A 144,179-nucleotide genomic window follows, 5' to 3' on the forward strand; every position below is an offset into this window, starting at 1 on the left:
CTGTAAACGGGGTCCAAGTCCAGCCTGGTATACCGAATCACATTACCGCGTGAAAGTTCATGAATTCATGAAATATATTTTAAGGAAAACAGAAATGATTTTGTTCTAATCATTACAGGCCCGGAGAGGCATATTAATGCTTTTGATGAATCAGAAAGTTAGGAAAATATTAGAAGAGAAAAAGACAAAATGGACTGAAATAAAGGAGAGAGTGTCTTTAAATTTCATTGAAGAGATTACGGCTTCTTGGATGATTCTTACAGGAACCGGTAAAGTCTAAAATCAGTGAGGTAGCTCCTTTTAAGGGAAATGACACAGAAATTATACATTTTCTTATCACTAAAAAAATATCGACTGCCAATCTGCTTGAGAATTTCAATGTTACATTTCTTTGTTTGTTTGTTGTTGTTTTTTTCTGGTCGAGACAGGTGGATCAGCGGTATCGTACGATCTGAATTCTGCGTCCAATTCAATAAATGACGCACTGCAGGAGTTGGTGCGTGAATGTGCGGAGCTGACTAATGCGTCGACCAGTGTACAGGTGAATATATCAGATATACATATTTATATATTTATATTTATGTATTTCCCCTATAGTAAATAAAAGCTCCATCTGCAAATTCAAAGAATTAAAGGAGACCTCCGGATGATTTTCAGATTTTTACATGTGAACAACTGTGAATTAGTTATACTGGGTACAGAGTTTCAGAATTTATAGTGATTGGGATGAAGAATAAAAATGTTTTTGAAATTTAAAACAAATTGCAATGAACAAGGATGATGACATGGCAGCCTCACCATAAGAATGCATGAGTTCTGGCTCCAGGGAGCAAAAGAAAAGAAGAAGGCATGCATAGATTATACACAGGTGAACTTGCAAGCAAGTGGTGTTGTAATGGAATTACACCGACTACATTTCTGAAATATGTGAGTCTCCTATGTCATCAACACTGTTCAGTGTAATTTGTTTAGGATTTTTCAAAGTACTGTTTCTCTGCTCAAGAACCTCAATAAATTCCACAAAGCTATACATGGACCTATCGATTTATGTATCACATCATGTGAAATTATGAAAATCGTCTGGAATGCCCCTTTAATGCTAACTTGTAAGTGTGAAACTTGAAAGTTTGGAAATCACGAATATCACATAGTGAAATTATCAGTCACTTTGTATTAAAGTGACTAATGACTAATGCTTAGTACGTTTGAATGTAATGACTGTGAAGTATGTCAGAGTTACGTTCTACACACTCGTCTTTCCGAATAAAGGTGGCAAGTGCTATCATTAAAGTGAAACCCTGCTCTCTGTTCAAACTTATTCTGACAAATGGAGTAAAATCAGACAGATAGAATCACAAAGATTTATATAGTGAGGACTTCCTTGAATTGAAAGAAAGAACTCAAAACCTTTTTGTTCCACTAAAGTCTTGTGTTTCAATCGTGGCTCTTTAAAAAAAGAAGCAATGTAAAAGGAGGTCACACATTTCTGCACCAGAAGTGCCTATGTGGGACAGACAGGGCGCATTAAAAAGACCCCATAATAATAATAATAATAATAATAATAATATTAATAATAATGACGATAATAACAATGATAATAATAACAATAACAATAAAATAATAAAAATAATCATTGCTATGATTACTATCATTATCATTATTACTATCATTTAATAACAATCGATTTTGGTTTTCTAATTCAACTGCAAATTACAAGAAGCAGTTCCTGATACGAAACGTTCATGTTAAAAATGAGAGAACATTTCATGTAAAACTGCAGGTATAAAGTAATGTTTATGATATGATGAATATGATAAATAAAATGATATATAGATAATGAAAATAATGATAATGATATAAAGAGCACTTAAACTATACTACACTTGTAAAGTTATTAAATGGCAGATTATGCCACACACCAAAGTGAACGTGGGTAGACATAAGCAAGTTCAAAGTTCCGTTTTGCGCATAAGCACCAACAAAAACGTTATTAATACCAACAGTGATATTGGTTTTGTAATCACTGAGATAAGCATAATTACATGATATCATGATTATTTATGTGAAACTTTTAGATGGTTCGTGTCAGCACATCTAGCTGTCAACAGGAGTGATATTTAGCAATATTTGATTTGATTTGATTTGATTTATTTCTGTAATCATAATAAATACAAAACGAATACAAATTTCAAAGACTCAAAGACAATGAACTGGAAGTGCAATGATTTATAACGTAAAATTACACAAATAGATCAACACACACAACAGTTATTGTCCAGTAAGCATGAAAAACCCATTTAAATAAGATACAGAATATTTTTCAAGACATGATTATATAGTCCTGTTGAGGAAAGCAGCAAATTGTTATTACTATGATATTGAAAAGGACATCCGAATAATCATGATAATAATCATTCTTAGTAAAATATTTTCCTTTTTTTTTATTCCATTTTTTTTTTATTATAGGTTTTCCCGGCCAATTTCGCACTCTTTCAGTCCAGTTCCAAATTGCTGCATTCAATTTAGCACAATTTAGCCTAGATAGCATGTTCAGTATTTCAATTTTATAATCTTTTCATTCAAATTCAATTTGGAGATTTCAAATTACCTTTAACATCATTCGAATCAGCACTTTTTCGGTTCAAATTCGTAAGACAAGCACCATTTCGCAAATCGTTCATTCAATTTAGCATGATATAGTCACTTGATCACGTATACGATGCGCTCGTACATTCGAATTCATTCTTGGGCATCCAATTTCGCATTTACTGCAGTCAATTTAGCAGACACGTTTATGCTTATTCCTTTTTTTCATTTTCATTCATCATAGGTATTGTTTGCAAGAATCATAACATTTCATATTTTCGTATTCATTCTTTATTCTGATAATCATCTTTGCAACAGTACTTTCAAAATAATGTGTAAGTGCTTATAATATTCGATGGCATTATTTCATTCACAGATACATTAATCGTAGTTTTTTTTTTTTGCATTAATTGGGGGAAAGAGGTTTCAATTTACATCGTGATTATTTCTTTCATCTGTATATTTCATTATTTTCATTTGGTGGGTGCTATATTGCGTTAATCATCATCAGGAATAAAATTCTTGGATCAGCTCTAGCCATGAATTTATCAAGGTTGAACCCTCAAATGCTTTTATGATTTTTCCCTGTCTTCTTGAGAGATACGCCTGTATCTAACTTGTGCTGCCATGACTGGACATAAGAAAGTGAAGTGAATCTATGGTACTGGTGCATGTATAGTTCTGATGAAATGTATGAAAGAAGAGGGGCAATACAAAACAACAAACTTGAGTTATTCACGGTCAAAGATACCTTTACTATATACTTAACTGTGTTCTCACCTTTTCAAAATAGAAATAACATTACACCAATTTGAATGAATATGTTTTAAATTTGACTGCCCATACGCGAAATTGAATGATTGAAATACCATTTTCCGCCAGTGCTGGCGAATTTGAATGACTGAAGAGCACGTGCCAATTTGAATGCCCGTTTTACGAATTCGAAAGGCACATGTGTGAATTTCCTTGAAATTCGAAATACTAAATTGAACGAACAAGTTCAAAATACTAAATTGAACGAACAAGTTCCAATTTTGAATGAGAGAATGTGCAGTGACGAGGATTTTCGCTAAATTGAATGAACCTTTTATCAAATGGACTGACAAAAGTGCGAAATTGGCCGGGAAATGTAATACTTCTTATCATTATATAGGTCGGAGGAAGTGCAACAAAGTACATGCATGACGCTTTCAATAACACAATGTAACATTATTTGAAATGAAATCTATCTTGTGGGTTTGTTGAATGTTTATTTGTTTGTTTGTTTGTTTTCCAGTTACTGAGCGAGGCGTTTACCTTGAATTTTGGAGCTAATACAAATGGAACAATTTTGTTCGACAACCTCATTGGAAAAAACACTCGATTTTTGTTGACTTACACAAATTCACTCTCAAATGTTGCAGGTATAGTATTTGATAATAAAGGTCACTGTATATCTATGACATTACTTGTAAAGTTGTAAACACGTACTGTACACAATTACCTAGAAAATAAGAGAATAAATGGAAGATCTCGCAAGGAAAATTTATGTGACGACTTTTTATTTACATCTTACAAGAAGGAAGGTATGAGAAAGTAGAAACGGCCAAGAAAACATAAATGAATTACCTGAAACAACAGTATCCCTTCTTCATTTTGCCAAGACCGGGAATTGGTAAACATAAACTTACTTGTCTAGAATAGCTGCGCGTGCTGAATACAGTTAGCATCCAGTGGTCATGTCGTAGTATTGTAAACCCGGGTTCGGGGTTCAAACCCTGCAACGTCTCTTGTTTTTACCACTGTTTGCAGGAAAAAAAGTCTCTATCTCCTACGCTCCTATAGGTGTGGGCGTATGGTATATAGGAAGCTTCAAGGCTTTGATAGAATTATGTTGCTGAATAAAATTATGTAGTATACATGTACAGCAATAATTACCATTCACCAAGGAGTAGACGAAGACAATGCTATTAGGCGAGATAATCTTTTTTTTTTTTTTGCAATATACAAAGTTACATTTGAGTTTAACACATTTGATACTATATAAGATCGGCGGTTGAGAATGATAAGGGCGTTAAGTGACCACAAAACCCATAGTGTTCGAGAAGACTTAAAACCCTTCTCATTCTCAACAAACGAGATTTTATATGAACATAAGTATGAATAAAAATATGAATTTATTTGTAGACTGTAGACTGTAAAGGTAGGCCATAAAGAGGATGAAGGAGTATCTTAACGTTGTCAATAAAACTTTAAAAAAAATCATAATCAAGTAGCATCATTGTTTGCATTGATCAATAATACTGTACCAAAAGGGGAAAAAAAAAAACAACCCAAAGAGCAATATGGATTGAGTGAAGGCAGCAACATAGAACACATCAGTAAAAGTTTGAGGAAAATCAGACAATCGATGCAAAAGTTATTAATCTTTTTAGATTTAGGTGTCATAATCACTGGATAAGGACAGTACTAGAGTCCACGACGTCATGTGTACACAACAATATAAAGAATAAATTAATATAAACAGATTAAAAAAAAAATTTAATGAAAATTACATATTCTATCAACTTAACCTGACTCAATTCATTGAAGATGCTTTTGAGAAGAACCAGCCTACTGGAGTAGTTTTTATGCCTCCGCCACGAAGTGGTGCCGGAGGCATTATGTTTTCGGGTTGTCCGTCCGTCCGTCCGTCCTTCCGTCCGTCCGTAATGAATTTTGTGGACAAGGTAACTATCAAAACCTGTTGAGGTATCCTAATGAAACTTGGCATGTATGTGTATTAGGGGGTGAAGTTGTGCCTATCAACTTTTGGGTGCACATGCTCAAGGTCAAAGGTCAAAAGGTCAAGGTCAAATACATAAAATGTCACTATTTCCACCATATCTGTTGAATGCCTGAAGATATTTTCTTGAAACTTAGTGTATACATGTATTACCCAATTAAGATTCTCTGTTGAAAGTTTGGGTCATGAGGTCAAAGGTCAAAGGTCAAAAGGTGAAGTAAAAATATCAAAACTTCTTTTTTTTCTCCGTGCCTTGGAAAATTGTTCAAGGTATCTTCATGGAACATAGTATATACATGTACTGACTGGAAGTGATTATCTAGAGAATGTAGGGTTCATGGGGTCAAAGGTCAGGGGTCAAAGGTCAAGTGCAACACTTCAAAATTTTACTATTTCCCTCATATTTATGCAATGCCAGCAGGGTTATTATTTTTTTACACTTGGTGTATGCATGTGTAACCCAATAGAAATTCTCTGGAAAGTTTTTTTTTTCTTCTTTTTTTGCCTCAAAGGTCAAAAGGTCAAAGATCAAGTGAAAGCGCTGAACTAACTTTTTCCTCCATATCTCGAAGTGGCTCAAGTTATCTTGAAAATTAGTACATATTATGCATGTTCTACCTGAAAGTGATTATCTTATGAATTTTAGGGTCAAGGGCCAGATGAAAATGGTAACAATTTACTATTCAATTCAGAAATTGCACTTTTTCTCCACACCTGTACCTTGAAAATTACTCAATGCCTAAATGTATGAATGGGTCAAAGTCAAGTTAAAGTCCTTAAATCCCTAGATACATGCTCTCCTATTCATCCAATTAAACCTAGGTCAAGGAAGGTGAACATTCAACACGTTTGTGACAAACTTGTCATTTCAATATTTTGCCAATTTTGTGAAAATGTAATCAGACATTGTCCACATGTACTATCTAGACCTATTGGGAAAATCATGCATTATGGCGGAGGCATACCAGTCGCCAAAGCGACATTTCTAGTTGTCAATCTTACATCTGCAATAAGATACAGCGAACCACATAGGCTATGTATACTCCTTTATACTAGCAGTAAGCTGTTCAAGATGACAAGTGACATTTACCTCACCAAGCTCATCGAATTGCTTCTAGAAAACGGGCGCTTTATTGTTTATGGAGCTGAATTAGAAGCGCAGCAGGTGTAGTCAAAACGACCCGATGGCTGCAAATGAGAATGCTCTGCAATGTACCAGGGCCCCGTTGCAAGAAAGTTGCAATCAATTGCAAATAATTGCTAATTTTGAAACAACCATTCTGATTGGCTCAGGGTCTGCCCTATTAAGAAGACATGCATGCAACAATGATTTTGATTGGCCAGTGACAATCAGTTGTAAGTTGCGTTTAAACGCAAAGTTTCTAGCAACGGGGCCCAGGTCCTCGCCAAATATCTAATAGGGAGCTTTAGATTTTGACGCGCGGACGTTTGAGCCGACGCTTGCGCTGGACGTTCTCCTCTCCCTGCGTCGCGTGGAAAAGTAGCTTTAGATTACGCTGGGACGCAACGTATAAAAAATAAAAACACTATGAAGATGGATCAATTATTTAACTGTCAAAAGAAAACAGTCCTTTCCAATTTATCCAAGTTTTGTAATTATATAATGACACATGTTTAGATTATTAGTATTTTTTATCCTTTTTGCAAATACTATACATGCCTTTTTACAGGCTGTGCCTTCTTTACAATTGATATGTAACTTATTTGTCTTTCCATTCTCTCCTCCTTTTTTCTTCCCCTCTCTACCTCTTCTTCTTCTCGTTCCCGTCTCCATATTTCCTTCATTCTTGTTCACTTTAATAGCGTATGGATTCATTTCCGTATGTCTTTGCGTTTTTCTTTTTCTGTTTCTATTTTTTCTTTTCTTTTTCCTGAACCAAAAGTCACTCGTATATCTTTTGTTAATTCACCAGTCTTGTGTCCTTCTCACTCTCCCTCTTCACCTCCATATCCCTTCTCTCTCTCTCGTCATATTTTCCTTTCTTTGTTTTTTTTTTACCATATATCGTGTATATATTGTATATTTCTGTACATTTTTTTTTCTTTTCATCAATCGCATTTCATTCTTATTTTGTTTGTTATAGTTGTTTTGTACACTTTTCAGAGTTATTTGCAATTATCATTTATTGATATTATAATGTGCTATATGTTTTTTTATTGGACTCCGATACCCAGAGTTTGGGTTGTGAGTAAATAAACTTTCAACTTTCAACTTTCAACTTTCAGCGCCCCCATATGATCAGTGCATGAAGAAGCTCTCTACGTCACAAACTGTGCGGACGTGAAAATAGCCCAGTACGCGTAGTAAACAACTCAGGCGACGCAAGCTAAAAATAGATTGACTTTACGCGCGCTACAGCGCAAGCTCAGAACATGGTTTTTTTTTTTTCCTTTGAACGTCCGCGCGTCTAAAATCTAAACAGTCACACCGCAACGCTGCTGTTAATGAGCTCAAATCAAAAATTTATCATACGCGCAGGTTTTTGCGCATGTCCTTCTCAACACCCGAGATTTTGCGAGATAATTCAGAGACAAAGTGCATGGTCTACGAGATTCATTTATTGACGACATGAAGATCTACTCTCCGTGACTAATTGACATGATTTGTGAATATTTGATATTAATCAGACCTTTTAATGCTTATATCATGTGAAATGAACTTATGATACCGTTATTCTTATCACCGCATCCTACTGACATTTTTTAAAACGATCCTAGAACATATTATGACAAGGCTTTCTATTTATTGATCACCCGACCCGTTCCAAAGTTGAATTAACTCATTACTGATATCCAACGTTCTAGAGATTGTTGTTATAATAGCACAGTAAGAACTGAATTGGTCCCTCGCTTAGAAAACTATAAAAATTGAAAGTCTCGTCGAGTGAAAATCATGGAGTGGCAATTTGAGATACATGCATAATCATGCGCTCCCCGGGTATCATTAGTTAAATTACTCAGCGATGTATACAGTGGAATTAAATGGAATAATTATTGTAATTCACAATAGAGATCCCCAAAGAACTATGTGTGCACAATAAGTTTTAGATCTTTTATTATTGATTAATAATGAGCCATTCATTAATGCAACAGTTACTGCTAGCTGAGTAAACAAAGTCCAAGCCAAAGTTGAGCTGTCGATCAGAGTGGAGTTTTGTTCTTGTTGTTGACGTGGAGATCTTAGCCCGAGCGCGTATACATACATCGTGCGCGCGCACACACACACTCATAGGGTCCTACACTTTTATCTACACACAGAGTATTACTGTATGTACAGCACACGTTTACTGTCCTTCCGCGCTGACCAACTGTTTCAACTCTCCACTCAGAGGGAATTAAACCAATCAGAAACGCGTATTCGCGGCAAACTGAAATCTCGTCAAAAATTAACTGTACAACGCAATGATTTATTCGATCACCTGACCCGTTCCAATAATCAGTCCACATGAAGTCATCATATTTCCATAGTATGATATTTCCTCTTTCATTTCATACCTCTTCGATTTTGGTCCACGTTTATTTCATTGTTCTAATGTACCCCCTAAGAAAATGAAAAATATGCAAATCTTATGTTTTATAATTTCCTTGTTTAGTATATTTTATATGTCACAACCTTTCAAGTAGTCGGATGTCATCAAAGTACAACTTTTCAGCTTTTTATCGATGTATTAATTAGGAAGATTGGTAATGTCTTTTAGATTTACAAGGACTCTAAGAATATGGTCTTCCAGCTCATTACGTATTCATGTCCGCAAGGTCCATGCATACGCGTACGATAAAAATGAGGAGGCTTTTCAGGGTGTTGCGGTCTGACTGTAAAGCTCCCTAATGACTATGTACAGTAATGTTGGATACGACAACGACGAAGAACTTGCTGATAAGGGTATAGTAATTATTCCCCTGCTTTCTGAAAGCGGCTGTAATAGTCAAATGCTCTCTCATTACGCTAGAAAAGTGAAAGCATGTTGATTTTCTTTGTGTTTTCTTTTTGTTGTCCACACAATCCTGATGTCATAAATTCAAGTAGGCCTAGTTTCGCTATGCAGTGGTTCCAACACCAAAATGTTAAAAAGTCACAACTTTTGCATCGATTGCCCGATTTTCCTCAAACTTTCACTGATGTGTTCTACTAATGTTGCTGCTTTCACTCAATTCCATATTTCTTTTTCGGTTTTGGTTTTCCTTTAACATTTAAGTTGTTATGGTGATTCTCCAATACTATTACTGTAAACATTTCTGCTAGCATTATCATTGACCATCGTTATTTTTTTTTATAACGTTCTTTCAGGTATAGCGGTCACCATCACTCGCCCCAACAACACTGTCATATCACCAGGCAGTCCCGAGTACACCGAAAACATATCGAGAAGAACGATAACGATAACGATATCGGGTGTAGCACAGGTAGGAATGAGCATTCGTAACACAGTAGTTTCAGTGTGTGTTATTCATCCACTCCAGTCAATTTCATTTATTTCATCTCCAACAAACAGTAATCATAGTTTAAAATGTACACAAATTGAGTAATACAAACTGTGGCAACATTATTAATGAGGAATACTATGATGAGAATTACAATTACACGTGTGCACTGTGACTGTCACGAATTCGTTGGAAATGGAGGGGACTGTTGAAAAGAAGGGCTTGTATAGTTTGCAGTCCCCTCATGAACAATAGGTAATTACTGAACCAGTATCACTAGGGCAGTTTGCCTTTGAAAAAAAAAGATGCAAAAACAACAACAACAACAACAACAACAACAACAACAACAACAGATGCACAGACAAAGACACACGCACACACAACAACAGGCAAGAGGCAACTCTTTAAGCGTGGAAGAAACAGACTACAGATTATAAGACTACAGCATACCATAAGAGACTACAAAGGAAAACAGACGAAGGAAATACAGTACCAACTCACGCAAGGTAGACGATGCACGATAGATCTCATCATGATATAGGAGGTTGAGTCTTATGAAATATGCTAGGAAAAAATGATAAGGAAAAAGTAAGTTCCTCCCTCCTCAGAGCCTTCATACCCGAAAACTAGAATCTCTCTTAAAGATCGGACAGGTTTAATTAATCCGCCTGGGCATGCGAAAGCAGTTAAAGGTACTGTTTACCATTTGGAGCAGTGATTTAAAAAAAAAATATTCGAGTTATCACACTAGATGCATAATGTGTAGGTCAGTAAGGATTGTATCATACTAACTTCAGCCATTAAGCCACAAATATAAGGAGATATCACTAGTTTTCTGAATAAAGCATACTATAGACGCTTTATTCTAGGAACAAGATCCAGTGTATAAATACATTTACTATATTTTTTTTTATATCTTGTTTGGTCACCTCTTCTTTTTTTGTATGATAACATAATGTTAAGTGAAAATATAAACATAAATGTAATGGAACTGTCCACCGAGTCACTAGTGTACGGTGCAGTTTCAGTAATTCAATTTATATAAACGTGGAACGGCATCTACGACATGCACAATAATTATATTCATTGAGCATATTGTGACCCTCAACAGAGCGGACAGTGGACGTACGACATCCATAATCAATACACCTCTCAGCAGTCTGTCACGTTATCTGTGACGTCAGAGCCCGTTCTCGAGGATGAAGACCCAATAACCATCACATCGGAGACCAATACCGCCGTTTTGGACTTTTCGAATGTCATTGAGCCGGTGATCTTGTACGCACAGATCATAAAAGGATTTCAACCTGTTATTGGTGCTACCATCAAGGCTTTCGTCGACCGACCCGGCGATACAGCTTTGGAATTGCAGCTACTAGACAACGGAGCAGGTACAATAATTAGCCTTTTGCAAAGGCAGCTCGCTATAATTTGAGGACAAGCACACAGAGAGCAGATGAATCGCACACACAGCGCGCGAGCGGCGAGCTGCGAGCGTAGCTCGCTCCGATCAGATCGCTGTGTGCCTACGAGTCAACTGCTTGCTGTGTGCGAGTCCATTGCGAGCTGCCTTTGCAAAAGGCTAGTACAATATTGCATCATAATAAATAAACCTCATTTCAAACCCTCCCCACACTTCCACACCCCAACTGGCATGACTGGTATCCCGCAACCCGATTCATGTGTTCAAATTGGCTTGAGTGCACATTGCAAAACAACCCTACATGCTGGAGTAGATAGATATGCATACGCGAATAAAGTAGCTTTAAGATTAGAATCAGCGTTTTGCATTTGGTTTCTTGGTTAATCTATAATCATTTTGATCGATCACCAGGAGCGGACATAACTCCAAACGACGGGGTATACGCGAGATATTTCACCGGCTTCACATCAAGTGGTTTCTATGGCCTGAGGATCGTCGCAAAGAATGATGGGAACGCCAAGATCCTAAAACGACCCAGCGTGTCCAGAGCTCAAGCATACATCAACTTTAATGAAGATGGCACGGTAGCTTCGAGGCCATCAGTTGGTATGAAATCATATTATAATGAAAATGAAAAGAAAATATTACAGTATACTTCTGGGCTCTATTGTCTTCATATCTTAAAGTAGGTGGTGGCGGCCGCATATCAATTATGTCGTATATGAAGCATTCAGAAAACAAATTTGAACGGCATTTTGCGTTCGCACTTCCAATGTATATGCCACAATATTGCTATCCATGTACATATAGTTATGGAAGACACGATATGGCATAATAATGTTTGCAGAAAATCTGACAATTGGGGATTTAATAAATGGAAGTAAAGAATGATTCCAATTAAAATCAAGTGTTTCCTCATCACCCAAAATGTATTCTGATATACCTCAACTAGTTTTCATTCTAATTGTTTCCGTTCCCGGAAATGGTTTCTGATTTTTGATTTTTTCAATGGAGATATCAATCTCGTTTAAAGTATGGTGAACGAGAAAAAAAAAAGGACGATATTCATAAACAAGCTGATTTATACATTTCTGGAAAGCTTACATTTTTAGGAATGTGAATAATTAACTTTCAGAAGGTAAAAACGTCTCTAGTACGATGGAGGTACTAGTATGGTGTTTCGAGACCCTTTTTAGACCACCTGAACCCGATCTGACGGCGAAATTTTGGTGACCAAATCATGACGTCACGAAATGAACGAATCAGCCCTGCGATGATGCGCTGTGCTCAGTCCACTGCATGGACTGTTTTGTGTGATCATTTACCGCGCGCACACACCGCTACAGCACGCGTATTTTATTTTGCCCCACCGTACGCTCGTGTATTCATTTACCGCGCACGCACGTCTCTCTCTTTTTTTTTTCTTTTTTTTTTTGCGTACAGGTTTGTGGGCATCGAGCGGTTACAGGGGATAGCGCGATAAGCTATGGAGCGGCGCACTGAGGTGGTAACGGCCTATATCCGTCGCCTCTCCCTCGCTTCTTCTACCATCCCGACTTTGCCACTGTCACTATCAGTGTCATTGTCACTGTCATCACTCAATTCACTCTCGATGTCAAACTCAAAGTCTTTCCTTACAATATAAGGTAAAAATTGGACGTTTTAATGTCTCAGCCGAGAAAGCAGATGCGACTAAAGACGGGCCAGATATTGCATCCGCTCACCAAGAAATACGTGCTTTATGAATGGCGGCCTCGTAAAGGGTTTTGTTCATTTCATGACGTCATATTTTAGGGCTCGAAAAAGACGGCTGTTCCGGAGCGAAAATCGTTGCAATCAGTTTTAACTCGCGATTTCTCAGTGGCGCGAATATCTTTTAATAAGTCACATCAAAAACTGTTTTAGGAGACCTTTCCCTCTGCTTTGACACCTTCTGTCTTATGATTTTCTTGATTTTAAAGGTGCATGGTCCCGGTGTTTTAGTTAAATGCCTACGCGGGCGCACGGCGCAAGTTTCCTATAGAGACCTACGCTATCGACTTCTCTTTAGCGCTTACGATGTGGCCCACTTCCCCGAGTCCGAAGAAGTCCGATTCACTGTAGTCAGTGGTCGGATCACAGTTCGGCTCATGATTCGGGTGAGGGGGATGACAGCTTTAGTAAAATTCTTTTGTGATGTCATGGTAACAAACACAGATGCACGCACCCTAGCTGGCATTACTACAGACTGCGCGATGCGCAGAGAAGACAACGAAGGCAACGTTACTTATAGTGGGGCGGCTTAGCTCGAAAATTCAAAGGAATTGTGCATTTTGTGATACAAGCACCAAATTTGGCACAAATGTATATTAACATGTTGCAAACATTTTTAGATATTGGGCCACTCGGAATTCTGTCTTTATGTCCACCATATTGGATTTCAAAATGGCCGCCATTTGAAATCTGCATTTGCGATTATCTCTGGGTCAAATGGTGCTAATGACTCGATTCTGGTGTCTAAATGTATGTTTTGGGGGGCAAGGAATCCAATGGTAACAATCTGCATTGCATATTTTTACCAATGGGCCGCCATGTTGGATTTCAAAATGGCCGCCATTTGAAATCTACATTTGTCGTCATCTCTGGGTCTAATGTTACGGTTGTTTTTTTTTTTTTTTTTTTTTGGGGGGGGGGGTTAAGGAAGCTAATGGTAGCAATCTGCATTGCGCGTTTTCACCAATGGGCCGCCATATTGGATTTCAAAATTGCCGCCATTTGAAATCTACATTTGCGATTATCTCTGGGTCTAATGCTGCTTATTGACTCGATTCTGGTGTCTAAATGTATGTTTTAGGGGGCAAAGCATCCAATGGTAACAATGTGCATTGCGTATTTTCACCAATGGGCCGCCATATTGGATTTCAAAATGGCCGCCATTTGAAATCTTCATTTGCGATTATCTCTGGGTCTAATGTTGCTATTAACTCGATTCTGGTGTCTAATGTACGGGTTTTTTTTTTGTTTGTTTGTTTGTTTGTTTGTTGTTGTTGGTTTTTTTTTTTTGGGGGGGGGGGGGCTAAGGAATCCAATGGTAACAATCTGCATTGCGTGTTTTCACCAATGGGCCGCCATATTGGATTTCAAAATGGCCGCCATTTGAAATCTACATTTGCGATTATCTCTGGGTCTAATGCTGCTTATTGACTCGATTCTGGTGTCTAAATGTATGTTTGTTTGTGGTTTTTTTTTGGGGGGGGGGGCAAGGAATCCAATGGTAACAATTTACATAACGTATTTTCACCAAATGGGCCGCCATATTGGATTTCAAAATGTCTGCTTTTATACATGGCCGCTTCTCGATCTACATTTGTCGTTATCTTTGGATCCAATGACATGATTCTGGTGGTGGTGGTGGTGGTGGTAGTAGTTGTAGGTGTAGTGGTAGCTGTAGTGGCAGTGATGATGCCAGAAATGTTACATTGTGTCATTCCAGGTTCATCGTGATACATGCATGCCTGTAGACTGACGGTGCTGGTTTTTGTTCAAGACAGTTCCACCATGTCCAAGAGGTTCACACTAGCTCATGCTGAGCGAACTTCACCATCAACATCACCGCATCTTACCACAACTGACTGCAGGTTGTGCCTCATATGTCAAGAAGACAAGATAGAGACACTGACCAAACCTGACCAATCAAAGAGAAAAGTCATTGGTAGTGGGTACAATTCACTCGCAGAGAACTTTGAGAGCTTCGCAGGATCATTTCACTTGGAAAGAATCGATGATGGTCATGGCATTGAAGCTCCGATGGTTGAACACGGTGCACAATATCACCAGACATGCAGGCTCCAGTACAACAACACCAAACTACAGAGGGCACAAAAGAGAGCAATCAAGAAAGAAGGGCAGAGCGATGAGGAACAATCTTCATGGAAATGCGCCAGGGCACATTCATGTTCACCGAGTACAGAGATGGTCCTAGAAACTTGTTTGTCTTGTGTGTCTGCTGTTTGCGGTCTACACTATTGGTTCCCATCCTGGAATTCTTCGAACACCCGAGCAACCTCCGGTCCCGCAACCATCCAGCGACGAAGGGCACTAGGGTTGTAAGTGAGCCAACCGCGCCACCGTCTCCTTTGATGCAGGCATTATTCTGCTCATGTGCCTGGTCAATCGGGATTGAAGAGAACACCCTCTGTGTTTTCTGAACTGTGAAGTGGCCTTCACTGAATTTCCTGGCTACATCTGGGTGTTTGATAGTGAGTTTTGCCATGTCCTTTAGGTGCACTGGTATCCACCTAGCATAGGTTGGACCAGCTCTGTCAGAGCATCGAGGTACATCATCAACGATCCCTGCCTGAGAGAACGCACATACACTAGAACCAACAGTTCTAGTTCTAGCACAGTTGCCCAGTAGCGAAACTGGGTGATGTTGTCTTGTCTCTGGCGACACCAGTCTTGCAAGGTGTTGCAATGGTGTTGCAAGATGTACAGTGCTGTTGCAGTCACTTGATGTGCTCTTCTTGTGCGAAAGACATTAAATGCTCGCAGGAATGAGTCTGCTGTCCCTGCTGTCACAATTGCAATCTCAGTTTGCACAAGTGCTTGCACCCAATCACTCCCTTGCAGTCAGTCCCCCAGTGTTTTTAGTGCCGCCATCTCTATGTGGAGACCACCAAACATCACTACTATGCGGTCTTCACCATAACTCTCTGGCCACTTCCACTGTATCTGCTTGGCCAAAGCAAACAGTAGCTGATAAAAGGTGACCACTGGTGTCTCTTCGGGATTCAGGTGTTCTACAGCATTTTTCACAACATCCATTGATTGCAGGATCATGTCCACAATGTGGGCACTTTCCAGGAAGAGTGGAAGCAGCGACATGGGGCAGATGACTCGAGCATCTGGTGGCTGTTGGCTGGCATGAAATGCAGCCCAAGATGACGAGAGAGAGAGAGAGAGAGAGAGAGATGCTCAGGCCAACGTGTGACAGTCTGTCGTCCAATCCCTTCTTGCGTGTATGAGCATGAAAAATCATCCCTATGTATGTTGGAAGTGGGGTCTCCTGTGCAACACTGTACTTGACACAGGTGGATGATGTTTCTCGGACCTTCTCTGTACTCGATGAACATGACTGTGCCCTGGTGCGTTTGCATAAAGATTGTTCCTCATCGCTCTGTCCTTCTTTCTTGAGTACTCTCTTTTGTTCCCTCTGTAGTTTGGTGTTGTTGTACTGGCGCCTGCACGTCTGGTGATATTGTGCACCGTGTTCAACCATCCCAGCTTCAATGCCATGACCATCATCGAGTCTTTCCAAGTGAAATGATCCTGGAAGCTCTCAAAGTTCACTGAATTTGATCAAGTTCTAAGCGAGAGAACTTTACCCGCTACCAATGTCTTTCCTCTTTGATTGGTCAGGTTTGGTCAGTGTCGCCATCTTGTCTTCTTGATATATGAGGCATAATTTCCATTCAGTTGTGGTGAGTTGCGGTGATGTTGATGGTGAAGTTCACTCAGCATGAGCTAATCTGAACCTCTTTGACAAAAAAAAAAAACAGCACTGTCAGTCTATAGGCATGCATACATCACAATGAACCTGGAATGACACAATGTAACATTTCTGTTATCATCACCGCCACAACAGCTACCACTACAACTACTGCCACCACCACCACCAAAATCAAGTCATTAGATCCTAAGCTATCGACAAATGTAGATCGAGTAGCAGCCATTTTGAAATCCAATATGGCGGCCCATTGGTGAAAATACGCAATGCAGATTGTTACCATTGGATTCCTTGCCCCCCCCCCCCAAAAAAAAGAACAACAACAAGAAACATACATTTAGACACCAGAATCGAGTCAATAGCACCATTAGACCCAGAGATAGTCGCAAATGTAGATTTCAAATGGCGGCCATTTTGAAATCCAATATGGCGGACATAAAGAGAGAATGCCAAGTGGCCCAACATCTGAAAATGTTTGCAATATGTTAATGTGCATTTGTGCCAAATTTGGTGCTTGTATCACAAAATGCACAAAAGGTTTGCTAAGCTGCCCCACTATTAGTAACACCTACGCACTTTACTCTTGATGACAGCTCAACTTCAGTAATCTTCGTATCAATGCTAACGGTGATAAGCAGTATCATCAACAGCGCCCGGCCTCTACACTACCGGGACTATGTCTCGTTCACCATACTTAACACTTTTATTTCCTCGTCCCTGGGCATAGTTTTGTAAGTATGGTTGGGGCACCACCTATCGGCAGGGCACCTTCTCATCGGCACCCAGCGTATCATGGCTGTTTGCGTATAGAACGAAAAGGTACGCGCGGGATTAAGTGTCATTAGCTAGAAAGACAATAAAAACGAAGAAACGAAAATCAAACTCAAACAAACCAAGCTAAAAATTACACATCCGCTCAGTAACGACGCATGGCTGTGAAATTCATGTGTATTACCTATATACGGTGAATTCACGTGTATTACCTATGCTGTGAAATTCACGTGTATACCTATGGAGGGGAGGGGGTGCCGATCGCAAGGTACCCTTTTTAGCTGCGCGAAGAAAACGGAACGCACGCACTAAAATTGTGCTATTTTAAAACGGAGATTCATAATCAACGAGACGGTCACGACATTCAAAATTGCAGTATTTATGGCATATTTGAGGTAAGAATTAGGCGAATTTGTGTTATATTTTTAGAATAAACAAGCTACAGATCCTTAGGGTGACGATAGGTGGTAACCCCAACCCTACGAAGCGGTAACTTTTGACAAAATTCAAACGACTTAATATAAAGCAACACGATACCTTTCTCATTGACAGGTAGTTACCCGGTACGTTTTGCTGGCGACATGGTGCAGGAACTGGAGGTTGAAGATGCTCCTTCTTTTGTCAGAGATTCATCCACTGGATCCACGAGTATCTCTAGTGTACCAAATGATGTTACGAACATGGACCTGTTTCCACCGAGCAGAATTATCGACCTCCAGGTGATTTCGACGTCCGTTGAGAACCTCACTGCTGTGTTGATATGGACTGCACCGGGGGACGATCTCGACTCAGGAACAGGTTAGCATTTTCATTGACCCTGATGCTGTACATGATGATAGCTGTAGGAGGAGGAATGTTTCCACTATACTTTTGATGCCTTGACGTGCACTTGGGTTGCATCTACACAGCAAGTGCTATAACAGACGTAAACGCGATCAGTATTTTGTACGATTGAACGTTTACTGGTTTGTTTTGTGTAAATCACAAAGAATGTCCAAAACGTGTGCTGTACCAACTGTGTGTCTTGTAGTAACGAAAGAAGTGCCTACAACAAAGTGAACGTCTCTTTTTACACAGTGCAATGGCTATTCAAGGGATGTGCCAATTCCTGGCACCGCCTTCTTATTTTATGATGTACAATTGTTGAATATCTTAAAACAGATGTAATCCCCCTCCAATAAAATAGACTCTGAATGCTTTTAGTTAGTGTTTAACAGCTAAAACAAGATATTGGGATTAATTTGCATACTTAATTGATTAAGATCAGACATTGATAATTTCAAAAGAAAATATTTAAGCTTTGGACACAATCTTACGACGAGGATTTGCCAAATTTCATTGCGATCTCTAATGCAAATTTTGTACAGATGTTTATCACTGACATTTTGAACCCTTATAATTTTCGGCGATGCTTGCGCTTTTATTAGGGCCAAAGGTTGCCACGTGTTTTATGGGACTGTGTGTGTTGGTCCTTCCATCCATATTTCTTGATAGATTTTGTTCAAAACTCATGTTGAGGTGCATCATGGCGAAACCTAACTAGACTCCTTGTTTGTTTGTGTTTTTCTTTTTTCTTTTTGGCGGGGGGGGGGGGGGGCGAGGGGAGGGAGTCATATTTTGATGGGTGAATTGTGTGGAAATTTCACGTAGCGCTTGGTGATTTTTTTTTTCAAATTTTGTGTTGAGATGGTAGGTGGGCAAATATCTTCTCTTGTTTTTGGTAATACAGCCCCCAACATTACGGTTTTTTTTTTTTAGGGTCAAGGTCATTATTAGAATTTTGACTTGTCTTGCTGACCTTATTCTTATGACCTTTTCCATCTTTAGCATCCACGTTCATCATATCATACTCTAAAACTCCACCGTTAAAGACCCGGGGGCTACACCTCCTTTGGGCGGCATTTTAAACTTTTTCCAATGACATCTTAACTTTCATAACATCCAGAGCATAGTTCAATGTTGTATTTACCATGTTTTCAAAAGATTATTATTTTTTTTTATCCGGAATTATTTTTGAACATGCGTTCTGGTTTCATAATTGCGTCATTTTATTCAGCGACATCATATGACATCCGTGTGTCAGACTCCATGGATATGTTGATGTCTGACTTTGAGGGTGCCACCAGGGTGAATGGTTCAGATCTGCTGGTCCCGCAGCCATTCGGGTCGTCGGAAGAGTTCGTTGCCTCTGTCGAGAACGTGGAGCAGGTGGCTGCTTTCTCCTATTGGTTCGCCATTCGCGCCTCTGACGAGAGCGGAAAAAGCGGAGACGTGTCCAACATCGCAGTTGCAACATTCAGGCGAATTATTCCGGTCCCAGATCCTACAACAACACAAGAACCAAAAACAACGCAAGAAATGACAACGACACAACAACCAACAACAACACAAGAACCGACAACAACACAAGAATCCACAACACAAGAGCCAACGACTACACAAGAGCCTACAACTACGCAAGAGCCAACAACTACACAAATGCCAACAACAACACAAGTACCAACAACAACACAAGAGCCAACAACTACACAAGAGCCAACAACAACACAAGTACCAACAACTACACAAGAGCCAATAACTACACAAGAGCCAACAACAACACAAGAGCCAACAACTACACAAGATCCAACAACGACACAAGAGCCAACAACGACACAAGAGCCAACAACTACACAAGAGCCAACAACAACACAAGTACCAACAACAACACAAGAGCCACCAACTACACAAGAGCCAACAACAACACAAGAGCCAACAACTACACAAGAGCCAAAAACGACACAAGAACCAGCAACTACACAAGAACCAACTACTGCACAAGAGCCAACAGCTGCACAAGAACAAACAACTACACAAGAGCCAACAACAACACAAGAGCCGACAACTACACAAGTGACAACAACTACACAAGAGCAAACAACTACACAAGAGCCAACAACAACACAAGAGCCAACAACTACACAAGAGCCAAAAACGACACAAGAACCAGCAACTACACAAGAACCAACTACTGCACAAGAGCCAACAGCTGCACAAGAACAAACAACTACACAAGAGCCAACAACAACACAAGAGCTGACAACTACACAAGTGACAACAACTACACAAGAGCCAACGACACAAGAGCCAACAACGACACAAGAACCAACATCTACACAAGAGCCAACAAAAAGACAAGAACAAATAACAACACAAGAGCCAACAACGACACAGGAGCCAAAAACAACACAAGAGCCAACAGCTACACAAGAGCCAACAACAACACAAGAGCCAACAACGACACAAGAGCAAACAACTACACAAAAGCCGACAACAACACAAGAACCAACAACAACAACAACACAAGAACCAAGAACAACGCAAGAGCAAACAACTACACAAGAGCCGACAACAACAACAGCAATAAAATCAACAACGTCTGTAAAACCAAACACAACTCCAGAAGCAACTACACGAAACGCTACGACAGTCCAAATTTTGAATGTCTGTGCTTCACAAGAGTGCCAGAATGACGGGGTTTTCAACCCGGAAACATGTGTGTGTAGCTGTCCAACCGGATTCCAAGGAGAAAATTGTCAATGTAAGTCGAATAATGCTTGTCAACAAGGTATACGGACAAAATGATGATGATGGTTACAAAACATTCATGGTACCACTACAGGAATAATGCTTCAAATATTGCTGAAACATTATCTTAATCATAATTTTTATATTATTATATATCTACAGTATATATATTCATATGGTAACGTTGTGGTCGTCTATCTCCAGGTTAACATAGATTTTTATTTTTTTTTTTTTTGCCTGCGAAAAGTTTGGTATCAGCGTGCAAATTGAATTTGATTTTAAAAACAAAGTTGTAATTCTTAAAATAGTTGAAATATGAATACAGGCTGGACTCGGGTTAAGTTCTACGTCTTTACTGTTGTGAGCAGCATAGAAATAAACAGTAATATAATAGGCATGATTTCTGATTTTTAACTCCTGATCTTAGCCATGCCATACTGTCAGGGTACGCTAGTCATCAATTTACAAAATATTTTCGTACAGAAGCATGGGCTAACTAGAATATTCCATTCGTATATATTCACCTCACCAGACCTTTTATTAGCTGTGTATGTTTCGTTTGACATGTGTTGATTGCATTTCCCATTTGTGCTATGTAGCCTGTCTTTTGTATATCTCTTGAACATGATTTCAGCTTTAACACTACTTGTGATTTTAAAGGAATACAGCGCCTTGAAATCGTATTACGACGTATATTTTTATAAATGTTATTTTGTATAGATATTATTTGTATATATTAGTAAAATTTCTCCATATAAATGTTTTAAAATGTATGTTGTGTGTGTTTGTTGTTTCTAATCTGCAGCATGTTTGTGTTAAAGCTAAATAAGTGGACTTACCATCTATTTTCACTCTCCTGTTTAAATCTACAGTGGACCAGCAACAGCTTTCAAGTGGAGTGCAGCTGTTTTTTGGAATAACGCTTGGAGTGGTATGTCGAGCTTGTCATATCATTTTTTTTTTTCTTCTGAACAGGAACAATTGCGTCCACGCCTATACTTAATACCGTGCTATTCAAAACGAATCAAACAGAGCTTTGCAGTGGCGGATCCAGGCGGTGGTGCACAGGGCGCACCCCCTTTTTTGCTAAAACAAAAGAAATAAAAAGAAAAAATGGGGTGGGGTACGTGCGCCTCCTTCAATTCTGTAAAGGCGCCCCTCCTTACAGAATTCCTGGATCCTGGATCTCTGGATCCCTGCTATGGGTATGTTATGCATTTGTCTTTCGTATCATACGAAGTACAGGGAATTCGGGATCATGCCATATTCACGCAATATACCTCAACAGTCTGTCTTCTTCTCCCTGTCTCACAGTGCATGAATCTGTTGTCGCCTCTTCGAGGGATTGTTGCTGTTGTCATCAATAACTACTGCAACGACGAATTTTCAGTGTGTTGTCCAAATCAAGGACCACGACTCAAGTACGCATTTTGTTTTGTTACTATTTGTCTTTTCTTGGGTTTTCATAGAAGCATTATGCTTTACTTGGGGAAAAAACGGAAAATGGAAGTTGGTGTCAAAGCAGTACATATGTAGAAATTGTTCCTATTTCTACGAAACGTTGATATCGGTCACAATAGAGCATGTAAGGATGGTAATAGTGCCAGGACCTTATACTAGACTTGCATACAAATATGTCATAAGGCTTTTTTTTTATTGTTGTTGCTAGCAGTTTCAGGTAACATTAAATCAATGAAGTAATTTTCTTCGAATCACATTATTGCAAAACTATGCAAGTTGCGTGAATGAAATGCCTCATACACTTGCATGTACCATGTCGAAGTGCTAAGATTGAATGTGTTTTTGTTTGTTTGTTTGTTTGTTGTTTGTATGGGTTTTTTTTTCTAGCGCTGCAAATCTTAATTTTATCACGGCGGCTGATGTTGTGATAGCGGACGGCTTTCCCGTGGCCTCAACGCTGCAGACTGGATGTTACGTCACCATCGTCGCACTTTTCCCAGAAAACCCCGATCTCTGTGCAAATGGAGAATCAGCTGGAGGACGACGTCGACGGGATGTCGATCGAGACGTGGTTCATGTATACGAGCGGACTAAACGCCAAACACGTGAGTGAGACAGTAATGCTACCAGTGTACGTTTGTCCACCAACATGAAAATAAGACCAACATTTGTAAATGGTTTGGTTTCTCTTCTTGTGATTACTTAAAAGCCCCCTCACACCTGAGCGAATGTAGGGGGACGAATAGGAAAAACGCAAGAAATGCGCGCGAATTCAACGATTTCAAATAAAATTGCCTTCAAATCATCCGATTATAAACTTAAGTCAAATATGATTAACGAACGGTAAGCGAAGGATAAATATGACATGCGAAGGATAACGATTTTTCGGTTCACTTCTTTGAGTAAATTGCGGCCGAAGGTGAGCGAAGGGTTGATATGACCCGACAAGACGAACGAACAATGAGCAATGGTTTGATATGGCGTGCGATTGGAAAAGAAGACGAAAGAATAGATCAGGCGTTCTCGTACGTGTGTGTGCTCGGGCAGTATAAAAGCGATCAGGTCCGTCCATATTTCAGTGCGGCCAGAGAAATCATCCACGCAACATTTACATTTAAAGGACGACAAAGATAAACAGTAAAATCAGCCGGAAGATTCCAGTATTTTTGGCACTGTAAACATTAATTTTTCTTTCGCAGAAATTGTGCGAGTACGTGGAAGGTGATAGTCATCACAATGACGAGTTGGGTAGTTATTAAGAGAGTTATTTCTTATGAACATATCATGTGCAAAAATGTCGGGAAGCTCATCAATTGAAAATTTATACAAAAAAATACCAACATTATAATGAAACAAATCAATCAATTTCAGATTTTTGCTTCTACACAAAAGATCATTTGTGTGAAATAAATATCCAATATTATTAATTATTCTTAAAGCACGTTTTTGAAGAAGAAAAAGGTATCAAGCAAAAACTGAGATGAATTGCCTCAATTGCTATCATTTTAGCAAAAAAAAAAATAATAATATTGAAACAGTAACAATGGAGGTGAGGTGATAACAAATCTGACGTACCCCTAAATTGATTCGACCTACCCCTTTCCCCTATTGTATCATACCTACCACCAACATCGCACCAGATAAATTTGTAGTCACTGTCCACTATAATAGCCAACAGGATTATACTAAAAAAGCCCTTGTAGTTGCAGCATAGCGAGCCGGACAGAGGAGGCTTTCTGATGGCCACATGCTTGTCATCAATAGCTGCCACACAGTGGGGAAAATTCCACCGCTTGTAGAATCCACCAGCAAGTTGTTTCCATCCATCAGGGGTTGAAGGGGCTGTCATGACTTCATCTGCATACTCGTCACATATGGCCTGACACACTTCCCTTGCCACTACAGATAGGGTGTTTTCAGGCACCCTCCACCCATACTGCATGTCGGAGTACTTGGTGCCAGACACAAGATGACGGAGAGTAGAGCTGCCAACTTGAGACCTTCTTCCAGCGGCTCCCTGTACCAGGTGTACTGCCTCCTGATTCTTCCTCTGACCCTCTCCAGGATTTCATCTCAGAGTTCAGGGGGCATGCAGAGAAAGTCGAAGGGTCTTCTCTTCGGAGCTCAACCAACAGCTGGTCGTAGATTCCAAAAGCCCTTCTTCTGGCAGGGTTCAGCCACGTCCTTCTCCAGATACGACGTCGTCTGAAGCCTCGTCTCCATCTTAATCGACCTCTGATGAACTGGTGTAGGTTCAGGTGCTGATGTATAATATCATTCTGAGCCATTGCCATGTAAATACTGGACTCTGAGGCGGGCTGCATCTTCCATTTTTCTGAAGAAACTTTGAAACTTTCAGGTGGAATGTTTATATATGAGTAGCGTGGCGAGTGGCTGGTCACAGAGAGCAGCTCAGCATTCGCCAATTTTTTCGTCAGGTCATTCGCTCGTATTCGTATCACTTCGCAATCCATAGTTTGTCATAGTATCTCTTAGACTTGCCTTCGTGTATACATCGCCTTTCAAATTTAGTAAAAGTCAATCTTAGTTTCCCTTCGCATAGAAGATGGCAAGCGAAAATACGTTTGTCATAGTATCTTCGTTTCTATGCGCAAGTCATATTTAGTCATCGTGTTGCTTCGTTTAGGGTTCTTTCGAGATCGGTCCACCTTGGCAAAAGCGCGATGAGGGACTATTGCGTGACAGTAGCGCACGAACGATAAACGAACGATTACCGCAGACTAAATAAGATATGCAAATGACAGACGATTTTTCAATTCGTCGGGAAATTTTAAACATGTTCAAAAATCCCGTGCGAATTTGAATAATCGCAACTGTTAGTTCAGAAGGTGTACGCACCCAAACATGAAGGGTAAATATGACTTACTATCAATTACCATTGAAAACGATTTTTCCAAAAATGCCTTTCGCCAGCCATCGCAAGTCATATTTCAGGCAATTCGCTCAGGTGTGAGGGGGCCTTAAAGCTGGTATCTCACTGAGCAGCGAACGTTTGCGAACGTAGCAAATTTGAGATTCGCCAACTTTTCTGACGAATGTTTGCGAAAAATCAAGGTTCGCTTCTGCCATTAACGACAGTTAGCGAATTTTAGCGATGCTTAGCGACAATTAGCAACACTTGAACGAATGTTTGCGAAAGTGTTTGCGAAACACAGGTGGCGACTATCAGCGACTGTTAGCAAATGTTAGCGACAGTTTTGCAAATGTTAGCGACAGTTTTGCAAATACTAGCAACTGTTTGCAAATCCCTTGCGACAATTTTGTGAATGTTTTGGGACCTGGAAAAGTACCAGGCGATTATGGATAGCCAGACCCATAAAACGAACGTACAACCTTCCACTGCAGTCAGATCTCTTGTGACCACCGTTAAAGATGGATTTCCAGAATATTGAAATGAATTTCTGCCAAGAAGAGGCTGAACGTGCTGCTATCCTTGAAGAGCTGCTTTGCCTGGCTGCAGCTACAGCTATCGTGCAGCAGAAGAAAAGAAAGACTGTTTGGGTCAGAGAGTGGTTCTTGCAGAGGACAGACTTTGGTCAATATTAAAAGCTTTTGCAGCATTATTTACATGATGGAGATGCCAAGAGCTGCAAGAACTTTCTTAGAGTGGAACCTTGCCTGTTTCAGGAGCTTTCACATAGAAACCATATAGTTACTTGTTCACTAGCAGTGGCGAATCAAATAAAAATGGCGAAATCCCAAATTCGCTACGTTCGCAAACGTTTGCCGCTCAGTGAGATATTCCCTTTAATGATAGCATGCTGTACACGCAATTCACAGTTCGTAACCATTATGTGTTTTTAGAGCAAACGTACATCGCACAAGACATTCTCCATCAATCAATTCAACGGAATGTGGATACCATAGAAGAAACTCTCAATGTCTCGATCGCTGACATCAGCCTACCTACTCTGGACGGTGTCGAACCAACAACCACCCCTCCGACGTCCGACACGGAATTTCCCGCGTACCTGATTGCTCTCATCGCAGTGGTCGCGTTATTATCTATTGTGGCCTTCATGTCGCTATGTTTGCTTTTCATGCGCAGGTGAGTGTGACGAAATATCACGTATGTCATGTGTTGTATATTTTTCACTAATAGTTCAAACTCAAGCGTCTTTGGTGTTGCTGTATGGGTATTCCTGCCAGAAAAAAAAATGTAAGGACAAACATGCCCACATTTCTAGTAAACTTTACAGTCTCTGAAAACAGAATTATAATCAGTACATAGTCAACTTAATAATCTTATCGAATCAAGAAAAGCAGGAAGAGTGATTTAATTTAGCCCCAAACTAGGACAGATGTAACCAGAATGTGGCAGTCTATATTCAGAATACTGAAAATTGATATTGTGTTCCGTTGAATGATCAAAGAGCTAGAACGTAGTGTTTTATGTACATGTGTATCGGCTGAATACCTCTTATCCAGGGGGAAGTCTCTAAATCAGTAGGATATTAATCTTTGCCTGCCATGAATTTTTAAGGCAATATTGACAGTGCTTATCATACTTAATTATTAGTTCATTCTTTTTATTGATTTTTGTACTAGCATAATCTTAGTTGGTCGAGATAAACAAATCCGTTCTCCGCATGATTTTACGCCTATGAATTCGGGAACCTGCAGTTACACAAGCGCTATAGCTTTTATGTATGCCCATCATATTTCTGCTATTTCTTTGTGACATCCTCAAGTATGATTATGACCGTTTGTGTTCAGTAAGTCTTTTTTTTTTCTTTAATCAAAAGATATTTTTATTCTTGTTGTTTAACTGCCAATCATTTTGTAATTTGATCATCGAGGAAGTGGAAATATGAAATAAATTTGAACTGAACTGAACTGAACTGAACAAACTGAACTTAATGACATTATCTATTATTGTTAAACATTATTGACACTATCAACTTCATCACTGTCATGACATGTCACTATCATCATTGCTCATGAGACCAAGATCGCTTGCTTTCATTCTCATCATAACTAATTATGGAATCTGTTCAAGCCATGATGAAAAAAAAAAAAAATGACCAACATTAACAAGGCCAATTTATCGGGGTCATCGAACGAGACCGACACCAACGAGTCATGCACTCCACGAGTTTGACATAAAAGAGGGTCCATGAGTCGTACGGCCCACGAGTCATACAGCCCATACAATGCCCTAAGTTCGACACTAGGCAAATGAGGCCCATAAGTTCGACATCAGGTAACAACAGCCCACGAGTTCGACATTATGGCCCGAATTCACGAAGGTGGTACAAATGAAACCATGGTTTAAACCATGGACAAAATCTATGGAGCGCCAAGTGTCGCATGGAATATTTCGTTACGAAATCAGTCATTTCGTCAATAAATGATTATTTTGTAACGAAATGACAACGTTTGGCAACTAAATGAACACTTCGTCCACGAAATGATAATTTCGTTAACGAAACGGTCATTTTGTCGACGAAATGACCAATTTCGTAACGAAATATTCCGTGCGACACTTGGCACTCCACAGTTTTTGTCCATGGTTTAAACCATGGTTTCATTTGTACCACCTTCGTGAATTCGGGCCTATAAGTCGTGATCTAATGTCTCGTTAGCCTCGTTTGCTTACTTTCAAACTCAGTGGCTGTATGACTCGTGGCCTGCGTAACTAGTGGGCTGTATGGTTCGTGGTGGTCGATTTCGTAACGTGCCCCCAATTTATATGTCCTTCCGTGATATTGATTTTGAATTAATAATCATGCTATTATTTACTTTGTCATGATGAAGGATATTCCTAACTTTGAGTACACAATATTGACTGTTATCTGTCTTCGGCAATTCTCTCAGGTCTTTGTTAAAGGAGGCTCAATTACGTCATGCATATTCGCCTAAAGCAGGACCACGTAAGTATAGTGACGCAATATATCATTTTTGTGTACGTAGTTTATAGGTGTGTCTTTCTTCGCATGAAATAGATATAGGTTTTGCTTGCACGATATTTTTTTTTTGTTACCATTACTTCCATTTTCTATTCAATTTGAGAGTATCTATATTTCACTGCAATGTATCTTAGCCTTCGGGCTACGATTTTGCAAGTTTTTACCAAATAAGCCATTCTAATAATATCAAATATAATAATAATGATGATAATACATTTCATAATCTCACTTGGGTCGATTGTTCCTTGGATACCTACGAACAAATTGTATTTTCCAGAATTCGGACAGGACCATCCTTCCAGGCTGGCTGACTCCGGCAATTTCTCACTGAGAGACGGAAAGAGATCAGCGGATGTGTACTACTCTTCAGCGTCACACGCGCCTTCGACTGTAGAGAGAAATGTCCTTGCAGGAAAACCTCGCTACTACTATTGAGCATGCCGCTCAACACCCCTATAAATGGAAAATCCAAAACCGGAATGGCTAAAGCGTCAATACCACGACCATGATAACGACGATGATGGAAATATGATAATATCTTCTATAATCTGCAAAATCAAGAAGTAATTGATAATGACATTCATTTAATAAAGTGTATAGGCCCTCCTTTTTTTTTTGCTGCTTTACTATACTAATTCAATTTCTAATATTGGCATTAAATATATGAATAATAATCAGATATGGCCAGATTGTAGTATGAAGGATTTCTGTACACTTACAATATTCCGTATGCTTACAATACTCTATTTTATTTTATTTAATCTTATCTCTTATCGTGTATTGTGATGGAGTTTATAATCATATATCTCTGCTGCTCACTTCAATTTTCAATTCAATTATTTTTCACTTCCACAAAAAAAAAAGACATACATGATGTACTAGAAATCATTGTATTACAAATTTATCATATTTCAACATCTGTGAAACATCCAGATTCTCTTGGTATGTGGAATTTAAGAAAAAATAAGAAGTGATGCATATATTCCTTTTCCAGATTTTGAATGTTGATCCTAAAATAGTATTCTGGAATTGACTGGTAGCGAAGTTCTCGAAATGTTTGTGAGACTGGTAGAATGAACGATATTTATCTGCACATAGCGATATTTGGTAGGATGAGACAATGGCTGGAAGCTGGAATGGAACGAAAATGGTCGAGTAGGGATTCGGCTCCAGTATAACCTTGGCCGTACTTTCCATCCAAAGGATCCACGCTCCTGACGATTGAACTCGGTGGTAGAAAGGCGTTCGAAAGAGCGTGTTTGCAGTACACACTTTTTTAAATACATTTTTCAGTCATCTGTATTTTATTTCACAAACAAAAACCTTCATCTTGAATGTATTAACACAATGTACAAACAGCAATATTAAAAAAACAACAACACAACCGGTGCGTGACCCGAAATATACAACTCACATTCAAACACCCTTATAGACTTGCACGTATCTGCCAAATAAAAACAACAACAAAAATGCCTTCCTTACCTATCCCCTTACCCCTCCCCCCCCCCCCCGCCATGCAGTTCCTGGGTCCCCGCTCACATCTCAATCTCTGCACATCAATAAAATATTTTAATCAATCAAATTTCACAAAACATTCATATCTTGTTGCAATATAAATCATCTCAAAGCATTGCCATTAGCTGTAAGAGAAAGAGAGAGAAAAAAGAAGTTAACTGCAAGCTCCAGAGAGAAGTACAACAGTTTGAACTCTATGAACTAACAGACCCACGTCGCCCTCTAAAAATTAAAAAAAAAATCAAATAAAAATACTTATCTATTGAATCATATCAATTAATTAACATATTCCCACTTCATTAAGTGCAACGCCAATTTCTTTTCCTCTTAGATACCTTCCCTTCTCTGAATTATATTGAATTATGGTAGAAAACCTGTACTTCTTTAGTTAAAAATGGTATATTTCTGCAAAATAATCAAAGAATTAACAAACTTAATTCTCACTGAGCTACCTGGCAGTCCAACAAAAATGTCTGCCCGATGCATATCAAGTATTTCAAGAAGATCATGATATTATATCATTGCTCTCCATATACCTTTTAATATCTGACATCGTAAAAATAAATATTCATAAGTTTATGTTTCTTCATAACAAAAAGAATACAAACTGTTTGCTACAAAACAAAATTGTAAAAGTTGCTCTGTGGTGTAAACCACTCCATGTAAAAATCTTAACTGAAATTCTCTGTGTTTACTAGAAAACGATGTGGATCTTGATCTAGGATATATTTCTTATTTTTTCTTTAGTATACTCAATATCATTATAACTATCTTTTATCATTAAATCATACAATTTCTGCAAATTATTGATAAAGAAATCATACATTTTCCACATCTCTTAATTTCATATTTTGCCCTAAAAATTATAATTCAAACGTCACCACGTCTATATCCTGAAATTTAACAATCATCCTCTCATTTTTGAAATCATTTGGTACTATATCATAAATATCAATAATTGTTAACAAATCAGTACTTTTCATACCTAGATTTTTTTTTTTTAATATTGAACGGGTTTAATATGACCCTTCTCCCAAAATAGTATATGATAAATTTTATATATCCCATTATCATACAAATTTTGATTAAAGAAAATCTTCCCTTTCAAACGTATGTTTCTATTATAAAAAAAATAATCGGGTTTTCAAATTTCCATCCATATTCCTGCACCCATTGATCTCATCCCACACTTGCAAGATATCCCTATAAAATTGCAGAATTTTCAAATTCAATCCCGTTAATTCATAATTACAAAGGAATATAAACCGACCTCATGCTCACCTATAACAGTAATCAAAAATGAAAATTTAACAATCATCCTCTCATTTTTGAAATCATTTGGTATTATATCATAAAAAAACAATTTCCAACTCATATTCGTATTTCCATATAACAGACGTTTCAACCAAACTATCCATTGTGCCTGAACAAAATGATAATTTGTCATTTTAACCCCGCCATTATCATAATCTTGACATATGATATTCATTTTAATCCTATTTTCCCATTCCATAAAAATTCAAACGTAATTTTTACAGCCTCTATCATTACCCAATTTGGAACTGCTGTAAGAGAGGAAACATAATTCAATTTTGATAAAGCATAAGTTTTCATAAGATGAACTTTACCTGTGAGAGTCAAATCCCTTTGCTTGCACCTGCCTAACAATCGTTTTATCTTACTTAATATCTCCTTATAATTCATTTCTTCCCTTATCTTTAAATCCATGAAAAAAATCCTAAAATTTTTACTTTTTTTTTTTTTTTACTAAATTCCAAATTTTTTTTTCTCGTTTATCTTCTTTCTTTCCCATCCAAACAAAACATGTTTTCTCTCTATTAATTCTTAGACCACATATTATATAAAAATCAACGAAAGTTTATTGTAACCTATTTATAGGATTTTCATCTTTAATAAAAAAGAGTTCAATCATCTGCATAAAGAACCCCTTTTTACTTCCTGTTTCCCAGATGTAAAACCTTTGACACTATCATCTGCTCTCACTGCACATGCTAAAATTTCTATGGCTAATAAAAAGAAATATAGTGATAAAGGATCTCCCTACCAAAATACTGTCGAATGTTCTCCATTCATAGCACAACGTCTTATATCTGTATAAAGTATTTTAAGTCATGATATAAAGGAGCTTCCAAATCCAAATACTTCCAATGTTTTTGATTAAAAAAAAATCTAGATTTACCGAATCAAACGACTTTTCAAAATCAACTGCAATTAAAAACTTTATTACTTTTGATCCATTGAATGAAAAAAAAAAAAAACATATCCTCAGTTACCCTTACCACCTCACCAATATTTCTCTCTAAGATACAAAAAAGTGCATCATGCATAATACACGGAGGTGTAACTAACTTTTGTAACTAACTTGGAATTCCCAATTACATCCCACATAGACTGCAAATCTCAGAGGATCATCTACCTCATCACATGCAAAAATGCAACAAACAATATGTAGGTAAAATAGAGTACACACTCTACACTCGCTTCGCGAACACCCGCTCCTCACGGCCTCTCTGAAAAACAGCCTCACCTGGCTGATCGAGGGCATTTTGTCCCGTGATTAAATAAAATAAAACAAACAAACATAAATATAACACACCACGACGCAGATCACTCCCTTACACAATTATCCTCAACCTGCACGATCACGCACTCAACAATCTCTCCATCAGCGGTATAGAATCCATCCAATATAGAAACGTCACACCACCATCCTCAAACGAGAATCCTATTGGAGCAGCAGGCTCCAAACACTCTACCTCAATGTTGAAGATTAGTTTATATTTGTTTGTTAGTCTGGTTTGATTGCTTGTTTGTCTGTTTTATTATATATATTTTCTTTTTGTGTGTGCGTGGGGTGGGGGTCGTTAAATTGGAAACCATTTTGTATCAATTATTTGAAGTTCATAGTTTGTATTTATGTGATTGCAATATGTGCTGTAAAGTGCACTGTAATTTTTGAGAAGAATCGAATAAAGCTCATGAAGGTCAACGACCTCCCTGACACCCACATGCGCGCGTGTGCGCAGACACACAAACACACACACACGCCCTTTAGCCTCACACGCCCTCTATACCTAAACACGACACCAACAACATACTCGGCCAAACCAACCACAAGCCACGGAACGCCATGTAATCCATCACACAATAGCGGCTACCCATCGCAAAATGTATGTTTACTTTTATTTTCTGTATATATATATATGTTATCATTCTATCCGAATGTATGTACTATGTGTGTGGGTGTTCTATAATATATCTCTACACGCGATGAATATAGTGCCTTGTAGCGATATTGATTTATATAAGTCATGTTACATTATCACTGGCAGTGGCACATTGTGTCATAAATTCTGTGTTTTTGTTTGTATAGATCCCGGTGAAGGCCTATATGGCTGAAAGCTCAAATGTAAAATAAAGGAAAGAGGAAGAAGATACGTCTGACCAGTGGAATACTATACTGTCCTACGCCTATTATATTTATGTATATAAATATATATTTATATGTATACATATGAAGAGTTCGCTCGCAAAAACCGAGAAGTCCATTTTTGAAGATTTTGAAGTGCGGTATCTGTCATAAAGTACAAAATAATACCTTTTAAAATATATATTGGTCACTACATATAAAGGTACATCTTTTTTCTTGACCTTTAATCGCAAATATCTCCATTTGGCAAATATGGACTTACCGGTTTTTGCGAACAAACTCTTCATATATATAATATATAATATATATATATATATATATATATATATATATATATAATTATACTCTCCAAAAAAAAAAATCGAGTGAAAATATTCACTATTAAAGGAGTGAATACAAAAAAAGAGTGAATTTTGAGTGGAAATGTTCATTTTCACTCATTTTGGAGTGACCTCAGGGATCACTCGAAGGTTTTGGAATGCATAACGTGTTACAATGATCCTGATGCTAAATCCAAGAAACATAATGCAGTGCTGCTGTTAAATTAAAAGACATTTTCTTTGGTACCAAGACATTTGCATTCCAGATAACAAAATGCACACTTTGCGTTGTGGCCCACATTTTCTTTTTTGACAGTCATCTCTTTTTCTGAGTGTCTCCGGGCATTCAGACGCACCGAGATTGCTTGATTTGAAACAAGTTTGTAATTTAGCAAAGGCAAATAAATTTATTTGTAATTAAACAACTCAATACGTGCGAAAAGGCTCTCTTTCACATACAAACATTTACGCACATACACACACGTCCATAAACATGCACTTTACACGAACATAGCCACACAGAAGGAGAGTACGGAACTCATGTTTGGATGGTGTACTCCTCTCACACTCCCTGAATTAGATGCATGGTTAATACGACCACATGCACAATACTACCCTTTAGTCCCATTAACTACATCTCTTCTACCAAACAACACATCGGCAGAATCTATCCGGGATTGGTCAGAATTAATTAACCATACCATTATGCTTTAGGTGAGGGAATAAAAATCAAAGTGAACACTCTGACGCCTTTCGTTATATTGCCAGACATCACTGAGGGACGGTGGAAGTGTTTTGACAAAATAAAGGTCCCTAAGTGAGTTGTGCCTATTAAGGGGATGGTACAGTATTGGTGGAGATGAGAATTGGGATTTTAACTTTTTGCATGATACCAAGAAAACACTTAAAACACAAAATAGTACAGTGCATACCATTTTAGGAGGAATTCAACGTTTATTCGATGAAAAGCGGGTTTGGAATGACTGAAACATCTAAAAACAAAGTAAAATAAAGCAATCGTAATAAAGTGTGGGTCCCACACTTTACTAGAATCGCTCTGTTTTGGATATCTCAGCCATTTCAAAACCAATTTTCATCGCGTAATAAACGTGAAATTCCTCATGGAATTACACGCTCTTTCATATTTCACAAGAGGTTTCTCATTATATCATCAAAAATGTTAGAAACCTGAAATTAGGTCTCAACCAAAACTATACGATCTCTTTAATTAAGCCGTGAAATAACACGAGTATATTTTATTGCACTTAATTTTGTTACACGTAAGCGGTGTTCAAGCAAAGAAGCGTTTCCCAGTTATTGGGTGAGCACAGTACACATGGTACATGTACAAGTAATGTACATACTGTAAGCCCTAGAAAAGCAACCCACACATTGGCTCAGTCAATGTAGCATATCATTGCCCATTGTCACTCTTTCATTTGACACTATGTAAACAAATTGAAATAAAGTTCTTTGTTCACCAGAGAACGCCATCAAGGGCCCATTGGGGTAAATTTCCTTTCGAAAATGTGTGTCGAAGGTGTTTTGACACATTTCACCGGAATACACAAAAGACTTAACCTGCATTTCGATAATGTGCCTATGTATCAAAGACGGTACTATTACAGAGATCATCTCCATGCATGGACTTCTGACATACGACCACAAGTTTGTGATATTCCATTTCTCTCTATATTATTTTCCATATGAATTGTTTTTGTTTACGGTTAACATCAAATCGTTGTCTCTATAGTCTATACTCACTATTAAAGTCAAACCACACACCGTACAGCCACACACAAACAAGCACAACCCCAACACACACACACACACTCATTCAAATATCCTTATGACGCTTTTCGCGTTTTTTATGGTTGCTTGAACACAAATTGAGAGGAAACGGCAATGATTAATCCTCATTAAACTGTAAAATCCACTTCGATTTTCAAAAGAATTAACATCAGATATTGTAACTTATATCCAACAGCACATGTCGAGTGAAAATAAGAGGGAGTGGTTGTGCCTTTTATGAGTAATAAATGTAAACATGTACTGTTAATATTGCACAAGGCCGGGGGGGGGGGGGGGGGTGGGTCAACACAATGGAGGATAGAATTACGTCACTGAAATCTTTACCAGAAGCAGAATATATCACATACACCCAACAAAAATAACTTTGTGACTTTTTAAAAGTGACAATTGTCGTGAATGTCAGTGAATGTGTGATCACTCGTGCATGACTGTAAAGATCAAGCTAATTTTCACGCAGAAGTTAGTCAATATAAAGTGTAGCAGTAACGCTCCCCCCCCCCAAAAAAAAAAAAAGGTCAGCTAAAGTTTAAAAAATGGCATTATTTCAATTAAGGGGAGTTACTTTTCTCTTGTGTGTAAACATCAAATCAAACCAAACCAAACTTATAAAAAAAAAATACCTTCGCCCATGAGATAGACATCTTGAAATAAAAGCATAATATATATCATAATTATTATATACTACGCGAATACAAAATTACGTAAACATTGCCCATTGTCAAAGAGTGACAATTAATACTATTAATTTTCTTATACGTTGAGGGTATATTCACTCCAACTTGTTAGCATTTAAAAAAGACATCCATCTTTTTGAGTCCATTTCATCATACTTATACATTACTATTTCAGAGTAAGACGCAAACGTTTGTTTTGAGTGTTCCCCCCCCCCCCCCGGGAAAGAGGGGGCAATGATCTGATCTGAAATCCATTGTCAGCTGGGCTATAATATTCTCATTCAGGTCCAATCGTAGCTCAAATGGCGGTCGCTCTCGATCCCGATCATGAAAGCGCATCGGTTCGCGGAAATCGTATTGGATCGTAAAGCTGCACGTACCAGATCGGGGATCATGATTGTAATGATCGTGCTAGTTCGGTACCAATCATGCACTCCATCAGGACAGGAGACTAGATCGTTAGGAGATCGTAGTGCTTGAAATTGACCAATCGTGACCATATCGCGTCCAAGCGTACTGTCGTATCGACTCGCATTACCTTGTATCCAAACGTGAAATTTCACATGAGTTGAACAAAACGTCCACGATCAGTTAGAATGTCCAATAGTGCGTTCGTAATGGGTGATAGTGGGAATGCATCATTACGTGAGACAATCGTAGCACCTTTCATGGGCGCAACTTTTCAGACCAGTTAGGACGGTGCAAAGTAATTTCCTATTTTTTACTGTCTTTTTTTTTCTTACTAATGTGGCGTGTTGAAATTAAATGTCGAAAAATTATTAGAGATATTCTCGATCCTGAAACTGAAGTGCATTGAAGAATTAAGAAAACTGAGGTGACTAAAATAAGACGAACTGAAGTGAATGAAGTCTGGTAGTGCTCCGATAAATATTCTGGGGGCAACTCGAACTCGGAAATGGTGGAACGTAGGACTCTTGAAGGTGGGTAGGCGGTAGGGCTGGCATCCTGGGGTGAACTGCATGATGAATCGCTCCGTGAATCGCTACGAGACTCGAAGATGGTGAAATGAGAATCGTGGCCTTGCCTGTGGTGCCATCGGTTATGAAAATCATCTCCCAAAGTTGAAAATAATCGAGCACAAGAAACTGAAGAAGGATGAAATGACCTGACGTGGAACAGTGCGACTACCGCTGCCACCAGTTTTAGCGTGTTGAAATTAAATGTTGAAAAATTATTAGAGACGTTCACGATCCTGAAGATCCTTGAAGAAAGGGAGATAACTTAATATTGAGAGAACTTAGATGACACAAATAAGCCGAACTGAAGTCGATAAATTCTGGTAGTGTTCTGATTTATTCTGGGGGCAATTCGCCTTCAGCAAACTCCCGTGGATGAACAAAATTTACATAAACAATGTTTACATTAAAATCATCTACAACAACCAACAGAAATAAACGGAATGGAGGATTGTAATAAACTTGAGGAGACTAATTCAATAAATCAACCAATAGCCAAGGAAGGGCATGAGATGATAGAGGGGGTGATTACAAAAGAACGAGAGCTATTCGGGTTCAACTAAAGAATCGGGTGTGAGATGGTTATTGGGTGAACACACCTGAACAAGAAAAAGATGAATGTGAAAGAAACGAACAAGAGGAAAGGTATCTGAAGCAATGGTCATGGCGGCGGCAATTGGCTATCATGAACTTAACTATATTACTGTCAGACTGCATGACAGTGCTGAAAGGGAACTACTTGTAATGCAAATTAATTCCTGGTCTACACAGACAACAAAGACAGAGCAAACTGTCCTGCGCTATCATGTATAGCCTGAAGATCTTTTATATTGCGAGACAACCTTGATCTCAGCCATAGTGTTCAGCTAACCCCCGCCACGCGCCGCTGCTCTCTCATTTTATCAACCAGTAGCGCGCCTCAGTTTTTCACCACTGTGTGTTCCTCTCCAACAGATATCAGCTGCTTTATATGGACTCTGTGGCCCAGAACTGTCGGATTTCCTTAACAGGTAGACAGTCTTGATATCAATATATGTATGTTCCTTTCTTTCTCGCTGAAAAAAACAACAACAACATTATACTGCAGGCTCATTTCGGGAACCTACCATCAGCATGAATACTTTGTTGTTAACTACTGTCCATGTTTAGTTACACAAACATTAACAGAAACACTGGTTCAGTGTGTCTAAACACATTGAACCAAATCACAACAAGATTTTAAGGAGCTTTGCAGTTTCTCTTGTTTTCCTGAAACAGTAATAATGAATTGATTCGCAATAATTGGACCAGATGTTAATGACATTCCCAACTGTTTCTCATTATTCAAATTTTCGTTGACATTTCTAGGTTGTAAAGTGATTTCAAAATGGATGATGTAAGTCCGTAGCATCAATATATTCTTACAGTGTGATGACAAAGCAATACAGATTTTCTGTACAGAATAAGGAGCACTTACATTGCTTTATTGAACTACACATGTATTGATGCAAAAATGAAATAATTTGCATAATGTTTAAAGCATGTTAAAGTACAAAATAACTTACGCCAAAGTTTTTACCATTATTATCTAGTCAAATTTGTTAGTTAAGTGAGCTTGACTTGATTTTTGTTTAAATTGTAATGAGCTTTCATGATTTTGTCTGCTGATCAGACTGTTCACTTCGTATTGCATTTCCACAACATGTTCCAGTTCTCTTTAATGAGTGGGGTAACAAGACTCTGAAAGGAATGGAATGAAGGAATGAAGGAAGTTAGGCATTTTAAAGGGATGGTAGAGTATTGGTGGAGATGAGAATTGGGCTTTTAATTTTTTGCGAGATACCAAGAAAACACTTATGAAATATTACAGAGCATACCATTTTAAGAGAATTCAAAGTCTATTTGATGAAAATCGGGTTTGGAGTGACTGAAACATCCAAAAACAAAGTAAAACAAAGCGATCGTAATAAAAGGTGGGTCCCTGGCACACTTTATTAGAATCGCTCTCTTTTGGATATCTCAGCCATTTCAGAGCCAATTTTCATCAAATAAACATTGAATTCCTCATGGAATTACATGTTCTTTCATATTTTATAAGAGGTTTATCATTATCTCACCGAAAAAATGTTAGAAACCTGAAATTAGGCCTCAACCAAAACTATACTATCCCTTTAAGCCCTAAAGTGTTTTCATCGAACTGTAGTCGGGTAGTATCGGTATACTCGCACACACTTCAGTAGTCTTACCAAGGAGGTTTTATACATGGAGTTCCAACTGGCTGTTATTAGTCAAACAGTTGTCAGATTTCTATTGATGCACAAAAGAATTCCACAGGTGCACTTGTGCCTTTGATAATCGATGTTCGACGCCGCCGTCTTGCTGAGCAATCTGAAGATTTATTTGAACGTTATCATAATGTTGGCCATATTTTGCCTATTTGATCAAAGATTAGTTGAATCAAGAAACTGGAAATAAACTCACTGTTGCGACGTTTCGCCAATTATCAATTGGCTTCTTCGGGCGAATGAAGCTCCCGATGATGGAATGGCCCTTAAATAGTGCGAGATTGTGCACAGCGCACTGGACCTTGTCCAGCGCGCGAAAGACGGCTTGGGATTTTGCGAGCTGAGAAGGGCAATCCATCCGTTTTTCTTCAGTTATACATTCCAGTTGTATTGTATCATTGTTATCTTTTTATCTTATACGGTGAATAAACAAACAAACAAACAAACAAACGGCCCGGTCCCACGCGTGCGATAAATTGAAGCGGAGACCTCCTCTCTTGTTAAGTGTAGGTCTCTCCACACGTTCCCAGACGGCTTCCTTGACGCCCCTCTCGAACCACTTGGATTCTCTATCCAGAATAATCACTTGATTGGTGTTAAACGAATGTTTGCTGGCATTGATGTGTGTGTATACTGCTGAATCCGGGATGCTTTCTGAGTTGCTGGGTCTTCTGTGTTGGTTCATGCGAGCTTTTAGTGATTGTTGTGTTTCCCCTATGTAGAAATCATGGCAATCCTCCTGGGAACATCGGATGCCATAGACTACGTTTCTCTGTTTTTTCTTTGGCGGCTCGGTCCTTGACGTGAACTAATCTCTGCCTTAATGTGTTGTGGGGCTTGAAGGCAGTAGTGATGCCCTGTTTCTGAAACAGCCTTTTGATCTTGTCCGACAAATCATGCACGTACGGGATAGTGATGGTGACGACTTTCCGTCCCTACATGTGTACCATGGGTTCTCTGTGTGTTCTTGCTTTGTCGTTTCGGGGTGTCTGCTTTAGAGAATGCCCAGTTTGGGTATCCACATCTAGCCAGGGCGTTTTTGAAGTTGGTCTTTTCTTTTTCAACCTCAGGTGGACCGTGAACTATGGTGTCTGCTCTGTGGAAGAGGGTCCTGATGACTGCAAGTTTGTGAACCAAGGGGTGATGTGACTGGAAATTAAGATACTGGTCCGTATGGGTCGGTTTCCTGTACACTGAAGTGGAAGAATTTACATCAGTCTATTTTGCCTATTTATTCATTAAATGAAATGAAATTTCATTTAATGATATAGCATGGAAAGCAAAATTCAATTCCGTCCAGAAATTTGCACAAAAGTGTAAATCAGAGCTGTATCATGTGAAAATGTTTAAAACTGTATCATCCTGGAATATGGTTTAATCACTTTTCGGCCTAATTTCCACAATTAAAAGTAATATGGAACAATTTTCAAGTACAATTCTTTACTGATAGATATATCAGATTAGTGCCCGCATATGCCCAGTCGAGTAATTTTCAGCTTTATTTCAGCATTTTTTGCTCAATTTCTGTTCGCGCATCCTCGTGTCTGTACCACCTACCTTTTATTAAGAAGGGGTAGCGAAAAGTAATTACCATCACAAAGACATATCTTCCTTTGAAAGTGGCTGGTGATTATGCAATGAGACACTAGTCAATTGTCTTCCTATCTGTGAGGCAGCTCCAGTTTAGCACATACTTAAAATATTTCTTAGTGGCGGCATCAAACATGAGATCAAAGGGAATACAACAGTTGTTACTCCATGTATAAAACCTCCTTGGTCTTACGCTGCGGTAATATGTTTACATTTGTAACTGCTGTATACTGGTATTTGAGATGCCTAAAAAAACTCGCATGGTGTTTATCTTGGTGACATGACATTTGCTCCTACGACAATTGCTCCAATCTAATTTTCCTTCAGGACTTAGGGTTATAGGGCTTGGGTTGTGATACGGTTTTAGGTTTAGTTTGATGTGAGGATTACGATTAGGGTTATATTTGCGGGTAGAAATTACGTTTGGCTTAGTGTGCACAATTAATGGGAGCAATTGTCGCAGGAGCAAATGTCATGGAACAGTTCATTTCTCCAGCAGCTTTCCTACCATTACCACCTACAAAGCTATGATCTTTTAATGTTTTACTGAATTTTTGCTGAAAGGTGACCATGTTTCATCTCAGGATGGCATCAAGTTTCGCCGAGTTCTGCACACTTGTGACCATGATAATGATCATAACTCATTGTCATGGCAACGCTGAGAGAGACCCTAAAGGGACGTACACCAGAGATGGAATCAGTCCAAGGATCCTGTCACCACAGCTGCTAGGAAAAGAGCAAGATTTACAGGAAATTTCCCACAACTGCTCGCAGGGCGTACTGGACCTCCTCGTCCGGAAAGACGGTTTGATACCTGGTGGGCTGTTCTCGGGGCGAATTGTGCTCGGGGCGAGATGACCTCGTGTTCAGTTCGTCTTCCGTTTATTGTCAATGCATCTACATTCAATTTGCTCACCTTTCTATGATATAAATCTGATTTATACCCGGCGTTCTGCTCCTTTATTATTCGATATATATATATATATATATATATAATATATATATATATATATATATATATATATATATATATATATACATACATATTTACTTATTGATTTATTTCTATGCACAATAAAGACTTATACAGCCGTGGGTATTGTAAAACAAAGTGACTTACAGTCGACATATTGATATGATACATTAGTATATTTGTGGTAACAGAAAAAACGAATGGACAAGAAGTGATAAAAATGTACTCATACAACTCAATACAACTAAAACCTAACTAAAGTACTAACGAATAATAAAAAAAAACGTGTTTGAGTGTGTGTGTGGGGGGGGGGGGGGGAGGGGGACTATTCAAAGCCTTCAACCTACAACCGGCAACAAAATAAGAAAAAAAATAATACTTTATTAAAAAAAAAACTTGAGAACTTTGGATCTCATTTTCTGACAAAAAGACTTTATATCTCTGGTGTTTCGCATATCCAACACAAATGAGTTTAATGAATTTGAGCTTATCTTCGCTTCATAAAATATATAATTATATATATTTAATATATTCTTGACGATAGATATTGTGGTGCGAACCCACACTAACTTTTTATGCAACAAAATCACATTTACTCTTTTTTCAGCTAACGTATATTGAGTAAATACCCGATTTACTAAACAGTGTCGAGGTTCTCTCTGAATCATCTATACCTTATTCTATACGTAAAGCCCCTTTCTGTAAAACAAATAGCCTATTCAAAGTGGACTTTGCAGCATTTCTCCATTCTGGTGAACAATAATCCAAATGGGAATAGATTATAGAAACTTCGAAATTAACACAGAACGGGTTTTCCTCAAAGGAACAAATTTCTAAAAATTTTCCCTCTGAAAGCAAGATATTCAAATTCATGAAATTCGTCCGTCGAGATGTGTTCATTGCAACTGATCGACAAATCGCCCCTACACCGACGTAAATAAGCACTGAATTGATCAGTGTTTTAGTAGTAGCCATGATATAAGAAGTCATGGGTGTACATACTCGAGGAGCATTCGAATCTAGGACCTCCTTATCTCCGGACAGGCGTCATCTCTATATACCACCGAGCTTCCGCCCGACAGCAAGAGTTGTTTCTAATCCTTATAGCATTCAACGGGTACTGCGTAATTATTCAAATTCATGACACGTTCGAATCACATTGGTCCTCTTTTTCTGACATGTTTGTTAATTTATTAGATCAGCAATTGCGATCTTAACAAATTTTATTTGTAGAGGGAGACAAATTGAAGAAACTCACACCTGAATTTTCCCTCTGTTATAATCATCATGAAGTAGTCATGGTAGATAAAACGAGTACAATCAGAATATACAGAATGCGTGGTAAGGGGGCTTCTATCTTGCTGAAGAACCTAGAAATATTATTTTGAGATATGACGGGATTTTTTTCTAATTAAATGTATTATTGTAATTGCTATGAGTCAATGTCCGGCAAGGGCCTTTCTCGACCGCCAACTGACCAATATCATTGTTTGCTACTGTTGCGAGGTGGATGTCTTAACGTGATATAATGTTAGGGCCACTGGGTTCGCCCCACACCAAGAAAGATGTCTGAAGACGTCATTTAAGTGAACTTGGGTGTTTAATCGGGGGCATCCCACGAGACCGACACCCACGAGTCATACGGTCCACGAGACCGACATCAATAATAAGTCCATGAGTCATACAGCCCACGAGTTATACGGCTCAGGAGTCATACAGCCCATGAGTTCGACACTACGCACAAAAGGCTCATGAGACCGACACTAAGCAAACATAGCCCACGAGACCGACACTAAGCAATAAAGGCTCACGAGACCGACACTAAGCAAAGAAAGCCCACGAGACCGACAGTAGGCAAAAAAGGCCCACGAGACCGACACTAAGCTAAAAAGGCTCACGAGACCGACACTAAGCAAAGAAAGCCCACGAGACCGACAGTAGGCAAAGAAGGCCCACGAGACCGACAGGATAAACAGCGCCATCTACATGTCAATTACCTGTACAGGGTGTTCCATGAACGGAAAAATAACATACTGGCCGGTGCAATTTCGTCACGCTATCAAGTGAAAGATGGTGACCATCTACATAATTATGAACGACATCAAACATGTATTTCTACATACTTCTTTGGGGGGGGGGGGGGCAAGTGTGTCAGGGAGCGACATTTTTATCAATTAGAAAAATAGAATTGTATTCTTCATGCCCACGCCCCCCAAAAATAGAAGAATTAGTATTCTTCCCCCCCCAAAAAAAAAAAAAGAGACAAAAAACACAAATGAATTAAAAAGAGGACAAGAACAATGTATGGATTAATTTTAGAGCTTTGATAATGCCATCGTGTTATTTTTAATAGGCTTTCCCAGTTTTTAGCTAGAAGATGGACAGGATATGATTTTTACCTCTTCTCTTTCCCGATTCACTAGTTACTTATTCTATTTTAGATATTCTACCCTCCTGCTTGGACGTTTTGCAGTAAGATCTATTTGTAATTTTCTCTGTAACTATAGTATGTAATTCAACTGATTAAAACGTTTTATATCGCAGGGATTCACCTTGATTTGTGGCTTGTGTTATTCTCCTCCAAACAGTACATTTTTCGTGAAATACAATAGCTGTTTTCATGGATGCATCTTGTTTTTTTCCAAATCCCTAACGAAACCTTCATTGACGATTTTGGTAGCCACTTTGTTTATGCAGATTAGATGGAAATGCACTAAGAATTTTTCTTACAAGCCGTTTTTTCTCTATTCAACCCATAAGCATACTCGAATCATGCCGATTTCACTCTATAAAATGCCTCTCGATGATCCCACTATATAATAACAATCACCGAAGGCAGATCTCCCTCTCTCTCTCTCTCTCTCGGGGGGGGGGGGGGGTAGGAATATATAAAAGAATTCAAAGGATTAACATGCAAACGAGGGTGTCTTGGCATCTTCACTTCAAGTTAATGTAGAAAGATCTGTTGCACACTTTTACTGAATTTTGTTCATTTTTCACAAACACACACCCACGCAAACACAATTAAAGATCCTGATCATTTCAGGGGGTGGGGCAACTGATGGGGTAACACCCTGGCAACTCTTCTTTACCATCTCTCATATCTTCCTTATGCCATTATCAGGACACCCTATACAATTTATTGGTCTATAGGTGGCGCTGTTCATCCTGTCGGTCTCGTGGGCCTTCTTTGCTTAGTGTCGGTCTCGTGAACCTCTTTTGCGTAATGTCGGTCTCGTGAGCCTTGTATGCGTAGCGTCGGTCTCGTGGACCTTTTAAGTGTAGTGTCGGTCTCGTGGGCTATGTTTGCTTAATGTCGGTCTCATGAGCCTTTTGTGTGTAGTGTCGGTCTCGTGAGCCGTATAACTCCTGGGATTATTTTACTTGATGTCGAACTCATGGGCTTTATTTACTCAGTGTCGAACTGGTGGGCTGTATAACTGGTGGGCTGTATGACTTGTGAGCTGTATAACTTGTGGGCTGTATGACTCGTGGGTGTCGGTCTCGTGACGTGCACCCGTTTAATCAGACGGAATCAATCAAAAATATATCCCACCAAAACTGTGATCTTCCTTTTGGTCGTTTTGAGAGTGAATCAAAGTCACGCGTTCTCCAAAAGCCTACAAGAGAATTTTTTTTTTTTTACCCGATCCCTCTTCTTTGCACACTCTCAAAGTAATTCGCGGGAACCATGCATTGAGCCTTCTAAGGCCAAAAAAAAAAAAAAAAGTGTTTGTTTGCCCTTAATTGTCAAAACCCAAGAGGGTCGGTAGGTCGGTTTTTTTTTTGTTTGTTTGTTTGTTTGTTTGTTAATACAGGGTACCCTTTTTTCCATGTCAATGCACTCAAAACTCCAAGAGATTCATTCAAATTTACGTCTTGCCAGGGCCCGGTAAGCGAGGCAGAAACGCTCACTGACAAACACTTACAACGTTCAAACAGCTCCAAAAAAGTACCTTCCAGTGAGATGCTGGCAACTGAACTCCAAACAGTTTTGGTGCCATGACAGCTGGTAACGGATGCTGCAAAAGTAGCCATCTTGTGAAGGGCTGCACACTAACCCATTTTTTCTGCCGGTCCGACCTGTCTCTGTCGGACCGGTAAATGCCCCGTTTACCATTTTTTACAGGTCCGAACAGAAAATTTACCGGTCAACAACGACAACATAAAAAAACATTAAATGACTTGCAAACTTATTTCCTTGTTTTTTATGGATGTACCCCCCCCCCCCATGTACATTTTACAGATTAATTTTTTTTAAAACTTGCATTATTTATTGCACAAGAAATTTAAAGACAGGAAAAAAATAGAATGTTTGTGAATTAGTGTAAAATGGTAATGAACAAAATCAGATTGTATCAAATGCGTTTGTGACTTTTTCTAAACATCAGGGCACGAACTTGCTGCGTAACCTGCTCTTGGTGGTCAGTTGGATTGCGATGATTTAATGAATTATTTTAGCTGTGATATTTTCTGATGCACGCGATACAAGGGGTTCTTTATTTTTCTCCCGATAATCTCTTCGCATTTGTGCATGCGTTCTTGAAAGGTACACGACATGCAGGGCCGAATTCGCAACCCTTTTTGCGCCCATTTCCACCTCAAATATAAGCGGGATTGTGACGATTTCATAAATTACTTCGGCTGTAATATTTTACGATGCACGCGCCAAAAGGGGTTGAAAATGCGTCCTTTATTTTTTCCCGATAAACTCTCCGAATTTCGTAAGTGCGTTCTTAAAAGATGTACCACACGGCCGCATTCATGATACTTTTTTGCGCCTATTTCTACCTCAAATGTCAGCGGGATTGTGACGATTTCATAAATACTTCGGATGTAATCTTTTGTGATGCACGCACCAGCTAGAATGGTTGAAAATGCGTTCTTTATTTTTCTCCCCATAATATCTTCGCATTCCGTAAATGCGTTCTTAAAAGATATACGACACGGCCAAAAATCATGATTCTTTTTGCGCCTATTGTTTCCTCAAACTTCAACGGGATTGCGATGATTTTATGAATTATTATTCGGCTGTAATCTTTATGATGCACGGGCCAAAAGGGGTTGAAAATGTGTCCTGTATTTTTCTCCCTATAATCTCTTCGCATTTCGTACATGCGTATACCGCACGGCCGAATTTATGATCATTTTAGCGCCTATTTCTACATCAAATATCAGCGGGATTGCGATATTTCGTCAATTATTTCGGCTGTAATCTTTTGTGATACATGCACCAGAAGGGTTGAAAATGCGTTCTTTATTTTTCTCCCGATAATCTCTTCGCATTTGTGCATGCGTTTTCAAAACTATACACTGCACGCAGGGCCGAATTCGAGATTCTTTTTGCGCCTATTATTGTTTACTCAAATTTCAACGGGATTGCGAAATTTTCATGAATTACTACTCGGCTGTAATCTATATGATGCAAGCGCCAAAAGGGGATGAAAATGTGTCCTTTCCGCGTTCTTAAAAGGTATGCGACACGGCCGAATTCACGTTCCTTTTTGCGCCTATTTCTACCTCAAATATCAGCCGGTTTGTGGCGATTTCATTAATTACTTCGGATGTAATCTTTTGTAATGCACGCACCAGAAGGGTAAAAATGTGTTGTTGTTTTTTTCTCCCGATAATCTCGTCGCATTTGTGCGTGCGTTTTGATAACCAACACGGCATGCAGGACTGAATTCAAGATCCTTTTGCGCCTATTATTTCCTCAAATTTCAACGGGATTGCGTTGATTTCATGAATTTTTATTCGGCTGTAATCTTTTATGATGCACGTACCAAATGTGTCCTTTATTTTTTTTTCTCCTCTATAATCTCTTCGCATTTCGTACATGAGCTTTTGAAAGGTGTACGACGCGGCCGGCCGAATTTATGATCCTTTTTGGGACGATTTCTACCTCAAATATGTAAGCGGGACTGCGATGATTTCATGATTTTTTTTTCTTCCTAGTATTATCTCTTCACATTTTGTGCATACGTTCTTAAAAAGTACACGGAAGGGCCGATTTCGTGATCCTTTTTGCGCCCATCTTCATTGTGAGATCATTCTGAACGAATGAAAATATTCATTTGTGAAATGACTGTGTAAAATGAAACTGAACGCAATCAGATCCCTTTACTGTATCGCTGAATATCGAATATGTTTTTACTTTTCTAAAAATCGACACAAGTAAATTAGTTCTAACATGTCAACTGCCACGCTGCTGCGAAGCCGGGATCGGATCGTGAGTAAAATGACCCAGAAATGCGTGCGCTTCTAATTCTATCAATGCTTCTTGTCTGGCATGACCGCCGATCGCAAGCAAACGAAAAGCAGTTACACTGTACATGCTTTGCATTGCATGGCATGGCAGTGCGTGAGCAGCGCCAATGCGCAAGCTAGCGCGAATGTCGCCAGTGTGCAGCCCTGTACTAAGTGCATAATGATACATGCATTGATTGGATTTCGTGCGCGTGCACGCATGTGAGCCAAAAAGGTAGCTACATTGTAGCATGCAATGCATGCTATAAAACGTAGCCTGTGGACCGACGCGGCCCGACCACAATAACGACGGGTCGATCAGATGAAAAAAAAAAAAAAAAAAAAAAAAAAAAAAAAAAAAAAAAACATTTTTAGACTTTTTTTTATTCTTTCTCTAGCTTAAAATGGATAATTTTGGGTTTAAAACCATTCACAAATTGGTAGAAGATGAAATTTGTGGAAAAAAATAAACTTGAAAGAGCAAAAAAAAAAAAAAAAAAAAAAAAAAAAACGCGACCCGAAATTTCCCTGATTTTCGGTCGGTCGCGAAGGGTAAACAAACCATTTTTTTTTTTGGCCTAATTTCCCGCAGCCTCCACACACTACAAAAGGTCCCGGCGCTCCTTTACCGTGTTCACAACCTCTTTGGCATGTTTGGTATAACGGCTCCCGCTATGCTGCTTCTACACAAGTTAGTTATGCCTTGCCTGCTAGCTCTTGCATGTGCAGCCATCCGTCCCAACTTGATCAGCCATGAATTGTGCTACTCCACTCCATGCTGGCGTTGTTATTGTGAAATCCCATACCATATTCTAAGGGTGTGTTAATACTCTATTTGCGAAGGCAGAATCAGGGTTTTGAAACGCTGAATTAAAACGCTGATTCAAAACGCCGTTCACGGGCGCACTGTTCATGCTCACTTTCTTCCAGCTTGTAGAGAGCGTTTCCGGTTGCTTTGTTGACCTCAGCAGAAGCAGGTCAAATTTGGGCGCGCGCTTTTTCGGAAGTTCTGGCCTGAATGTGTACATTGTTCACGTTTCGACTGGCTTTAATAGCATGTCTAAAATATAGTACAATATCATTTTGATCATTCATCTAATACACACTAATGGACTGCAGAAAATGATAGGAAATACGAGTATCAATTCTGTCGAGAAATTGTCGACAAAATCGGATTGTATGGTAGTGAGCTCTTTATGCATTAACGTGTCTGTGTACGTACAGTATACAACATGTACCAACAGGGAGCTTGAGGGAACCGGAAAGGCGATGGAGATGGCGCCATAATTTAACTTCGGCTGTGTAAAGGGAAAGCCTTTGGAGAGGGGCAACAATAAACGCGTATGTGATGTGACTTGCATTTATGCTTCCACATGAAACGTGATTAGTCAGAAACGCCGATGAAACGGCGTTTATACCAAAATGAGAAAGGACGCAACCGCGTTTTACACTAATCACGTTTCAAAGCGCTGATTCTGGCCCGAAAAAGGGAAGCATAAACACGGCCTAAGATGGCTTGAAAGGGATGGTGTAGATTTGGTTGAGATGGGATTCTAGTTTTCACTTTTTTGTTGGATAATTAGAAACCACTTAATAATGTTAAAGAGCATTCAATTCCAAGAGGTATTCAAAGATTTTTTTAAAAAGAAATTTGGTTTTGAAATGGCTGAGATATCCAAAAACAGAGTCAAACAAAGTGGTCCTAATAAAAGACGGGACCCACCTTTTCTTAATGTTTGCTTTGCTTTGTACTGGAATATCTCGGCCATTTAAAAACCGATTTTCATCATTTAAACTTGAAATTCCTCTTAGAGTTGTGTGCTCTTTAATATTTCATGTAAATGGTTTCTAATTATCTCGCAAAAAAATAAAATCTGAATCCCCATCTCAACCAAAACTATACCATTACTTGAAATGAATGGAGCAGAATCAGACAATCGGGTGATGATTTTATCACAATCGGACCCTGTGATACATTTATGGAATTTTGCAATTTTTCTACTTTCACAAGTTAGTGAATGAATTCGCAACCACATGCATAAATCGGCAGATCGAGACGATGTCTCACCTCATAAATCAAGGAATACCATGTATCTTTCACAATAATTTTTGGTAGTTTTATGCTATAGCAGAGATACTTTTATAAAAATAAAGAGGTCGCACTTGATTGATCATTAACAAAAGTGGATAAGGAGGAAGAGTAAGAAGGAAAAAATGATATTTTCTCCGTAGGATAATGAAGTTAGATTGATGACACACGAAAATGGACGAAAAAACATTACCAATATGTTATTGTTTTATTTCGCGACCCATTGTTTAGCTTTAGATGCCTTTGGAAAACCCACTCCTGGTATCCTTGTTGGAAACACAATATGGATTGGCCATTTTGACGAGTGCATGGCTATCACAGATTTCAAATACTGTCTGGTAGATCTTGATGTCAATATTACCGTAGACTCCAATTCATCAAAGGTATGACATTTTCCCACTCTTTGATCCCTCTTGATGTCTCTTCATTAGTCACCTATTCATTTAGCGTTGTTCGTAGATTAGAACTTGATTTAAATATCACCTTACATATATATTCTTTATAAGATTTTCTTCCCATATATATTCGAGCGATAGTGAAGGTTCAAAGAGTTTGTTTGATCCGAACTAAGCCGTGAAAAGTAACATCACAAAATTGATTATTCTACCACCCGTTATAAATGTATCTAATTCTATATGTATTATTAGTGGAAAAATGAGCAAAGAAAATGGAATTCCATCGGGATTCGAACCCGAGACCTCCGGAATGCTAGCCCGGTGCTCTACCGACTGAGCTATAGAAAGCCCTAGTTCAGTGTTCGTCCCAGAAACCCTTAATTCTCAATGCTCGGATGGTCAGAAGCTATAGCGCAGTGTGTTTGTGTGTGACACACACGCACACACTAAAAACCTGGGGGCATTTCATGAAGGAACTTGTCGGATAAAATGTCCGACCACCCAATTATATCCGACAAGTTCAGAGAAATCAGCCAATCAGACTAAAGAATTTCTTAAAACTTGTCAGATATAATTGACTTGTCAGATATTTTATCCGACAAGTTCCTTCATGAAATGCCCCCCTGGCATAAACCCGAAGGATAATTCAACTTGGGGATAAATGCGAGGGATCACCGAAGTGATGCAGGTTTTTGAGTATGTCACAGATGTAAACAGAGGGAAACTGACCAGAAATGAATATAAATTATTAGTGGAAAAATGAGCAAAGAAAATGGGATTTCATTGGGATTCGAACCCAAGACCTCCGGGTAATTCTATATGTACTCAGCCTCTTCTCGGCCTTCACAGGTCATCTTTTCCACGTGACCTTTTGACCCTACACGAGGTTCACATGGAAGACACCATTTTAAAGATATGGGCTGCATATGTGTACTCAGCTTTGACCATGAAGAATTCATATAGCCACGAAGTTTTCATTAAAGATCACTTTTTTTTTAATTATATCCCTTCATGTTTTCAAATGTATGAACCACGCAGGCACTGACTGTGAACTGGGGGGTATGTGTTCCCGTTAGCTGCAGCGAGGCTGATGTCCAAAATGGACTGGAGTTATTGCTGGGTAAGGACCATTTCTTCGTTGTTCATAAGTCAGAACCATAGGAAGAAGTATCACTATACGAATTGTTGCTCCCGACTGGTGACACTGCTAAACTACAAGAGGAACTGCACTTTTAGAATCAAAAGTATCTAAATGTAAAGCCGTGGTCATGAATGTTCGTACGAACAATGCGTTCGTACGAATGAGAAATAAAATCCACCAGTCAGTATACCCTTTGTATTGATCGTAGAATGAGTTGTAGGCGAAGCCTTGATATTTGAACATGAAATATCACCGCTGCAGTGAATGAGCGAGATACTGTATTTCTCGAGGGAGAAGGTTAAGACCAATGAAATTTCATTAAATTGAAGGTCGTGTGTCGACAATTTTTCGCGCGAATTCAAATGAACAAAGCCTAGGACGAGATTTAATCTATCTGTTGTGTCTTGTCATAATATGCACATATGTTATATTTTATCCTATGTCATACTTTTTTCCTCATTGATGCGCTTAGAAACATCAGTATTAAGCGCTATATAAATGTTATTCATTATCATCATCATTATCATTGTCAGTGAAACGTCATTAGCGTTATGAATATTTTTCTGTTATAATTTGATATGTTTCCAAATCTTTAAAGAGTAATTCCTCGTGCTTATAAAACTTTCCATCTAGGTTTGGATGTCCCTATACTTTTGTATTGTTTGCTGAAGAAACAAAGAAACAGAATTAAACAATGACCAAGACAATGCCATGAGATGCTTCACGCCCCTATTAAAAGTGGCAACGACATACTTCCATCCTTTTCAGGTAATAGAGAGTCTTCTCTTCTTTCTTTCTTTTTTCGTATACCCATTACCATGTCCACAGCCATGAAGCTTGAGCTCATAATCGTTTGTGATTAGAGGGTGTATATATATATATATATATATATATATATATATATATGTATATATATATATATATATATATATATATATATATATGAAGAGTTTGTTCGCAAAAACCGATAAGTCCATATTTGCCAAATGGAGATATTTGCGATTAAAGGTCAAGAAAAATAAAGAGAATAATAAGAAAATTTTTGCTTCTCTTGACCATAACTTAAAAAATGTACCTTTATATGCAGTGGCCAATACGGTATATCATTTAAAAGGTATTATTTTGTACTTTATGACAGAGACCGTACTTCAAAATCTTCAAAAATGGACTTATCGGTTTTTGCAAACAAACTCTTCATATATATTATAGTATTGCATATCACCGTGTAATATTTTGAACGTTTTCTTTCCAAATGTTTCGTTTTGTGTGATAGATTTCTTTGACTTGAGATGGATCACTGTTAATGACTTATATGGCTCTGCTGCCCACTGCACCGACAAGAACGTAGCGTTCAGTGCAGGATTTATCGGCACCTGGTGAGCAGCGAAGAAAATTCTCCTCCATTTATTGCTGTTTGCAGTTTTTACATGTGCAAATGGCTTTTGCTAAAAGGTCATCATAAAAAGACGACATCTCGGATCCTTTCCGTTTGTATTGTCAGGCATGATGAAAACGTGTACATGTTGATTAACTGAATGATTGCCATGTAATTTGTTGTTGTTGTTTTTTTACTGATTTATAGTTGTTTTAGATTTAATAGTGAAGTCCGATGAAAGATTGATAAAATAGTTAGCAATGATTTGTCTCGTTTTTCCAGTGGATTTGTTTGAAGGGTTTGATTTCTTGCATTGTTTCATATTTTGATATCCCTACCTAGATTTCATAGTTTGATACGTATGTGGTCATGCTTTGTTAATGTTTCATAATGTTTTACAAGATCCGTCATATTGAATCATGCAATTTATGCTTCTCTAGTATTTCTCCCCATTTACAGAATTTTCATTTACCTATATTTTTTCTTGTCCTAGTCCAAATCAATTGCCTATGCATTTCGTTTATTCAGCATTTTAGTGTAACCCTTTTCTGTATAACATCACATCTGTATGTTTCTGTTGGATATAGCAAAATAATAATAACAACAAAAAAATATATTAAGATATTCAGAGGGAAAAGCATAATATGACGTTCATGTATTCACGTTTTATACCAGTTCTTTTTTTCCAAATCAATTGCCTATGCATGTCGTTTATTCAGCATTTTAGTGTAACCTTTTTCTTTATGTTTCTGCTGGAAATAGCTAAATAATGAAAAAAAAATCTAGTAGGTTATTCAGAGGGAAAAACATAGGACTGGAGTTAGTTCATATGTTTCCACATTTTATACCAGGTTTTTATGACGGCATTCTGCAAGATTTATCGGTATATTACGTTGTCGTGCTGTTATTCGTGTGCAGGGTCCTAATTGGATTTCTCTTCGTGCTGTCATTATTTGGAACCATCGCAGACAATCAAGCGCAAGGAATCTTCTGAGGCCAATCTCCTATCTACACCCAACTCAAACGGTCTGACCCTTGATGAAAAGTCACGTGCCACACCGAATCACTATGGTAGCACAGACATGATCAATATTTTGGCTGAGGGAGACCAAGGATCAAAGGTCGGCAGTGGAACAAGCGGAGATGACGGCAAATCTGATCCGTGTGTCACTGTTGAAGACGGAAAGGAAGTGTCAACGGTAAGCTGCCTCGTGAGGCAAATGTTGTGGAGCTTAAAAGTGCGACTTGTTGAAGAAACTCCCGTAAAAGGCTAGAAGAGGGAAACTTGCCACAACTCACCAGGTGCCAAGGCGACTTTATGTAAGACATGAAGGCGACTTTAAATAGCGACCTGTTGAGTCTCCCCAAGACACAATTTTCAAAGTTTATCCCCCTATATGACCTTGGACTTTTAACCTCATGACCCCAAAATTTAATTGTTTCTTTCTCTTGTTAATAGTATGAACACACAATGTAAATTTTGTGAAATTTTGTTCATCCGTTCTCGAGTTAGTTATCCCGGGGGGGGGGGGGATGGGGGGATATATCCCCCCTTAAATGGAGGAGGGGGGGGGGGTGGCCTGTACAATCATCTCCCCTGAATTTTTAGGAAAAAATGGAGGAAGCAGAAATGTGATATGTATCAATTTTGGCATATTGCATGACGTTTGTACGCCGGCCTTCAGACAGTTAACAGAGCTGAACAATATATGCTATCTTGTAGGAAAATGTATACACAATTTTCTCAGGCGCTCGCTCGCTTCGCTCGCTCGCGAAGAAAGTAACATCGACATACACTGCGAGGTATGGCTCAGACGTTGACAACGTCAAATAGTATAGGCCTACATGTGAACATCCTATGACGCGAGTAACTGGGGACCATCTGCAAAATATGTACGAAAACAAACAAACAAACAATAACAAAAAATATATCGCCATAATTGAACCCCCTCCATTTCCTGAATCAATATTGAGAAACGACAGTGACTGATGACTCAGTCAGGATACATCTATGGGCATATCCAGGAAGATCAGGGGCGTCGAATCTATTGGGGGGGGGGGGGGGCAAAGGGACATTTGCCCCGCCCCTATACGGATGTGTTTAGGCAGACAAACCATTTATCCCCCAAGCAATTCCCGAGATGAGGACAAATCTCGAACTTTCTTAATGGAAAATATTGTCCAAATATCGCCAGAATTATGCACAAGATCGTTGTATTGCAATCATAAACATGCAAATGCTCTGCTATACAGGATCCCTTCCGATAAACTTTGTACACTTTTGATATTGACGTATATTTCCCTAATTTATCAAAGAGTGTGGAGAAGATCTTTCAAAAGCACCCTCATATTATGAAGAGGCGTCGATGGGGGGGGGTGGTTCCCCCATAAAAGTGGGACAAAGAAAAGCGAAAAATATAGCTACAAACGGCAGTTTTTGGAGTGTAAAATGTCAAAATTTTAAAGCTCGCTCGCTCCGCTCGCTCGCATTTAACCGCTATGCCATTCTCCTGATGTTGCTGCCAGTGACTGACAGCAGTTGCGCTCGGTGCGCCCCCTTAATTGCCAAAGTGAAAAATATAGCTACAAACGTCAATTTGGGGACTGTAAAATGTCAACATTTTAAAGCTCTCTCGCTTCGCTCGCTCGCATTACTAATCATTTTTCCATTCTCCTTGTGTTGCTGCCAGTAATTGCCAGCAGTTTTCGCCCGGTGCGCCCCCCCCTTAATTTCCAAAGCGAAAAATATAACTACAAGCGACTGTTTTGGGACTGCAAAATGTCAAAATTTTGAAGCTCGCTCGCTTCGCTCGCTCGCATTTATATGCCATCCTCCTGATGCTGCTGCCAGTAATTGCCAGTAGTTTTCGCGAGGTGCGCCCCCTTAACTTCCAAAGCGAAAAAATACAGCCACAAACGACAGTCTTTTAGACTGTAAATTGGCAAAATTTTCAAGCTTACTCGCTTCGCTCCCTCGCATTTAATCATTATGCCATTCTCATGATGTTGCTGCCAGTAATTGCCAGCAGTTTACGCCCGGTGCGCCCCCTTAATTTCCAAAGCAAAAAAATACAGCCACAAAGGACAGTTTTTTTTAGACTGTAAAATTATCAAAATTTTCAAGCTCACTCGCTTCGCTCGCTCGCATTTAATCGTTATGCCATTTTCCTGATGTTGCTGCCAGTAATTGCCAGGAGTTGCGCCCGGTGTGCGAACAGCCACAAACGGCAGTCTTTGGACTGTAAAATGTCAAAAATTTTCAAGCTCGCTCGCTCCGCTCGCTCGCATTTAACCACTATGTCATTCTCCTGATGTTGCTGCCAGTGATTGACAGCAGTTGCGCCCGGTGCGGCCCCCCTTAATTTCCAAAGCGAAAAATATAGCTACAAACGGCAGTTTTTAGACTTTAAAATGTCAAAAATTTTCAAGCTCGCTCGCTCCGCTCGCTCGCATTTAACCACTATGTCATTCTCCTGATGTTGCTGCCAGTGATTGACAGCAGTTGCGCCCGGTGCGGCCACCTTAATTTCCAAAGCGAAAAATATAGCTACAAACGGCAGTTTTTAGACTGTAAAATGTCAAAAATTTCAAGCTCGCTCGCTCCGCTCGCTCGCATTTAATTGCTATGCCATTCTCCTGATGTTGCTGCCAGTGATTGACAGCAGTTGCGCCCGGTGCGGCCCTCCTTAGTTTCCAAAGCGAAAAATATAGCTACAAACGGCAGTTTTGGGACTGTAAAATGTCTAAATTATTAATGCAAAAAGATTTCATCGTGGGAGGGGGAAACCTCTCTACCATACCCTCCCCCCCCCCCCCTCGCTTGCTTCGCTCCCTCCGTGGCACATAACCGCTCCTCCTAAGATCAAATCCTGTCTACGCCGGTGATAGGCCCCATTATTTAGTAAGCCTTCACAGTGATGTCGCACAGGCGGAGCAAGAGCTGAAGTACCACGATTTAGTCATTCAATAATATATTGTGAATATTTCATTTTCTTGTTGTTTTTTAAAGAAAAGAATACAAAATTTAACCAAAAGTGTGCACCAGATCGCTGAATTTCAGGTCTGAAAATGCAAAATCTTCCTCGTGTGGGAGAGGGATACACACCCTCCCCCCGTTCGGTCGTTCCGCTCCCTCTCACAGATATTTCAAAAAACAAAAAGAAAAATGTTTTCATACTTTTAAGGTCTCATTTTCCGCCGAAAGTCATCTGACAAGCAAAAAAAAAAAAAAAAGCAACAAGAACAAAACGTCTTCATATTTTTGCTGCCACTTTCCTCCCACTATAACTTATTCCATGCAAAAGAGTGGGACATCCGATCCCTGTAAAGTGTGTGTGTGTGGGGGGGGGGGAGGGTTCACCAAGCTTCCCCCCCCTCCCCCCCCCCCCCCCCCCAAGGCTGCGCCGGTCCGGTTATGGGCTTGTAATCGTGGTGATGGTGACCATCCCCCCACTCCTCAGTACGGATTTACGCCGTTGTTGTACACAGACAGACAGACAGACGCAACCGAAAACATACCATACGCCGGCCGTAGGTTTCAAATACCACGAATACTGGCGGAGGTAACAAGGCGCGTATGTTAGATTCTACAAGTCGCCCTCTTTCCGTAGGCATTATGTTTATTCTTCGGTAGGTATACACCGTGTGGTATACAGTGGTTGTGTAGGATTCTCCATGCCTTTATGAGAAAGAAAGAGGAAAGGTACGTATAGTTGTGGCCATTCTAATTTTCCCTCTAGACTCCCATGCACTTGCAGTATGCCCCTCGCAATTATCATGTCTCGATAGAAATGCATAGGCAGAACATTTCAGTTTGTTCCCCCTCAAATGTTATACCTTGTATTATTCAGGGCATTTGTTTGTTTCTGTTTTTTGTTTGATATATCGGTTGGATATTGTTTCAACAAGTCAGCCACCGCCCGAGGCTGTAGCTGAAACGACTCCACTGATGGATGTCTCTGGCAGGGAACACAGACGGAAAAGAAAAGAAAAAACTGGTGTGTGGGGCTCCTGAAGGATTTGTTAAAACGTCAATTAAATCTAACATTAATGCTCCATCGATTTCACTTTAAAATCACTATTCATGATATAGAAACTTACTACAAAACGTCAGTATAAGTTATTAAGCGCTATATACGTGTTATCTATTATCATTATTATTACTATTACAAAAAATATTAACGGTAAATGGACCAATTGTAGTCTGACATTTAGTTCAATTCATCAGTGCTTTAAATCCTGTGTAGTATGAGTTGTTAAGAAATGAGGTATAAAGACCATATACTCACTATGACTCGGAACCGGATGCATGTACCGTCCAAAAAACTACATGCAAATTGACGATGTCTCCAAGGAGGCTTTATATAATTTCAAATTCCGCCGTCCTTTTTGGAATTGCTTGGCACTTCAATATTTCAAAAGAAGCAAGCCTTGGTTCAGCTATTTCATATCAGTGACAGCACAGAGCATACGTACAATGGTGTTACACGTGGTCTTCCAGTAACGTTATGAAATCATTCTGCATAATATCCTCGCAAACACATACAATTTTCAGAACATTTCCTCAACGTTTTACGTTCCGCCTAAAACGGACGTTTTTAAAACGTTCATATAAAGTCAAAGTTTGGACCGAGGTGGGCATACACCGTAAAGCACAGGTTTTTGGGCAAACGTTTTTAGAACGTCAATGGACGTTACAAAATAAACGTCCTTTACAAAACGCTTGTAAACGTCATCGGACGTTACAAACTTGAACGTCCGGTACATAACGTTCAGCATGAATATAAATGCATACTTATAAATTCAAGTAAGGAAATCTAAATTTTGAAAACTCGTAGAAATTGATAAAAGACGTAGAAATCTGATGCATCTATGCTCGGTTCAAACTTTTTAACTGCGTTAAAATTTTACTTAAGTTATTGTTCATTTATTCACAATTTCAAATTTTGTTTTGAAGAGGTACTTTCATATTTTAATACACACTCTTAAAATAGTTGGGCAAAAAAATGCCCAACTTTTAATCAACACTGGGCAACATACTGTCCACACAACTATTAAAATCTGCCCAACTGATGTTGGGTAATGAGTTTGCTATGTGGTTGGGCAAATGAAATTGCCCATCAGCTGTTGACCAATCAGACTTTACCCAACTTTGCAATTTCCTAACCGTTGGTTATATTTTGAGTTGGGTATTCATTTGCCCAACCAATTTTACCTAATTAGATATTGCCCAACTTCCATTTGTCCAACTGTTTAGTAAGTTGAATTTTGGATATCAAAAATTGTGTGTTGAATTATTTGATATATGAGTGTTTACCAGAACATGTGTATGTCAAGACATTGTTCATATCCAACCTATCATAATCCTACAGCTAGTCGTAAAGCCTATACCTACAAGTACATCTAGGCTTAGCCTACATCCTAGACCTAGTTAGTACCAGGGATATTTCATTCACATTATATAGGGCTATTTAGTTGTAATGCTTTAAGACATGGTTACCATGTAGATTACACTTTTATTATAAAAGTATGAAAATACCTCATCAAAGGTACAAGTGGAAATTGTGGATATCACGGCAATAATATTCAATAAATTTCTAATATATTTCAGACATTTTAGAGTTTACTGAAATCATAAAAACATTAAATTTAACAATGTTTTATCTTTTTTTGAGAAGAGAACTTGAATAGCTTATGAATATTCATGATGAAATAAAAAACAGTAGAAACCAATAGAAACCAACTGGTATCAAAATTTCAATGCTTTAGTTACTGGATTTTAATCTGGAATGAAGTGGTAAGCAAGTCCAGTCAGGTATATGGGTTGCAAATTGTGTCATCTAACAATTTGCACACAAACCGACACACACACGCACGTACACACACACACACACACACACACACGCACAAACTCAAACAAAACACAAACTAGCAATATTGTAGGAGTATCCTGTAGTTTGCTCCCACAGACAGATATTCCCACAATGTTGATTTTTAAACCCCTCCGGTGTTGACGGAATAAAGGGAAACGTAGGAAAATTATGTCAAAATACGTCCACAATGTAGCTCTTGCTTATATATATCCGTTGGGTATATATCCGTCGGGAATATATGGTTTGTTGAGGGTCGGAAAGTGCTCAATGCTGTAAAGCAGAGCATATTAGGCGTACCTGTGTTTTGGTGCCTTGTCTGCTACCGGCGGTTTCACGCTGTCGCGATCTTCAGGCAGACTGACAAAATGGTGTGTTTCTGTGCTCATGTGGCGCGGTGGATCGGTTTGACGCGTGGATGGTTTTTCTTTTCCGGTGTCTGCATTTGGATATAAGTTCGGACCTTTTGTTGAGTGCTTTTTTGTTTCTGATGATGATGGCCTTCTCATCGAGGCAGAGGTTGCACATGCCGCTCCTTCTTAGAGTTAAGTTTGACTTTTTTGGATGTCCCATCATCATCAGAAACAAAAAAGCACTCAACAAAAGGTCCGAACTTCTATCCAAATGCAGACACCGGAAAAGAAAAACCATCCATGCGTCAAACCGATCCACCGCGCCACATGAGCACAGAAACACACCATTTTGTCAGTCTGCCTGAAGATCGCGACAGCGTGAAACCGCCGGTAGCAGACAAGGCACCAAAACACAGGTACGCCTATATATATATATATATACGTATATATAATTATATAGTGCGAGAAATAGTTCCCTTCCCAAACGTGCGCGGTGCCTTATTGTGGGTAGCATATACTGAAAGAAATTAGACTGAGTCGGACGTTGCTGTCGATCTTCAGTCTCCCTTTATTCAGTCAAGCTTAAGGCCAGTCATCAGGCTTTCCTCAGGATCTGCATGAGACGTGTATCATTTGACGTGATGTCCTGCATCACGGAACCGTGTGCTCATCTTCTGTGTTGGGCTATGTCCTGTCTGGTCATGGCTCATTCACGTCTCGTACAGATCCTGAGGAAGGCCTGATGACTGACCGAAAGCTTGACTGAATAAAAGGGAGACTCAAGATCGAGAGCAACGTCCGCCTCAGTCTAATTTCTTTCAGTATATATATAATATATATATATATATATATATATATATATATATATATATAGACAATACCGTGTGTGTGTGTGTGTGTGTGTGTGTGTGTTATCCCCCTCCCATTCCTAAAACGGAGAACACCCTATAGTAATTCTAATTGGTACCCCCTACAAAATCGTAAGGTTCGGCCATCCTTCCATACATATAGGCCTATACCACACACACACGTACGTACAGTGTACACACCGTCACATACATACACACATACGCACGTACACGCATAGACTTTTCTACTTGTCCATGAAAATTTACCAACTTAGAAAGGAACGTAACAAAATTACCCAAGTACTGGTAAGAAATACCCAGGATTAATGTGCAAAATAATGTTGGTAAATTATATAAGGTGAATTTCTACCCAAGTATCAGTTGCCCAACAAAAAATACCCAACACGCAAAGAGAATGCATCACTTACACAACAGCGGGGCCAAAAGTACCTAACTCTCCATAACCAATCATGCTGGTATATATTCGCCCAATATTTAAGTAAAGATAATTGCCCAATGTTGGTTTAATAACATAAAAGCTCAATTGAGCGTTAATTGCCCAGAATGATTATTTTTTTTTGTTTTTTCCAACCAACAATTACCCAACTAAATTTACCCAATATTTTAAGAGTACACATAGTGAGTATATGGTCACTTACCTCATTTCTGAACAACTCACACTACACAGGATTTAAAGCACTGATGAATTGAACTAAATGTCAGACAACAATCTGTGTGTTTTAATTAAACCATGTCTTCTTTGCATCTTCATGCATTAAAACATTCTTTCCAGTATATCAAAGAATGTGATACAGATGGTGGTTGGACATGAGAAACAGGTTACATGATATAGGATTATATAGGATTAGGATTACGATGCATTAATCCCGGATTGTGCCTGTATAATCTCATAACTAAATATCATGCGCAATACAACCTTTATTTTACCCATTACGTTTTTAAAGATTGTAAATGTTTTTTAAACGTTCTCTGAACGTTCTTAAAACATTTATAAGAAATTATATACATTCCTAAAAAGTTCTAAGACGTTGTTTTGCAAGTTTAAAAAAAAAATTCTTAAAACGTTTGTTTTACACATTAGACGTTCTTAAAAGGTTTTCCGGAAGTTCCAGACGGATATGAAAGGTTCTCCAATCGTTCTGGATAGGGTCATAAGACTTTTTCAGACGTTCTCAAAACGATTTTTGAACATTCTAGACAGATTTTGAAGGTTTTCTGGAAGATTTTCAGCAGGTCCTTTTGAAACGTTTTAAATACGTCGAAAACCTCCCACAAAAAGACGTTCTGGAAACTCTTTGACGAAACATCCAAACAACGAACTTAATGCTTGAAGAACGTTCAGAAAACGTCCAGTTGTTAGCTGGGATGTTATAGTCCCTCTGCGAACACATTGTGCATCATATTTCGCATGAACGCCATGCATATGAAATTCAGATTGCGCAATATTGTGTTAACCAGCCATAGTGAACGGAAACGAGTCAGATTTCATTTCAGTGTCATTTTTCTGTGGTCTTCAAGCAGCTACAAGGATACTCTCAATCGTATTGCTTGCGAAGCCTCACATCCTTTACATTCAATTTTGGGCAGGTATACTATTGGGCTTCCTGCGCTGCTTCGCCATCTCCTACAACCTTCCCAAGATTGTGAGCACGAAGCCGATAGAGGGCGAGATACCGTGTCTTAACGGGATCAGAGTCATCAGCATCTGTATGATTATTATCTTTCATACCTCAAACATGCCACTGAATACGGGTTTCAACGGTAGGTGTTACAAAATATTCACGAAAACTTATGCTTTCTTGTCATGTTTATTCATTAACATTATTGTCAGAGAAAAAGAATGGACAATATCTGGCAGTGACGTAAAATAAGATGACCGAAAGAGATTGCAAAGACGAAGGCCCGAATTTACAAATACGGACTATATTCAAACCATTGATTTTATTTTTGTTGTTTATGGTGTAAAACTGGGGTTTGATACCAGTCGGAATTTGAGAATTTGTGTGCAGAATGATTATAAGGTGTCATGGATTTGGTAATTATTATGACCACGAGAAGGCCAACTAGGGGATAATTAAGATATATGTACTGGACGGAGTGACAGCATAGGGATGGTATGGTTTTAGTTAAGATGGGGATTCAGGTTTCCAACTTTTTGCCACATGATTAGAAGCCTGTCATGAAATATTAAAGAGCATACAACTCTAAGAGTAATTCAAAGTTAACTTGATGAAAATCGATGTTAAAATGGCTTAGATATCCAAAAACAGAGGTCCTAATTGAAGGTGGGACCCACCTTTTATTAGTACCCCGTTGTTTTACTTTTTTTTTTTGACATCTCGGCCATTTCAAAACCAATTTTCATGAAATAAATTGGAATTCCTCTGAGAATTGTATTTTTCTAAGAGGAATTATTCATATTTTAAATATTTCATAAGTGGTTTTCTAATTATCTCGCAAAAAGGTCTTAATCTGAACCCCCCATCTCAACCAAAGCTATACCATGTATACCATCCCTATAAGATTGTCGACAGAAAGATCCAACCCTTATCATGCTTATGGTCTACTCTGCTATCTTATGGTTGTAGGGTAGGTTGAACATTGAATTTCAAATAATACTTTTGCCATGATCTGTAGACACAAGACGCAGTAGCGTGCAATGTTCAAACTCCTCATCTTGCTCACGTGGGATATGACTGTTGTTGGTTATCGACAAATATAAGAACTGATCATCTCCTTTAAACCATCTCATCCTCTTAAGATTTACAGTTGAAGCACACATTTTCGTATTGACTTTAAATCACAATAAAAAAAAATCTGAAATTGTTTTCAGGTCATTTCCAAAAGTGCAGCACGCCAAATGTAAATGAGGACTGAGTTTGATTCTACGTTTCTTAGAACAAACTTTCTAGCGCAATTGCTCAGAGAGTAATAGGATAAGGGTTGAAAATTTTTGAGAACGTTAGAAGTTAGCCACTTCATTAACCATCTCAAATTCTCTTTGTTTGTCATTAACAGAGAATTTTTACAGCAGATTTGCAATTTTCGAAGCGTCTTTCACGTCCCAGCCAATACTGCAAGCAGCATTTTTTTGTCGATGCATTCTTCCTACTAAGGTAACATCAGCTTCTGCTTTCCAAAGAGACTTGAAGGTCAAAAGGAAGTCATATTGCTTGTCATGTTTCATGAGAAATTTCCTCTTATTTCTAGAGTCGTGTCATTTAAAACCATTTGTCCGGAACCTGAGTGCATTATTGGCAGTGCCTTACAGATGTGAAATGCAGAAATTGTTTGTACGTACGCTGCAATCTTATTTTAAATTATATTTTTGTACATGATACAGAAACAGACTTAACAATTGGAACATTTCTCTTGTTCTTCTCAAGTGTTCCTGCGTCTTTTGTAAACGTTGGCAAAGACATCGCATCCGGCTATTTAGAAACGGTTACAAACTTTGACCATACTGTGCAGGGAGGTGGAAGAGAGACGATGTTCTCTCTTCCACCTCTCTGCGTTGACACATTAAGGCGCGTTGTCACGTTTTATACTTTCGTATCATAGGGGAAAAAAGAGTATTGTAATCTATGAGTAGTGTGTTTTTTATCTTTTTTTTGTCAATTGATGGTTTTAGGCTTTAGGGCCGGTGTATTTAAAGACGTCATATAAACGTCCCTGTTTTTTGGACTAAGAAACTATGTATACATTAATCATACGATTGCCATGGGCGGTGGCCGCTGGTGGCCCTGGGCCATTGAAAAATGGTGTCTGGCCGACAAATTTATCTTTTGGTAGTTCGATCGGGAAATGAAGATTCAAATTGGGTTAGGCTTTCCTTTCGGGCCACTGCATAATTGTGTTTTCGCGGGCTACCAAAATTGTCGCCACACACACACACACACACACACACACACATGGTAATGTCAAGCCATGTATTAACAATAGACATTTTCTTTTTTAACCACGCCCATGTTTCACAAGGTTGGAATGGTGATTTTAGACCTGACAATTAATCTCAACTTAAGCATAAAAAGATACGATAGGTGAATCTTTCATTGTTATATATAGTAGATGATATAGGTTTAACGGGAGCACGATATGGTATTAATCGTCAAAGGGATTGTAAGGATTGAATGAGTATTGAATAGTAAAAGGTTTTAAGAATGGTTTTCTTTTGTTAATGTTTTTCCGAGCAAAACAAATAGTAGTGACGGAGCTGAAGAAAAGGGGGGAGGGAGAGAGAGAGAGAGAGAGAGTTTGGTGAAAGAAGAATTATTTATAGTAGACTTGCTAAGGGGGTAAACGCTGCATTTTTCAGTACAAATGTCCTATTTGGCACAGATGTACCCTAGGGCAAATTAAACATTTTCATATAAAGAGACAATCTGTATCTATGCAAATAAACCTTAATTTGCATAATGTATGCAAAAATACATATAAAAATTATTAAAAAATATATATGCATTCAGCAGAAATACCTAATTTGGTGAAAGTATTCTATAGAGTATGTGGAAACTTTCCTGCAAATATTGATTTCATACTTATGTAACTTAACATAAAATTTGCATAATTATGCAAGTTATTGTGCAAAAATCTGCATTTTTGAAAGAATTTCTAATCTATTAAGCACTGGATCTCGAAGTACAAAGTTTGAACCTGGCATGGATGTTCCTTGGGTCAAAAGCAAATGATTCATTTAAAGAGACAAACTGTCTCTATGCAAACAACCTGTTGTTTGCATAATATGCATATTAATACCTGTACATAGATAATCAGAACAAACAAAAAGAATCATGTGGCAATGTCTTAAATCGGTTGAACTGGGTATTCCCAAAGCTAGTAGAATAAAACAATATTCTCCTAACAACACTCTTCTGTTGCTTGAATTGTTTCCATATTATTTAATTAACCCAGGCATTTTATGCATAGATTATGTAAATAAGTATACAAGACGTAAAGTTTCGAAACATATTGATCTTTAAAATCATTTTGCTATCAATATTATCATTGCATAAATACTCTGCAGGTTGGGAAAAATAGCACTGGATTGTGACACTCTTTAGATATGATTATAACTATAAATATAACAGTAGGTCCTACATAGGAATAGCACTGATATCATGAAAATCGGAACAATATTGCTTACAAAAGGAACTTTTTTTTCCTTCAAACAGAACACAACTGAGGTCATTGCCAGAAAGTGATTACGAAAAAACCCTACCATAGTGAAAGTGTGAATTCTGATTTTAATTGTATTTTGTCGGCAATTAAACGAATAAGAGGCTTTTTACATCAAACTGATTATAAACTTGTGCAAACTATGTGGATGCAAGGGTATCTGCACACATTAAGAACTTACAAGCTTGAGTTAGAAACAAAGTCTGTTTCTGAAAAAAAAAACAAAAAAAAAAAAACCTGGCTCCAGAATACTATATACGAGCTGCTATGGCATGGAAAATGTTCTAGGAAATTAATATACAATAACATTCTGATAAGGCAATAATGTATGCAACAATTGTCATGTGAACAATATAGGAGATGTTATACTTTAAGTCAAATAATCTTAGTCTCTGACTTAAAATCAGTCAATTTTAACAATAAATCAAAGGGAAATAATATGTTCATAGCCATAAAAGAGTATATTAGATGGCCTCTACAATTACTGGGATGTGATTTATCAAGAGATTGACATGCTACTGTTTGCAAGGATCGTAAATGTCATATTCTCCCTGGTTGTAATTGTTTTCCCTTGGGATAATGTAACTCCCTGGCGGTCCTACAAATATCATATTCCACCACATACCAGCTAATACCTGTATAGATGATCATGACCTACATGATCTTGAAGCTTTTTAAAAAAATAATTATGTTAACTGGTTTTGTGTAAAGACGTCAGAGGTTAAAAAAAAATACACAGTTAAAAATGTAAAAGGTAAGAATGTCAGAGGTTATTGCGTGCATCAAGATTAACTGCCATGCGACCCCTATACTAAATGCAATGACAGTGATGACTATACTATGTCACTGAATGCCATGTCCTTTCCTACTTATCAAGAGGAAATAAAAAACACTTGAGAGGGGAGGGCTTAACATTTTTTCGATAATCAACAAGGGAATCACTGTCAGGTAGAACATGGACAAATATGTACTAAGTTTCATGATACCTTAATTCACAAGAAAAAGTGAAATATAGCACTATCATTAGAGCTTCGACCTTTTGCCAGGAAATTTCCCTGAGAATCTCCATTAGGTATAGCTAATACTGTCATGTATATATTAAGTTTCATGAAAAATCCTACAAGCATTGCATAAATATGAGAGAAATAGTGAAATTTTAAGGGCCCAATTGACCTTGATCTTTGACCCCCTGACCTTTGCAAATGACCCCTAAATCCCTAGAATATTCCTGCCAGTACCAAGTTCCATGAAGATACCTTGAACCATTTGCGAGATACGGAGAAAAAAAGTGAAATTTTAACATTTTCACCTGACCTTTGACCTTTTATCTCGATCTAAAACTCTGGAGAATCTTACTTTGATAGTATTATGTATGCAGTCACCAAGTTTCAAGAAATTACCTTCAGACATTGCATAGATATGGGGGAAATAATGAAGTTTTGAGCATTTACCGTGAACTTTTTGATCTTTGACCTCTTTGCTGATTTTACTTAAAAACTGCTTAATTAATTGCTCCATCATACGTCATCCTTGGACCAAGTTTGGTGAAATTTGCTTGATCCAGTCTGAGTTATCTCATAACGGATGCAATTTGTTAAGTCAACCTTGACCATTGACATCTGGTACATTCGGGTATTAATATGCGTAATATGCTAATTAGGTGGTATTTGCATAGAGAAAGAGTGTTTTGATATTACAAACCATTTCCTTTTGACTATTAAGGATATGCAAACTACTTTGGTAGTTTTATCATAAAATGCAGTTCTTAGACTGTGAGAAAAACTTTAAAAATAATGTTTTTACTTTACTTTCTTTAGTAATTATGTAAATTAGGTGGTAATGATAGTTCAATTATTCAAATTCTTTTCTCATTTTGTTTCATAGAGTGTTTACAACGGGTAAGATATATCTACAGGAAGAGATTTAAGGGGTTTTGATCGTTTACAAATCAATTTGCATTTAACTTGCATAATTATGCAAATTTTATGTTTATTTACATAGGTATGAAATCAATTTTTGCAGGAATTGTTTCCACATACTCTATGGAGTACTTCTACCAAATTAGGTATTTCTGCTGGATGCATATATATTTTTTAATAATTTTTATATGTATGTTGCATGAATTATGCAAATTAAGGCTTATTTGCATAGATACAGATTGTCTCTTTAGGTGAAAATTTTTCATTTGCCCTAGGGAACATCTGTGCCAAGTAAGACATTTGTACTATAAAATGCAGCGATCACCCCTTTTTTCGCCCTTAGCAAGCCTACTATTACAGGAAAGTTGAAAAAGCGTCTGTGTTGGCTGAAAAAAAGAGGTCCAAGCTAATGTAGACGAAATGGTGGAGATTGAGAGAGAAAGAGAGAGTCTTTTAGCCGAAAGTTTTAACAAATCAAAGAGGACCAAAGACAGGAAGGGAGAGAAAGCTGAATTTTTCCTTGACATTGGTTGGTCTACCCGGTGCGTTATTACGTGCGTGTAAGTTACGAAAGATTTTTGCATACTTGTGTTGCAGGCCCCATGGGGCTTTTTCAGTATAATATTCACAACGTTCATGTGTTCATAAATAGGCCTACGTCAAATCTTCACCCTGAACAGGTGTAACAACTAGAACATGATTTTGCTATATCTGTATCATCATATATCATCATATAGCTGATGGCAAGCTTTTTACCGTGGTTAAATAAACTGAACTCAACTCGTACTGCCATGATGACAGTAGCTTCATATGTCAGAACAACAGAACTTCTTGTCATACTCCTTCAAATCTAATTTCCCATCATATAAATCTATCTTGCGCAATTGAGACAGCCTTTATTTTGATCGTATGTGTTGGCTGATCAAAAATGGCGTTATCTGTGGTACATGATGCAACAGCTGATGGTCAGGAGTGTCAACCGGAGCATACATTCACATTTTTTTTTTTGACGAGTTAACCACGAAATTGGTTTTTCGTTTGTTGTTGTTATTGTTTTGTTTTGTTTTTGTTTGTTTTAAGCTCAGAACAACTCTTTGGCACAGAGAAGTGTATTGGTGTCACGTACTTAAAACCAACCAAACCAAAAAAATTGTCTCATATTTAATCTTTTGTGCAGTGTTTAAAAATTAATCTCAGAGTTTTCTCCAACTCCCTTCTCTCCCTCTCGTGCTTCACAGCGGATTTCTCCTAACGTACCTCACTCTCAGAAGGATGAAGGCTAGTGATGGGAAGATAAACTGGATACGATTCTACCTCCACAGACACTTCAGGTACCACGGACTGTAGTCATTATTTGCACCACGCCCACATTTCCATATTCAAAGTTATGACACAGTTAAAGTGATATATAAATCATTATCATCACTGTTGTCTTGATGGTGGTGCTAGTTTTGACTTAACAGTAGCCTGTCTAGTTGAGGGTAGTTGGTCAGTATTACAGGATGTTCCTAGTATCATTTGTCGCATAACGTAGAGTAAAATCTTTGATGCAATTCTATACTTATTGATCCAATTCATGCTAGAAGAAGAAGCATAAGAAATCGTGACCAATTTTGGTTTCACTGTGAGACAAAAGTAATTAAATATGAGATAATCTCAAAGCGATTGTAACCTCCAAATTATTTTGCTTTCCCTTTACTCCTGCTGTTTCACGATTTTTATTTGATAAACAGGTTAACTCCGGCCCTGGCTATGCTTATCCTTATCTGGATGTTCATTTTTCCTGAGATGAATCAAGGCCCGGTTTGGTACCGTACGGAGATAAGGCGGGACATATGCCGTTACTACTGGTGGACTGATATCCTCTACATTAACAACTTTATCCCACCCGCATTGCAGGATGACGTAATTACGAGCATTTGCTACAATCTCATGGTGCAACAATATATTTCTACTGATAATATAAACACATCAATTCTTGCTATATCTTTGCGTGTTCAGCGTAGCTATAATGTAGATGGAATTTGCTCTTTTATTAGTCAAGCGTCGTGACATCCATGTCTCTGGAATGCATGCATGCCCCAGTGAATCCTCTTTTTCAGAGCTGAGAGTTTATCATCGTTACTCTAAAATCAAGCAGTTATTAAAAATGAATTCCAAAATGACTCAGAAAAATACATTACAAGGATGCGAAATTTTGAAACTTGACACTAAAGAATTAAGCGCAAAACTTCACTGATTCCCGCCAAAAAAAAAAGAAGAAGAAGAAAAGGTGTGTTAAAATCGCTGTCGCTTCCGTATAATGGCTTTCAATCAGACTGGTGTACGTGAAGTTCAACCGAGGATGAGAATAATGCTTTCGATGGCAAATTGAGTCTGTACTGTTTATGTAGTAACACGTAAGTAAAGTACCAGGGTTTACTTAAGTTACAAAATGATGCGTAGTAAAATAATATAATCAACAGTTTCAACGATGTTAATCTGGGACCATGTTACCAGCTTGTTCCAAACGTGTATGAGTCGGTGAGTTTATTGTAAATAGTTTTCTTTCTCTTTTCCGCTTTAGTGCGTAAGCTGGGCTTGGTATCTTGCTTGTGACATGCAGTTCTACTACTTAAGTCCTCTACTCCTGATTCCTCTGTACAGGTTTGTTCATTCCGTGACCTTAATCCTACATTAGCCATGGACCAGGAAGGCCAGAATATCCTTAGGGAAGTGGTCAGACCACGAAACCTAGTCGTCTTCCAAGAAACTGTCTTCGGCTTAAAGCGTATCCCATAAGATCGTTTCAAAGGTCCTCATTAAGCTGTTGTTACCGCCGACCGTAGAGATATTATATCGAGCTATAGATCTGTGATGACTGGCTGTGATTACCTTAGAAATTTTGTGGTCATGGGTCAAAGATCAAGGTCGACTTCTCAAAACTTCATTTACTCCCTGATATCTATGTAATGCTCGCAGGATTTTTCTTGAAATTCGCTTGGAAAGGTTTTGGCCAAAAGGTCAAACGTCAAGTGAAAATTCTAAATTTCACTTCTTCCGCCATATCTCGGAAGTGGCTCAAGGTATCATCATGAAACTTAGTGCTTATTTGTGCATGTTTTGCCTGACAGTGATTTTTTTTTTTTTTTTTTGGGGGGGGGGGAATTTTAGGGTCGTAGTGTCAAAGGTAACATGTCAAAGGCGATGCAGTTAAAATGTTAACATCTTACTACTTAATATTGAAATTACAATTTTTTCGCCATACCTTGGAAATTACTCATTGCATTTTAACAAATTTACTTGACCTTAGACCTCGTTGCCCGAAACTCTCTCTACAGAATCTTTATTTGGTAGTACATGTATGCAAGAAGTTTCAAGAAAATACCTTCAGACATTGCACAACCTGCAGGTTTTTTTTTGTTGAAACTCAGTGTATACATATAGTACTCAAGAGAGATTCAGTTGAGAAGGTTTCTGCCAAAAGGTCAAAGGTCAAGTGAAAATGCTGAATTTCACTTCTTACTCCATATCTCGGTAAGTGGCTCAAGGTATCATCATGACACTTATTGCATATTTGTGCTCGTTTTGCCTGGCAGTGATTTTCTTGGGAATTTTAGGGTCATAGTGTCATAGGTCAAGTGTCAAAGGCCATGCAGTTAAAATGCTAACATTTTCCTATTCAATAATGAAATTACAATTTTTCTCCATACCTTGGAAATAACTCAATGCATAAAATTATAAAAAAATCCTTGAATTTCTAAATTCCTGCTCTTATAGATAATAATAGCCATCTATCCAATCAAACCTAATATTTTGCCATGTATGTGAAACTTTCGTCACACATTGACAACACGTACTATAGACTATTAGGAGAACCATGCATTGTGGCGTAGGCATACCAGTCGCCAAAGCGTCATTTCTAGTTTTCTTGATGGTTTCCTTTTCGAAACTTAAATCTTCGGGAAACAAGGTTTCGGCAAATTAAAATATTGTTGGCCTTTCAAAAGTTAAAAAAACAACAACAACAACCTTAATCTTCTAGTTCAAAGTTCAATTTATAAGATATAGTTTTGTCATTTACACTATTATCAGGACTGCAATAAGTACGGTGGATAGTTGAAACCAGCCTTGTTTGCTGAAAGGGATGGCATAATTATGTTTGGTTGAGATGAGGATTGAGATTTAAACTTTTTGTGAGATAATTGGAACCTCTGGTATGAAATATCAAATGGCGTACAATCTTAAGAAGAATTGAAAGTTTATTTGATGAACATAAGAAATGAAATGGCTATAAGATATACAAAAACAAATTTAAAAAGTGTCCCGAATAAAAGGTGCTACCCACCCTTATTACGACCACTTAATTTTGCCTGATAGGCCTATTAGAATATCTCAGCCATTTCAAAACCGATTTTCATCAAGTAAACTTTTAATTTCTCTTAAAATTGTATGCCCTTTAATATTCAATATAAGTGGTTTCTAATAATCTCGCCAAAAGTTATAATCTGAATCCTTATCTTAAATCCCTTTAACTCGTCAGGTTTCCCAAGATTGGACTGGGCGCCGTTACCGCCACATGTATTGCCAGCTTTATTACCACGGCTATCATCGTCTGGACGAACGACTTTGCACTCGGGCAGCCCAAACAGTGAGTGAAGTATACTGTACCGGGTAATAGGCACGCACACCGCTTCATGAGGCCGCCTGGTCTTTGGCAGCAATATTGGTTGTTGACCTGTGACAGGGTCGAGGCATTTTGGAAAGCGCGAAAATATTGAGGATTTAGCCAAGCGTATGTACTATAACAGAAGACCCACAGCTGGTCTGGATGTGGAGATTCTGCGGTACGCTCCCATCTGAGCAGTAGTATTCACATTTTTGACGACGAGGACGTTGTCATACTAGATCGTCACACACGGTGGCGCGAGAGGGCAGTCAACTACGTACAAGGGGAGGAACCATCCCTAAAATAGAGGAGGGGGCCTGCGACACAACCTCTAGCCGGAGCCTACAATTCGGTAGTTCCGAAGATTCCCCGACCCTCTCACGGGTCTACAACCGATTGCGGCCAAAGATCAGTCGGTCTGATCATGGACCTGCATGGTCTGGTCATGTCTGATTAAGTGTTCTGGAGAGGGCGTGAAACGTCGTTACTCCATATTAGTTATCTAGATTTACTAATGCAGTTAATTAAAAACTTACTGAAACAAAAAATAATAAACGAAACGGAAGATAAAATTAGATTATATTTGGGATGTTGTGAGGAATAGGAGGTAGTAAACACCCTACGAGAAATAAACTGGGACATACTACTGTTTGTGCTCTTGCCTTGCAGAAGAAACAGTGGCGCTTTTCCCAAAATGAAAAACGGAGCAGAATACTTACCAGCTGGTGATATTAACGCTTTGGTGTACGACAAACCGTACTGCCGCGTCTCGCCGTACTTGGTTGGCATGATGTTGGGATACCTCATGCAACGCATCGGGAGGAGGAAGCTTACTTTGAATTCCGTGAGTTTCTGATCAATTTTTATTTTTTTATTTATTGAGAAGGACGTGGGCAAAAACATGTTTTCCAAGTCAGAGAGAAAATACTTAGCACTTACTTGAAAAGTCAGAGTTTTATTAACTATACTTCACAGCCCCATGAAATCGGTCCGTTTTATTTCACTCCACACAGTCATGCCATAAGACAATAGCAAGGATAGTATACATTGCCAGGATGACTGTTGCCTGATTTTGCTACATTAACCTCTGCAACGACCATTTAGATTTGTTGCTTGTTTCATCAATCCTTTTATATTTGGTGTATTTCGTCGATTGGAATTTATGCCTCATTTTTACTGAAATTGACCTATTTTCGTACATTTTCACTCGTTAATCGGCCCTTCTGATCCGACCGGTTGTGTTTATTCTAAGTTTGCTAATATACCAAATAAGGGTCTTGGCAAGCAAACAATCTATCGAAGTTATTTTGTTTTTATGTGCATTCTGAAGTATAGTCCAAATATAGGTAAAACAAAATAAATTGATATATGATGCCAAACAAAAGTAAGAGATTAAAAGGAATAAGTAAGCAGACAGAAGGAGGAGACGAAAACATTGAAACAAGATTGCTTTTGAATATCCTTTTGCTTGGTCTCTTTATTTTGTTCATTGCCAGGCGAACCTAAATTTACTAACATTGTTGCGAGCATAATTGTTGTACTCTATTTTACCATGTTTGCATGCTATAATTTTGTTTTGTTCCCCATGTTTTTGTGAGACATCTTATTAAGCCAAATGAAATATCACGGCGAAATTGAGGTAAATGTACTAATCATATGCTTGTTTTCCCAATTGGGGGGGGGGGGGATAAGTTTCATGCAATGCCTCACATTTTATTTTTATAATCACTTATTGAGAAAGTGTTCACAGTTATATAGTATCATTTTGGTTTTATGTCTATACAGCAAATAGGCCTACTTTGTTTGAAGCCGTAAGAGTGTAATAAACCGATTTTCAGGTTGTTGTAGCTGGTGGGTGGGTCACTGCTGTCATACTTTACATGGTGCTGATCTACGGTCTCTACGATGTCTACCGTGGTGCGTCGACCCTGAGTTTAGCTGCGAGTGCCATGTACTTCACCTTCTCCAGATTCACCTTTGCCCTCACCGTTGCGTGGATCATAGTTGCCTGTCACTATGGATACGGCGGTAAGCAAAACGTCCTTATGTAGTGCAGATAAGTATAGACATAGCTAACAGCTAAGCCATGTTGTATAAATTAATAATGAGGTGGGAAGACCGGGTTGAATTTGACCAAGGATTGAACTGGTACACTTTTGTATCTTATAAAAAAAAAAAACCAACAACAACCAAACCTTAAGTTAATCAGCAATTGGGTTTTATAGGTGGAAAGATGTGCCTCGGCACAGCTGCTCACAGCAGACATAACAGCCACTGCCCAGCTTTGCAAGCAAATTAAAAGTTCATTTATTTTTTTTAACCCTTTTTTCTGAATTTTTCATCGTTCATTGTCAGTAAAATATCAAGCTTACTACATACATTTGGTACGTCTTCTGTATGTTAGTTATTAACATGCATGTAGTTACAAACTTTTGAAAATAAAGCTATTTGATTACACACAGATTTGAAAGTTTGACCGCTATTTTCATAAAGTTCGATCTGACAGGGAGAACTGCATTTATGGGACAGTGTGTCCCAACCTTTCCAGTACTGTCCCACTTTACCAATAAGCTGATCAACAAATAAGATATAAAATTTCCTCAGCACAACGGTGAAAATTTGATCAAAAACGGATAAAAAAAACAGAAGGCAGTTAAGGAAGTCATAAAATTGTGAAGTTTCATTACTTTTTACAATACAATTCTTGAACAGTCAGTATGAATATTCACAAAAGTGAGTCGATGTCGTCACCTCCAAACTTGACATGTACCGGTAGTCGGGTAGTAGGCAGAATCTTGAATTTTCCATGTTCTTTTGTTTAATTTTGAGATTTTTATCAAATAAATCTCTTAGAGTTCCTTTTAAAAATCGTATAATTATTTCACATTTTTCGCAATCTTAATGTTGTCTTTAATAATGGTTAAAAAAATGGCTTTATGAATTGAATGCAGCTGTGATCAGTTCCATGAAGAGTCTTAGCATATCTTTCGAAACAACTAATGTAAAAATGTTAATCAGAATAATCAAGTTAAGTAATGTTAAATATGCAAAATGTCAACGATAGTTATAATAAAATTGTTTCTAGAATAAACCGTCTCCTGTTATATTTTACTGAGGAAAATGAATATCTCCTTATATTTTAGGCTTCATTGCAAAATTTGTATATAGCAGGATGTTTTGTGATACAACTGACCTTCACATCATGTATTAAATGTGATAACTCGAATATATTCTTTAAATCGCTGCTCCCAATGGTAAACAATACCTTTAACAAGGGGGTTCATGTCATGTTTATAACCTAATTTTATATTCTGTAGACGGGAACTGTTTTACCAATATGGCATGTATAGGCAAGGGGCCTACACTTCAAAAGTTTGTTTGCTGCCTATTGTTTGTGTCATCAAAATGCTATGATGTAGGGTTATCACTGTATAAGTGGTCAATTATTCACTCCAGTATCTACAATAAATTGTTTTTTGATTACGACTTCGCTTGACAATATATGTAAAGAATTTCAGGAAATCTTTCCTGAAATAGCGAAAATGTCGAACTTCTCTCCGGTCTTCCCTATTATGTCAGGCAACAACGAGTGAGCAAAGTGTGAAGCTAGATAGGTGGGCCATAGATGTTCATTTGTAGTTTTGAAATGGAATTAAGTGGAATTTGGATGAGGAATTTGCAAGCCCATTGGTAAAAGGTTCTGATATGAGAATAAAATTTGTCCTTCTCTACTTTTTTCCCCGCAAAGTATAATATATATAAGTACGAGGCTGCGATGATGTTTTGTTAATTTTCTTTCTAACCTGTTGATAGAAACAAATACCTTTTTTTTTTAATGCTATCATTTATTTTCCCCTTACCTCTCACGTTCTGCACTTAGTAGAAAGTTAATGGCAATTGCAGCTGCAAGCCAGACTCTGTATTGAATGAAAAGCTTGCAAACTACGTTTATTACCCGCTGTGTATTGTCTGTAAAGGCCTTTCTCTGCGTATTTCCTTGGGCTTATTTCTGATCAGGCCAATTTAACTCATTGTCTAGGATATGTATATATATATATTTTTTTTTTCCACAGGAGTGGTCAACGACTTTCTGTGTTGGCGTTTTTGGACACCTCTTAGCCGGCTTACATACTCCACATACCTTCTGCATCCTGTCATTATAAGTGTGTATGGGTACGGCTCAGCCACGCCAATCCACTGGTCTCTCTATAACTTTGTGAGTATAGCTAGTATTATGATGCCACCTGTCATTTTCATTGCAAATAACACTCATTCAAACAAATTTCAGAAAATACTCTCCTTTTAAGAGACATCACTGACTTTAAAATAATTTTCTAGAAACTTAAAATGGATGAACTGCAATACGTAATTATTTGGTCATGTATGTTTACGTTTTTGCTTTATTTTCGCTTCGTTTCATTTTGAATGTTGACCGGTTTAAAGTTGCCCTAAAGACTCATTTGCTTACAACAAAGTCCTTGTCAGAGTCATTTAACAGAGTCCTTTCCAGTAGAATCGCACGTTATATAATTTCTGATTTTTCATCCCTTTTTTTTTCATTTAGGCCTACTTTCATGGACATGTGTGTACTGATTTTTTTATTTCATAAATCACATTTCCTTCGCCTTGAGCACTTCGCCTTGAGGACTTCGCCTTGAGCACATTAATTATGTGGAATTGGCGCATTATAAGTACCCTGTATTATTATTAATATTGTTATTATCATCATTATTATTATCATTATTATTACTATTATGATAATTGTTTTTGTCCTTCCAGGCCATCTGGAGTGCAGCATTCATCTCGCTGGCCCACGTTTGCGCCTTTGCCATGTGCCTTCTTGTAGAATTCCCGTTTACAAACTTGGGGAAGATGCTTAGGACTGAAGTGAAAGGAGCCCGTGGAAAAAGGGAAACGCAATAGATATTGAACTTCCATCTGTCTACATTGATGCCACTTGACTGAGAAAATGAAAGTTTCTTCTTCTTTTTTTTTTTTTTGGTTAACTAAAAAAATGGCCCTGCGAGTAGTCACATTCAGTCTAGTGACAAGTTACTCAAAATCATTGTTTGAAAGTTTGAAGATACAGATAGATACATCTTTCAGATGCATCCATTTTTGATAAATGTACAAATGTATGACTTAGACATTCACATGTTGTTGTTAATAAACATGATAGACTTCAAACCTCAAACTCCAACTTCATTTCGTTTAATGTCATTGTCATGGGAGATGTAAATTGTGGTATTCGATAAGTACCAAGAAAATGTAAATCAAATTTGACGAAGCAATGTGAAGATATTAACAAATTGTATTCTATGCAGCAGATAAATACATGTACAACTCAATATACTTGTATACTCAGTTTCCTACAGAAGTGTAATTGGTCATATGTTAACAAATGCAACTGATGTAATCAAACCTTGTGGTATAAGTATTGTACTAAGTGATCATTATTCATGCTAAGTGGCACTGGATTTGAAGTTTGAATCAACACATTTTTTTCGTACTTATTTGTCTAATCACTAGTTTCATGAAATTGACACATAAAAATACAATTGATGCAGATGTTGATCTTTGGGAATCTTTCTTCTAAGAAACTATTGATGAGTTCGCCCTGCCAAGAAAGAAACGTGTGAGAAAACATTCAGCTCCATGGTTGGCTTATGGATTATAAAAGAGGTTGATGAGGGAAATAGATACATGGAAAAGAAAAACTTCTAAGTGCAATGATGGCAGTTTTATTAATAAGTGTTGTAATAAAGCGAGAAATATGGTTACCTGAGAAGTCAGAGTTTTTAAAATAGTATATTTTGCTGTACAATTGTGTAATGCTTCTGAAGGTGCTTGGGGGCAAATGTTATTTAGTCAGTGTTAAACCGTTTGCTGCCATCGAAAAAGTTTTTTAACATGAAGAATGTTTTATGTTCAACTTGGTATTAGCTAATCAATTTGATACTTTTTTTTAACACAATCACGATGAGAATTTATTCATGGAGCTCTTGAATGAAGATTTCAATTCCAGAATTACTCCTTTTTTTTGGGGGGGGGGTTATAAATATCTACAATACTTACAAGGTGCTGGATGCAATATACATTCAGCCAGAAAAAAAGAAGAAAGTAAATACATTTTTCGATTTAACATTTGTCATAGAAGATTTTGATAAAATTTAATGTATATACCATATTAACGGTACTTTAATTGGCTATCATACCAACAGGTCAATATAAAGACAAACTTTACGCATGAGTGAACACACCCGTGTTTGTCCTTCAAGGCAAAAAAACATGGACATGTCTTTCATTTGGAGATGCCCATCAAGATAACAATGATAACAAAAGACCAGTTTAACACAATGAGAGATATGTATGAGATAGCAAAAATAAGTTTTCGTTCTCTTTATCCCTGTATAACCTAATACAAATCAAATGGGAAACCTAAGGGGGAAATAAGAATTTTTCTGTCAACTCAAACTTCAAATGACATAGGGAATAAGGGCACAAATATGGTTAAATGAACAGAATATATCTATTTCATTACTTTTAATTTAATAATTCAAGAATTCATGAGTCAAATTCAAGAACCAAATATCAAATTAACAATTTTCCTAATTTGAAAAATCAATTCCAATTCCTACTATTTTGTTATATTGCTCCTTCTCTCATTTCATTGAATTCGGATTTAAGAGATTCTTCACTTTCTTCTATTATTTTAGCCTTGTTGATCATTTGGGCTTCAAAGATATTAAAAAAAACAAAGAAACCATTTTTGTTTGCAACTGATTTCATGTTTTTATTGTGTTAAATTTGTCTTTTGTTCTTATTATTACATGGAACAGCACTTATGAATAATAACTTGTTCGTTTTTGCAATCTTTACTTTAGTGCCTTTGAAGAGACAAACGAAGGTGTGTATTCATGCGTAAAGTTTCCTCTTTTTTTTGACCTGTCAGGTTGATAGCCCATATTCGTATGGTATTTAATACATTGACTTTTAGCCAAATTTACTATGAGAAATATAATTTTGAAAAGTGTTTATTTTTCATTTTGCTGAGTGTACATCCAGGGTATAGTCACAGTTCCCAGAAAATGTCCTTTGACACACAATTTCGGAGAGATTAGGAGAGCAGATTTTGACACACAAACACACATCAGGCAGCCATATACTTTTATAATGAAATAAATGCAAATCTTTTATTTTCAATATTTTATGTTCTGAAAGCAAAACATCAGTATGTGCTCGGCTATAAAGGTAAAAGATAATTCTGAGCGCCATCTTTTCCAAAAGGAGAAGTTTTTTGCTTTCAACGTCTGATATGTATTACCCCAAGGAAGGACTCCATAATTCAAACACGGTATTACTTAACTTGAATAAAGTTTCATTTATATAGATGAAGAAGATATTTTAACCTATAAGCCAGTTCGGAGTTAGCTCATGGGAACATTGGTCCGAATGACCTTTCTTTTTTCTCAGTCGGTTAGGGGCACTTCACTCGCTTTTAGAGTGACATAATGCATAAGCTTTACGTAACGATTTATGGTATTCATCAATCCTGCTCAAACAAAGAATGAACTTGCATAGACCAGATGACCAGAATGATCCGTCAATTCCGCATCAATTTCATTACCTTGCACTGAATGTATTAACAACCTCTGTCTGTTGATTTGCCAAATACCACTTTTGCTGTCAGGTGGATGTGCTGGCAAGCAGCATTTATAAGGATTACATGAATAATCATTACATCACATATGCTTATCCCTGTGAATTTAAAAACCAACATGCCTGTTGGTCCGAATGACCTTTTTTTTCTGCTCATGCTCAAAGTGGAACTCCGAACTGGTCTATTCATTGCACCTATATTGCGCGAAATAATTTTACAAAAGTCATTAATATGACAATTCCATTATAGCTTATTGTCAACACAAACACCTAAATATTTCACGGGGGAAAATGTCTTCTTGGGGAGTAGTATCAAATGTAGTATTGCATGAAAGTCTATGTAAAAAGTTGCTAGAAAGCATATACTTGACCTTCTTAATATCCAAGGACAATTCAGTAGCGCAAATCCATTTCTTTAAGTCATTTCTTTAAGTCATTTCACTGTACCTCAATTGGGGTAAGGGTGAGAGCAGAAAAGATTGGAGTCATCCGCAAATAATACGTATATATGACTGTTTATCTGAGAACCTACGAAAAATGATTGATAAACATGAAATACAATGATCATATCACACTTCTTGTGGAACATCTTATTGATCTGGTTTCATTCGAGAATTTAACCCATTGATATGTACCCCCAGCAACAAAAAAAAGAAAGTAAACACTTTTTTCCAATGCATATATTTCATAAAAGATTTTGATTAAAATATTTGTGCCACGAACCATATTAAAAGGTATCCAACTGGCGGCCGACCTTGTAGGTTGATACAAAGGGAAATGTTACGAATGAGCAAACACATTTGTTTTTGTCTTCCAAGGCAAAAAAGTAAAAATGGAAGAATTTGACATTCATCTGCAAATGCCCTTTAAGATAGTAATGAAAAACCAATTTAACACAATAAGAGACACGAATGAATAGCAAAAGTAAGTTTACGTTCCTTTGTTTCTCTTTATATCCTCAAAGAAGAACAAAATGATGGGAAACTAAAGGAGAAAATGAAAATTTTCTGTCAACTCAAATTCAAGTGACATAGGGGGTAACCCGCAAAAGTAGTAAAATGGGCAGATTTTTCTTTTTCATTCTTTTAATTTTCGAATGTAAGAATTCATGAGGCAAATTGAAGAACCGGTTATCAGTTGCAATATGCTTAATTCGAAATAGCTTTCAAATTTCTACCACTTTTGTTAATATTACCTATTCTGTAGTATCATTTGAACTCGGGTTTGACAGAAGCTTCTTCACTTTCTCCATTGTTGTTTACCTTACTTTATCTTTGGAGGCTACAAAGACATTATGGAGATCAATGGGTAATATTTCCTTATCTTGGATGAAATGCCATGCTTCTGTTGGAAGGGGAAGAAATGAATTAACAAATGAATCATCCTTATGCCGAAGAGAAATATCAGTGTATTTTTTTAAGGTAAATTCATCATTCATTTCAATAATTCTCAATTAAAATTACATCAAGCATTACAACTAAATATGATATCAAGCTTGGACAAAAATCAACAAAAAAAAAAAATACGAACGTACACTAAAAAGATCAGTTAAGAAAAAATTTCAATTTCAATTTCAATTTTGTTTTCATATTTCATAAACATACATCAAATATGACAAAATTAAATAAATCATGATATCCAGCTAGGAGGCATAATATTACAAAACGAAATACATCCAGCTAGGAGACATACATAGAATATTGCAAACATATAAAACATAAAGTGGTCGATCTGAAAGTTGGAATCTGAGAATGAATGCTAAAGAAATATGAAGGAACCTACTTAAAGGCAAGCTTGTCGAGCGTATAGGTCCCAGTTAAAATCGAGCTAAAGATTGAGATGAGGAGCACGGGTACAACAAATGGCCGAAACATAGAGAAAAAAATACAAATATACAGGGATTATCCCTGTATAGCGGGGATATAGACAATTCTTCTCTAATGCGGGTTTGGCCGTTGTCATTCTGGCAATAATAACAAAATAAGTCAATGTATAATGACAATGATACGGTTTAGACAATAAGAGAAAATTATGCATTTCGTGTCTTCAGAAGGGACGGGATAAATTTAGAAGAGAACACATGCACTCTGAGTGGAAGAAATACTAAGTATAAAATGACACATACTTAAAGTGAGGCAGTCCTCGCGAATTTGAAAAAAAAAAAGAATAATGTTGTTGGTACCTCCAATGAAGTACTTTCACCAAAAACAAACTTTCAAATCACCAAATAAGTTCGAAAATTTTTGTTGAGAAAGTGTGAATCTGCATGGTGAATATGCTAATAAACAAGTCTTGGCGGAGAGTCCGACGTCACCGAGGCACAATTCTTTCCAGACGTGTTCTGCCTGTTATGCGTACGCTAATTGTTACCCGGATGCATGAAGAAGGCGATGGCTATACTAGTTTTGACATTGTGGTACGTACTGTGTGTGTGTGTGTGTGTGTGTGTGTGTGTTGCGTATTGTATATTTGCACAGTACACCTGTGGACGGTACTATAGTACTACTAGGCCCTGTTGCATAAAGCCTTAACCAGAGTTTTTTTTTTTTTTCATGGTTAAATCCAGAAACTCTGGTTAAGAATTTTTAACCAGAGTTTTTCTATTGCATAAAGCTTAACCATAGTTTTTTTCTCAGGTTAATGTTCAAGAAACTCAGGTTATTCAACTTTAGCTCTCTGACCAAAGGTTAAATCTAAATTTCTCTGGTTAGCCCCACTTAGAGCTACCAAGGCTGCCATTCTGGAAACAATTCAGCTGGGAATTGGACTAGGAGAACTACTGCGCACTGTTTGTTCATTCATTTCTGGAAAGATTTCGGTGCAGGAGTCGGAAACGCAGTAGAACAGCTAGTAGACTTTACCAGATCTAGGCCTAACAGTTAGATCTAGTTCTTTAATTATGAATTAGTTCTATCTATAGTATCACCTTTATCAATGTACTAATCGATCTAACGTTAGATCCAGCTAGGTTCTTATTTCCTAGTTTAGAATCTAGGCCTACTCATTAGACACTTTATTTAGATCTAGACTAGACATAGCTCTAACGTTACACTCTAGAACAATCTAGTTCTAAATTCTAGAAGGCCTGACTTTAGAGCTCCAGGCCTAGATACGTTAATTAAGGTAGCACCAAAGAGGTTGATTCAATAGTATTTAGAGGTAGACCTACTGCAAGTAGCTATAACAATTAACATAGACGATGTAGGTAGCATGATGTAGCCTATGAGTATTTGTAGTATTACAAACTGCGACCAGCCCGAACGTGTGAAGGAGAACCCCGGGGTTAGATGTAGAGGTCTAGATGTATTAACACGAACACTACTGTTAGATCTACATTCAGGTACTTCCTGTGCCTGTAGATGTGTAGGGCGTTTGCACTTTCGTATCCATGTCGATATTCAGCTTCCATAATGCCGTATTGCACCAGAATCACAGATAAATCTTTATAACTCATAACTTATTTCCGAAAACTTATTAGAACCAGATTGGCTATCGGGAAGCTTGAGCAGGCTCGCTAGCGGACATAGGCCTACCGCTATACTACATGTTTGTGTGGCAGCGACAGCATGCAGCGCTATACTGTCATGTATTACAGTACATTGTATGTACTAGACAACGCGTAGCGGTGATCGCTAGCTGCGCGCGGAGCGTAAAACTGAGAAAATCACTAGCACTTCCGCATTTTATCCTAGTCCAAGTTTATTTGAATAAAAGAAAGCCGATATACCGTAACCTTAGTTTTTTAACCAGAGAAATTGACTAACCACGAAACTCAGGTAGGCACCCGCCTCTAACCCGAGTTTTTCTCAGGTTATTTATGCAACAGGGCACAGATCTACGGTACATACCCCGGTTGCGTTTGCCCTTCGCGCGTTTCCACTATCACAGCGCAGCCCTGTCGCCGCGCATGCGGTAAATACTGTTTACAGTAGGCTATGTTCTAATACAATCATGTACATGCGTAGAAACGGTTCTACACATTCGGCGTCGTCTGGTAAGGCTATCTTTCATCATGCCGATGGCGATGTGTCAAGCAATATTTTGCTCGAATCGTAGAGAAAATTGCCCAGCAAAATCGTTTTTTCCATGCCAGACCCACAAAAGGATCGCGAAAGGTGCGCTGTATGGCTGAGAAATCTCGGTACAACGAAGCCGAACATCAAAACTTAAAGCATCCTCGATATTGTGTTGTAACGTTAGGCCAATGCGAGGACCATTTGAGAAGCATGTTTTGACGTGGACAGGCAGGCTGTCTGTGGCCCTCGGTTATAAGCCGAGAAAACTGAAGCTAGCCAGATGTAATCCCGACCATATTTGCTCATATGAGTTATAAAACAGAAACACCTCGAGCATCGACTTCGAAGAGAACCGAGGAAAGGAAGCGTAATGTTAAAGAGGTAAGGAAAGTGGCTAGCTGTGTGTGTTTTAGGGTGGGGCTGCAGCCGGGGTTGGACTGCAGTACAGTGCCACTGGCACTGCAAGTGCCGATTGGACCTGCACGGCAAAGTGAAGCGAAATCATATTCTTGCGGTCCCCTCTTTTTACCCTGCCCGGTAGAAGTCATATTCGTTTGATATCTGAGTACTTACAGAAATATCGAAAGAGAAGCAATATTTCCTTTGAAGAATTCGAGTATCTTATGCCCAGGTAATCTTCGGTCTGAACGCCAAACTCGGCTAGACGGAGTACTGTGTACATTAGTATGGTAAGAATTCGCGCGCGAGAGTGGTTTTTACGCAAAGTAGTATGCAACACGGACAGAAGCTAGAAAAGGACCGTGCCTATTTGATGTCAAGTACATGGTATATTTGATTTTAAATAATATATAAATTTATGTTTACATTATTAATTTACATGAATTATATATAACTAAGCTTGAAATATTTTGTTTAGAATAATAAAGACATATTTTCACATTTTATTATGAAATTACAACTGACCATTTGAACACTTCAATTGGTTTTTAGAGGCACGGCTGTCAACTTGAGAGTAGGGCATCAATGACGTAGCATTTTTGTCCCCGCCGAACGAGTTCGAGCAGGGGACTATGAAACGGGCTCCGTACGTGTGTGTGTCCGTCCGTCCGTCCGTGCGTCCGTCCGTGTGTCCGTCCGTGTGTGCGTCCGTGTGTGATCAAAATGTTCAAAATGCTACTCCTTCGTCATTTCTAACCCGATTTTGATTCTGTTTGCTTTATATGATAGCACTACATGGGAGCTTTGAAACTTCTATACAGAATTTCAATTGTGACCTTTGACCTTGACCTTTGACCTATATTGTACATTTTGCTTCAAAATGCTACTCCTTCGCCATTTCTAACCCGATTTTGATTCCGTTTGCTTTATATGATGGCACTAGGTGAGGGCTTCAAAACTTCTACACAGAATTTTAACCTTTGACTTCTTTGACCTTTGACCTTGATTTTTGACCTATATTGTACATTTTGCTACAAAATGCTACTCCTTCGCCATTTGTAACCCGATTTCAATTCCGTTTGCTTTAAGTGATGGCACTAGGTGAGGGCTTCAAAACTTCTACTCAGAATTTTGACCTTTGACTTCTTTGACTTTTGACATTGATTTTTTACCTATATTGTACATTGCCTACAAAATGCTACTCCTTCGCCATTTCTAACCCGATTTCGATTCCGTTTGCTTTATGTGATGGCACTAGGTGAGGGCTTCAAAACTTCTACACAGAATTTTGACCTTTGACTTCTTTGACCTTTGACCTTGATTTTTGACCTATATTGTACATTTTGCTACAAAATGCTACTCCTTTGCCATTTGTAACCCGATTTCAATTCCGTTTGCTTTAAGTGATGGCACTAGGTGAGGGCTTCAAAACTTCTACACAGAATTTTGACCTTTGACTTCTTTGACCTTTGACCTTGATTTTTTTACCTATATTGTACATTGGCTACAAAATGCTACTCCTTCGCCATTTCTAACCCGATTTCGATTCCGTTTGCTTTATGTGATGCCACTAGGTGAGGGCTTCAAAACTTCTACACAGAATTTTGGCCTTTGACTTCTTTGACCTTTGACCTTCATCTTTTTACCTATATTGTACATTTTGCTACTAAATGCTACTTCCGGCGGGGACATATATTACGCACCGCGTAATTTCTACTTTTCCTTGTTTTGCAGGCTCTTACACGATCGCTTGCAGGAATTATTTTTCAAAATTCGCGTACGGAGACAATTTTTAATTTCCACGCGTATAAACTGGTTAATGGTTATATTTTTCACTCTTCTCAATTATCAGTACAGTGAAAATCTCAGGACTGCCTCCCTTTAAAGGGACTGTACAGTTCTGGTTGAGGTGAGGATTCAGGTTTATAAAATTTTATATTGAGATAATGAGAAACCTCTTATGAAATATGACAGAGCATGTAATTTCAAGAAGGATTAAACGTTCATTTGATGAGAATTGGCCTTGAAATGGCTGAAATGTCAAAAAAGCGATCCTAATAAAACTGACAGACCACGACTTTTATTAGGATACCTTTGTTTTTCCTTGTTTTTAGATATCTCGGTCATTTCAAAACCGATTTTCATGAAATAAACTTTTGATTCCCCTTAGAATTGTATGCTCCTGAACATTTCGGTGGTTTCTAAATGTCTTGCAAAACGCTACAAGCTGAATCCTCACCTCAACCAGTACTGTACAGTCCCATTAAAAACAAGCTTGTTAGGTCACGGTAGAGATCAGAAACAACTTTGGAACAAATTTACGAAAAGGAATTGACAATAATACCCGGAGTAAAACCAAATGAGTACTTCCACATTCTAGTATAAGAGAACAAAATAAACCACATGCTGGTGTAACGTTGTAAGTTAACAATGATCATCATGGTATAGCAAAATTCAAACAATTCGCCTTAAGTACTTTAAAAATGAGAACAGGGTATATTAGAACTACTACAGTGTATCAAGGTGCTGAGAAGATACAACTGTAAAAAAAAAAATGAACTGACAATTGAAGAGAATAAAGGTGAAAATTAAAAGGCTGAATTTTTTATCTGATTCGTCGTAGAAGAGGTATATATAATAAGTTTTATAGTTTCTTAAGATATAAATGACAATTTCATTGATTTCCTTGATTATGAACATAGGACGTGCCAAGTGACCTCAATCCCTCCCTAAGTCTACAAGGATTAGTCAATCACACATATCAAGGAAACCAGAGCTTGTGGGTTGGATTCTTTTTTATTGAGGGTTTGTTATACGAGTACATGTTTGTTAAATGATATTAGTAAGGTCTGAAACTACAATATCAGATATGAAATCAGAGGATCAGTTATTGGCATACTTATCATGCTTTTATCATCGATGATAGTAAAAGTACTGTAGTATCGAATATTCGAGTAGGTTTACTTTTGAAAAGGAATGACGGATTTTGACAACGTAGGTTCAAGAAAATGTTGATAAATTGGAATACCATTACAACAATGAAAGGAGATTTAAATTGAAGTCAGCTATGACGAGGGATGTTTTGGCATAGTAATTATCAGAAAGAAGACACTGAAGTATAGTGTAGCTCAATAAATTCGATAAGGTTGGAATATAGTGCTTTACGTTGTTGTTTTTGCCCAAAGATTGCAATACCTTAACTTCCAGTTATAACCTCAATAAAAATGCTCTCAAGACATTCTGATATAATGATAATTATTCCTTTCAGAATTCATAATCTAAACTTGTTGCTACGTAAAAGCCTAAACCACCACCTATTTAACAAATCCTTCAGTTGTAGTTTCCATCGAGATGGCGTTTCCGTTAGCCCATTGCCGTATATAAAGAGAATGTAGCCAACGCGTGAAGCCTGCGATAGGTTAGCGGCTGGTCCTGTGTTCTACATGCGCCATGTAGTGGGGCAGATATGTGAAAAAGATGCTCACATCCGGCGGAAAGTATGAAATTTTGCATATAGGGGTATTTTGAGGCGCTGATTTCAAAAATTGCCGGATCCAAGAGATCTGGCCATGGGGTCGGCCGCCATTTTGAATTCCAATATGGCCGCCGTCAAAGATCCCTATCTTCAGTTCTGAATGACATAAGCCATTGGAATTTGATACATAAAAGCATGGTGGTATGATGACTTCAATAAAAGACTTATTTGATATGTCTGACAAGCTGCACGGCAGCCAATTTGAATTTTTGTACAAAGTTGCCATGTTGGAGTGTTAAAAATCTCTATCTCGGGTTTGTAAATTAGGCTACCTGATTGAGCGCGGGTTTATAACTGATTGAGTGCGCAGTGCTGTATTTACATTGTGACGTCAGTGAAAGGTGCATTATGCTTCCTTTTTGCTGCACTTTTTGACATGCTCGTGAATGTTAGTTGTGGTGTTTGTCTTCGTAGCCACATTTGAATTCAAAATAGCAGGCATTGCGTTTGTCAGACACATCTTATGAGTTAATATTTTAACTCAGTATGTTAAAATACTTGTTTACACCTAATTTCAGCGTCACTCACCACTTAGAAATCGAGATAGGGATTTTGAATATTTCGTCGAGGCGGCCATATTGGAATTCAAAATGGCGGCCATTCGATGCTTGTCAGACACTTTAAATCAATCTGTCATCAAATTCAATATGTCAAAACGCTTTTATGTTCAAAATTTTGGTGCCACAGGTCATTCAGAACTGAAGATAGGGATCTTTGTTTTTGTTTTGTGACGGCGGCCATATTGGAATTCAAAATGGCCGCCGACCTCGTGGTCAGATCTCTTGGATCCGGCAATATTTGAAATCAGCGCCCCAAAATACCCCTATATACAAAATTTCATACTTTCCGCCGGATGTGAGCATTTTTACCAATTTTTGTTACATATCTGCCCTACTAATGTCGTTACCATAATTATTGAATAACACGTGCGCGACTGCTTGCCTTTGTGACGTCTGCGCGTACACGCTAGCCCCCTGAGCGCACACGCTAACCCCTTGAGCGCACTGTACGCTAGGTAATGATATATATGGCGTTCAATTTAAAGCCCAAAGAAAGTTCTGGTGCGCCTGCAAAAGTCGTCAAATTTTGCCCCAAAATATGAACGTATGCCTAGGAAATGTGCGGAATAAAGCTGTAATAACAAGATATTCGATGGGTAACGACGAAAATGGGAAATATTAACCGAGAACGTTCAGTCTCAGAACTTACCCAAACGGGGTCAGGCTAGACTCGGACTCGGGGATAACTCGGCCTCGCTTTGCTTGACGGCGGGATGAGTTGTATTGGTTGTCCCTCTGGATTGTACAGCGTTGTACTCCAGGGTTGTTGTCATGTTAAACCAGACTTTAAGAGCCCAGCTGTTTGCGCCCTTAAATTCTATCACTGTGTTTATGTATATTTTTCCTTCTTTAAAGATAGCTGGGACGAGGAAACAGCTGGTATTTCACATTCTCACTGCACTGCAACTGGTTGTTCGATGTCTTTTTTGATGGATTTGCAGGTGCATGTGTTCCCTTCTTAATACACGCAATGTACACATTTCTAATACTGTCTGAACGGTATCATTGTTATTATAACTATATTAAGTCATATTGTATTGCCAGAACGACAATGGTTCACCCGCCTTTATACAGCATGTGGCTTTTCCGATCCCTAACCTGCACTAGAGAAGAATTTGCTATATAACTGTATATTTGTTCTTTTTTATTTTGTTTTTCTCTTATGTTCCGGTCATTGTTGTACCCGTGCTCCCCTTCTCAATCTTAAACTCGTTTTTAACCGGGACCTACGCTCAACAAGCTCGCTTTTTAAGTAGGTTCTTTCATATTTCTTTAGCATTCATTCACAGATTCCAAACTGAACAGATCGACCACTATTATGTTTTACATATTTGCAATATTCCATGTATGTCATGTATTTCATTTAATTTTGTTATATTTGATGTAATTTTTCATCGAGAAATATGAAAATAAATTGAAATTGAAATATGGGAGCGGCCTGTATAAACTACATAGCGTTCTGGCTACTCGCAGTAATGGTCCGAGTTGTTGTTGTTGTTGTTGTTGTTGTTGTTGTTGTTGAAAGTTGTTACAACGCGCGCATCAAAAACCTCTTTGGCGCGCATGCAAAATTAGTGTGCGCCTCTCAAGCACCTCTAAAAACAATCAAAGACGCTTGATAAACAACAACAAAAACTTCAAAGACCGCGCGTCTCAGCAATTGAGGTGATGTGCGTATACTATAGGCTTGAGGACCGCCCGCTGTCCATTTGTTTTGTACATGATTAGCACGCACTTTCCTGTCTGCTCATCAAGGCCTCGTTTGGTACCCGTAGAATAGAGTACTGATGAACATGGCGATCACGAACTGTGTGTAAATTGTCTGAAATAGGGTCGAGTTTTCCCTGAGACCGAGTTAGTCTGGAGCCTTCTGGAATAAAAGTCGGTCTACCGACTTTTATTATTTTTCTCAAAATACTCCAAAACGACTCATCATTCCGGCAAATCGCGTCAGCCAGGTAAGTTTCTTTGTAGAATATATTGCAAGCAAATATGAAATGGTGCCAGACGGGTTCTCAGGCCCTTACCAGAACTTTGTTTTCACTTTAACATTTGTCCAGTCTCTCATTATAATGATAACAATGATAACAATAATAATAATAATAATAATGATAATAATAATAATGATAATAGAGAGACTCTTATAGAGCGCTCATTCTATCTAAAAAGATACTCATGGCGCTATAGAACAGAGTACATAATGTATCACGTTACAACAGTATCACAGAAGATAATAAGAACAATAAACAAACAAACAACATACGTACACATATACATACACGTAAACAACTGTCAATCTAAATTAAAAAGGTAGGTCTTGAGGTTCTTTTTAAAACCATCAATAGAAGATGCTTGTCGAAGAGATTTTGGCAACCTATTCTAAAGTTTTGGGCCCATGTATGAAAAAGTACGATCCCCCAATTATGCTTGATTCGAGGTACCTGTAATTTTTGCGAGTTATATACGGTACTGCTTTAGTCAGGTCTCACTGAGGCTGATGACATTACTGGACAGTCACGTAATTGATCTCAATTTTTGTTCTGTCTTCTACTATTATAAGGCGAGAAAGGTCATTTTTAGGTTGTGAATGAAACATTATTTTTTTTTTTCAGGTGGAAATGAGTAATTACGTTTTATTTAAAATACAATTTGAGATAAAAATCAAATTTTGATTCTTGGGTTTCTGGTAACAAAAAAGGAATGACCACTTTCTACGCAATCGGAAGTATCTAAAGCGGAATTGCAGCTCGATGGTAGTCATCTACTCGATTTTTCATAACAGTGAGAAAAATCCTATTTGTTGGTTCATCCCAAATTTATTCATTGCGTTTTCCATTCCCACGGACCCCTTTCCCTTCAGTCATAAGCATCTTCCCCAGGTTGATGAATGGGAATTCTACAAGGAGACACATGGCGAGGGCGCAAAAAGAGCTCAGCGAGAGGAATGCTGCACTCCAGATGATCTGGAAAGACAAGAAGAGTGAAAAATCAAACTTACATGAATTTCAATACGTTATGAAATTCATCAATTTTCAGATTCTTAGAAATAAATCAATCTATTGATGCAGTGTATTTCCTAAACGTTTTCTTCAAGGAGTTTGTCAATTCCAGTGAAAATAACAATTGCCAATATATGAACTGCTGTAATAATATATATCTTTCTATAGGCGCGGTCAGACTGGCAAAAGATCGAGATGTTTAAGATCGCGAAATTTGGGCCATTGCGGGTACGCGCGCAAGCAAGAGTGCGCCGTCCGATGTCTGGTGATTGTAACGTAACAATCTATATTGTATCGTAACATCTATACATGACAGTGGCCTCGCGCTTCGGAGGCGCTGAACGCGAACAGATCGAGAAGTTTCGCAAGAAGTTTCGCAGGAAGTTTGCGGTCACACTTGCAAAACTTCGAGACCTTAAAGATCGCGATCTTAAACTTCGAGATCTTAAAGATCGCGATCTTAAACTTCGCGATCTTTTGCCAGTCTGACCGCGCCATATGTACATATTATTTTGATACTCACGTAGTTGAAGATGGACCAGTGGATTGGTGTGGCTGAGCAGAACGCAAACACAATTTGAATAACAGGATGCAGAAGGTATGTGGAGTATGTAAGCCGGCTAAGAGGTGTCCAAAATCGACAGGACAGAAAGTCGTTGACCACTCCTGTGGAAAAAAAGAGAACATTTCTCAACCAAAGCTTAGACGGAATAAACCCACATAATTATATACGCAGAGAAAGGCCTCTACAGACAAATACTTCCCGTCAATTTACAGTGTAGCTTTCAGATGCAATTGCAAATAGCTTTCAGCTGTTCAGGTGCAATTGCAATTAACTTTCAACTAAATACACAACGCGGGAGGTTGCGGGAAAAGAAATGATAGTATATAAAAACAAATCATTTTGCTCTAGCAACAGGTTAAAAAGGAGATTTACGAAATATCATCGCCGCCTCGCACATATAATTTGCTGAAGAAAAAAAAAAGAGGAGAAATGCCTTTCATTGGCAGCTCAGGACTTTTTCTTTTTTTACCAATGGTGAGTTTTCAAAATTCTCATTCAAATTCCATTAAAAAAAAGTAGTCGAGCAAACCTATCAAGAGCAAACATTTCCGATCCATTTAGCTTAAACTTTCCGCTCACTTATTGCAGCCCGAAATAACACTCATTTACACAACATAAAATACACAACGTGGCTTAGTTGTAGCTATGTCTAAAGTTGTCTGAACTACATTAAAACAATATCATTTCTGCTCACCGCCGTATCCATAGTGACAGGAAAATATGATCCACGCAACGGCGAGGGCGAAGATGAATCTGGAGAAGGTGATGTACATGACACTGGCAGCTAAACTCAGAGTCGACGCACCACGGTAGACATCGTAGAGACCATAGATCACCACCATGTACAGTATGACAGCAGTGACCCACCCACCAGCTACAACAACCTGAAAATCCGTTCGATATACACTGATTCTTCAAACAAAATAATTTCTCCAACATGTATAGACTTTGAATCCAACAGTAGAATACTAATAAGATTGAAGAGTTTACCCCCAGTATGGGGTTATGGAAATAAAATGTGAGACATTCCATAAAGCCCCCTTGGGAACATTGACGTAAAAAAAAAAAAAATGGCACGGAATTACGGTTGACATCCCGGCATGAATTACCCGGGGACAGGAAAACCAACATGACATGTGATCAATAGATTATAATGGACATATTACATCCATTTGTCGGATCTATCTTCTGAGTGAAATTGAAACTTTGTTCTTGACCTGTTTACGCGAACATGGGGACCAAAACAAAATGATAACATGTGAATAATGTAGGCCCATATCAGTTAGGTTCGCATGGTAATGAACAAGAAATTAAAAACCAGTGTCATGGTCCTTATGTTATGTCCATATTTTGTCTTTATTTTAGCTATGGGTGCATTGAGTTCATGTATTGTGTATGCACATAAAACATGTCCAACGTGTGTATTATTTACCTGACGAGTTCAGTTCAGAATCTACTAATGCTAAGATGAACATTCTTTCAGTGTATTAAACGTCGATGCTCGTAGTCTTTTATGAAAAAAAAAATGCAATTACTACTGTCTGCGATAAGCAAGAGGCTTTCGGTTATTTGGTGTTATAGAAACATGGCTTTTCGTACAAATCTTCCCCTTTGCATAACATTGATGGATATTCTGGTGACGGTGTGAAATCCTCGGCGAGGGAGCGAAGCGACCGAGCGGGGGTACCACAGTAGGGACTCTTGTAAAAACAGAGTACACAAGTCGCGTTTATAGAGCATTTAAAAGCAAATTTCTAGGAAATTACACACAGTGGAAAAAATTTAGTGCGAAGGACTATGATTGTGATATACGGGGTTACATCTATGTGACGGTGTAAGATCCACGGTGAGGGAGAGAAGCGACCGACCAGGGGGAGGGGGATAACCCCAACCCCCCCCCCCCTCCCACGGTAGGGACTTTTTGTAAAAAGAGAGAACAAAAGTTGGGTTTATAGAGCATTTAAAAGCAAATTTCAAATAAATTAAACTTATTGAAAAAAAATTTAGTGCGAAGAACTATGATTGTAATATACGGGGGTACATCTATATGTGACGGTGTGAGATATTCGGCGAGGATGTGGGAGGGGGGATACCCCCTCCCACGGTAGGGACTTCTTGTAAAAACAGAGTACAAAAGTCGCGTTTATAGAGCATTTAAAAGCAAAATTCTGGGGAATTAAACATGGCAGGAAAAAATAGTTTGAAGGACTACGATTGTAACATAGGGAGGTACATTATGTCACGGTGTGAGATCCTCGGCGAGGGAGCGAAGCGACCGAGCGGGGGAGGGTGTGGGAGGGGGGTATCACGGTAGGGACTTTTTGTAAAAACAGAGTGTAAAAGTCGCGTTTACAGAACATTTTGATTCAAATTTCTAGGGAATTAAACGTAGTAATAAAAACATCACTGCGAAGGACTATCATCATAACTTATAAAATCTTTTCATTTTACTTTATGTACGGGCAGAGCGAGCGAGTCACTTTCACTTTGCCATTTGTCTGAAATGTATTCATTAAAAGCTTAAACGTGATCGCATTGTTCGAGCAATAAAAAATTTTCTTATATTGCTAAAAGGCATAGAAGAAAGGGAAATGTAAGGTTTACTAAAAGTATGTTTCAGGGGGCACACTCGAGGACGCGAGGCTACCATCTATACATTAAATGTACTCATAAGTAAGTACTAGTGTATAGATATTATGGTGTACATTAATAATGGATTATGACTTTCGCCAAGTTAGGGAAGAATATTTTGCATTTTCAGTTATGAAATTGACAAACCTTTAGACAGAAAAGTGCCTTTAATGTTCATTTTGATCTTTAGATAATTGATTAGTTATTTGTTACAGGGGGAAGGGAGGGGGCAAAACGAGTTTTAACGAGAATTTTATTTTATGGGGGGGGGGGGAGGGGGGGGGGGGGGAGGGGGGGGGGAGGGGGGGAGGGGGGGGGGGGGCAAGTTCCACCCCTGCCCCCCCCCCCCCCGCTTCCGGCGCGGTAAACCGGGGGCAGCGTTGTCCTGATGCGGACCGAGGAGGCGTAGTAGCCCTGTTCCTACTACACTCGTTATCGTTTAAAGTAAGGCCTGATTTGATAAACAATGGAAATGAATTTGATTGCACATGTGTTGAAATTGATATGTATGATAGCAAAAAAAAAAATAATAATAACAATGCTCTGTGTAATCAGTGGTAATATACAGTCCCCTAATACAGATGGTAATTTTTGCGATAATTTTTATGGTTTATAAGAGCTGATCAATCAAGGTCTAAAATATCTATAAGAATAAACTTTGCAAAATTTTGCAAGCAATCTTTTATTTTTTTTTATGTCACAACTGATAATAGCCTTCGGGAATTACGGGCAGCTCATCAACGTTACCTGATAATATTTTTACTGATATTGACACAGATTATTCGAAATCTGTGAGGTTTTTTTTTTTTTTTTTTTTTAAAAGTGATATATCTGATGATTTACATAATATAGTTTTCATTTGGGGTAACACACAGTATTCCTATGGTAAGCAAATAGAACTCAAAAGAAGCGTAAATTCACAGAAAATACAATCATTACTCGACAATGTGAATTACGGAAACAGGGGATGATGTATTAGGGCCTAATTTGCGCAGAGCTAAATATTGCTTTTGATACGTTTTGGAATGCATTTCTTTTTTATTTTGATAAACATACCTCCACAAATGAAAACAAACTTAATAACAAAATTAAAAATCCGTTGATAACAAAGCGATTTTTCCATTAATTAAACGTGTTAATGCATATAGCTTAAGGTATCCTGATAATGATAATGTTAATTGATACAAATTATACATAAATACACTGACAGAAATTATTAGGCTTTTTGTATAGTGTATAGGTTTTCCCGCTCAATTTCATCAGATTTGCATTCGATTTAATGATGCGAGCATTCATTTTCGAGCGAATTTGAATGATCACCGAGATCCACATTCAAAAAGCTAAGGAGTCTGTTCAATTAATTTCATCAGCATTCGAATTCCTGATTTCGTCACTTAAATGTGTAAACAGCGCGTTCAAATTAAAAATGCACGTGAAACGCATTCAAATTCGCATCAGCACAGCTGCGATGAAGCTAAATTTAAATTAATGAATAGGCAAACATTTACAGCATCCGAGCAGTGCTTTTCGTTGCTGCTCATGTTCTTTGTAAATTCTTGTTGAATAACACAGGTACAACCACTCTCAGACGTACATGACAAGGTGCCTGGCGCGAGAACAGCTCGACGGCTGAAGAGACTGAGGAACTGAACATCGAAATTATGAATTATGATTATGTGAAAGAAAGAATATCCCAATGCAGTGTATCTCACGCACATTCCAAACCTCAAACGTGACTGAAAACAAAATCTGTAATACGACTGTAATCACACTTGACATATCGATGTGATCTCTCATTATGTAAGCAAAGTCGGATTTTAACCATTCTGTAAAATAATGTGATATCTATTTTAATGGGGATATACAGTGAAACTAGCCGAATAGAAAAAAAAATAAAAGGAAATGTTGAAATTGAAATGATAACACTGAACGTTGATGAATTTGACATTCATCAACGTAGAATTACAGGACTTGGTTATGCTAATTGAATTTGAACGTTCAAAGGTCGAAGTTGTGTGCCCATAAATGAAATTGAAACTGGTATATTGGTGCGAATTTGAACGTCTATCCAGCTGGCGCGAAATTGAATGCCAACTTTGAGCCGTTAAATTGAATGAATTTCTCTTTAAATTGAATGAAATAAAATCTAAAAGGAATGACATGAAATGAAATTGAATGCTCAAAGAATTGAAATGAACCGTGTGAGTAGAGCAGTGACAGAAATCCCGTGAATTTGAAGGCCTTGTCATTAATTCGAATGCAAATCTGATGAAATTGGGCGGAAGCTTTTAAAAATGCTACTGGAAATATGTTAGCCACTTGGAAGGATATTGATGAGGTCATTGGTAAGCCAACGAAGGTGTCAACATTTCAATTCCGAATGACGGACAAACGCTCTGTAATCCTGTAATTGGTAGTATAATGACACCTTTAGTACATATTTGTAATTTGCCGATATCAACTGGCATATTTCCGAACGTACTATCATAGCATGTAAAATTGCAAAAGTTACTCCAATATACACAAGTATGGCTCCTCTCTTGTCTCGAATTACCGTCCTATATCTCTATCCCTTTTAGTCTTTCTAAGGTCATAGGACTTGTTTATATACCACAGACTGTATGCTTCTTTTAATTTTTTTTTTTATCAGACATTCATCTTTATCTTTATCTTTTATATGGACCATACGTTACAATACGGACAAAAACATAATAACGTTAATGTTAATAGAATGTTTGTTTCCTAAGGTCATGGTTTGGTCTACCTGTAGGTTTGGTGTATTAGCAAACATCAAAACAAAGCAGCCGGCCCAAAGGGGCCGATTTAGAGTGAAAATACACGAAAACAGGTAAATTTCTGCAAAAATGCACAAAAGAGAAGTATATTTCAACCGACGAAATACCAGAAATAGGAGTGGAATGGTAAAATAAGCAATAAATCCGAATTGCAGGTATCTAGTTAATGTAATGTAATAAAATAACAGACAAAGCCTGGCAATGTATAACATCTTTGCTATTTTAATATGGCATTTATGGAAATAAAATGGAATGACTTCGGGAGGACTCTTGGGTAAAGGGATACCTTGTTGGTAGATTTTTGCTTTGAAATAGAGGTTCCAACTCCGAGTCTTGCTAAGTGCTTTAGTTCTTGGACAGAAACTTTTTTAATCTTCTACTCTCGTCCTTCTCAATAAATTAAGATTGGTCAGAAACTCACTGATTTCAAAGTAAGCTTCCTCTTGCCGATGCGTTGAATAAGGTATCCCAACATCATACCAACCAAGTATGGAGAGACACGGCAGTACGGTTTGATGTACACAGTAGAGTGGAAGATTGTAAGAGATTCCATGGGGGAGTAGCGTATGCACTGCAAGACAGGAACACATTTCATAGTGTACAGTATTCTCTTTCTTCTAAGGCTGTCATAGATCCTAAATCCCCACATCTTCCCAACTGCGATTAAATTTCATACATTATACCAGGGCATCTATATTTGTAAGATGAAATTGCAATTTCAACAGCAGTACACGGTGCGAACACGTTCTCCAACATTCAATCGACTTTCCTTTTCTATATCTTTGTGTCCAGAGAGAGTTGATATTCTACTTTTGCTTGGTACAGCAAAAACATGATTTAAAGGAGCTCTGCAACTAGTGCAATGCAAGTGCATATTGACTCGCGTGGATTCATGATACACTCAACATCATTATTATGTGGCCAGACTGGTATCTGTTATAGTCATATAATACGTGTCGCATATACTTTATAATTTTCCACTCTATTTTTCTTCAGCTTTCATTGATGCCCCCACACAATGAAAAAAAAATCTCAAAACACCAACAACAGCAACGACAACAACGACAACAAAAACTCCTTCGAAACCAAGTTTCTGCCCGTGAGAGCATCGGTCAATGTCATGAATGTCATTGCTAAAGTACTTATCACACAAAAGACATTGGAAAGCACCTGTAATTCCCTAGCCTAAGCACAACTTGCCTGGTTTCATGTTACCATTAAGACATTAAAGGGTACGCTTAGGTATTGGAAAGCTTTAAAAACTAGTGAAATGCAAGTATCCAAGTGAAAAAAAAAAAGTTATTTTCCATAATGTGAACATGTGCTGATTATGAATTGGCTTATGACGCAAGAATTATAGATGGCAGAGGAGGGGATGGCAATGGCTACTCTCCGTGCATACATTATTTAATTCGTTTGTATGTAAAGATGTAGGCCTATTTCCTGTTGTCAAAAGGGGGATGAATCCCAAAAAGTATAGGCTACATGTAGATTTGAAAAATATCTGGTTACCTTGAGCAGTCTATCATATCCCCGGCTGAAGCCTCTGATACAAGGAGTCTGTATATGATATATATATACAATATCATATATCTATCTATATCTATATCTATATGTGGGCTTTTCCACAGTAAATGGGTACTTTTCAGGGATGTCTCTATATTTTCTGTTTCCTATGTGCATTACCCCCCAAATACAATCTGATCTTCAAGAACACTTCAATGAGAGATAAATGCCCATATATGTATATGTTATAAATGTGTATCATAATTATATAAAATTATGTGATAAATACCTAAAATGGCATTAGACTAAAAACGCTTTATCCTGGCGAGGAAAGCGCATGATATAGAAACAAGACACCAAATAGGTTAGTCATATATATATATATATATATATATATATATATATATATAAATATATATGTGCGTGTGCGTGCTTGAGTGTGTTTGTGTATTTCACGGTGTTTACATCACTCACTCTGTGTTTCGGAAGTTCTTCCATACGATGACAGCCGTGGTAATAAAGCTGGCAATACACGTGGCGATAATGGCGCCCAGTCCAATCTTGGGAAACCTGCCGAGTTAAAATAAGTCTGGTTTCAAACACCCACCGCACACATTGTAGTCTATATGATACAGAACTATGACACGCACACATTGTAGCCAAATGATACAGAACTATGACAATGCGTATAAAAAAATGTAATCCAAATTTGGAGGGCTCCTTTTATATAAATGTCAGCTATGGAGAGCGCAGTGTTGGTTGTGAGAAAAGGGAACTCTTCCTCTTTCCACTGATACCTAATTATATTTAGAAATGTCATGCATGACTGAGCATCTGAACTTTAAAGACAACAATGACAAATTGCACTCTTTCCAAGTTTGAGTGTCACATGAAGGAAGAAATTAATGTCTCACCGAATGGAAAAGATCTGCCAATGAAAGTGGTCAAACCATCAGGCCAGCCTGCACGACTGCAGATTCGTGCTTAGGGTTTCTTCTAACGTTTTATGGTTCATAACCTTCAACATGGCCACGCTGTCGATAACTCGGTCTTTCCTATTAAAACGAAACCATTATCCATTTTACTCTCTTCATATTCAAGACATGGTTTGTCACTGGAAGCTATGTGTTGAATATGAACAGAGAAAATGGAATGTGTGGGTTGGCCTGTGTGGGAGCGGTTACCGGACAAGAGGCCATGCTAAAGGTTATGGACCATAAAATGTTAGGAGAAAACCTAAACACTAACCCTAAACACAAACCTGCATTCGCATAGTCTGGCCTATTTGACACTTTCATTGACAGATCTCATCCACGCAGTGAGACATGCATTGTTCCTTCACAATAACACGCAAACTTGGAAAAAGTGCAATTTGTCATTGTTGCCTTTAAAGTTCATGTGCTCAGTTATGCATGATATTTGTCAACATAATTATGCATCAACGGAAAGAGGAAGAGTTCTCCTTTCCTCACAATCAACATTATGCTCTTCATAGCTGACAATTATGAAATGGTAGCCCTCCAAAGTTGGATTACCTTACGCTCTGTATTTGCTGAATTAAACTTTGAATTGCAGAATGAAGTCTATATCATTTTTCATCTACCTAGTCAATTCTTTTCGAAAAATTTTTTATTCCAAGATGTTTTTCCGAAAAAGTAAGCTATCAAAAACTAGAAATGTCGCTGTGGCGACTGGTATGCCTCCGCCATAATGTATGATTCTCCTAATAGATCTATAGTATGTCTTGACAATGTGTGATGACAGCTTCATCTAAATGGCAAAATATCGATTTGACATGTTATGATGTGTTGAATTTGATTTAATTTCTGTACTAAATAGTAAATTATCAGCATCTTGACCTGGCCTTTGACCCTTGACCTTTGACTCTTGGCCTTTGACCGTATGACCTTAAAATTCCAAAGAGAATCTCTGTCAGGCACAACATTTATATATAATATTAGTTTTATGATGATACCTTGAGCCACTTCCGAGATATGGAGAAAGAAGTGAAATTTAACACTTTCACTTGACCTTTGACCTTTTGACCTTTGACTTTTTGGCAAAAGCTTCCCAGAGAATCTTTATTGGGCTATTCATGTATACACCAAGTTTCAAGAAAAATCCGGCAGGCATTGCATAAATATGATGGGAAAAAGTAACATTCAATGAGTTGACCTCGACCGTTGACCCCGATCTTTGACCTCATAACCCCCAAATTCCCTAGATAATCACTGCCAGTGAGTACATGCATAGTACTACGTTCCATGAAGATACCTTGAACCATTTCCAAGATATGAAGAAGAAAAGTAAAATTTCAACATGTTCACTTGACCTTTGACCTTTGAACTTTGATCTCATGCCCCCAAACTCTCACTAGAGAATCTTCATTGCGTGATACATGTATACACTAAGTTTCAAGAAAATACCATCAGGCAATGCATAGATATGGGGGAAATTCACTGTAGTGAAATTTTAGCATTTGACCTTGACCTTTGACTCTGAGCATCTGCACCCAAAAGTTAATAGGCACAACTTCACCCCTCGTACATATACCTGCCAAGTTTAATTAGGATACCTCAAACGGTTTTTTATTTATGCTGTCCAAAAAATTGATTACAGACGGACGGAAGGACGGACAACCCGAAAACATAATGCCTCTGGCGACACTTCGTGGCGGAGGCATAAAAAAAAATCATCAAGATTATAAATAATCAAAATGAAGTGCCCTTGAATATAATGGGATAAGGTTTTACACAGTTCTGCACGTTTCTCATGAAATCTACACTGACAATCATAATAGTTTTGGGCCCTGTGTTATCAGAAGGAGTTATGTTAGATCGTGAAATCGATGATACATGCAACTCTTATCCACTTATAATCGATTTCATAACATGAATGGATCATAATTAAATGATTGGTTGAGAGCAATCACGTGACCATTCTTTAATTTTGGCTAACGTGCCCACCGGGCATAAGTTTTTAAATTGACTGCGTCCTAATGACCGGTACTAACGACCGCTCAAAGATACGCGCATAAAAATCAATATAGCTTGCAGCGGAATCAAGCTCAACGACATCACAATATGACTGCATACCACACCAATGCGCACTCAGTTACAAGCGCGCTCAATCACCTTTATAGCGTATACAATTCCTTCGGAAATCTTGGTTTTTTGAATAGCAGGTTATTCCTGTAGCTGATTTTGATTTACCTATAAAATAAGCTAACTGAAAAAAAAATGTTTATGGAACCATTTTATAAGGTAAATAATTGGCAGGTTGAAGGTCGGGACGTTAGTGGAGATGCAACTCGTGTTGATAGATAAAGGCACATGGTCCCGGTGTTTTAGTCAAATGCGCAAGGCGCAAGTTTCCTATAGAGACCTACGCTATCGACTCCTCTTAAGCGCTTACGCTTTGGCCCATTTCCCCGAGTCCGAAGAAGTCCGATCCACTGTAGTCAGTGGTCCGATCACAATTCGGCTCATGATTCGGCTGATGGGAGTGGCAGGTTTAGCAAACTACTTTTGTGACAATGACAATGACAATGACAATGACAATGAAAATGAAATTTTTTTCTTATGTCACCCAAAGTCAGGGTACTGAAGAAAATTTGAACAAACATCGTAACAGATAAACTCAGTTAATACATTATAAATTATGTATAATATACATAATTTATAATGTATTAACTGAGTTTATCTGTTACGATGTTACCTATAAAATAAGCTAACTGAAAAAAAAAATGTTTATGGAACCATTTTATAAGGTAAATAATTGGCAGGTTGAAGGTCGGGACGTTAGTGGAGATGCAACTCGTGTTGATAGATAAAGGCACACGGTCCCGGTGTTTTAGTCAAATGCGCAAGGCGCAAGTTTCCTATAGAGACCTACGCTATCGACTCCTCTTAAGCGCTTACGCTTTGGCCCATTTCCCCGAGTCCATACAGAAAATTGCATGTTATTTACAAAATATACTGAATATACAGAATGGTGCAGGATCCAGGAGAGAAAGAGAGTGAGAGAGAGGGAGAGAGAGAAGGAAGACAAACAATACAGTTAAAAAAAGCAGGGCAACAGTAACGCAGATAAAATCGATTTCAATAGTACTAGGTGTTACAAAAACATTTCCCACTTTTGATCCTCAATAGTTCAAAAACTATACATCAGATAGCACTGAAATTGATATGAGCGATAGCTGAATAGTGTAAAATTTTGTTGGAGGCAATCTTAAAATGAAAGCATGATTCAGTTTCATCAAATTAAACATTGATTTTTCAGTCAGGTTTCAGATTTTGCTCTATTTTCCACCCTCTGTACAAAACTTTAACTTTGCACAGAAGTCAGTTGGTGTGTATGGGAGTGTGTGGTTGACACGCAGACAATAATCCTGGACAATATCCCGGATTTGAATGCTCTAATATTTATTCATTGGGAATTCCACTTTCACATCTAGTCATTATTAATCCTGAAATGTGGTGTATGCAAGCACATGGAAACATGTGCTTACTTTTTTCATGTGCATGCATTTCACCCTTTGGCATGATTTCAGACTAGCAGTGCCCAGGGCAATCCCTCATGAATAATCAATAAAGCATTAATATGCCTTGGAGCAGAGCTGTGAACAGGTGGTATCCGTGTCCATTGTTCAGGGTCATTGTAAGTACACACTCTGGTTCCTGTGTAAAGTTCGGGTTTTGTACAGAGGGTTAAAATTTGACCAAAATCTGGAACCTAACTTTGAAATTAATCATGGATTTCATGAAACTGATATATGTTTTCATATTCAAATCACCTCCAACTAAATTGTAAACTATTCAGCTATTACTCGTATCAATGACAGTTTTATCTGATATACATAGTTTTCGAAGTATTAAGTATCAAAAGTGGGAAATGTTTTTTTTATGTAACACCTTGTTTCCCTTGTAACATAAGAAACAAAAAAGAATAATAGTATAGGTAATAATTATATCTTGTGGAGCTTCATTATTTCCTTGCAAAATTTAGCTAAATTAATCAACTCACTACGATTGGGACATCTGTAAAGTGTTCGGTCTTATTCTATAATAGGACTCAATGAATTTATTTCAATGTATGGCACTCAAATAAATAGTGAAATTCATCATCGAGTCTATTAGCATTACATAAATTACAAAATCGATCACTATGTTCAACACCAACATATCTACCAGTCACAACTGGCAATCTGTGGTTGGCATAACGAAATTTAGAAAGAGTCTCTCCGAACACGTTAGGAATTTTTAACAAGTATGAATCTAAACACAAATTCGTTTTGAACATCCTGTAATTGGTACAACATGTACTGTCCTCTTATCTTCGACTGCAAATTCTGTACAAATGCGTCACGTAGTCTAAATTTTATCGAAGACTTAAACCACGAAGAACTTACGTTATCAAAGCTATTCCTAACAAAAACATTCCTAACTCATTAAAGGTATCATAAACTTTCAACAACCACGTCGATGAATATATCTTGTAATTATGAAAAGTTGATATAATTTTACATGCAGTGGATGAATACTTGCTCTCTTTTCCAGTGATAATCTTTAACCAATAATCAAGCATTCTTTCCTTAACAGTACAGGCTATTTCAAACCTTCCTAATTCTCACAGAGCCATACTATTCATAGCATTTTTTGTTAACATCTTTAAATGTTTACAGTATTGAGTATGCAGACTGTCTATAGGTACTAACTTTTCATATCCCCAAACTTCACTTCCATAAATAAGAATGGGTACAACAAGCTGGTCAGACAAATCTAATTGAATATCTATTGGAAGCCGCAACTTTCGAGACTTAACCATTAGACATTTTGCTCGTTTCGCTTGATCAACTTGTTTAGCTTGAGCATTTTTTAAAATCATTTTCATAATTAAACACAACTCCAAGGTAAGTATACTCATCTACAACCTCTAAAATATTCTCATTGAACTTAAAGGGTTTAAGTTTTCTAACTTTTCCTCTTGAGAAAATCATTATTTTTGTTTTACTGACTTTAACTTGTAGTAACCACAATTTGCAGTAATCACTTACAGCATTGAGTGCAGATTGCAGTTCATTCTCACTAGTTGCTAGGATTAAAGTATCATCAGCATACATCAATGAGAAGAGTCTTAGAAATATATATATTCCTTTATAATGTAATACGGTCAACAAATCATTAGGCAAAAAATCAACACCATTATATGCGGAACTTACATAATCTTGAAAATCGTTTATGTATAATGCCAATAGCAAAGGAGATAGATTCTCACCTTGTCTCGCTCCAATATTACAATTAAAAAACTTAGAACGCTCTGAATTGTTGAGAATACATGACTTCAGATTTTGATACATATTTCGGATTAAAAAAACTTTTCCCTGTACGTATATCACATCTAGCAACTTTATTCCATAGCAATGTTCTTTCGACAGAGACAAAAGCTTTCTTATAATCTATAAACGCACATTTAACTCTTTTTCTGTGTGATAAATACACGTCAATAACTGAGTGCAACACAAATAATGTGATCAACAGTTGAATACGTCTCTCTGAATCCTGCCTGTTGTTCCCCAATCGCATGATTATCACCGAGAAAATCTGTCAATCTATCATTGATTATTGAAGTAAATAATTTGCCAATGCAACTTTACAAAGATATTCCACGATAATTATCAAGGTCATTAACAGAACCTTTCTTTTTGTAGATAGGGCGGATCATACCAGTCGTCCAATCCGTTGGAATGATTCCGGCATCCAAAATTAAATTAAATAATTTGGTTATTACATTCACTAAAGAAATTACATTCACTTTAAGTTCATTAGGTATCAAATCAAAACCAGATGCTTTGTTTTTCAATTGCTTTATATGAGCAGTCACCTCTTCTACAGATATTCGTTCGTTATAAACATGTTCAATATGCATGGTAAGAGGAATATGTGCTGCATTACAAGTATCCACAAAACTCGGAGGTTTCGATCTCCGCATACCATCATTAATATCATTTAAACTTTCAAAATGTTTCTGGAAAGTTTCAATGCCAATAGAACAATTCTCTGATTTCGTTTTTCTTGAGGGATTTAGTATATTCAAATACTCCTTTGGATTTTTAGTCTTTAACGTACGTAATTTTTCATGAGTGTTCTTAAAGAAGGTGTATTGTGCTTTCTTCAAGGTTTTTCTTTTGTATGATCTTCTCAAATTTTCAAACTCATTCATTTCATTATGATTGAAACCATTACATGTACGTTTCTTTTTCGCATTGATAAATCTTTTCCCAAGTTTCTTACACAATTATCGTCAAACCGTGGTTTATTATCCGAAGACTTTGCGAAATTACCTTTAGTCTTTGTTACAGACCTTCTAACCATTTTCGTGGTTGAGGCTGCCGTGAAGTATACAGTTTGTAATGAAACGAACAAATTGTCTATCACGGTTTGATTGACAGTACTCAATTCAATAGAGTCCATTCTCACACAATCTTTGTTGACACTTGGACTGCATTACACTCTCCATGCGTACATGCAGTTTCATCATTAATTTCATCAAAATCGAAATCAAATAAACATGTAGTGCATTATGTTATCAGATAGCGTATCATCAAAACAATCCACTTCAAATTTCTTTAGTGTTAAACGAATCACTTGATATCAAGCAATAATCTATAGTACTTGAATTATCACAGGTACACACACCTGATTCGCCACCAAGGCACCTATCTAAAATTGATAAATTGAACGCTCTACATAATTCTATCAACTTTCTTCCATTCAAATTGACTTTAGAATTCACATTCCACCTCACAGGTAATGTACCGCCAGTTGAAGTTTTCAAACTTTGCGTAAAATCAGTATTGATACCGCCATAACCTTCATCTACGAAATCTTCCAGATCACCAGTTCGGGCATTAAAATCTCCAATTAAGCACAAAGGATGCTCAAATTTACCCTTGGCATCAACAGTAGAGGAGGCAACATCTTCAAACATATCCGATTCATAATACTTCGAATTTTCATGGGGTATGTAAACTGCTCCTAAAATTAAAGACACTTTAGAAGAAATCACTATTTTGACGCAAAGGACCTATTTTGAGTTTGAATCAGTTAAAATTTGTAAGTCGTAGTTTTCCTTCGCAACAATACACAACCCATGAATACCCCCATGCCGTACGTAGTTTCCTATCGTTATTTTCTATGCTATACACTTTATATGCACATGGAATTAATAACTCTTCATTCACAAAATCCGTTTTAGTTTCACTTAAACAAGCAATGTCAAGATCTTTAATACATTCTGTTAGAATACCTAGTTCAAGTTTCGAATGCAGCCCGCACACATTTATACTCAAAATATTTAGTTGGGTCTTACACGATTGATTAGTTAGTGAGTGAACCTACGTATTTCATTCTCTTTAATGTGCTCCACGATATCACCTCCGCATTCCTAGTGGCCGGTGACGTTCTTGATCTTATCAGGCTTCCATCCAAGCTTGCTCAACTGGTCAGGAGTGTCGATGGTCACTTTCTCTTCTTTACCGCGGTGGCTGAACTACGCGTGGATTCTGCCATCGATCGTCCACGCAGTCTTCACAGCCGGATCCCCTCTCACAGCGCGGAAGATGCGACTGCGGACAATTGGCGGAGAGGAGTTTGATCCTCTTCCACATGAACAGCCTTCCGCGCCTCCTTCCTTAGTTCCTTCTTTTTCCTCATGATTTCCTGCCTTGTTTCCCTTCGTACAAACTTGACTATGAGCGGCCAGGGCCCCTTGCTCCGCCGAGACTGGGCCAATCGTTGACTTACACTGATGTCACTCCTGCTGACAGTGACACCAATGTCAGCCGCAAGCTGTATCACCTTCTCCGTTGTGTCTTCCCTCGTTGACTCCTCGAGCGGGAAGATGCGGATATTCTCCCGTCGCCCATACTGCTCTAGTCGGTCCAAACCATCAAGTGCAACAGAGTGACTAGAGCCGGTTGGTGGTGAGGGCGCCGGCATTGCTGCTTTCATGCGATCCATCGCCGCTTCCATAGCTACTCTTACCGCTTCAGTTACCGTCAGGATAATGACGGGCTAGATCGCGACGAGGACCTTGCTCACTATTTCAGCCATTATGGCGCCATCAGAAGCCATTATCACGTCACAATTCACATCTTGATAGTGGAAGATGCGCGTGGCAATGGAAAAGAATGCGCGTTGTAGAAAGATGCTGTATCAGTCTCCTGACCCTATCAAGACGGTGTAGTTGCCAAGGTCGGGTCAATGCGCTGTGAGCGCCAATGATGCAGAGTTGCGCAAATAGGAAAACAAAATCGAAATTTTAAAATACGTAGAAATGTCAAATAATTGACCAAATTTGCTGTAAACGTTCCTAAAGAATAATGCAATCTACTAAATTATGAAGGTGATCGAAGTTACCTCGCTGTGCCTTTCAAAATGAAGTACAAATAACCGCGACCAGTCCAATCTTCCGGAGCTCAACAAATACACGTCCAACCGTCTCACGTCCCAAGCCCCAAGTCTTTGTGATTTCATACTAAGAAGCACATAAGAACGCTTCCTGGCATCACTAGACTGCGTGACGCACAGAGAAGACAACGAAGGTAATGTTGCCTTGCAACACCTACGCGCTTTACTCTTGATGACAGCTCAAGTTCGGCAATCTTCGTATCATTCTAACGGTGATCGGCAGTATCAGTGCCGAATATGTACGGCACTGGGAAGTATCATCCAACAGCGCCCTTTAACCCACCGGGACTATGCGCCTTTAATGCTGTTTATAAAATGGGTTCAAGAATGTAGCCAATCAGAAGTGCTGAAATGAGTCACGTGTGCGCTCTTGATTTTCTTACTAACATGCACGGCCGTGCAAAAAGTGTGCAACGAAAAGTGATAACAGCACGGCGTGTTATCCAATGACAGATGACTTCTGCGCGAGCGGCGCGAAACCAAAACAATTCATTGCTTTAGTTCTTGATACGTACGCACTACTGTACGTGCGTGCGCGCGCAACACCTCTGCACACGGTGTGATCATCTGTAAAGCCAATTGAAGAGTGACCCACTTGTATTGAAATATGAAGTAGACTGATATTATACTAAAGATAGTTCTTCGACCCATTTTATAAACCAAATAATGAACAGGTTAAGTTCGTGACGTTAGTGGAGATGCAGCGCACTCTCGGTTATTCACATAGTGCAGCATACACTCGGCTTCGCCTCTTGCATATTGCACAATAATTGTGAATACCCTCGAGTGCGCTGCATCTTCACTAACGCACTCACACCTGTGCTTTATTTGTATAGCAACATGCACCCGGCTGCGCCTCGCGCATACTACAATTGCAAATACCATTTACAAAGGGGCCCTGCAAAAAAAAAAAAAATACAAAATACATACAAAGGTATATACAAAAGTACAGTAAATAAAAAAAGAAAAGCAAAACACCACACATGGTTTACAAACTCAGTGCAAACTCAAAAAATGTATATCTATATATATATATATATATATATATATATATATATATATAGGTGAGAGAAAGGATGAGACAACAGACGTAGCTTGAATCCTCATAGTTTGATTTTTATTCTCAAGCTTTCGGGCCCTGCCCTTTATCAAGACTGAGGATCAAAGAAATCGGACAAAATAATGATGATGGATACAGAACATGATATAGATATTGTATACAAAAAATAATAATGATCAAGATAATAGTGAAAATAATAACGATAATGATAGAGGTAAAAATAGCAGAAAATAACAAAATTAATAGGAGTGTATATATGCGTTAATCATACATAATATAATACACAAATATGCACGCACATATTATACAAATACATATTTCCATATACATGTGAAGAGAGGTATTTATATGGATAATAACGGCAATTAATAAAAATCATAATAGTAATTAAATTGAGGAGTGTTTCTATAAATAAACTTAACATAAACACAAAATAGAGGAGGCTACATAAATAACATTCTCAATTAGAAACATGTGTTTAATGGTGTGTTTGACAATAATCACAGATACAGGAAAGGAAAAACAAATATATATATATATATATATATATATATTATTATTATTATTATTATTATATACATTTGAACTCAGCGTTCGAGGAACAAGAGCAATATAGTCGCCGCAACTGTCTGCGATTCTACGGTGTCAAGGAGATGCCAGGCGAAAGTACCGATACACTCATCACCGACATTGTGAGAGACCACTTGAACATTCACCTGGCAGAATTCGACATTGATCGCAGCCACAGAATCACCCCGAGAAGCAGCACCAGGACATAATTTATAGAAACTTACGATGTGATGTATAATTTACACTGGTTTTTAGAATAACAATAATAACAATAATAATATTAACAATAACAATAATAATAGAGACTCTTATAAAGCGCTCACTCTACCTAAAAAGATACTCATGGTGCTGTAGAACAGAGTAGATAATGTATCACGTTACAACAGAGTATCACAGAAGATAAGAAGAACAATAAACAAACAATATACCTACACACATATATATACATATACAGGTAAACAATTGTCAATTTAAATTGAAAAGGTAGGTCTTGAGGTTCTTTTTAAAACCATTAATAGAAGATGCTTGTTGAAGAGATTATGGCAAGCTATTCCAAAGTTTTGGGCCCATGTATGAAAAAGCACGATCCCCCCAACTATGCTTGATTCGAGGTACCTGTAATTTTGGCGTATTCGATGTACGAAAGATTTCGTGGTGGTTGGTGAAGATGAAGAATGTTTTGAAAATAGGCAGTAAGCCGGTAATCAGTTAGTGTCCGGTTGCGGGAGACATTCTTGTGGTATATGAAAAAACAAAAACAGGGGTGGGCTATCGGGCATCTAAACACAGTGGTAGCAATGATGGAATGGGAACATTAAGGGTTGTACAAAAGTAATTGGTAAAAATAACGAGAAAGAAAGAAAAAAGCTGTTAATTGTTACTTACTAGTGATGATGGGTAGAGGTAGGCATGCTGAAGTTAAGTGTGTATGTGTTTAGATAGCAGCTCAGTAAGGTTGTGAGGCTGACGGTGGAGTTATTGGAGCATGAGGCGGGGTCCGGTTGGCGATATTTTTTTTCCCAGGATGGGAAAGGCATTTATTTGTCTTGGTGACTTGGATAGAGAATAACTATCAAGTCTTTGACTTTATTACTCTCTATAAGCCTGACGGAATAAACCGTTACAAACTTATTATACTTTACAAATCAAGAGCAAAAAATGGAAACAAGATGTTGAGCAAAACCCAGCGTGGGGTTCGAACCATCGTCCATCTTTTAATCACTGATAGCTCCATGATGAGAGCACTAACACATCGTGCCACAGCGAGGAACTGCCGAGTGTGGTGGTCATTAAGCTTTTGAAGTATGCAAACACAAGTTGTGTCCCTATAGTCTTACTTTCAGACGTTTTTTGTCAGTAGACTGCCGTAGACTTTACACACACTAGTGACTTTCCCATCCTGGGAAAAAAAAATATTGCGTCCGGTTGGGCTGTTTTGTATGTCTATATGTGCGTGTGAATGACGCAAACTGGTCAGATTTGACAAGGCTACTTTCACTTGACTTTTTCGAGGTGATTTGCCTGTAATTCATCATTATATATATAAATATATATATATATATATATATATATATATATATATATATATATATATAGTGGCAGCAATGATATATACTGAATATAGATATATACATTAAGTCATTATATATATATACTATATTATATATATATAATGATGAATTACAGGCAAAACATATTTCACAAAAAGGCTCGGAAACATTTTTCCCCATTTGCAACCTACATAATACATCAAAAGGGTCTATTATGATACCCGTCCGGCTGACACATAAGCTGCCGAATCAATGAGTTGCCCGTGAGAGCATCCTAGATCTATAAAAGTCAGTGCAACCCCCCCCCCCATTCATGATAACTTTCAATCAACTATAATTTTACCGTTTTACGAAGAAACCCTTGACTTATAGTTGACTCAGTTAAAATAACAATTTGCTGGACGAGCTCTAGTTTCCGGCACAGTCTGCTAAAAAGAAAAAATAATAATAATAAAAAATCAAAATACATTATTATATACAAAGGAAAACCGTACAACATGACAGTTGCTTACATTTGGGCACTTAAAAGGTACAAGTGTTCTCAAAATCGTATCGTATTTGGGGATATAATGCACGTTGGAAACAGAATATAACTCGACATCCCTGAAATGCACGATTTTACCTTGGAAAGACCAATATACGGAAGCCAACTGCCTGACTACTGTATTCGAGCGCTGCAGATCCTGCGCTGCATGGCCATCATGCCGTAGCGTAGCCTTTTGTCAAGGCCCTCTCGCTGTATAAGATGTCTATAACGGTTGAGCGAAGGCGAACTCGGCTGGGCTCTCTTCACCATACAGCGAGAGGACCTTGAAAAACGGCTAGCCATAGCCAAGCGATACAGCTCGCAGGTGCAACAGAAAGTCCATGAAGTGTGTAGTACAGTGCGTAGTAAAGGGAAGGATTAGTTTTGGTTGAGAAGGGATTCAGGTTTTAAAGGGCAAGTTCACCTTCATAAACATAAGGATTGAGAGAATGTAGCAATATTAGTAGAACACATCATTGAAAGTTTGAAGAAAATCGGACAATCCGTTCAAAAGTTATGAATTTTTGAAGTTTTTGTGCAGTAACCGCTGGATGAGAAGACTACTGCATTGTATGAATAACTGATATGTCACATGCGTACAACAATGTAAGGAAAATATAAAGAGAATTTCACAAAATTTCATCTTTTGAAAAAAGTACACATTCCATTGACTCGTTACCGACATATAATTATGTTAGGGGTAATATTATTCCCCCTGCCTTTAGAAAGAGGCAAGTCAAGTGCTTTTTTATTATGCGAAAAAAAAAGTGAAAATATGTTGAATTTTCTTTACATTTTCTTTATACTGTTGTACGCATGTGGCTCACAAGCTGTAGTAGTCTCCTCATCCAGCGGTTCCAACACAAAAGTTTTCAAAATTCATAACTTTTGCATCAATTGTCCAATTTTCCTCAAACTTTCACTGATGTGTTCTACTAATATTGCTGCATTTTCTCAATCCTTATGTTTATGAAGGTGAACTTGTCCTTTAACTTTTTTTTTGGTGAGAAACCACATATCTGAAATACAATATAAAGAGTACATAATTCTAGAGGAATTTAAAAGTTTATTGATGAAAATAGTTTTTGAATTGTTCAGAGATATCCCCCAAAATCGCGATCCTGATATAAGGTGGGTCCCAACTCTTATTAGGACCTCTTTGTTCATCTTTATCTTTGGATATCTTAGCCACAGCTGATTTTCATCCAATAAATTTCGAATAAGATTCCTCTTAGAGCAGCATGGGGCAGTGGGACTGAATATGAAAACCATGCAAGCACTGTTAAAGTCTTTTATGTTAAAATTTCTGAAACTGTCTTCTACTGGTTGGTGAGTTACGTCATGGCTGACGGACGGACGTGCTATTTTCACTTCTCTTGTTGATTTAAAGCTAAAACATAGTTCTGGTACGCCTGCAAAAGTTGTCAAATTTCGCTCCCAAATGTACATGTATGCCTAAGAAATGTGTGGAAAAACGCTGTAATAACAAGATATTCGATGGGTAACGACGAAAATGCGAAATATTAATCAAAAAGGTTCCCCAGAACTTACCCGATCGGGGTGAGGCTAAACTCGGACTCGGGGACAACTCGGCCTCGCTTTGACGGCGGGGCCGAGTTGTCCCTCTGGATTGTACAGTGTTGTACTATGGGAGAGGCCTGTGTAGTGCTTCGCGTTCTGGCTAGTCGCAGTTATGGTCCGAGTTGATACAACGCGCGCATCAAAGAACCTCTTTGGCGCGCATGCAAAATTAATGTGCGCCTATCACGCACCTATGTATAGAACAAGTGATCACGAACTGCGTGTAAATTGTGTGAAATAGGGCCGAGTTTTCCCTGAGAACGAGTTAGTCTGGATCCTTCTGAAATAAAAGTCGGTATACTGTCACTAACTCAACCTTTTATCTCGAAATGAAGAGCTTGCTTCCAAAAGGCGCTAAATCCATCATTTTCAATGGATTTAGCGCCTTTTGGTTGCAAGCAAGCAAGCAAGCAAACAAACAAAGCTCTTCAAATAACTCATCATCCCGACAAATCGCGTCAGCCAAGTAAGTTTCATGGTAGTCTCTTTCGATGTATTGCAAGCAAATATGAATGGTGCGAGACGGGTTCTCAAACCCTTACCAAAACTATGTATTCACTTTAAAATCGGTCCAACTTTCTATTTTTTTTTTTTTTTTTTGCTCATCACCAAGTCATAATTATATAACTCTGATGATTGATATTCTCATTTGTACCAGATCCTGATTATTTTCTTAGTTGAAGCAATGATTTTTGGGTAATCATCATCACATCGACTTCTGTTGCATAATCGCACCGTCTCCCTCACCCAACATACCAAGCAGCACCCGAAACTACAGGATTGGCTCAATTCACTCTTCTCCCATACCCAGCAGCTCAGTGCATTCATTTGCTTCTGTGCCTCGCGGCAAGAAAGCCTGCCTGGACGCGGTAATCAAGTTGAAACATCCTTCATTACCTATTTGCCTGAGGAAATGAAGTGAGAACAAAAATAATGTAGGTCCTGTTTTTATTTTCAATGATTCATGGATCTGTTTGGTTGTCACTGAAATATTTTGCTTGATTTTGATTTTCAACTTCTTCTTTTTTGTATTTCTTCGTGAAGCCATTTTGAAAATGGCAGCCATGACACGGCAAGACACAAAGTCCCATCCACTGGTTACAGTGTTCCTGGTTATTCTCTCAGTCCTAAACCTAGTAATTGAAACGCTAGGAGAGATCTAGATACAGCAGCAGAAACCAAATCAAGCATCCACTTATTTGAACATGCTATAGATGCAGACTTGAGAAACTGCAGCATGACATTTTTTTTTCTTAACCAGCCAGAAGGATAAAAACACATCGTCGGTAAGAAGTTTTCAATCAAGTTCACCCAGTCACTTAGCTATACTCATTCTCCTTTTGATAGTGGTCAAGTTAAACCAAATCCTAGGCCAAGTTGTGCCTCAGCTGAATTTCCATGTGGTATATGTGGAGTACAAATACATGAATATGATCCTGCCTTGCTCTGTGATGCATGTTACTTCTGGTGTTATATAAAGATAAATGCGCCAGCATTAGCCAACATTACTATCGGACTGTACAGCTGATAGATGCAGGAAATTTTACGGGTATGCTGCCAATGGGGCTTAACGTCTCTCCTAGAAACCCATTCGTTGGCAAAAACATTATTCGTGACTTTATTCGCTGTGACGGCAGCCTCGCCCTGGCCTTCGTTCATCTGGCCTTACTCTCCAGGTGCCCATCACACATCTCAAGGGATACGGAGACCGGGCATTTTCCTCTATTGCTCCTCGCCTATGGAATTCCCTCACATCTTTTCTCCGTGAAATATTGACAAACTGGATCACTTTAAAGCCTCACTCAAAACTAACATTTTTCACCAGGCATTCGATTGCTGTCTTGGAGGAGTCTGCGAATTGGATGCCTCTGTAACAGAATGGCGCTACACAAATGCTGTGGATCATCATCATCATCATAAGAATATACTCTCGCTACCGGACTCAGGTCCAGAGTTGCGTGATAACATCAACAGTGTTGACATCCACGCCTAAGAACACCGAATGTCCTACTTCCACGTGTTGGGCCATCTTTAAATAATCGTAACAAGAATCTTAAGCCCATGATTATAAACCGGAATGATTTGAAAGGCACTTTAAAATAGTCTGCTTTTCATGCTTCTGTCGAGTGCCACAAACTAGATGTCATTGGATGTGAATCTTAAATAATTGATGGTAGCATCCCTATGTACAGCATATTTCCAAACAACTACTAAGACTACAGAAAGGATAGAAACCAGAATAGAGGGGGTGTCTTTCTTGTAGTGAAAGACCCTCTATACTGACACGCTGCGCCCCGAGTTCGATGCATGTACTGCCAGTGACTGCGAGCTTATTTCATATACTGCAAGTTTCTACCGCCAGCGTGATAACAAGAAATTACATCTCGATCAGCTGCTGCTCTCACTGTCCACCCTGACGTGTAGACATGGGATGAATCATCCGAATATCACTATTGCAGGTAACTTTAATCTTCCTGATCGACTGAGACTCCTACACTATTATACGACAAATCCATTAAGTGCCTCTTATCATCAACAAATTCGAGATCTGTTTTTGCAGTTCTCTCTTGCACAAGTTGTCAGAGACATAACAAGACCGACATCTCGAAAGGTCCTTGATCTCGTTAACTTTTAACCCAGCCTTGGAGTCGTATCTTTGCAAAAATCATGGAGACCACGATATAACCTTCACCCTGAATAGAAACACGAAGATGATTCCAAAGCCACCGAGGGAAGATCTTTCAACATCACCAGATCACGAAGCAAGTCAGGATGAGCTCTGTGCCAGCTTTGTTGCCGAATTCTCCGATAAATAGTCGTTTTCATCTCCTGTAACTTAAACGGTAGATGAGAACTGGATTAGCATTTGAAGTTTTTCTTGAAAGATGCCTTGCAAACTTTATTCCCAATAAGATGAGCAAAGGGAAGCGTCATCTCCCACGGATCTAAAGGCATTGGCCATCTCAACACGCACGGTCCAGGAGTAGAAAACAACTTTCTCAGCTAAATCCATGGTAAAGCTAGTAGACCAGGTGAATTACCACCACGATTGTTAAAACCAGTCGCACAGGACATTCATTGCACCAGTCCTCTCCTTTCTGTTCCAACACAGTTACAACGAGGGAGTTGTATAGTTCCGAAGCAGTAGAAGCAGGCGCTCGATTCACAAATCTAGGCCTCAAAGTAACGTGAGCATCTATCGGTCAATATCCCTGATCGGCATTTGTTGCAATGTTATGGAACGCATTGTTGTGAGCCTTATTTCGAAACACCTGTCAGCCGACAACACCTTGACCGATGTCCAGCACAGCTTTAGGCAGAAACGGTCTACCACAACCCAATTCAACTACAATTTGTATGTACAAAACATGACTGGTCACATCTTCTCCAAACTCGCAGTAGTAGATGCAGCGTTTCTTGATTGCCAGGAGGCCTTTGATCACCATCGACTTCGTGCCAAACTCGAGTATTGCGACATAACTGAAGATGCACTTTGCTGGATAACATCACTCATATCTGATCGGCATCAAGCAGTCATGTTTAGGGACTCGTATATTATAGAAACCCGTGACATCTGGTTACCGCAAGTTTCAATGATCGGGCCTGTCCTTTTCTTGTATGTTAATGACATCAACGCCAATATTCAGTCCAAAATGCGTCTCTTTGCGGACGACATCATAATCTATCAAGAGATCAAGATTCCACACGATCACAAAATCTTCCAACAACACTTACACAAACTGTCGGACTGGTCGAAGAAATGGCTGATGGTTTTCAACAAAAAAGTGCAGTTTTGACTATTACAAGAAAGAGCAAGACTGGCATGCAAGGGTATGCTCTACTTGACACCAATATCCCACGAGTAGGTCAGTATAAATATATTGGAGTCACAGTCACACAAGACCTCCGATGGAGTGTGTGCTTGCTATCAAAGCCAACCAAACCCTAGGTCTGGTGCGGAGGACTCCGTTTCCATGCGGTTCATTAAAAGAGGTGAAAGCCCACGCCTACAAGTCCCTCGTCCGCCTATAACTTGAGTACAGCGTAGAGGCCTGCTCCTGGAATCCTTATGATGTTACTTCTACCACTCGACTGGAACAGGTACAACGAGCTGCTGCCCGCTTTTACCGAGACTTTGGTTGCCTATTTTAAGCTCCCATTACTCAATTACTATCCAAGTTTGACTATACATGTTACACACACGTGCGCCGTCTTCTTGCGCAAAAAACAACAAACAAACACAAAAAACAAAGACAAAAACAGATGTTCTGAAAACTACAACACAACAGTTGTGACTAATTTTGAAAAGCTATTATTGATTCGGAAGTATACTAAGCCTACCCTATAGGTCTCTTGATAAAAAAGGACTTACATAATTGTACCATTGATTCATAGACAAATGATTTGGGAGAGTTATCACAGACTTCCAGGATTTATAATAAATTATTAGTTCCTGATAAAACGGGGACCTGACTATAATCGTGTTGTCGTGAAGAAACTCTATACGGTGATAATTTGTAACCATTTTAGGTATTGCATAATATCGTCAAAGAAAGTGTGGATTCCGCATGCGCGAGGTCTGTTTGAATGGAAGTTCGAAGTAAGTTATGTTTGTTTGTATGTTTTTTGTTCACTTATTTATTAAGAATTTGGTGGTAATGATCTTGGGAATTCGCTTTCATCGGAATTAGACAGCTTGTTGAAAGACAGCTTGCATGGTTCCTTAGTATGGGTAATGTTCCTGGCACGTTTTAAAAGTGTGTGTGTGTGTGGCGTGGGGGAGGGGGAGCACTTCAGACTTCTGGTGCCACTTCCGGGTTTCATTAGGTAACAAGCACCCCCCCCCCCAAAAAAAAAAAAAAAAAATGGTCTTCAGCGCAATGCATGGCGCCACTTCCGAGTTTCTTCACCTGACAAGAAAAAAAAAAAAAAAACCAGGTCTTCAGCGCAAAAACAAACTCACACTTTTAGGTCTCTATTTACTTCTGTCGAGTGCCACTTACGCACACCCGGGGTAAAAAAAAAGAAAAAAAGAAAAAAGTGTGTGTGTGTGGGGGGGGGGGGGGTGAGTGGTGGCACCTTGTGCATTCCTTTGTATGGTGCAATAAAATGGGGGCCCGAGCCGCCTCGGCCCCACCCCCTGGTTCCACCGGCTCTGCTGCCTCCCTGATTGTAGAGCCTATATGACTGGCACTGCCGGCAAATGTAGGATAAGGCACGGAATGAACAAACCTGTACAGAGGAATCAGGAGTAGAGGACTTAAGAAGTAGTACTGCATGTCACAGGCAAGATACCAAGTCCATTTTACGCACTAAAATGGAAAAGAGACAGAAAGAAAAATATTTAGAACAAAGTAGAGTAGTGTAGGAAGTGTCACTGACACATATTATACACGTTTTGAACAGGGTGGCTATGGTTCCAGGATTCAAACATGACGTCGCCAAAAACTTATGATTAAATATTTTATACATTAAAGTAGTTTAAGTCCTATATCAATAGACAATCTCTGCTCTTTTCTGCATTATCATTTCTCAAAACTTCGCACCCTAGTCCCCTAGTGATGTTTTAGATCGGTAGTTGAAACCTGACTTTAAATAACTATTGATTTAAGAGTAGGCCTAACGACGACAAACTATATGTAAGACCTAGTTCTAAAATGGAGGATTTCGTTATCATGGATCATGGAAAAGTTGCGCGCATCTGCTCCGTTTGCCCCGTGCGACATCGTTAAACACGGGAAGTTCAAGTTCAAGTTTCAAGTTCAAGTTTATTCATCTTTCTTCCTTCGTTACAATATAATATACATTGAACGTGTCAATTAACAAGAGAATAACAAGCATACAAATATAATAGGATACACTGGTTAAAGCAGAAAAAAAGAAGAAAGACGAGGAGACCCTATAGAAAAAACAGAGCTTGTGAAATTAGGGGTCCTCATAATTAAATGGAGTATTAAACAACTTTAAATAAAAAGTTTCTAAAAAAAACTATAAAACTATAACAAGCAAGGGGGTATAGATAGAGAAAAAACTATTTACATAACATAAAACAAACACAAAGATAGAGAAAAAGAAAGAAGGAACAAAAACAAGTAAATGTAATTCACAAAAACAACAAGTGGGAATAAATAAGTTGGCTACGACTAAGAAGGCAAAAGAAAGTTCGCAGTTCTCTAAACAAAGGTTATGCAGCAACAAATATAGAACTATTTAGAATATCATAATTAAAAAAAAGACAACACAGCAATTTTGAGTGTAAGCTTACGAATCAACCGAGTAATTACTTAATAAGTATAACTTCACAGATATACTGACAGCACAGGTAATGAACAGGAACTGATGTTGCGACACGGATTGTCGCCTCCTGCTCGGGGCGACAATCCGTGACGGGCGTTGGCGGCACGGATTGTCGCCCCCGTCACGGATTGTCGCCTGGCGACAATCCGTGACGAGGGCTGGCGGCACGGATTGTCGCCCGCTTTCGAAGCACATTTTGCTGGGTAATATCGTTCTGGACATAATCATCGAAATACTAACACATAACTTACATGGCTACATCCATGCAAACATGCCATGTAAAAAGTCATGGTGAGGTTTCAAGGAAGTGTGTATGTGCGCGTGCACATGATAATTTAGTGTCCGTTTGTGCGTGTGTGTGTGCGTGTGTGTGTGCGTGTGTGTGTGTGTGTGTGTGTCTGTGTGATGGAAGAATGTGTTTATTTTGTCAGTTTTTTGCGTATGTGATTTTTAGCTGCGCGTGGGGAGGGATACCTAGTAAGCTGTTGCTGGCATAAACGTTGATATTGATTTTATCAGCAGCTTTGAATTTGATGAGTTTGTTTGGCAGATTTGTATATGAATTCGGAGTGGAGCTTGAGTGCGGGCGGATGCTGCTTTTCTGCATACGGTCCATTATGTCTTATTTATCAACATTGGGAAATCGTTTCATCAGGAAGGAATGTGGTATCGGTTCGGGTGTGCGTCGGTATGTTGGAAGGGGGTTACATTTTCGTTATTGCAAAAGTTTGTTATTCTGAAGGCTCATTCGTCCGAAGGCTCATTATTCCGAAGGTTCGTTATTCCGAATTTCATTTTTGGATCAACGAACCTCTAGGTATAGGGAATTGTGTGTTTCGGATAAATGAAGCCTCGGAAAAAACAAAGCTTCGGAATAACGAACCTTCGTGTGTGTGTGTGTGTGTGCGTGTGTGTGTGTGTTTGTATGTATTTGGGTTGGTGAATGTGGGTGTGGGATGATTTAGGTTTTGTTTAATCAGGGGTTGGTGGGTTGGGGATTGGATTTGAAGAAGGATAGTTATAAATGGTATGACAGATGTTGGTAGGATTTAATATTTAGGATAGATGTAGACCCTAGATTTGTTTCGGTTGGGGATGGGAGGGGTTGGTCGGGTTTTTTATGACTGATTTCATTCTAGATTTGTGTAATTATATGCCCTTGTAAGTAAGAAGGTGTCACATGATCCAAACCAATATATTCAAGGAATATAGGTTTGGTATATAGGGCCCTACACGTCAAAACTTTCTCGTGAAGAAATTATTAGTAGGGTTGGTCTATAATCGAGTTATCTATGTTGAAGTGAGATTATTTGTGGTATAAATTGACAAATGGATTTGTTTGTGTTTCGAATTGACATTTGTAACTTTTTTTGTTCATGTTACACCCAGAATGGGTCGATTTATGAACGATTTGAATGAAATCAATAAATATCAAGGGAAAAAAGTGTTGAGTTGGTTTATTTGCATTATGAGGATTTGTTTGAGTGTTTGTTGGTGTTTGTTTGTATTACGTATGTATTAGCGGTGTGCAATGGCAGTTCGTTTGTGCTGAAATCAACTAACGATTGACAATTTTTTTTACGGGGTGTGGAAATTATTCGCTCATGCATAAAGCATGCCAAACCTATTCTGGGATAAAGAATATTGGTATGGACGTTCTAGTTTATAAGACTGATGGAAGAAAATGACTGCAGTGAAAAATGAACAAAGACAAATAACATTTGGGGAGGGTACCTCCCTCGTATGTATTTTCTCTTGGTCTCTCTCTCGCCTAGCCCGCCTCACCGCTGATATTGGTTGACACACCTATACTATTTTTAGATCAACGCTGGTGTGAATTCTTTAAACACGTGCTCATACACTCTGAAGGCGTTTGTATTGCCACAGTAGCGCCACTATATTCCACATACACACGTAAGCATACAGGCACACGTATACACACAGACAAAAAAACCACTACCACTATACAACCACCACACATGCACAGTTTCTACATATTGTATTATTATACTCCAAACACACACACATCACACACACATACACACACACACAAAACAAATCATACACATCACATATCATGCAGCTCACAATGCACACACACACGCACGCACATACACACACACACACACACACACACATGCGCATAACTTACCAGTCATACCCATTCCACCAAAGCTTAACACCGGAGGAACCCGAGCCCGGGGCGACAATCCGTGACGGGGCGACAATCCGTGTCGCAACAAATTTTTTGCCAACACGGATTGTCGCCTTCGAGGTCAAAAACTGGGAACTGCACAATACGTGTCGCAACAAACTGAACATCGGAACTAGTGCTTTTTCATGAATTGACTTAATTATGCGAAGCAAGTCACTTTTTGCTGAAAAAAAGAAATTTCTGGCAGCTTTTGAAACTTTAAAAAGTTTTGCGTACAATTAAAACTAAATTTGCAATTATTCTATGCGAGGAAAGAGTAGCCTTTTTGTCATTAGAATATCCATGTTTTTATCTTGCCTATGGAGATTTCGCTAAATCTCTGGATTTCGGGGGCTCGGTGTACGATGAAAGGCTCGCCAAATTTTAGTGGAGTAGGCCTATGGTCTATGGTTTCAAGTTTCTTCGGGCGATTTCTGAAACTAGATGATTTTAGCTGGAGATTTATGTTACAAAAACGGATCCTACTCGTCAATAGGAAACGGTTGCCCTTTTAGGATCTTTCCAGGTATAGTTTTATCAAAAGTCACAGCTGTGGTTTGCTAAGATATTACAGAGCTGTTTCTGTATACGTCCTCTGCATCGTTAAGGCACTCCGGATTGCGCCACGTGAAGACGCTTGCCTGTATAAAAGGGCAAATACCCATTTGCCTATAAATACTACACACGCAAAGGTACACTGTACATGGCATGAGTGATGTGAGTAGCCATTATTTTGAATATATATATATATATATATATATATATACATATATATATATGTTATGATACAACATATTTCAACACGTATGCCCCTTTGCTACTGCTTATTTCTGTGTATTTTTGTTAATGCGCATGCGCAATTGTTTGTTGTTGTCATGGAAGAAATCATAACAAAAGAACGCTTCCATTAACTGAGCTGATCCGAGTCCAACGTTACCGGAAACCCCGCACTCTCGTTTGTTTTGTGGATAATTAAACCACATTTAACACCAGTTAATATCGGTAAGTTTGAACAAATGTTAAGTAAATATCATTTTATTCATTGTGTGACAATGTATGCAAATATTGATTATTTACAGAGTTATTTGAAGTAATTTCATTGAAATTTATTAGGCACTCTGATGCTGAAGTAAAGGAGAGTCATTGAATATTGATAGATAAGACTTTGTCGAATTCTAGCCGTAATGAATTCATTTACAAGGCTAAATGTGTGCCAGTTAATTTAAGATAAAGAATTTCGTTGACATTCTTTGAGTAGGTGCATCTTGTTTAGATCTTTCCTGCCTCTCTGATGATATGATTTATTTGATGTTGCATTGTCAATGCGAAGGATTGAATTGTTGTAAATGTAGATTTATCTAACGCAAAGAATAAGAAATTTGTGGATTTTGCCATTTTCGTATGCGGTGTGCCGGTGTCCAATGTGGCTTACTTTTGGGGCACGCGCGGGGTAGCGCTTTCTTGATGCGCGCATCCTTGTAGATGCACGCGCGTACCCCTGCTTGGGCTACCCTGGATGGGAATATGACGAAATAATGGTGTTATTATGACCTCAACAATACTGTTGTCATTATGTTAACAATGATCTAATTAGCATAATACATGTTGTGTAATGAAATTCATTCTGTTTACATTGCATTATTTGCATGTCATCTACTTGACAGTGAGTAATGATGAAATGGATATGTTTTGCAGGTGGCTGAGACATACTCTCGCCATCACGGAGTTTGTCAAAAGGACTTTGTTGTCTGTCTCCTGTTTTAACGGTAATTATAACCTTTGTAAATTGTAAATATTTTTAATACAATACTCTGTTGGCGAGGCTTATATCCAATATGTTTTTATGAATATTTGTACCCTTGTTTTGCAAAGGTCGCCAATAGTTTGTCACCTGAAATGAGAGGTTTTGCAGGTCTTTGCTTTCATTGGTGTATCTCCTCATTTCTTGTTAGATGTATCTTATTATCGACACACTATTACGTGAAAGTATTATTTTACTTCATCGCTATCTTCTTCTCCCTCTTTTCCTTCTGCGTCTTCTTCTACTTCTTCTTCTCCTTTTTTACTTCATCTTCTTATTTCCTCTCTCATTATCATGATTATCTTATCGTGTATTCTTCTTATTACAATTGTTGCCATTATTATTAACAGAATAGTTATTTTCATTGTTATCATCACGTGGATCTGTCTGTTTTAATGTGATGGGATATTCGCTAAAATATTGTTGTATCATTTTGTTTCTTCTGATGTGCACAGCCTGGATCACGATGGAGATGGTTTAGCTCTCAGCCTTGAACAAAGTGTTGCGTTGTGTTAAGTTTGAATTTTAATTTCACTCTTTGTATTCTTGTATTCTAAAATATATCATTTTGTAATTGTTATTCAGAATTTCTGAAAAAAAAATAAATCTAATATTCAATTTAAAAGAATCGCTAATAATGCGTCGTTCTTTCTCCCCCAGTCTTCTTATTTGAACAACGGATTTAGAAAATTGCTCTCCCACTTTAATATTTATATTTCTTTTGTATTTACTTAAATACCGAGTGGACGTCTATTTGTCCCGTCGGTGACATATGTATGTATATATATATATATATATATTATGATACAAAATATTTCAACACGTGTGCCCCCTTTACTACTGCTAATTTCTGTGTATTTTTGTTAATGCGCATGCGCAATTGTTTGTTGTTGTCATAGAAGAAATCATAACAAAAGAACGCTTTCATCCACTGAGCTGATCAGAGTCCAACGTTACCGGACACCCCGCACTCTCGCTTGTTTTGTGGATAATTTATCCACATTTAACATCAGTTAATATCGGTAAGTTTGACAAGAAATATCATTTTATTCATTGTGTGACAATGTATGCAAATATTGATTATTTACAGAGTTATTTGAAGTAATTTTATTGAAATTTATTAGGCACTCGGATGCTGAAGTAAAGGAGAGTCATTGAATATTGATAGATTACACTTTGTCGAATTCTAGCCGTAATGAATTCATTTACAAGGCTAAATGTGTGTCATTTAATTTAAGATAAAGAATTTCGTTGACATTCTTTGAGTAAGTGCATCTTGTTCAAATCTTTCCTACCTCTCTGATGATATGATTTATTTGATGTTGCATTGTCAATGCGAAGGATTGAATTGTTGTAAATATAGATTTATCTAACGTAAAGAATAAGAAATTTGTGGATTTTGCCATTTTCGTGTGCGGTGTGCCGGTGTTCAAATGCGCTATGTGGATTACTTTTGGGGCACGCGCGGGGTAGCGCTTTCTTGATGCGCGCATCCTTGTAGGTGCACGCGCGTACCCCTGCTTGCTACCCTGGATGGGAATATGACGAAATAATGGTCATTATGACGTCAACAATACTGTTATTATTGTTAACAATGATCTAATTAGCATATGTTGTGTAATGAAATTCCTTCTGTTTACATTGCATTATTTACATGTCATCTACTTGACAGTGAGTAATGATGAAATGGATATGTTTTGCAGGTGGCTGAGGCATACTCTCTCCATCACGGAGTTTGTCAGGACTTTGTTGTCTGTCTCCTGTTTTGACGGTAATTATAACCTTGTAAATTGTAAATATTTTTAATACAATACTACGTTGGCGAGGCTTATATCCAATATTTTTTTATGAATATTTGTACCCTTGTTTTGCATAGGTCGCCAATAGTTTGTCACCTGATGTGAGAGGTTTTGCAGGTCTTTGCTTTCATTGGTGTATTTCCTCATTTCTTGTTAGATGTATCTTATTATCGACACACTATTACGTCAGGTTTTGAATAGTGAAGATAATAGTTACAGCTTGGTTTTTAGAGTTCAAATGAAAATGTATGTCAAGCAGGTCGATAATAATCTTCGTATGGATGTACTCGCAGAAGTAATACCAGTTGTACCATAATGTGTTTCATTGTGATAATTGATATCATCCATATTATTATTGATTTCTTTTGCTAAAATAAGTGAAAGTATTATTTACCTCATCGCTATCTTCTTCTCCCTCTTTTTCTTCTTCGTCTTCTACTTCTTCTTCTTCTTCTTTACCTCATCTTCTTATTTCCTCGAAGTGCACAGCCTGGATCACGATGGAGATGGTTTAGCTCTCTACCTTGAACCCAGTGTTGCGTTGTTTTAGGTTTAAATTTTAATTTCATTCTTTGTATTCTTGTATTCCAAAAATATATTGTTTTAAAATTGTTATTCAGATCTAAAAAATGAATGAATAAACAAATTTACTATTCAATTTAAAAGAATTGCTAATAATGCGTCGTTCTTTCTCCCCCAGTCTTCTTATTTGAACAACAGATTTAGAAAATTGCTCTCCCACTTTGATATTTATATTTCTTTTGTATTTACTTAAATACCGAGTGGACGCCTATTTGTCCCGTCGGTGACATATATATATATATATATATATATATATATATATATACATGTATTTGCACCCTGTGAGTGTGCAAATGCTGGTAGGGCCTATGCCTAATTACCTCAGCTCTCATGATGGTGAGTGGGACAAAATTATTGATGTAGAGAATGTTAGTCCACCAGTAGCGAAGACACGGGTCACGCCCACTTTCTGTACGGTACCAAATCGGGCCTTGATTCATCTCAGGAACAATGAACACCCGGATAAGGATAAGCATAGCCAGGCCTGGGGTTAATCTGTAAATCAATAGAGAACATTGAGAGAGCAGAAGGAAAATCAAGGCAAAGTGATATGGAGGTGACAACCGCCTTGCGATTATTGCACACGTAATTACTTTTGTCCTTAAATACCGTGAAACTGATATTTTCAATTTCAATTTCAATTTATTTTCATACTTCTCAATGAAGGAATGTACAGCAAATATAATAAAAACATAGTGAATCATAATATCCGGCTTGGATGTACAGTAAATTAATGTAAGAATATAAAAAAAAAATAGTGGTCAATCATCGTACGTTTGGTTCTATGTATAACGCTAAAGAAATATGACGGAACCTACTTAAAAGCGAGCTTGTTAAGCGTAGGTCCCAAATTCTGAACAGAGTGTAAAGATGAGGAGCACGGATGCAACGTAGGACCAAAATAAAGAGAAACAAAAATGAAAGGCAAAAATACCTGGTGCACTAACAGAATCTTCTCAATACATTAATAGTGATATACAGACAACCACATTCTGCAGATGTAAGAACAGTTGATTTAACAGTGTTGACAATAGTGTAGTAGTATGATTTGATTAACGGTGAAAAGAGAACAACTCGACATGCGAGTCCTCGGAGGAGATACGGGAAACCTAAAGAGTGAACATACAAGTACTAACATTCAAAGAAAATTTGGAATTAATTAGAATTACCAGCCAGTATAGCACTAAGGGAAATACAACAAGCCAGCTGTTCACGCGTTCCGAAGTCTTAGGGTATCAAAAGGGGTACTGATGTGAAGGAATTTAAGAGCGCAAACAGAGAAGCTTAGCTGATATGAATAACAACAACCAACACAGCAGATAAAGGCACATAAACAAGAAAGAAGGAAATTTCAATGGACTTACGCAATGTAATTATTCAATAAATTATGTCTTAATTTGTATTTGAAGGTCGACAAAGACAAAGAACCTGCGAGTTCTATGGGGAGATCGTTCCAGTACTTCGGCCCTGCATACATAATTGGTTTTTTTTCGCAAAAATGGTTCGGGTACGTGGTAGGTAATAATCGTCACGTTGGCGGGTGGGATAGTTATGATTAGAGTGATTTCTTTTAAACATATGCAAAAAAATATCAGGAAGATCATTTTTGGATAATTTGTACATGAATATCCCTAAATTGTAATAAAACAAATCTGACAATTTCAAAATTTTGCTCTTATGGAAAAATTCATCTGTATGAGATAGATACCCAGTCTTATTAATTATTCTAATAGCGCGCTTTTGTAAGAGAATATTATAATATTATAATATTATTAATATTATAATATTATGTGTAGTTTGGTCATAATTTCTTATCCGTATTCCTCCCCCTCTGAGCAGACCAACAGGCATCTGTAGGCCCCTGCAGAATAAATTACCCCATTATATTCTATCAAAGAAATTAGTAATTTCCTGTGATAATGTCCATTACGCCAAGTGTGAATCTTTTGTGCATTATAATCATCGTCATATCTAGCACCATTCGGTTATTTTCATATTCTTGTATAATGTAAAGTATGTATGTATTATTTTTATTTCAAATGATGTGAATTTGTGTATTACTATCACCAAAGATTAATTTTGCATTTATACGTATAGTATTGATATTGTTTTGATGTTACGATGTAACTAGGGATGTCATTGATTTGTTAATTTTGTGTATGTCTTGTATGTTGAATTAACTGTTATACTTTGTCATTCTGTTGCAGGGCCCCCTTGGAAACCAATGTATAAACCACTTATAGGGCTACGCTGGGTGAAGAAAACTGAGTGAATAAATAAATAAGTAAATCATCACGACGATGATGAAAATAGTTTGTATACACGGGTTGCATATTAGATGGCCTATACAGTTACTAGGATGTGATTGATCGACAGCTCGTCAAATTTCAATTTCAATTTTCAATTTCAATTTTATTTTCATATTTCTCGATGAAAAATTACATCAAATATAACAAAATTGAATGAAATACATTACATAGATAGAATATTGCAAATATATAAAACATAATAGTGGTCGATCTGTTAAGTTTGGAATCTGTGAATTAATGCTAAAGAAATATGAAGGAACCTACTTAAAAGCGAGCTTGTTGAGCGTAGGTCCCAGTTAAAAACGAGTTTAAGATTGAGAAGGGGAGCACGGGTACAACAATGATCGGAACATAAGAGAAAAACAAAATAAAAAAAGTACAATTATACAGTTATATAGCAAATTCTTCTCTAGTGCATACTGTTACTGTTTGCGAGGATCGTAAATTTTGTTTTCCTAGCTCATTATATTTCACCAATTGGTCAAATGAATATATTTTTTCCATGTCTGTGGCCCTCTTACTGTTGAAATACCAACAATTACATCAACATAAGAGTGTGGGACTACGGTAACTTCCTCTTCACCACTAGAGGGTGAACTATGCAATGGTGCCTGAGATTTCATTAGGGCTGCCAATACCCATTTTGTAATGACGGACTATGCGTACTGAAGTAACAATTTTACTGCCCGTATTTGAATTTTTAACTTGTACGCACTTCTAGATTTGGCTGCTCCTCGGTTGTTCGTTTGCTAGTGTGTTAGCATGAGGGGTGAGCCTACCGCCTCGTCATCTTCCAGAGCTCCCCATTCGCTCACAAAACAATAGGGAGCTTTAGATTCTCGGACGAGAAAGTTCAGAGGGGAAAGAACCTGTTCCGAGCATGCGCAAAATCGCTTATCAAACTCGATTTCTGTATAGTTTGCGTCGTCTGAGTTTTCACTACGCGTTCTTGGCTATTTTTACGTCCGCACAAAGCACGTATGGCAAGCCAATTTAATTTCTAAACAGATTTTTTGATATCACGAATTCCATTACGTGATATCAAAAATTCGAATTTCTCATAATATAGAATCACAAAATCAATTTTTGATATCACAAATACCCATAGGTCATCACGTAAAACCAATTTTTGATATCAAGAAATCGAATTAGTGATATCACAAATTCACATTCTTGATATCAAGAAATACATTTTGTGATATCACTAATTTCAATTTGTGATATCATTAATTTACATTGAATTTCAGCACTTGTCTTTCGCAAAAAAAAAAAATCATTTGATTTCGAGCAGTAGTTTTGCGCAGAAAACCACTGTGAATTCAAGCGTTAGTTTTGCGCTGAAATTCAACTGTGAATTTGAGCGTTAGTAGAGCGCAGAAAAACACTGTGAATTCGAGCATTAGTTTAGCGCAGAAATTCCGATGGAATTTCAGGTGTTCTCTTAATTACATAGGATATAACGATAGTTAAAGAAAAAACTAAATGAAGAGTTTTGGCAACCCGCGTTTCATTTAAAGTGATTGGAATTAGTTTTAGAAGAATCGATAAAAAGAAATCTTTTAGCAACATATCTCAAATTCCGTTAGTGATGTGTTGTCAATTACTTCAGTCACATATTATATTCTCTTTTTTCCCCCTCTCATTTCTCGCCACTGATTTGGCAGAGACTGGTTGACTTACAACTTTTCTTTGCGTTTCTCTTAACTCTGTGAAAGATACTCTCTCCCAGCCTCCCCCTGTAACTCCTCCAAGTTAATAACAGTAATTTCTCATTGGGCAGATTAACAAAATTAAAGTCCTTTGTACCACTACTTTCTTATCACTACAAATTCTAACTGTTTGTTTGCCATGCATTCTGCTGCACCAAACTCCTCAGAAGATCTGGATATCTTCACTCCTCTTGCTCTGGTCTGAAGACTTTTTCGGCTTGTGCATTCTAGTTTTGTTCTCCCCGGTTTTGGTTCTTGAATAAACTTGCCTATAACAGATTACACTCTAAATCATTTTACAAAATCATACACATATTGGAGCAGGCAAACTGTATAATCAACACTATTGGTCTTAATGGATACAACCCTTTGTTCTGGAGGAGTGATTTTTGCCGAGTCTTTAGGAGAAACATGTCTTTAGGAGAAACACGTTGCGTTATGTGACCACCAGCCGACACCAGTGGTGGATATTTGGCAGGTTTACGACTCCCCCTCCGCACCCTGCATGAGTAACAGTCCCTATATCTTATTCTCCGCTGCTGACATACACAGACCAGAGGGGTGATTGCCCTCGGTCGGTCCCCTACATTACAAACGCGTGGTATGCTTTTATAAAACACATACAGATAAACAAAAACACATTATCATCGATTTGGTGGAAGAGTCTGACTGTATTAGGGGGACTACCACATGAAAACAATTAACAATGACGTAGTAATTGACGATTTGAGGACCAGAACGATGAATTAAATGTAGGGCCTAGGCCCTAAGTGAACATAGTATCACTGAATTCATGATATGTCGAAAAACAATTGATGTGTATCAATAATTCATGAAATATGATACCTTGATGATCATTTAGGGAATGATGGATGTGTAAGTCTCTCATATATATATATATATACACATATATATATATATATATATATATATACATATATATATATAGTTATTTGTATTTTGAACATTGTTCTAAAAAAGTTAGCAGTAGTATACATTCCATCTGAATATCAGCTCAAAACTAATGTTCCAATTCCCCAGTGTATTGCTGCGCTAAATAAACGCTCGAATTCACAGTTGAATTCCAGCGCAAAACTATCGCTCGAATTCCCTGTGAATTTCTGCGCTAAACTAATGCTCGAATTCACAGCGATTTTCTGCACTGAACTAACGCTCGAATTCCCTGTGTATTTCTGCGCTAAACTAACGCTCGACTTCACAGTGATTTACTGCACTGAACTAACGCTCGAATTCCCTGTGTATTTCTGCGCTCAACTAACGCTCGAATTCCCTGTGAATTACTGATATCACATTTATTTGTGATATAAATAATTCAATTTGTGATATCACAAAATGGAATTTGTGATATCAGAATTTCGCATTTTTGATATCACAAATTCATTTCGTGATATCACAAACTCGAATTTGTGATATCAAAAAATCATGTTGTGTATTATCACTAATTACCATTGGTTTTTCACGTGAAACCTATTTATGATATCAAGAAATCGAATTTCTGATATCACAAATTAATTCAGTGATATCACAAATTGATTTTTTTTATATATCACGAATTCGAATATGTGACAACACAAACTGAATTTGTAATATCAAGAATGGATTTCGTCATATCACAAATTGGATTTCTTGATGTCACAAACTAAGTTCATGTGCTACACCTACGGGAATATGTTATATCACAAATTTCATTCTTGATATCACAAATTGAATTCTTAATATCAAAAATTTGATTTTTTGATATCACAAAATGGAATTCGTGATATCAGAAATTAATTTTAAATGTAAAAAAGGCTTGCCATAATTTATGCACGACACAGAGAGCTACTTGATGCACCGATCATATGGGGGCGCCATTTAATTTTTTACAGGTTTGCGTCTTTGCGTAATCGGCTAAAGCTACTTTTCAGCACGACGCAGGGAGAGAGGAGAACGTCCAACGCACTCGTCGTCTCAAACGTCCGTGCTGGAAATCTAAAGCTCCCTAAGACCCCGTTTACAGTGCGGGGCTGGGCCGAGCCGCGGCCGAGCCCAGCCTCAATTGCCGGGGGGGGGGGGGCGTTTACACTGCCGGGCTCGGAAGCGCTTTTAATTCAAAGGCCTTTGCCGAAGAAAAAATCCTTTGCAGGACAAAACCACCTTAATCTATACTAGCTTTCGACGTTGAAGGGGTTAATATCCTAAATAGCGAAATAGGTACGGGCAGAGGGTTTGGAAGTCAGACTAAAATTGGCCGCGCATTTGGCCCAGTTTGCGTTTACACTGAAAAAAAGGCCGGGCTCGGCCGAGACCACCTCCAGAGCGAGTCCAAATGCGAGGCCAATTTTGGCCCCGCATTTGGCCTTTTATTTTGAGCGTTTACACTGAAGCGGGGCTGGGCCGAGCTGCGGCCGAGCCTCGCACTATAAACGGGGTCTAATAGTACAGGGCGTACTCCGCATACTCCGCACTCTAGCACTTACTCATTATAAGCTCTTGGGTAACTTAGACCCCGTTTACGGTGCGGGGCTGGGCCGAGCCAGGGCCGAGCCGCGGCCGAGCTCAGCCTCAATTGCGAGGCCGGGCTCCGCAATTTTGTCCGTTTACACTGCCGGGCTCGGCCGCGCTTTTGATTCAAACCTTTCCATATTTTGTCGTAGTGGCGCTCTGCTTGCAAACAAATGCAATTTGGTATTGTCTGGTTTTCAGACCCTTTGCCAAATGAATTCCGTGGCGACGAAGTCGCCGTTCGGGCAAAGGCCTTTGCTGAAGGAAAAAATCCTTTGCAGGACAAAACCACCTTAAACTATACTAGTTTTCGACGTTGAGGGGGGTTAATATCCTGAATAGCGAAATATACAGGCAGAGGGTTTGGAAACCAGACTAAAATTGGCTGCGCATTTGGCCCAGTTTGCGTTTACACTGAGAAAAGGCCGGGCTCGGCCGCGGCTCGGCCGTGGCCGAGACCACCTCCAGAGCGAGGCCAAACGCGAGGCCAATTTTGGCCTCGCATTTGGCCTTTTGCGCGTTTACACTGAAATGAAGGTGGGCTCGAGCCTCGCACTGTAAACGGGGTCTATGTCAAGCAATCGATTACTATCGATAACGGCAGTCTCGATCAATATATAAGCCTAAAATATAAATATAAGCCTACTGTCATTGACTGTCTGGGGACATTTCATGAAGGTTGGACATTTTTCTGACAAGCTGTTATAAGCCACTAAAATCCTTGCATCTGATTGGCTGAGAGCAAATTTGTCCGACCAATATGTCGCACAAAACGCTTCATGAAAATAATGCTCCTCTGGTCTCTCTCTCCGCCCCTCCCCCGACGTGATCTTTGACAACGCTAGTATACAAGTAATGAATGTTTATGAGTGCAATGGACAGAGTATTTCATGAGGTGAAAGATGAAATGATCCCGTTTAACGAAGCGCAGCTGACTTGAATTGATCAATAATTTCATCTTTCCGCTCATGAAATATTCTGTCCATTGCACGAATGAAAAGCATTTATTTGTTTATATTATAACACCTAAAACAGACCCTTACATTCCATGTTTTATGAATTTAGAAACAAGAGAGAATGTGCGGCATCTGAAATCGAGATCTCGAGAGCTCACTAGGCGTTTTCACATCAGCCCGATGTTTCGAAATAGCGCGCTATTTTTCTGACTTGGGACATTAGAAAATATCTCGAGCTTGGATTTTTATCGGGCTTATGTGAAAACGCCTACTGAGAGCTTTACGCTAGCGCCGTACTGTGGCATACACACTGTAAACACAGGCGTTTCACATGCGTAGTGTGCCGGGCTCTCGGTGCGCGTGCAATTGAGCAAATCGTATGGATCCATGCTTGCACGGTAAATGGAGCCACAATTGCACGAATCATGACGTAATAGGAAAATGCGACGAATGTTACGGTCTTAAAGGAATCGTATAATTTTGGTTTAGAATTAATTTCAGATTTCTAACATTTTTGGTGAGATAATGACAAACCTCTGATTGAATATGAAAGAGCATGTTATTCCATGAGGAATTCAACGTGTATTTGATGAAAAATGGTTTTGAAATGGCTGAGATATCCAAACAAAGCGATTCTAATAAAGTGTGGGACCTACCTTTTATTACGATCGCTTTGTTTTACTTTGTTTTTGGATCTTTCAGTCATTCCAAACCCGATTTTCATCAAATAAACTTTGAATCCCTCTTAAAATGGCATGCTCTGTACTATTTCATAAGTGTTTTCGTGGTATCTCGCAAAAAGCTAAAAGCCCAATTCTCATCTCCACCAATACTGTATCATCCCTTTAAAGTGTAACTCGGTCCTAAAGTGTAACTCGATGCCAAGGCTACTGAAAATGTGTCAGAGCGACGCTGATGCGGTCGCGCACACATTTCATAGTCCTCTGTGTTGGCACACGTACCGCGGCGGTAATCTCACGGAAAAGAAATTAAAAAAAAAAAGGAAAGGGGATAGGTCAATAATGATTGCAAAGAAAAACACACAGAAAAGTACAGTTACAAAGAAAGGAAAGAAAGAGAGAGAGAAAAAAAAAGAAGCGTAAAACAATATGCAGCGATACAATGCTAACATACCGTAATTATTGTTATCCTCTATCTGATACAATACTGTTCTTTATTTTTTTTTTTCTCCTTGCACTACAGCAAAAGCATATAGGACAACCTCCCCCCCCCCCTCCCGGGAGGGGAGGGGCTATGCCACATCAGACCTATAGATACATCATCATATGCGTGGGCCTACCTGAAAACGCTTAAAGGGGTAGTTTTCATCATCAGCCGCGCCTCAGTCCATTTCAATTCAATTCAAGTTAGATGTTCTCCAACATAATATAAATGAATTCATTGTTATGAATGAGTACATAGTTAATATAAACGGATACAAATTACATAAAGGCATGAACTTATTTTGTCACGCAACGCAATAACAAAAGTTATGTCAACCTTTTTCAGATTAATTATATTATTTACATGTATCAAACGACCGCATAGGGGTTCACTAGAAAGGAATAGCTTGATGTGTACCCAGGCGCGGCGATACGGTGCAATTTACTCGCCAAAAGCTTATGACCGCGAAGCCTCATTTGCATAAGTAAACAGCTTGTGTGCGCAAAACCGCTGGGGAAGTGTTGTAGGACAATCGCGATATATCACCTCAGAAGCCATCAAAACGATGAAATTTATACAGGAAATTGAAGAAGAAACTATTCTCTAAAACTCGTAATGTTAGCTATTTGGGGTTTTCATTGAGGATAAACGTGTGAAAATAATGTCGAAACTTAGTTTCCAAAGCAGAAAATTTGGTCTCAAAACAAGTGTTATTTTCTCACATTTTCCTTCATTGCACAAAAATGAAACTTCGGTATATGACTTATGGTAGCCCTATATCCATACTGAGTTCCAAATATCTTTTCTGTATCATTTGATTTGATTTGATTTGATTTGATTGGTTCCTGCACTATATCATTGCTCATGCAGATACATAAATATATATCATATACATTAATGGTACCATACATATAAATGGATATACATGAACATAAGTTGCTAACAAAATGAGTTTTTTCATTACCTTTAGAATATACAGCAATACATTTCTTCATCGCCTGTACAAAAATGTCCAACAGAACAGTGATGCAATGAATAACGCAGAAGGGCTACAGCTTAAGCATTGCTTGATTTGCATGCAGCCCTCGTACATAATACATAACATATAGGAAAATAGGGGGAGGGATGACTTGCATAGAGATAGGATAGGAGAAAGGAGAGAGGAGAGGTCTGTCTGCTTTCACTAATACACAAAGTTAGATCACCTGGATCACTGAATAGTAAAGCATGGCAGAGTATTTTCTCACCGAGGTACAGGTGAACAGTTACAGTTACAGGTCATGGTCGGTTACATAACATTACGCAATAAATTCAGAACAATGATAATTCCACGGGGGAATTTCATATACAATACAATTGCAATGACATTATAAGATCACTGATATCCAGAGAGCAGCATCGTCTCTACAGCTTTCTTGAAAGAATACATAGACTTTAAAGTTCGAATTTCTGAAGGAAGAGAGTTCCAAATATCAGGTCCAGTGTGTCTGATAGATTTCAGAGCCATCACCGTTTTACGATTTTGTAGATGAAATTTATCAGATTGCCTTGTGGGATAAGAATGTATATCCTTGTTTAAATGAAATAATGAGAAAAAAGAAGATGGCAACTGACCGTTATACAAACGAAACATAAAAAGTGAAATTTGCAAAATTTTAATATCATTTACATTTAGTGTTTTTAATTCTACGAACAAAGGATCTGAATGGTCCCGATAACCTGAATTGGTGCATATACGTATAGCTTTCTTTTGTAGAAGCAATATACTGTCAATGTGACTTTTCGCAGTTGCCCAAACAATGTTACAATATGAGATGTTCGATAATATCAAGGAATTATAAAGCATAAATAAAATATTCTTTGGGACATAATACTTAAGCTTACAGAGTATACCAACGTTACGAGACACTTATCTGAGATATATTGCATATGAGCATTCCATTTCAAATTTTCATCGATATGTATTCCAAGGAATTTGACACTTTCTTTTTGTTCCAATAATATACCATCCACCATAATATTCAAATGGTGCATTTCATTTTTATGCTTCTTATTGTGAAAATGAATAACATTTGTCTTTTTTAAGTTGAGTGACAATCTATTGCTCTTAAACCATGTAGATAATTTCGGCAATTCAGTATTAAGAGTTCTTAAAAGCAACTAAAAATCAGAATTGGAACATAATTGGTGTCATCGGCGAACAGAATATATTGCAGTAACTTAGAAGAATTTGTGATATCATATATATACACTAGAAATAGTAGTGGTCCCAATATGGATCCTTGTGGGACGCCACAATGTATAGGTAAAACTTCAGAATTTACCGATTCATAGTATACATATTGCTGTCTATTCGATAAATAATCATCAAACCATTCCAGTGGAATGCCACGAACTCCATAACAATGTAATTTGGGTAAAAGGATAGTGTGGTTAAGAGTGTAGAATGCCTTGCTTATGTCCATGAACACACCAATGACATGTTTCTGTTCAGCTAAGGCAGTCGACACTCTGTCATACAACTGGGCTAGTGCCATATCAGTAGAATGAAATTTCCTGAAACCATATTGGTCTTGGTTCAGTATATCATTTTGTAACAAAAAATCATACAGTCTGTTATAAACGAGTCTTTCTATGACTTTAGAAAGACTAGGAAGAATAGAGATAGGTCGGTAATTCGAAACAAAAGAAGAGTCATCTTTTTTGTATATTGGGATAACTTTTGCAGTTATACATGCGTTCGGAAATACACCAGTTGACAACGACAAATTACAAATATGTACTAAAGGTGTCAATATACTCCCAACAATTTGTTTTAAAAGAGACGTGCTCATTTCATCATGACCACATGTATGATTTGATTTTAAAGAATGCACAATATCAAGGATCTCACTAAAATCTGTTGGTTTGAAAAATAATGAATTATCGTTTGACATGCCCAAGTACTGCGAGAAATCTGTCTGTGTATGATCAATCTTAGAAGCTTGACTAGAACCTACATTAACAAAGTACTCATTAAAACAGCATGCTACATCTTTAGGATTACAAAACGTGTGTCCATTATTCGTAATTTGAGATGTTGACACCTTCTTTTGCTTACCAATAACGTCATTAAGAACCTTCCAGGTGGCTGACATATTTCCAGTAGCATTTTCAAAAGCTTCCGTATAATACATTCTGCGGGAGAGCCTGATAATCGGTGTAAGTTTATTTCTATATAATTTATATCGATTAACATTATCTTTATCAGGATACCGTAAACTACTTTTATATAAAGCATTTCTTTTCTTAATGGAACGAAAAATTCCCTTTGTTATCCACGGATTTTTTATTTTTTTATTGTTTTTCTTTTCAATTGTAGGGATATGTTTGTCAAAATGAGAAAGGAATATATTCCAGAAGGTGCCATAAGCAATGTTTTGGTCAGTAGAAAGTAATACATCATCCCACGTTTCCGTAATTAAATCATCGTTCAGTAATGATATATTTTCTAGTGTGAATTTCCGCTTATTCTTACGTTGTTTTTGCTTAACATAAGAATTCTGTGTGTCGCCACAAATGAAAAATATAGGTAAATGGTCAGAAATATCACTATACAGGAGACCAGATTTCGAATAATCTGTGTCGATATTCGTAAAAAATGTTATCGATCAACGTTGATGAGTTGACCGTAATTCTCGAGGGCTTATCAATTGTAATATTACAAAAATTTGCTTGCAAAATATTGCAAAATTTTCAAATTTATGAAGTTCTTCCGTCGAGATGTTTTTCATTGCAACTGATTGACAAATTGCCCTACATCGACGTAAATAGGCACTGAATTGATCAGTGTTTTAGTAGTAGCCATGATAAAAAATCATGGGCGTACATACTCGAGCAGGATTCGAACCCACGACCTCCTGATCACCGGTGATCAGGAGGTCGTGGGTTCGAATCCTGCTCGAGTATGTACGCCCATGATTTTTTATCATGGCTACTACTAAAACACTGATCAATTCAGTTCCTATTTACGTCGATGTAGGGCAATTTGTCAATCAGTTGCAATGAAAAACATCTCGACGGAAGAACTTCATAAATTTGAATAACAAAAGCAGTACCCGCTGCATGCTATAAGGATTAGAACCAACACTTGCTGTCGGGCGAAAGCTCGGTGGTTTAGTGAAGATGACGCCTGTTCGGTGATCAGGAGGTCGTGGGTTCGAATCCTGCTCGAGTATGTACGCCCATGATTTTTTATCATGGCTACTACTAAAACACTGATCAATTCAGTTCCTATTTACGTCGATGTAGGGCAATTTGTCAATCAGTTGCATTGCAAAATTTATTTCTAAGAATATGCTCTTCTCTCGAGAGATCAATGTTAAAATCACCCATAATATATACATCTTTGTTTTCTTGATTAATCAGCTCTAATAAGACATCAAAATTATCCAAAAATGAATTACTATCTGTATGAGGGGGCCTGTATATTACACAAAGTATTATATTTTTTCTATTATACATATTAATTTCAACACAAAATTCATGTGCAATCAAATTCATTTCCATTGTACATCAAATCAGGCCTTTCTTTACACGATAACGTGTGTGATAGGAACAGGGCGACTCTGCCTCCTCGTCCGCATTTTCTATCAGAACGGACAACAGTATATCCATCAATGTTATATAAAGGGGGAGATTTGTCGTTATTAAAAGCCATGCTTCTGGGATACCAATAGCGGAAAATTTCATATTTATCGTAGACAATAACAATTGCATATTTTCATAATTTCTTAACAGGCTGCGGGCATTGACATGTAAAAAACTGAAAGAATGCTCATTATTAATAAACTCTGAATTGAACTCGTCAGGTAAATAATACCGACATTGGACATTTTTATGTGAATAAAAATTAATTTCATCCATATTTAAGACAAGAACAACACATGGACCATGACATGGTCGCGAACATTTGCATAAGAATTGATGAAAGCAGACAAGAAGAGAGGGAAAGAACATAGCAAGTCATACAGAGAATAGATTGTTTACAAATTACTCTCGTGAGTAGTAGCCGCATCGGACAATTGAGATCTCACAACATAGATCGTTGCTATATCAACTCTCACTGCAGACAATATACATCAGAAGTCAGATTGTATCTTTGGAAATATTCTATACACACAATATTCATCATACACAATGTGATATTTGATATAAATTTAACTATAAACTCATAATATCTACATAATCGCGGTATAGACCTAGAGACTGGCAGAGAAAGGAAGGCAGAGAGGTGGATAATCGGGGAAAGATAGAAGTAGACATAAAGAACATGATTATGACATAATGAATGAGTTATTGAGAAGGAATACAGAACTCATACCGAAGTGATCTAACAGGAGGAGAGGAAGTTGTGCGGGACTCCTGTTTGGTTCCTCCATTTCCCAGCAAAGAAGCGAAGCTTCACCCCGTTCTTGTACAGCTCCTGAACGGCTGCGGACCACTTCCTCTTCTCAGTCAGATCGTCAGCAGTGAGGTCATCTGTCATGAAGTACGCTTCCTTCGCGAGCTTCAGGCGCTGATTCTTCATGATGTCGAATTTCTCACGGTACGACAGGGTTTTGAAGAGGATGTGCCTGGGCCGATCCTTGGTTGCTTTTCCATCACGGTGTGCTCGTTCTACCTTGATGTCAATCCCAAACTTCTCCTTCGCGATTTTCTCGACGAGAGCTGGGCAATCCTCGTCGCCGGTGGTGGACTCGGGAATACCCACGATGCGGATGTTGTTGCGCCGTGAGAACCTTTCGCTCTCGTTGATTGCCGAGTTGTGCTTCTCCACTTCCAATCGCAGGGCACCAACCTCCTTTTCCAGCTCGCCCATTCTTTTCTCTAGCTGTTGATTCCTGGTCTGTACCTCCGTCACTCTCCTGCTCTCAAACTCGATCGCCTGTCCCAGATGTGTCTCCACCTCTTTGATGTTCTCTATTAAGGATTCCACAGCTTTCTTTATCATCCGCTCGAAGTTCTTTGTTGCTTCGTGGAAGTAGCTGGCAATTCCTTCAGGTGAAGTTACGTCAGCTCCTTTGTCATGCAAATCTCTTGATATGTCGGGCACGTCAATGGTATCGGATGCCAAGGGTGCTGCCGCTGCTGCTACAGTGGTCTCGGGATGGTTGCTTACCCGGGGTGGGCTGGTGGGCTTAGTTGTGGATTCCCGTCTTCTTGATAGCGGCGTAGAGTTCTTTGGAGAAGGAAGAGTGGCGCCACGGTTTTCCACCCCAAAATCACTCTTCCTATCTTGCTTTGCCTTCATTTGGCGCACGGCAATGTCTGGAAAAAATCGAGATCACTGTCACTTGTGACCCACGTGAAATCCATAGCGTAAGCAGTACGCAGTTCGATGTATCGGTTTTTGTGCTGCATGAAACAGTTGCAGCACATTGCAGGGTTCCTCTCTTGCCCACTCACCACCCTGTGGACCGAAAACCGAACCCTGTCGCATTGCGCCGAACCTGACACCGCTGATTGGCTGAGCGTGCACTGACCAGTAGAGAACGCATGCGCAGGAGGATGATCTAGCTGTGCATGTCCAGTGTTTTCTCTTAAATTCTGTTGTCTTTTTGCTCTTATTTTCACCTAACTACTAATTGCGCAAACACGAAACTTCGCAGGTAGTGAGTCTGGTGTATACAGACTAGTAATATGTTAATCCAATGCATATTCATGCAGGCGCAGACTTATGCTAGGAGTCCACTGGGCCGGCGCCAGTTCGCGCCAGTTCGCGCCAATGCAATTTGCTGTGGCACCTAGTGTCGCCAATAAGGTGCTTAGTGGCATGCAGTGGCTCAAACTGCCTCCCAACTGGCGCGCGGTGGCCCGTAACGGCGGCAAAAATTGAGTTTGGCGGCAAGAAAATTTCAAAATGTTTGAAATCTTCGTCGCGCCACTTTCAGCGCGAAGTGTCCACCAAGTGGCACTAATGTCGCAAACAATCCGCCTATTGGAATCCACTGGAATGTTATGGCGCGCCACGTTGCGCCAATGAGATTTTGCGCCACGTGGCGCCACTTGGCGCTACAAAGGCGGATAGTCCGCGCCAAAGCGCTCCAAATCAACAGTGGCGCGAGCCAAACGGCACCTGATTGGTGACTATTTCGCGCCAAATACCACTTGGTTTCCGCCAAATACCACTTGGTTTCCGCCAAATACCACTTTGTTTCCGCCATTCGGCGCCACTTGCCGCCTATGGAAGCATGACTGCATCGCAGGACTTTCTCACACAACTTTCAGTATTCGACTCGACAACACCTCTGTAGACGCAGTTTTTCCTTCGCAATTTCTACAAGATTTCACATAATTTTCAAAGAAGATGCCCCAAAAAGGCAACATAGCCAGTAGCAAGGGGAGGAATGACAAACTTGAGCAGTCCAAGAAGAAGGAACCCCAACCCAAGAAGCTCAAATTGAGCTCTAGGCCCCCTGCAAGCAGCAAAGATGACGAAGAGGATGAAGATCTTCGCGTGGAGGCGCTGGCTCAAGCTGATAGAGGCTCCGCTCCAAGACCTGCTACCCCTGTCCAAGATGTTGCTCCAGACCTTCCTCCCCAGTTCACTGTTGTTGTAGATCTGGGCATCATATTGATGGCCAACCCCGCCCACATCGATCCACACGAACTGCATGGTACTTTGAATCTACGAGAGCCATTAGGACAACCGAGAAGAACTGCTTGTAGTTGATGTAAAGGCTGCCTGAGTTCTTGGGCTTCTGAATACGGATGTGCTTTCCATCCAAGGCTCCCAGACAGCGAGGAAGATTCCATCTGACTTCAAAGTCACCTGCAACCTCAAGCCAGCCTTTATTGGTTGTGGGGAGGGAGATGACTTCTGCAGCATACTCATCCATAGCTATCGCTCTGGCTACTTCAGGGACGCACTTCTGGATGGTTTCCTTGCCCACTCGGAAGTTGTAACCCAGCTCGGCATAGGTGGCCCCAGTGGCGAGATGGCGCAGGAAGACGCACAACTTGAGACCAGGGGGAGTGGCCTTCCTGAAGTGGGTGTCCTTCTTCTGCAGATGGAGGGTAAGCCTGATCAACAGCTCATCAAACATCTCTGGGGACAACCTGGTGTAGTTCTTGAACTTCCTCTTGTCATTCTCCCTCAGCTCATTCATGAGGGTATGGTACTGTCCACGTTCGGCCCTCAGCTGAGGGTGGAGCATGAGTCAAAACCACCACTTGTGCTTCCTTTTCTTCTTACGAGGCTCTTCTTTTTCAGGATTGGCCACCATAAGTTGATAGGCAGTGGCCACCTCAACATCTCTCATCATCTTCTGATGGAGCAGCATCATCACTCCAACATTATCAAAAGCCTCGGACA

At 38.3% G+C, this 144,179-nt stretch overlaps 4 protein-coding genes across 4 annotated transcripts; 2 read left to right on the forward strand and 2 right to left on the reverse strand.

Moving 5' to 3' along the window:
- Positions 1-22,063: 22,063 nt before the first annotated feature.
- On the reverse strand, positions 22,064-24,442 carry LOC140232254 (uncharacterized). The gene is made up of 2 exons (XM_072312386.1): positions 24,124-24,442; positions 22,064-22,125 (listed from the first exon to the last, which is right to left on the reverse strand). Exons 1-2 carry the CDS (start codon positions 24,440-24,442, stop codon positions 22,064-22,066), a joined length of 381 nt encoding a protein of 126 aa, XP_072168487.1.
- A 13,740-nt stretch (positions 24,443-38,182) lies between these two features.
- LOC140232255 (uncharacterized) lies at positions 38,183-61,217 on the forward strand. The gene is made up of 8 exons (XM_072312387.1): positions 38,183-38,189; positions 40,514-40,583; positions 41,598-41,850; positions 50,573-50,724; positions 51,775-51,856; positions 53,151-53,233; positions 54,221-54,451; positions 61,200-61,217. Exons 3-8 carry the CDS (start codon positions 41,604-41,606, stop codon positions 61,215-61,217), a joined length of 813 nt encoding a protein of 270 aa, XP_072168488.1. The 5' UTR covers positions 38,183-38,189; positions 40,514-40,583; positions 41,598-41,603.
- A 1,729-nt stretch (positions 61,218-62,946) lies between these two features.
- On the forward strand, positions 62,947-78,034 carry LOC140231988 (nose resistant to fluoxetine protein 6-like). Its single transcript, XM_072312139.1, has 10 exons — positions 62,947-63,104; positions 64,362-64,459; positions 69,676-69,768; positions 70,171-70,342; positions 71,004-71,083; positions 72,960-73,067; positions 73,755-73,929; positions 74,924-75,113; positions 77,159-77,301; positions 77,865-78,034. The coding sequence occupies exons 3-10, from the start codon at positions 69,710-69,712 to the stop codon at positions 78,006-78,008; spliced, it is 1,071 nt and encodes a 356-aa protein (XP_072168240.1). The 5' UTR covers positions 62,947-63,104; positions 64,362-64,459; positions 69,676-69,709; the 3' UTR covers positions 78,009-78,034.
- Positions 78,035-92,070: 14,036 nt separating this feature from the next.
- On the reverse strand, positions 92,071-93,660 carry LOC140232256 (nose resistant to fluoxetine protein 6-like). Its single transcript, XM_072312388.1, has 3 exons — positions 93,513-93,660; positions 92,777-92,919; positions 92,071-92,217 (listed from the first exon to the last, which is right to left on the reverse strand). The coding sequence occupies exons 1-3, from the start codon at positions 93,658-93,660 to the stop codon at positions 92,071-92,073; spliced, it is 438 nt and encodes a 145-aa protein (XP_072168489.1).
- Between the last annotated feature and the right edge of the window lie 50,519 nt (positions 93,661-144,179).

This window comes from Diadema setosum, chromosome 8, assembly GCF_964275005.1.
Source record: "Diadema setosum chromosome 8, eeDiaSeto1, whole genome shotgun sequence".
Classification (NCBI taxonomy): Eukaryota; Metazoa; Echinodermata; class Echinoidea; order Diadematoida; family Diadematidae; genus Diadema; species Diadema setosum.

What these genes read in the sequence shown, in the direction of transcription:
- LOC140232254 (XM_072312386.1), bottom strand. Translation starts at nt 24,442, where the DNA reads ATGCAGTATGGGTGGAGGGTGCCTGAAAACACCCTATCTGTAGTGGCA. An exon ending in TATCTGGTGCGATGTTGGTG is followed by an intron (nt 22,126 to 24,123) that starts GTAGGTATGATA and finishes CTTTTGTTTTAG; the next exon opens with CAAAAAAGGGGGTGCGCCCT.
- LOC140232255 (XM_072312387.1), top strand. Translation starts at nt 41,604, where the DNA reads ATGTTTCATCTCAGGATGGCATCAAGTTTCGCCGAGTTCTGCACACTT. An exon ending in TAGACTCCAATTCATCAAAG is followed by an intron (nt 50,725 to 51,774) that starts GTATGACATTTT and finishes TGAACCACGCAG; the next exon opens with GCACTGACTGTGAACTGGGG. An exon ending in ACAAGAACGTAGCGTTCAGT is followed by an intron (nt 53,234 to 54,220) that starts GCAGGATTTATC and finishes GAACCATCGCAG; the next exon opens with ACAATCAAGCGCAAGGAATC.
- LOC140231988 (XM_072312139.1), top strand. Translation starts at nt 69,710, where the DNA reads ATGAAGGCTAGTGATGGGAAGATAAACTGGATACGATTCTACCTCCAC. An exon ending in CACCCGCATTGCAGGATGAC is followed by an intron (nt 70,343 to 71,003) that starts GTAATTACGAGC and finishes TTTCCGCTTTAG; the next exon opens with TGCGTAAGCTGGGCTTGGTA. An exon ending in GGAAGCTTACTTTGAATTCC is followed by an intron (nt 73,930 to 74,923) that starts GTGAGTTTCTGA and finishes ACCGATTTTCAG; the next exon opens with GTTGTTGTAGCTGGTGGGTG.
- LOC140232256 (XM_072312388.1), bottom strand. Translation starts at nt 93,660, where the DNA reads ATGGTGGTGATCTATGGTCTCTACGATGTCTACCGTGGTGCGTCGACT. An exon ending in CTGTCACTATGGATACGGCG is followed by an intron (nt 92,920 to 93,512) that starts GTGAGCAGAAAT and finishes TTTTTTCCACAG; the next exon opens with GAGTGGTCAACGACTTTCTG. An exon ending in ACTGGTCCATCTTCAACTAC is followed by an intron (nt 92,218 to 92,776) that starts GTGAGTATCAAA and finishes TTGTCTTTCCAG; the next exon opens with ATCATCTGGAGTGCAGCATT.